Consider the following 144179-nt stretch of genomic DNA (forward strand, 5'->3'; position numbering starts at 1 on the left):
ACCTGCGGGCGGGACCGGAGCGCCCCCGGCGTCCTCCTGAGGAGCTCGGGTCCAGCACCGCCGCGGGTACCACGCGCCTCAGGGGAAGCGGCCCTGCAGCCCTGCAGCCCTGCAGCATCTCGCGAGATCTCGCCCGCTCAGCACAAGTACTGCGAGTTCAGAACTTAAAAAAAAAAAAAAAAGCCAGTGGGCTCGAGCCTCTCGAGCGGCCGCGGTGGTGGCGGCTGCCGCGGGAGCGTCCGTGATCCGCGTGCGCCGAAGCAGGGCCCGCGCGCCTCTCCGCTGTCCGTGCCGGGCGCCGTCCGCTGCCCGGTTTTCCGCGGTCCCGGCTGCCGGCCCGCGGCCCGCAGCCCCGGAGGCGGGGAGAGGAGACAGCCGAGGGCCCACTCCTCAGCACCGCAGAGCGGGGCGGGGGAAGGAGGTGGAGGGGTGGGAGGAGGGCGACGGAAGAGGAGGCAGCAGTGCCAGATCTTCCCGGCGACGGCGGTCAGGCGGCGCGCGGCCGCTCCCCGACCGCGTGGCTCGTGCTGCCTGAAGCGGGGCGCGGGCTGGCCGGACACGATCTTCGCGCGGGGCGCTCTCGCGTGGGGCCACGCAGAACCCCAGGAGGGCCGGGCGCCCGGGGAGCGTCCGCGGGCGTCACTGCTGGACCGCGGTGGGCGGGCTGAGGGGTGGGGCGCTCGGGCCCCGCCTCCCGCGTGCTGCAGCGGCAGCCGCCACCGCCGCGGCCGCGCCGAGCCTTTAAACAGCGGGCCCGCCCCGCGCCGGCCGCACTCTCGCGCTGACTCGGCTGCCGGCGGGTCCGTGCCGGCCCGGGCTAGCGGCGGAGAGCCGACTCCTGCTTCTGGCGTTGCGACCGCGGCCACCGCCGGCCAGGGGCGCTGAGGGCGTGCAGCCCGCGAAGTCCGCCAGGCTCTCTGGTCCGCCGAGGGTCGGAGGCGATGGATCCGGGGCCTCCGGCGCCCTCCTCCGGCGTCCCCAGGCTGGCCGGGGTCGGAGAGACGCCGCGGGCCGCCTCCGGGGTGCCCGGCGCGGCCGTGTCCTCTATGCCGGAGGATGCTAGCCGGGGCGGCGGCGAGGGCGTCTCGGCGGCCGGGGACGGACTGGGCAGACCGCTGGGGCCCACCCCGAGCCAGAGCCGCTTCCAGGTGGACCTGGTCTCCGAGAGCGCGGGGCGGGCTGCTGCTGCTGCTGCGGCGGCGGCGGCGGCTGGTGCCGGGGCGGGGAGCAAGGAGACCTCCGTGGACGGGAAAGCCACCAGCGAGAGCGGGCCGGCGAAAGGCAGTGAGGAAGCCAAGGGCCGCTTCCGTGTGAACTTCGTGGACCCGGCTGCCTCCTCGGCCGAGGAGAGCCAGTCGGATGCGGCGGGGGTCGGCGGCGACGGGCCCAACGTGAGTTTCCAGAACGGCGGGGACACGGTGCTGAGCGAGGGCAGCAGCCTGCACTCGGGCGGCGGCAGCAGCGGGCACCACCAGCACTACTACTATGACACCCACACCAACACCTACTACCAGCGCACCTTCGGCCACAACACCATGGACGCCGTGCCCAGGATCGACCACTACCGGCACACTGTGGCCCAGCTGGGCGAGAAGTTGCTCCGTCCCAGCCTAGCGGAGCTGCACGATGAGCTGGAGAAGGTGAGCTCTCCCGGCCCTCCCCCTGCAGCCCTCTCGCCAGCCCTCCCTCCTGTCCCAACCTCTGGTCAGCGCCGGCCACAGATGTGGCCTCCTGCTTTCCCCCGGTGAGGTGGCGGGAATGGATGTGCACGACTCGCTGGCATCTCTGGATTCAGCTGTCAAGGGTGGAATTGCAGAGGAATGTAACTTAATCTCTTAAAAGTTTGCAGCGGGTTAGGCTACTTACGCGATACTGGAGAGGCTGCATTTAACCACCTTCCCCATCCAGTTATATATTTCGATTACGCTTGGTTTCTCAGCCGCGTTGAACAATTAACCATCTCTCTGCATGACAGTTATGCTTGTGGGCCCGCAAGGGAATGTGCAGGAGGTTTAGGTGAGGACGTCTCAGGAGAGCACACCTACCATTTGTGTCCTTTTTAAAGGTTGTATTGTTGTATGGCTCATGTACACCCATTAGGGATCCCAAGAGTAGGAACTTTAGTGTTGGAGGGAAAAATCTTAACAGGGCGTATTTGCGGTCCATGAATTATTAAAGCTCAATTCCTGCAACCTTGAATATGCAAAGATCATAAATCTAGAGACATGCTGTTCTTGATAATGCTATAAAACCATTTTTAATGTAAACCTTTAGGGAGAGGGCTATAAAAAATAAGATGGGGGAGTGGGCGCACAGGAGAGATTGAGAGAGCAGCAGTGAGTTTTTTTCTGTGGAGGAAGTCCAGACAGACTTTGTGGGGTCTTGCATAGATAGTTATACTTTGTTAACAGAAAATCATCCCTATACTGTTTCTGTAATTCCATTTTATGGCCACATATGACTTTTATTTCTTCATGGTACAAAATTGTTATTTCGCGATAACATTGATGCTTTTGAGATTCAACTAATTAACTATTTTATGGGAATACTTGAAGTTTGCTTTTACAATATGTAATGACTACATTGATGAAATCTGGTGAATGCAAAGAGTTGGTACCATACAGATTGAAAAGATCTTAGTACGTAAAGTTTAAATACAGAAGTATGTAATTTCTTTTTGATGTGATTATTTGATCTCATACAGTCATTTCATACAAAACTACTTGTCCCAGTGTTTGATAATGTAGCATTCATACAGTTTGAAATAATTACAGATGTCTCAACCCTTAACAGCTTATTGATTAGAAGCCTGACATCATTTGGCTTTGGATAATGCTACCGTTATTCTATTGTGGTATTTTGTTATATTAGAAAAAGACTTTCTATAACACTCATACTCTTGTATTTTCTCTCAAATCTGTTATTTTTTCCTTTCAAAACTAAAAATCTTTGTAAAGTAGCTATGTAGCTGGTAATTTTCCTTTTTTAAGAGAACTTTTATTGAAATTATTAATGCAGATAAATTTCAGATATATTTCACCAAAGCTGAGTAATTTGGCAGTAAAGCACTCTATATTTACCCATGAGTTTTAGAAAGGCTTTATGTGTGTGCGTGTGTGTATGTGTGTGTGTGTGTGTGTGTGTGTGTATATATATATATATATATATTGAATTCAAAGAGGAAGAGAGGGAGAGATTGAAGCTTCAGTGATGTGAGAGAATCATTAATTGGCTGCCTCCTGCACGCCCCCTACTGGGGATGAAGTCTGCAACCCAGGTATGTGCCCTGAACTGAATCAAACCATGACCTCCTGGTTCATAGGTCAACTCTCAACCACTGGGCCACATCAAAGACTTTTTAAATTAAAGGATGTTATATTCCTTGAACTTGTATGCTTCCTAGGAAAACTTTTGTTATTTTAAATTCAGTAACCAAGCATATGAAGTTCTCTAAAACATCAGGGTTTTTATGTTTGTTTTGGCATTTTTAGTTCAGTTTACATTGTCTAAAAAAAGAACACCTGTATTGTAAGCTGTATAGTAGTTGAAGTCACCCAGCTTGTCAGCCTCAGTTTTTTCAACTTTCAGGGTTATTTTGAAGATTGGAGGGGGGGGGGGGGCGGCGGGGGGAATGCACAGAAAGTCCCATGTGCAGTGCTTGGAAAATAATTGCTAATGTAGTTATTATTTTGATCTTATATTGGTCCTTCAGAAAGTACATAGTTAAACTCTAGGATTTCAATTTTCGATCCTAATACCTACATTATTAAATGAATGTAGCATGTAAAATGTTTTGTTAAGTTTCATTTATGCAACAGATAGTATAATGAATTCTTTGTAGTTTTTTATCATCTACCACTCGGGTCCTTTATGGCCAAAAAACGTTTAATTAATATATGTTAACTAAGCATAAAATCTCATATTGAAGATAATTTTGTTTAGAATTCAGCAAATGGATTATAGAAATGTTTTGTGTTAAGGAGTACAAATCTGGCCATACTGCTGTTGAAGGAGGGCAGGTGAGGGGTGATAGCATAAGTTGGGCAGATCCCTAAAAGTTATTCCTCACCCTATCTAAATTGAGTTCTAGCTCCTTAAACATTTTTCTAATGCTTCTAGCCTTCAGTGAACCCTATTATCACTTTGATTATCATGTAGTACTTTGGTCACTAAATGCTTTAAGTATCTACCAGGGATCTGTGTGCTAGGAACTATGGAAGAACAAAAAAAGTAAAAAGACAGGCACTCCAGAAACTTCTTGAGAACTTGTCTTCCTTCTACTTGAATTCCTTTCATTGCCTAGCACTGTGATTTTTAAAAAGTATTTTGCCTAAAAATTCAACTGAAGGGAAATAGTTAAATATCCATGGCATATCTTGCTGTATTATGCAGCCATTCTAGGGCCAGGACTCATGAGTTTTCTGTTTCAAATATTTATTGGTGGAAGGACACATGGCTGTGGCACTGGGAAATGATGCAGTGATTAGGGAAACAGATACTGACGCTGCTTAAACATACATTAATCAAATAGTTGTACATATAACATAGTTAGAATTATTTTTTTAATGCTAGGGAAGAAAAGTATAGGCTTCTAGTGAGGATATAATAGGACCTAATTTTAATTGGGTTGGAGAAGCCTTTTTCCAGAAGTATATAACATTGAAGCTGAAACTTTAAGGATTTTGAAGATATGGTAGGAAGACATTCCAGGCTGAAGAGACAGCATTTGTGAAGGTAGTGAGGGGAGAGAGGGATATATCTAAAGAACATAAGGTGACCAGTGTAAGATTTCACCATAAATGTAGTCCGAAGTGATTGAAGGATTTTATGTGAGGTAGCAACATGATCTGTTTTGTTTTAACATTGCTTACTGCTGGGTGGAGAGTGGACTGGCAGGAACAAGAATGGAAGCAGGGAGATCCAAGCTCTTAACTGTGGTCTGGGTAACAGATAATAAGGCATGGTGGCAGATAGAATTGGATGTAGGTGGATTGAATGTGGGAGTGGAAAAGAAGCTGATTCCCAGGTTTTGGTCTTGAGCAACTGAATAGATGGCAGTACTGTTGCCTGAGATGGGAAATACTGGAGAAGGAATAGATTTGAGGGATAAAAAAAAGAATTCTCAGTAGCCTGTAAGACATCTTAGTCCATGAATCATTATGAGGGAGGGGAGTAGAAAAGTGCATGTATATGTGTGTGTGTACTAGAAAGTATAAAAATCATATATATATGTGTGTGTATAGTGTCTAAGGTTATGAATGAAATTATTTAAGGAGAGTGCATAGATAAGAGAACAGGTATATGGTCTGGGATTAGGCCTAGAAAATGTCTAAAGGAAGGTCTGTTAGAGATTGAGGAGACACTAGCAAAGGAAATTAAGGAGCTGCTATGCTGGTTAGAAATAACTAGGAGAGCTGTTTCAGGAAAGCTGAGAGAAAAGTTTTCAAGAAGGCAGAAACTCTTCAAAGCTAATGCCTGGAATTGTGTTGTTTTTTTAAGTATTTCAAAAAATCAACCCAAAGTAATGATTCCTGCCTCTACAGGAAGAAAAAAAGTGGAGGGAGGGTAGCATGATTATCAAATGTGGAAAAATATGGTGTAGACAATCTATAATAGCTCCTACTAGATTTAAAGTATTAATGCTATTTGAAATCACTGGTTTTTTAAAAAAATGATTGATTTTTAAAAATTTTTTTTTTAGAGGAAGGGAGAGAGAGAAACATTGTTGTTCCACTTAGTGATGCATTCACTGGTTGTTTCTTGTATGTGCCCTGATTAGAGATCAAACTCTGAACTTTGGCATATCGGGACGGTGCTTTAACCAACTGAGATACCTGGCCAGGATAAAGCATTATTAAAACAGTTTTAAAAGGTAGCATTACCTTGGTACAGTTGTCCTTAGGCCATGGCTTGGGAGCCTTTTGCTGGTGGTATGTGGACTATTTTAGCCTTTTTTTTTTTTTTTTTTTTTCTAATCGCCCTTGACCGGAATCAAACCTGGGACCTTTCAGTCTGCAGACCGACGCTCTATCCACTGAGCCAAACCGGTTAGGGCTTTAGCCTTTTTTATTAATAAAAAGGGAGCATTAAAGAGAACAACTATATCATCAAGTGTCTTTTATGTCTTACTAAGCTTGTGGATTTTTTAATTACTATGAAATAGGTCTTGTACACATTTTACTCATGATAAAATGGGCTCATGAAGCTGAAGAAATTGCTAGTGTCACTCTCATAGAAAGTGATGCAGGTGGAATTCACACCCAGGTTTTTCTGACTCCAATGCCAGGATATAGTATCCTCTTTCTTATTATCCTTTTTGTTTTAAAGATTATTTAAAATTGATTCTTAGAGAGAGAAGAAGGGAGAGGTAGAAACATCAATGTGAGAGAGAAACTTTGATCTGCTGCTTACTGCACACCCCCTACCAGGGATCTAGCCCACACTCCTGGGTATGTGCCCTGACCAGGAATTGAACCTGCAACCTTTTGGTGCATAAGAGGATGCACAGGACGACACTCAACCAACTGAACCACACAGGCCAGGGCTTTCTTATTACCTTTTCTTCCTGCCTGTCCCCCAGACCTGCTCTGAGATGGCAGGGGGGTTGAGGGGGACACAATGGGGATTACCACCATCACCTCTCTACCATGACCTCCTGAGAATGGAATCCTTATATAATAAGAGGCTAATATGCAAATTGACTGAATGGCAGAATGACCGGTTGCTATGACGTGCACTGACCACCAGGGAGCAGATGCTCAACACAGGAGGTCAATGCGTTCCCACAGGGGGAGCATCGCGAAGCCAGAAGCCGGGCTCATGGCTGGCGTGAGCCTCTCCTGCCTCTGTGGCAGTGCTAAGGATGTCTGACTTTAGTGGGCCTAAGGACATCCCCTGAGGGCTCCTGGACTGCGAGAGGGCACAGGCTGGTCTGAGGGGACACCGCGCGCCCCCCCCCCCAGTGCACAAATATCGCGCACCAGGCCTCTAGTGACTACATAATAGGAACGAGGAGGAATTCTTATGATGATGTATGATACGACTGTCTCTTTCATTGGATCTGAACTTGTATCTCATTCATCTCCATATAGAGAATAGGTACTTAATAAAGATTTGTTCATTGAATGTCTCAGGGTGGACAATTCCTCCCACTTAACAAAGACTTCCTGTAAAACAGAAACAAGTATGTTATGTCCTCTAATGCCTGTAACTGCTTCCGAGTGGGCTGTATTGATTCTTGGACAAGAAATTTCATCCACTAATTCAGTATATAGCTTGAGTTCTTAAAAGTCACCCTGAAAGAACAAGAATGGGCCATATCCCTGGGGTTAGGGAGTAGAGTAGTTCCAGGATTGAGTAAAATTAGGACCCTGATATGAAATACTTGTATATAGCAAAGTCAAGATTGGATTATTTCACACTTTCGCCAGAGGCTTCACCCTGTTAAACCCATGCCACCAGCGCTGAAGTCTGGTTTACCCATAATACTGTATACATTCTCCAAGTATACACCAACTGACTGCCTGGGTAAAAGAAAAGATAAATTTAGGGATTTAAAATGTGGAAAATAATCTGTGCAATGCTATCATAATTGATGTTTTCTCTGTGTATATTTGTGTTCAGATTCATATTTCCAATGCTGGGCATTTGGAGTCTAAAGAACAGAAATAATGTTTCTTGGTTCTTGTGTATTGAGTATGCTTGCTTCATTAATATTTAATTACATATTTCATATATGTGTTTGGAAAGTCTTTGGTACTAATCAAATTGGTTCTTTGCTGAAGTAAAACAAATATGAATTTGGTTATTCAACAAATTGGGTACCAGCAACACTATTCTAAGTGCTGGGGATAATACAGCAATGAACACAACAGGATCATGGGGCTTTCATTGAATAGTAGGAGACAGTGAACAAATAGGTCAGATATAATTGAAGGAGATAGATGGTTATGGCTGGGGTGATGCTGTTTTAGAGTAGTTAGAGAAAGCCTCTCTGATATGTGAGCAGACACTAGAAGGGAGTAAGGGATCACCCCATGCAAAATACCTGGGGGAAGAACACTCTAGGTCAGCTGTGGGCAAACTACGGCCCGCGGGCCAGATTCGGCCCGTTTGAAATGAATAAAACTAAAAAAAAAAAAAAAAAAAAAAAAAGACCGTACCCTTTTATGTAACGATGTTTACTTTGAATTTATATTAGTTCACACAAACACTCCATCCATGCTTTTGTTCCGGCCCTCCGGTCCAGTTTAAGAACCCATTGTGGCCCTCGAGTCAAAAAGTTTGCCCACCCCTGCTCTAGGTAGAGGAATTGCACACACTAAGACCCTGAGATGGGAGTGTCTTGGATTGAGAAATAAGGAGGCCAGCAAGATGAGTGACAAGGAGGAGAGTGATAGGAGAGGAGGTCAAAGCAGGAGTGAGGAATAAATAAGTAGATCATGATAAAGATTTAGGTTTTCACTCTGAGTGAGATAGGGAGTTGTGGAGGGTTTAATGCACAGACTTGACATGATCCGACTTATGTTTTTAAAATATCACTCTGATTGTTCTGTGGAGAATATCCTTCTGTAAGGGGGTAATGGTGGAAGCTGGGAGACCAGTTAGAGCAGTATTTCAGTCATGATGATAGGACTTTTATTAAGGTAGTAATAGTGTTTGATACAGTGAGAGATGTTCATATACTGGGTATGTTTAAAGGGTAAAACTGTTGGGATTTGCTGATGGTTTAGATGAAGGGGTGTATGGAAAGATTAATGCCAGGGTTTTCCACTGTTTAGAATGGAGTCTGTAGATATGGAGATAGGGAGGGCTGTGGGAAGAGCAAGTTTGAGAGGTGGATGAAAGAGTTGGGTTTTATTCTATAAAAATTAGTTCTACAATGGGGCAGACACATAAAATTGCAGCTACTGGTTAGTGAAAGAAAAGAACTTAAGAAAATGGGTTTTTAAATAATCGCATAAAAATGTGCTTTTATGCTACAAATTTAAGTAAAGCCATAAAAATCAATTTTTCAAAGAGAATACAAAAGGGTGGGGAACTAATAGGCTGAAACATAAAGTGAAAGTGTTGAGGGACAGACTAGGGAAAACTACTTAAAATACTGAAGTTAAAAACATCAATGGCTTCCTATTTAAAATATGAAAGCTGTCATCTGCCAGTGGCTTTATTATTCTTTCATTTTTCACTAGAACCAGTACTGTCTTAAAGCAATTATACAAACCATGGAGCTGATAAAGAACTTGGGGATTTCTAATTAGAAGAAGGGGAAAATCTGAAAAGCAAAAATAGCTTAGTGGAATGTTATCTCTCTGCAGAAGCTAGTAACAGGCAGGTGTGTTTGTACCACCCTTGGGCTCAGAAATTTCTCTGCTTTAAATGTTCACTATGCTGTTTCTGAACATTCACAAATTAGATATTCATTTAGGTTAAGAATTCTAAAAACCCCTGGCATGGTTCTTTGTCAGTTGGTGTGAATTAGTTCTTTGATTAGTGTAGCTCGAGTTTAGTATGCAAATCATTTGGAGTTTTTTGGTAAGGTGGCTTGGTAGGTCAGGCTTGGTTACTCCTGTGGAGGGAAACTTCAAGGATCCATGACCATCTGCTGTAGTATGACTTCTACCCCACCATTTCACCTAAATAGTTGTTAAAGTCACCAGTCAGCTCCATTCTTTTTTATTTTTTAAAAAAATTGTATTGATTTTTTACAGAGAGGAAGGAAGAGGGATAGAGAGTTAGAAACATCAATGAAACATCAATGAGAGAGAAACATCGATCAGCTGCCTCCTGCACACCCCCTACTGGGGATGTGCCGCAACCAAGGTACATGCCCTTGACCGGAATTGAACCTGGGACCTTTCAGTCCGCAGGCCGAAGCTCTATTCACTGAGCCAAACCGGCTAGGGCAGTCATCTCCATTCTTATCACCAATTCCAGGATACCTTTTTTTCCTCCCCAGCAGCATTCAAACTTCCAATAGCAGTTAATGTTCTTTTGCAGTCTTTTCATCACTTCCTCAGCTTCCATATAGCACTTTCCTTTTTTTTAAAACTTACATTTATTGATTTTAGAGAGAGAAGAAGAGAAACATCATTTTGTTGCTCCACTTATTTATGTATTCATTGGTTGCTTCTTGTATGTGCCCTGACTGGGGATGGAACCCACAGCCTTGGAGCATCATGATGGTGCTCTAACCACTGACTCACCAGGCCAAGGCACTAGTCTGTCTTTTCATTTTTCTCCCTCTGGCTCTTTCAGCCCAGTGTCTTTTGCAGTTTCCTTTATCTCTAAACTGAGCCACCTTCAAGGCTTGGTTCTGGCTTTTCTTCTGGCTTCTTTCTTCTCTCCCTAGATAATTTTGTCACCCACCCATACGCCTTTTCTGAGTTCTAGGCATCCAATGCCTGCTGACATTTTTGCTTTGTATCTCAAAGGCACCCCAGACTCACAAACCTATAATTGCCTCCTTCCCCCTTCAGAAACAGAACAACCCAAGTCGTCTTTCAGTGTGTCCTATGTCTCTATGAATGGTACCACCATGCATCATATTGCACAAGTGAGAAACATGAGTCATTCTTGACACTTTCTTTCATTCCTCCGCATCCAATTCATCTCCAAGTCCTGTCACCTTTATTTCCTAAATATTCTTTTTACCTTCACTACTACCAGCCTAGACCCAATTGAGGCACATCGCTCCTACAGTAATCTAACTGGGTTCTCCGAATTCACTGTGCCCTCCCATCACTATTGTGCCCAGAAGTATCTTTTCAAAACAGAAAATTGATTATGTCATCCATTAGCTTAAAACTAGCCCTGCATTGTCTAGCTCTGGCCTACTTCTTGAGTGTTAAAATTACTCCAAGGCACAATACCTTTGACTATAGGAACTATTTATGATACTGTGAACTCTTCCTCCGTTCCACCTTATACACACAGTTAACATTTCAGTTTGGAGATTTCTCTTTAATCCTTATTTCCTCAGAGAGGAAGCCTTATTGTCCTCTGGTCCAGAACAAGCCCCCTTTCCCTTAAAGTACTTATTTCATGTATATTTATTAATATGGTTATTTGACTCAACTGGATTGGACTTCAAGCTGCATGGGAAGCAGACTATGTTTATGGCTATTTATTATATTCACGATACCTTGTATATAGGCCTGACACAGCACACCCTCAATCAATATATGTTGGATAATAGAACTAGTTTTTTAAAATAAATTAATGTAGTACAAAAAAGTCTTAAACTCTTTTATATGTCTTATATTTGTTATGTAAACTCTCTATAGTTCATTTGACAGGCATATTGCCCCAATTTGCATAGTTGGAGTTTAACACTCAAAAGCAGCTAAGGAACCCTTACAGAATCATAGGGCCTGTAACAGGCAGCACCAGGGTTGGAACTTGCAGCAAACATTCTGACTTCCAATTGGTGCTACTTTCAAAGATTTGTACTCCTCACTTTCACTGTATGGATATATCTTTTCCTAATAGAAATACCTTCAAAAATAAATATAAGAAAGTATCTTATAAATGGAATCTTCCTAATTTTTTTCCCATTTCCTCTTTCCTTATCCATGTCTCTCAAAAGTGCAACCTAAATTTTTAAAAGTTCTAGGGTTGTGTTTTTTAAAATTCTGTAATCACTAGTCACATGTGGCTGTTAAACTCAGTTTAAATTAAAACTAAAGCTTCAATTAAATTACTCAAGCCATATTTTAAGTGGTAATTGCCTACATTTGGCTGATGGCTATTGTATTGGACAATGGAGATATAGAACATTTCTATCATCACAGAGGTTACTATTATACATTCCTTTTTTCTTCCTTCTTTTTTCTTCCACATTAAATACTCACCACAAGTTTAAAATTATTCACATTCAAATTTTCTTCTAATTTTGTATGGGATTCTTCCTCAAAGGTTTCTAGAACAGAGCCCTCAGTGAAGTATTTGTTGAATCAGGGAATTCTTATTTTTTCTATCAGAATTAATTGGAAAGGCTGTGGAATTTAATATTGTATAAATTGTTAGATTTTCTAAAGCACTCTTAAGCTGCATATTTGTATTTGGTCTTCAAATCTATCTTTGGAGGAGTTGGGTTTTCAGAAAGTCTTGGAGTAGGAGTCTCATTTTGCAAGGTTGTGCTAAAGCCACATAACTAATACTTGATGAAGCTGAATTTTTTTGAAATTAGGTTTCTGTCTCCCTATCCTTTTCTTCTGGACCAGTGACCTACAAATTTCTAAAAATTTGGAGAAAAATTACAGATGTCTCTCTTTCAAAGAATATACAGGTAGCTTTTGAAAAACTTTCTGGTGATCCTCAGAAAGCCAGGTTTGAGAAGCAGTATCCTAGAACATGATGAGAGTTATACACTTTGATTGCCCCTATAACTTAGTACATAGTTATTTTCTTTGATGTGCTGATTCTCCACTTTGAAATACCCTTATATAGACAAGTGTTAACAATCAAAGATCTGGCTTTAACCATTAGATAACTGTATACTGAATTGTATTAAGTATTTTTAAAATTTTATTTATGTATTTATTTTTAGACAGGAAGTGAGAGGGAGAGAGAGATAGAAACATCAATAAGAGAGAAACATACATGTTCAGTTGCCTCCTGAGAATTGAGGCTGAAACCTAGGCATGTGCCCTAACCCAAATTTGAACCGGTGACCTCTTGGTGCATGGGCCGACACTAAACCAACTGAGCCACACCAGCTGGACTTTTTTCTTTTAACTTTAGTAAGGTTCCTAATAGTCTTCTTTTTTTAAAGATTTTTTTATTGCTTTAGAGAGAGAAACATCGATGTGAGAATGAAACATCAATCAGCTGCTTCCTGCAACCCCTACTGGGGATCAAGCCCACAACCTAGGTATGTATCCTGACCTGGAATCGAACCAGCAACCTTTCAGTGCATGGGATAATGCTCAACCAATTGAGTCACACCTGTCAGTGCTCATCAGTATATTATTAATTAATACTGGAAGGTATAAATTTTCTGGTAATTTGAATTAAAATATTTTCAAGTTATTAGCTTGTTGACATTAATAAGTTGTATGGGATTTGAAATGATAATTATGCTATTCTTAATGCATTCTGTTGTAACTCAGTCTTGAATGATTAGTAAAGAACATGATGGGCTAGGTAGAGGACTGAATTTTTTAATTGCAATCAGCAGTTCTGACTCGGTTTATTGTAAAGTCACATGGCCACACCATCACTTTTATCTGTGGCACTTGAGTTTTGAGCTTTGCATTAATGCCACTGGATATTAATAGACCATTGTTAAACAGAGCAGATTGGATTCCTGTAAAACAATACTTGGTTTTGAGAGAGTAGTCTGTATGGGGAGCATTACACTGAATACACCAATCACCGACAGCACGGATAGGAAAAGTTGGTAGCTTTGGGATGAAATAATTGGCTAAGGCTTGATGAAAAAATTGTTAGAATAAATCCAGCTACTTTGGCATCTAAATTTGCATATGTGTGCATCATTTTTAGTTACTCATTTGGCTGTGTGTCATGATATTAACACTTTGCCTTTGCTTACCTTAGTATTAAAGCAGATGCTATTAAAATATATTAGAAATTTTTATCTTTAAAGTATCTTCATTAATACTTTATTTCAGAGGTTTGTTTTTAGAATTTTTTTTTTAAAATATATTTTATTGATTTTTTACAGAGAGGAAGGGAGAGAGATAGAGAGTTAGAAACATTGATGAGAGAGAAACATCGATCAGCTGCCTCCTGCACATCTTCTACTGGGGATATGCCCGCAACCCAGGTACATGCCCTTGACCGGAATCGAACCTGGGACCTTTCATTCCACAGGCCGACGCTCTATCCACTGAGCCAAACCGGTTTCGGCATGTTTTTAGAATTTTAATCATAGTTTTGGGTGACCTTGAACATTTTTGAAGTGTAATTTGGAGTTTATTTAAATCAATAATAAGATGCTTGTAAACAAAACAATAAATTCTTTTATATTAACCGTGCCCTGAAATAAAGACTTCCACTCCTTTGGCTGTCATTAGCAAAGATTTAATTTGCTTAATTAAAGCTGGGACCGGAGGTTTTGCTAATCCAATATGAACCTAAGCTAGCCCTGCTGTAAGGTACATGTTGGTTGCCACTAAAGGAAATAGGGAAGGGAAGAAGTTATTTACTAAGCACATTTTTAGTTAAAGAGAAGTTGCAAAACATTTCTACAATTGCTATGGCCAGTGTGGCTCTATTAGTTGAGTGTCATCCTGTGCACCAAAAGGTTGCTGGTTTGATTCCTTGTTAGGGCACAAAACTCAGTTGTGGGTTTGATCTCCGTGAAGGGGTATGCAGGAGGCAGTGGATCAATGTTTCCCTCTCATATTGATGTTTCACTCTCTCTCTCTCCCTTTCCCTTCAAAAAAAACTCTGTTAAAAAAAAAAAAAGAACACAGTTCACTCTTCAATCCTGTTTAAAAAAATATTTCTAGTAGTGCCATCTTTGATCATTAAAACCCACATTCTTCACACTATACCCTACTGACTTGTTGATGGTATCTATAATAATAAAAGCGTAATATGCTTATTAGACCAGACAGCCAAACAACCTTCCGGATGTCCTTCTGGACAACCTTCCGGAAAAAGCCAGGGCTGTGAGGGCCGAGCCCCTTGCATGAATTTTGTGCATTGGGCCTCTAGTAGATAATAAATCCTTTCTCACCAGGCAGAATGGTGATGCCATGTTTATATGTAAAGTTCATCCAGAGGTAATCTTAAACTCTGTCAATATCAAATTTTAAGACCTATGTAGTAGAGTCTAGATGACTGATGTTTTGCAGTATTTATTTTTATGTGTTTGTTCAACATCCAGTTATTTAAACTCATTACATGGGCAGTTGTAATAATAGATCACTTATTTCTTGTTTATAATATTAGGCAAAATTTATTTAGCACTTACTCTGTTAATGTCAGGCAGTATACCAGACACTTAACTTATTTTTTGTTTACTCTTTTAAAAGCCTTTCTTTTTATTGTGGAGTATAGCAGAGAGAAAAACCCATAAATATATAACTTAATCAAATGATCACCATCCACGTCAAGAAACAGAACCTTGCTGGCACCCCCAGCCTCTGTACACTATTTTCTGATCCTTCCATCAAAGTAGCTGTTATCATGACGTAAGGGTAATAATTTCCCTTGGGCCTCTGTCCTGACTTTTTCCCACCCAAAATGACTTTTACTACCTTTATGTATTCCTGAAGAATATTACAGTTGACCCTTGAATGGCACAGGTTTGAACTGTGCTGGTCCATTTACATGTGGTTTTTAATTGGAAAAAGAAAATCCTAGGTACATAGAAATGGAATGACTGGCCTATTTTACCTATTCTCTCTACCACAATAGCCTCCAAATAAACTTCCAAAGTTAAATAAACACATAACTCTATCTACTACACAATTTCATACTTAAAACATTGGACATGCCTTCCAGATGCATTATGTCTGGACACTAGCAATTCTTTCTCCTCCATGGGTGGTCGTTGCAGTTGTCTGTAATCATCCTGTAGGGCAGAGTATCACAGACACTGTAAATCCTGGAGGAATTTCTACAAAGCACAGAGATTTAAAAAAAAAAAAATCTCTCTAGTGCCATCCAGTGCAGAACTGATGTCGTTTTTATGAGGACCATGTCAGAAGCCCTTAGGTTTGGAAGCAGAGAAAGAAGGAAAGGTAAAGCAAGGTGGTGAGTGAGAATAGCTGGGTAATTGGGAAGTTCAAGCAGGACAGTTTCCTGAGTTGGGTGAGTTGTCTATCTTTTGTCCCCTTGCCCCAAATAGGGACCTAAAATAATTTTCCTTGTGTAATTCTACTATTTGGAGGATTCTCTGCACTGCCACATTAATAGATATATGATTTGGGGTAAGTTAACCTCTCAAAAGACTGTTTCTTCATTTGTTAAGTGGGGGTAATAGTACCTACCTCTCAAAGATGGGCAATAGGACAATCTGCAAAGAAAGAAAAAGAAAAAATATGAGATCATTATCAATTCAGGATAGTAGGACACCTAAGCGTTAGGGAAGTGTCTGACACACAATTGGCTTTGAGTAGATTGTAATTGTTATTAAAGTAAGCCTGGCAGATTATGAGGGTCTCACAAATGAAGAATTCTTGGTTTATCGAATAGGTAATCAGTAACCAGACCTGGATGATGTACAACCAGATTTTATAAGAAACACTTGTTTCTTGAAGGCAGAAAAACTATTTCGTTATATCTTGCAATATTACATAGCAAAACTCCAAATCTGTTGTATGTCACAGTAAACCTGAATTGTGTTAAGGTTCACTTCACCCACAAATATGCAAGCCAAATTATTTCCTAACCTACAAACCAGTTCTTATCAAGAATTATACTGGGATGTTCAGTTGACATGTGAAAAAACTCATCCCTTCCCATTGTATTTTCAAAGTGTTTGTGTAGTTATATCAAATTGTAAGGGGATTGCTAAGAAACATATGGCAATAAAGTATACTTAACTACTAAGGCAGTTTGTTACACTGCTAATTAGGCTTTTCCATCTTGTTTTTCACCCAGTGCAAGTGTTAATTGGGGTAGAATTTAAAATTAACTTCTGGAAGAGATTGCTGTATTATTGGCTTTATTCGTGTGTGCTTTTCCTTAATGTTGGACTTATAATTCTTTTGGTAGTTGTAAAATTTTTTTTAGCATTTAAATGATGTGGTCTTCCAGAATAATTTGAGTTTGGATAACCTGAATGAGGTAAACGTTTATATTTTAAAATTTCTGAATGCTCTACCATAGCTACTACCTTGTACACAGCACCTTCTTCTGAATAAACAGTTGTTAAATGCATTGAAACTTTCTAACACCCCCCCATTTTTCCCTGTTCATGTTGTTTTTTTTTTTTAATATATATTTTATTGATTTTTTACAGAGAGGAAGGGAGAGGGATAGAGAGTTAGAAACATCGATAAGAGAGAAACATCGATCAGCTGCCTCCTGCACACCTTCTACTGGGGATGTGCCCGCAACCAAGGTACATGCCCTTGACCAGAATTGAACCTGGGACCCTTCAGTCCGCAGGCCGACGCTCTATCCACTGAGCCAAATCGGTTAGGGCTCCCTGTTCATGTTTTTTCTGTCACTTTAGATTATTGAGTAAGTTTGATTTACTGTGTAAAAAGGTACATGAATGATGATTGGGATCTAAATGGTATTTCCCAGTTCAGAATGTTAGACACAGTATGGTTTCCTAGTCTTCATCTGGCAGGATTAGTCATTGTTTGACCCATGTTTGTGACAGCCTGGTGCTGATTAGCCAATATATATTGACTTCGTCTTAATGAAAAACTAAAATGATCTCCTATTTTTTTCTTTCTTTTCAGCTTTCTTCATCTTCAATAAATAATCACCCTTGTTTTTTAGTATACGTGCTGCCGAAGTGAGCACTCACCCTTGTTTATTTTTTGTAAACCAGTATCTTATCTTACACAGTCTTTACATTAACTATGTAAGTTAGTGTATTATTTTAAGAACCACTTTCTAGTTGCAGAGGTGATGCTAAAAGCAAATTTTGTTCTTTTAAATAAATGGACCTTTATATAGAAGCATAGACTCACAATCCTCCTATCTAATAAAAGAGTAATATGCAAATTAACCATCACTTCATGATAAAGATGGAGGCACCCACATCCAATAAGGAGGGAATATGCAAATTGACATGACAAAGATGGTGGTGCTGGCTGGAGCCATGGAGCCAGCGGGAGAGCTGGCAGGAAGCCAAGCCTGGCTGGGAAGCAGGAGAGCAGGCAGGAAGTGACCCAGGAAGCCAAGCCTTCCTGCCCACTCTCCCACTCTCCGCTCTCTGGCCAGGCTTGGCTTCCTGGGTCGCTGGGGCCAGAGCCAGCAGATACACCCTGCATCCCTAAGTCTCCTCTCATTTCCAGAAAATAAAATGTCCACTGCGTACCCGCCTTTTGGCACAGCCTCTGCCCGCCACGGACGCCCCCTCCCCCAGCAGGCAGCGCCATGTGGCTCCTGAGCACCCATCTTTCCATACCTTACATGGTTACCATACCTTATATGGAAAAATGTGTGCAGGCAAAGTCAGGAATTCAGGCCCCTGATGTCAGCTTCCAGCTCATAGGGCACCACATGGGAGACCGAGGGGAGAGGGTGGGGACCAGGGGAGACGGTGGGGATGGTGGGAAGGAAGGCCAAGGCCCTTGCATGAATTTCATGCCTTTGGGCCTCTAGTAGTAAAATAAAAATCCAAACATTTCTCCCTCCTTGGAAATTAACCCCTAGAGTGCTGGGAGCGCAATCGCGCTCCTACTGTCTTTCGCCAAAAGTGCCGGGAGCGCTATCACACTCCTCCTGCAGTGTCACTATTAGATGCTAGTAGTTCACTCTTTATTGACAGATGGCACCTAAGTCCAGAAAACAAATGTAGTAAAGGTTTCCTTAAGTTTTTGAATATGTAACTTCATTTACTTGCAATTCATAATTTTTTTCCTAAACTGCTGTAAAATCAGCAAAAATGCCTTGGCAATTTTAGCATAGTTCCTAGGATATTGGTTGGCACTCAAAGGGTTAAAAAAATAGTAGGTTACTGTCTTTTTGCCCACTATGGCCTAAAATTGCGGAGCACAGACCCTTTTGCCCAGGCTTTGTCAGTTAAACTGTAAAAATAGAATAAATTAGTATGAAAAATGAATAGATTGGTAATAAACAATGCTAGAAATGTGTTGTATTAGTATTTTAACTGTTATTTTAGAAGCTGCACTGTTCAAATGATATAGATTTCTCTTTGCACAATGATGAACACCTTTGTTAACTTACTCTGGAAAAAAATGTGATCACAAATCATTTGATTACTATACAATCATCTTTCATGGGTATTAAGTCCTTGGCTAGTGACATTGCAAAGACCACCCATGCTATGATACAGTGCATACCTGAGATAAAAATTTTGTGAACTTAGTAACCGGGATGTTCAAAGAAAGAAAAAACCATGCTATTTTAATGTAAATTATACTTAAAGCATTTAACAATGAGAAGCACGTTAGTGTACACATTTGGGAAATGAGAAGGATGTAATGTACACAGAAAACAATCCTGCACTTTAGGTTACACAGCTGGTAAAAGCACTGTTACAGGTTTTTAAAAAACTTAAGTATTGATTTTTATCCATTATTTTAAAAAGACATCTGAGCCCGGTTTGGCTCAGTGGATAAAGCATCAGCCTGTGGACCAAAGGGTCCAGGGTTTGATTCCAGTCGAGGGCACATACCTTGGTTGCAGGCTTCTCCCCGACCTGGGCCTTGGTTGGCTCGCGCAGGAGGCAACCAATCCTCTTGGTCTTTCCTTCTGTCTTTCACTCTCCTTAAAAATCAATGGAAAAATGTCCTCAGGCAAGGATTAACAAAAAAAGACAGCTGGTTTCATAATAGGTTGTTGCTAAAATACTGAAGGAAATTCTAGTGTTAGGGAAGAAATAATAGCTTGATTTTTAAGAATTTTTAAACTGAAAAATCATTATTAAACCAAGTCATTGTGTTATAAGCAGTATTTTCTCAAGCATAATTGAAATATGACCTTTGTTATGTAAAAGAATTTGAATTTGTTAAAAGACAAGTTAACTTTTGGATAATGGAAACTGAGAAAACTTTGTAAATATTTAAGACTTGTGTAATAAGGAATAAATATAAAATGTATTTTACATTATAAAGGATTTTAATTATTAAGAATTTACTATCTTCCTGGCCAAATTCTTTTTTTTTTAAATGTTTTTATTGATTTTTAGAGAGGGATGGCTAGACAGAAACATCCATAAGAGAAAAACATCATCCATTGGCTGCCTCCAGCATGCCTCCTACTGGGGTTTGAACCTGCAGCCTAGGCATGTACCCTGACTGGGAATCCAACTGGTGACCTCTTGATTCATGGGTCAACACTCAACCACTAAACCACTCTGGCTGGGCCAAATTCTTTTTTCTTTTTTTAAAAAATATATTTTTATTGATTTCAGAGAAGAAGGGAGAGGGAGACAAAGATAGAAACATCAATGATGAGAGAGAATCATTGATTGGCTGCCTCCTGCATGCCACCTACTGGGAACCAAGCCCGCTACCTGGGCATATGCCCTTGACTGGAATCGAACCCGGGACCCTTCAGTCCCCAGGCCAATGCTCTTATCTACTGAGCCAAACCAGCTAGGACCCAAATTCTTCACTTTTTTTTTCTTTTGTTGTTATTTTTAATCCTCACCTGAGGATATTTTTCCCCATTGATTTTTTTAATTTAAATTCTTTATTGTTTAAAGTATTTTATGAGTCTCCTTTTTCCCCCATTGACCTCTCCCCAGCCGCTCCCTCACCCCCCTACTGTCTGTGTCCATTGGTTATTATGCTCATGCATACAAGTCCTTTGGTTGATCTCTTACACCATCACCCCACCTTCCCTCATAGGTTGGACACTCTGTTGGATGCTTCTATGTCTCTGGTTCTACTTTTTTAAAATATATTTTATTGATTTTTTACAGAGAGGAAGGGAGAGAGATAGGGAGTTAGAAACATCAATGAGAGAGAAACATCGATCAGCTGCCTCCTGCACATCTCCTACTGGGGATGTGTCCGCAACCAAGGTACATGCCCTTGACTGGAATCGAACCTGGGACCTTTCAGTCCGCAGGTTGACGCTCTATCCACTGAGCCAAACCGGTTTTGGCTGGTTCTATTTTTGTTCATCAGTTTATGTTATTCATTATATTCCACAAGAAATATGTGATATTTATCTTTCTATGACTGGTTTATTTCGCTTAGCATAATGCTCTTCAGTTCCATCCATGCTGTTGCAAATGGTAAGAATTCCTGCTTTTTTATAGCAACGTAGAATTCCAGTTTCACTCATTTACTGATGGGCACTTAGGCTGTTTCTAAATCTCAGCTATTGTAAATTATGCTGCCATGAACATAGGGGTGCATATATTCTTTCTGATTGGTGTTTCTGTTTTCTTGGGATATATTTCTAGAAGTAGAATTATTGGGTCAAATGGAAGTTGCATTTTTAATTTTTTGAGGAAACTCCATACTGTTTTCCACAGTATTTCTGATAGTTAAGTGTTCACTGGAAAATTCAGAAAATAAAAACTAATCAAAAAAGATAAATTATTTTGCTTTTTATTTAGGAAAAGTTGCTGTTCATCGCACATTGACAATTTCTTATTCTCATTTGGTAAGAATTAGAATAGTAAACATTATGAAGTATCTAAGTGGCAACATCAGTATTTACCTATACCGGGCTGAAATTCAGAGGTGAGGTCTGATCCAGAAATGAATGGAGGCCATCACTTATTACTTAAAACATTTAGATGCTGCTTATAGCTACAGGTCTGGTAAGATGACCTTACAAAGAAAATATAGAGTGGGAAAAGGAGATGGGGTTAGGACCAAGTTGAAGGGACTCTTACTATTTAATTGCTTGGTAGAAGAGGCTTAGAGAAAATGTGGTATTTCAAAAAATGTTTCAAGAAAGAGGGAGTGGTTAACAATATATCGAATGTTGTTTCAAAAGTCCAGTGAGACAGGGACTGAAAATGTACATGAGATTTGGCATCAGTGAGGTCTATGGATGTCTTATAAAACTAGTTCAGTGTTGTGTGGCAAAGCTAGGTTGCTGTGTATTGAGGAATGTGCTGTAGCATTTTAGCAAGTTTGGCTGGGCTTCTGGTGACAGGTAAGGGAAGTGTGCAATAAAATGTTAGCCACAGTTACAGGAGAGAGAATGATCAAGTTGAGGTGGAAAATTGAGTATACAAGAGAGATATTATCCACAGTGTAAAAATTCTTTACTCCCTGCAAAGAAATAATGACCATGGAGACCAAAGTTCCCTTTGTATTTTCTATATCCCCAGAAAAATGTTCAACTCCTCTTGCCTTCTCTCTGTAAGTTTCTCTTTTCATTCTGTTACCATAGCTTCACCCACTGGCGTGTTAGCCTGGCCCCTCTCCTAAGTTCCAGTCATGAATTTTTTAACTGCCTGGTAGAATTCTTTAATCATCTCATGACTCCTCAAATTCAGCATGTCCAATTTCAGGCTGACATAATTATTTAGTAGTACTCTATTTCTTTCATTAAGAGATCCTTTTAGTTACTGAGGATCTTCCTATCTGGGTCTTCCGTTATCTCTTCTCTTTTCCTTGCTTCCCCAATCTATTCTCACCTCACTCACCCTCAATCCCTGCTTGGTACATTGAGAATCACAGTACTCCTTTTTTTGAAGGGTTATTTCACCAAATAAATCCTAATTAAATTATCCCATCTCATTTAATATGGTGTTATGCATAAAATCATTTATGTTGTTATTTTTTTGGCATTTTATTCATTATGTGAAAAACAGTAAAAAAACAAGCCCATCATTTCTATAAAAATGGGAGATTGAAGATTTTATTTATGTACCTTTGTATCAGAATAATTTATAGTTCATAATTGTGTGAAATTTTCCCGATTGTAAGTTTTAATGTGCAGACCAAATGTCCTACCCAACAATTTACTTATTTCTCTGAAACTGATTTATTTAAAGAAACAAAATACAGGTACCCCTACTTTTTGAAAGTTTGTTTTATGCCACTTTGTTAAGACCTGCAGCCAGGCTGGTGTGGCTCAGCAGTTGAACGTCCACCATGCGCCAAGAGGTGGTTGGTTCGATTCCCAGTCAGGGCATGTGCACTGGTTGCAGGCTCAATCTCCAGTAGGGGACATGCAGGAGGTAGTCGATAGATGTTTCTCTCTCTATCCCTCTCCCTCCTTTCTCTAAAATAAATAAATAAAAAAGACTTGGATTAGTATCTATTTTCGCTAACTGAAAAACAACAACAACAACAAAAACAAAACAAGAAGGATTTTTGCTTTTATGGAAAAAAGGCAAAAAGCAAAAATAGCATTCCATATTTGTTTTGCAGTGAGCCATTGTGGAGGCAGGGCACAGTGAGAGTGGCATCACCAACCTGCTTCTCTGGGAACTGCACTCAGCAGCTTGATATCAAGCTATCATAAGCTTTGAACTAATTGTGAGCATCTATGTTTTATCTCAATTTATTTTGTGCATTTGTTAGCAAGATGCATTTTAAAGTAATTACTTCTTTGCTTTATGTCATTTCCGCTTATGAAAGGTTTCATGGTCACACTCTACTTCTAGATAGTGGGAGAAACCTGTATGTGTATTCTACTTTGGTTTCCTATTACTTTAGGAAATTAATACAGTTGTAAACCCAATTTCATTACATTTAAATATACTGATTGAACTATAAATAATAGCATATTTGTGTTTTAATTTTTGAGTTGTATATTTGAGATTACTAACACACTTTCTGAAATATAACTATCAGAACATGATGAGGATTCCACATTTTTAAAAAATATATTTTATTGATTTTTTTACAGAGAGGAAGGGAGAGGAAAAGAGAGTTAGACACATTGATGAGAGAGAAACATCGATTCAGCTGCCTCCTGCACACTGCCTACTGTGGATGTGCCCGCAATCAAGGTACATGCCCTTGACCAGAATCGAACCTGGGACCTTTCAGTCTGCAGGCTGATGCTCTATCCACTGAGTCAAACCGGTTAGGGCGAGGATTCCACATTGTATGTGGCCCCATCTGTTAAAATACTATTTCATATATTATAGAAAATCTTACTCTGTTTTTTAATATAGTTGATCGCAATATAGTGGAAATTAGCATAATTGCTACTAAACCTTCAACTTTGAAGTGGAATTCTGATAGACACCCACACAAAAATTTTAAGTTGCCTGCATCCCTTCCTTTGCATTGTAAGATACCCACATCAATATGTGGCCTTGGAGAAAGTAGCCTACTACATACACACATCTTTAACTTTCTTTTAACAGAGATGGAAAAAGAGATGTCTTTTTGTGTATACTATGCACAGTTACTTTTTCTGCTGATACTTGGAGGTTATGTAATATTTTAAAGTCATAAATTAACTGAACAGTATCAGAATGAAAACAGAGCAACTGCTGTCTACTTTAGTTATTTGAATTTACACAAACATTTTTTGTTCTGGCTTTTATTTGAATAATTGAACAGTTAAGTCATCAGTCCTTATGAAGGATCTTTTTTTAAAAAAAATCTGGGATCATCATTGATACTTGACCATCTAGAAGACATCTAACAGTAGAAGTAACCAAAAGTGGGTTGCTCTTGTAAAGAGCAACTTTCTTTTCTATTTATACATATTTCTAACAAGTTTAATGGTTATTGGTTTCCATGTGTACATGAGTCTAAGCAAGGGAAAGAAGTAACAGTAGACAGACACATTGACTGAAATGAGGAGTGACAGTCTGCAGTCTGATACAAGAGATGAGAAAAATTATCATTTCAAAAAGTTTTCATGACGCCAAAATTCCATTCCTAGGTAAATGAAAACCAATGTCCACAAAGAAAAATTGTAGACAAATGTTCACAGCAGCATTATTCCTAATAGCCAAAATGTGGAATTAGCCCAAATGATCATCGATCGATTAATGGATGGAAAAACAAAAGTTTTTTAAAAAGTTTAGTAGATTGGGATAATTAAAAAATTTTTTATGTGAGTGGTTAGTTCTATATAGAATAGTACGTAATAACTGATACAATAGTTTTGAAACTGTTGAAAGGTAAATTATAATTTTTCTTAGGATTTATCTTAGATTTTTGAATTATCAGAAGTGGTTAACATTAAAATTCATTTAAGTTCTTAGTGATCTCTAAATGATTTATTTTCTATGTATTTCACATAGTCAAAGTTATAGCTGTCTGTTAATGCAAACATGGGGATTAGTTGAAAATTTGATTATTTTTCTCTTAACATCATTAAAAAGCTTAGGTAAAGTAATTTTCAAAAGATATACTTAAAGACATTGTTGGATCTAACTTATTATAATATTTCTTTTTTTGCATAAAAATCTAAATATTAGCAGTAGTTAAAATATATAAATTGGAATCTAAGAGCTACTCTAGATTGATAGTACTTTGAAAAAAGATATAGCAATAATGCATTGAGCAGAATTAAATGAGTCTACTTGGCTAACACATTGGTCAAGGAGAATAGGGAAGTTTGATTATGACAGGTTTTGCTCTGAGGTAACACAGAACTTGCAACAGCTCGTTTCTATGAAAATGTATTTGTGTTGAGGATATCAACCACTGAAAATGGTTTTTAAAAAGTGCTATAGAAAATCTAGATCAGTTTTCAGGATTAAATAATAATTAATTTAGTTGGCTCTTCTGTATTTAAAGAATGATGCTTGAAATATAGCATCATTTGTTCCCTGCTGTTAAGAATATGGGTAGAGGAAGAACTATGGGGATAGTATTAGGGACATGACTCTAGATCTAGAACATTTTCTATCTCTTAACTTCTCCTTTTACCCTTTTATGACCTGTTTAAAGCACTGTTACTGGTTTGGAAATTTGTCATGACTTGGGTGTATTGAGACTGAACAAAAGTTGAGAACAAAGGACAGAGGGAAAGAGAGAAAATAGAGGACAAAAAACTAAAAATGATAGAATCAGACATGAAATAAAAATTTAAGAAGGGAACACTGTTTATGAAAATGCATGTATAACTAGCTCATGTATGAATGTGAGACAGATTACAAAGGAAAAAGTGAAGAGCACTGAGTGACTGAATGCAGATAAGGAGTAACAGGAATTGTGAGTGAATGTTGGGATCCTTGGTAATCCTGCTGTCATGGATTATAAAGAGAAAACTGTTCATTATTGATGAAGAGGAGTTTTAAATTTTTTTATTATTATTGATTTTAGAGATAGGAAGGGAGAGAGAAACATCCATTGGGGATAGAGCCTGCAACCTGGGTATGTGCCCTGACCCGGAATTGAACCCACCACCTTTTTGTGTACAGGACAACACTTCAACTGAGCCACACCGGCCAGGAAAAAATAGTTAACGTTGAAATTTCAGATATGGTAAAGATGTCAATTAGGCAATGTGAATTTGTGGCTGGAGAGACAAGGTCTGAATTGACTGACCTAGCTAGCCTATACTGAGCAAACACTATTCACTGTGTTGTTCCAGATATTGCCAGAGTGTAACTAAAATTGGAAATGATTAAAATGGGTTTCTGTCATAAGATTTAAATTTTTCAAAACTTAATAATTAAAGTTTCTTTCACTTTATTGCTTTACATTTTCCTCAGGTAAGATATTCAGAAAACCTTGGTCCTTGGGAATCTGTACTATGTCCTTCTAAACATGGTTAAGTGTATTTAGTGATGTTTGTTTTTATCAGGTGATTTTAAATAATTCTTAAGCATAATTCACATTTTTCCTTTTATAACCAGGAACCTTTTGAGGATGGCTTTGCAAATGGGGAAGAAAGTACTCCAACCAGAGATGCTGTGGTTACATATGCTGCGGAAAGTAAAGGAGTTGTGAAGTTTGGCTGGATCAAGGGTGTATTAGTATGTACATATAGACTTAATTTTAGAGTTACAGCATTTCTATTATTTATAAAATCTTCCTATTATTCTCATCAATCGTCGAGAACTTTTTTCTTTTTTTTTAAACTTTTTTATTTGAGTACTATAGAAGACCAAATAAATAACTTGTCTTGTGCATATTAAATTCAGTAAACATATTTTTAATTTAATCATATTATACTTGATTACCTCGAAACTGTATTTTATTGCCTCTTGCAAATTTCACATATTGTCACCTTTCAGTACAGGTGACAGGAGCATCGGAATCAAGCAAGCTGAGCAGGCAATAGAGTTGAAATATGCCTGTTTCCTTTTCTGCTACTCTCATTACCTTTTGATGAGAAATGTATAGAAGTTACAGGGAATATAATAAAAGGAAAATCCTTTTCTTAAGTGTTGGGGTCACTTCAGTAGACAGTTATAGGCGACTAAGGTTTAGTTTTACTTCTGTTTTTCTGTGTTTGAATAGCCACTAAGGATCTGATTAGAGTAGATAAGCTAAAATAAGCTCATTGGAACTTTGAAGGCACTTAATTGGAGTTGTATTGACAGTTAGGGGAGGGGTAGAGGGAAATCCCAGTTCTGGTAGTAATTTTATTGCCTAGCTAATAGAGTAAATGTGAAGGTCCAAATAGTTTAGTTTGCCTATTCTTAGATTTTAGTATTTTAGAAGACTATGCTCTATGAATGAGCATAATAAACAAAGTAAAAGTAAATTGGGGAAACTGTCTTTTAAATAGTTAGGATTTTTGAAAGATATGTGAACAATTGGCATTTTGTGTTGATAAATATATAAAACTTAAATCTGTAGAAATCATGAAATGAGGATGTTATAAAACAAAAATTAAACTTACGTGGATTGATAAAGGGGAACATGAACTTTTTTTTAAGGATAAGTCTACCTACTTTGGTTGCTTCTGCTGCTTCAGATAATTGTGATGGGTATGTGTATATATAGGTTAATACACATAGTCACATATTATATTAGCTCACATTTAAGTTCTCATTAAGCTCTTTTAAAAAACTGTTAAGGAAAAGGGTGGAGTAAGAGTTATATTTAAAAGGACTTTCTACGTTTTAAATGTAGGTATTCTACTTTTGGCTAGTTTAGCATTTATTGCTGTATCATACTTGATTACTTTTTTAAATCTGTGAATTGGCCTCTTTTCCTTTCCCAGGTACGTTGCATGTTAAACATTTGGGGTGTGATGCTCTTCATTAGATTGTCATGGATTGTAGGTCAAGCTGGAATAGGTAAGTGAAGTTACATACTTCTTGTTTCATTTGAGAATGAATAAACAAAAGTAGCTGTGTGCGTGTCTAGGCTCTGAACTTCATAAAATACAAGCAACTGGAATCATTTTAAGCTTTGTTCTCCTTTGTATAAGATTATTGTTTTAATGTTACTTTTTTCCCTCATAATTCTCATTTGATTTCTCTAAAATGGGATAAAAATAAGGTTATTATTACGAAATTCCGTATAACTGGACTAATCATTTCTAAATATGGCAGGTTAAATAAGGTGTAAGTTTTCTCAGTCCCTTTTCTTCTTCTCTAAAGGTCTGTCGGTCCTTGTAATAATGATGGCCACTGTTGTGACAACTATCACAGGATTGTCTACTTCAGCAATAGCTACTAATGGATTTGTACGAGGAGGTAAATTCAGTCTTTTCACATCAATTGTCATCAGATTACTGTTACTAAAAAAATGAGATTTAAATCTTACTATTTTTTTACCTTTAAAAAGCAGCATATTGGTCTATATAGACAAGAAAGTTGCTACTAAGCACTTTCAAACTAGTATATTTATATTGACCCAACATATATGCTTTAAGTTTTTAGGTTGTTGAATGTATTTGGTAGCAAGAATGGAGCTAGGTTTCTTCTCCACAGGGCTGCCCCTTGTTTCCTCCTCTTATGCTTTAGCCCTTGGATCAATAGAGCTAAAGGATCATCTTGCATTTGGTCTGTATTGTACAAGTGTAACCTCATTCCTTCTCATTTAAGGAAACAGGCACAGTTCTTTACCCATTATCTAACAATTTTTGTGAGTTATACGTGGGACCCTGAATTCACAACCTCAACTCTAACTATATTCTGAGGTTCCTGAGGCCTCTTTCATTGGAGTTCACAAGATCTGTCTAGTAAGATTTTACCCTCCCCAGGAAGAGCACCCAGGAGACCAGGAGAGTGGCCATGGAACCCCTATGAACAAGAAGAAAAGAACTCAATTTTTCAAACAAAGCTCATCATCCAACTAGAGAAAGGAAAAAGAAATATGTACCAGCTTCTGTAAAGTCATCATAGCAGATCACCTGAGAAAAAGATCAACCTGTTCCATCTGCCTCCACTATTTTTCAGATCTGTACTGGACATTATATACACACTAGAGGCCCAGTGCACGAAAATTCATGCACTTGGGGGGTCCCTCAGCCCAGCCTGCACCCTCTCGCAGTCCAGGAGCCCTCAGGGGTCTAAGCCGCAGTCTGGCCTCCCTCTGTGGGAGGCGACCGGCAGGCTGATCAGGGGATAGCGCTGGCCGGAGTGGCCAGCCCCGCCACCCAATTACCCCTCTGCTGCTGCCGTCGGTTGTCACTCCCCCGATCGCCGTCCCCTCCCTCTGTCCGCTAGCACCCACCTTGGTTGGCCTGGCGCCACCCACTTGCTAGCTCTGCCCCCCGCTGACCTGTCATTTCGCCATTTGGTCACTTTGCATATTAGGCTTTTATTATATAGGATAATTTCTTATTTATCTGTATTCAGTTTTCGGGGGGGTTTTTTTTGTGTGTTTTTTTTTTTTTTGAGAGAGACCCAGATTGAGTGTTTCATTTTCCCCCATTATCTTCATATTTCTTACCAGAGGATTCAAATCACTGTTGTCTTCAGGGAAGCTGGTAGCTCACATCAATATGATTATGACTATGCTGAACATGAATCACTATTTGCTGAAGTTCCATGTGTACATGAGTCTGGATTGAGTGATATTTGAGTGTAAGATGTGTATATATCCAGAGTTATCAGGTAATACTGGAAGTTGCTTTTTGGCTTATGTACTGGATGCCCCGGGTTTCATTTCTTTCTGTTACTATTGGGGAATAGAAGTGGAAGGAGAAAGGGAATGGGGTATTAGCTACTTGAGGGAATCAGAAAATCATCAAAGAATTTTTCTGTTAGCTCTTCAAATCTAGGTTGTGAGCCTCAAGGGGAATGGGACATGAAGCCACTGGCAACATGAACCCTGGACAGTTTTCCACATGAATCCAAATTTATGGGAAGTATCGATTTTCCTGCATTATGACTAAAAATCCATTTCATCTTTCAATACTACCAAAAGTTTTCATATATATTCACAAGTATATCTCAGAGACTGTCTAGTCCTTTGTCCTGGAATACTAAGGAAGTATGAGAATGTGGAGTGTGTCCCAACAACTTATCATATGTTGCAGTTCTGCCTGCATTCCCTGAAAATGATACAATCAACTCACTAAGGAAGAAACTACAGAGAAAAACCCATTGGATCATACAATTCAGAATTCTTCTGTTGTTTTCAGATATTCATACAAATGAGAAAGTAAATACATTTGTTGAAATAATGAAACCAATAGAGGAAAAAAGGGAAAGGCATTAATTTAAAGAAATAACCAAGTACTTGGAAGCTTATGCTAGAAGGTATTCATTTTTCACTTGCCAGTTGTTGACTGGACACTTGGCTGGTCCTTTACAGAATATAAATGAGCTGCGTCATCTATATTAAATGTTCCCTGGAGATTCCTTCAATGAATATAAGCCCCTTCTGTCTTCTCTGCTTTATGCACTTGGAGAATTCTTAACAGGATTTACTGGTTTCCTGAGAAAACCATATTTTCCACATGGAAGTAAATAAATATAGGCATAAAACTGATGAAATTACATTGCATCCTGAACTCATGATTCTAAATTGAAAGTATCAAGTCAGTATGACTCATATCCAGAAAGGACATATTTCTTAGCTTTATTCACCCCCAGTAGCAAGGAGCACCCCCAGTGCCCATATTGTGTATTTCTATTAAGGGGAACCTTGGTTGCAGATCTGGGCAGGAAATGCACTAGAGGAGTCTAGACATCTTTCACCTCGGAAAGTAAAGAAGGTAACAAAAACTAATTTCATTTCAAAACTAATTTCATTAGCTTGAGGAAGCTAATACTGACTGAAGTTTTTTTAGTTTGAACAGTAATACTACTACTGCTAATAACTGATTTGGATGAAAACATCTAAAATCCATAAGATCACAAATACAAAAAAAAATCCCATTTTTCACCTCTGAAGAATGCTATGAAATTGATAAAGGTAAATGTTGAATAAAGCTTTCATAAATGAAAGTTTCTTTGTCTGAAATCAATGTAACCAAGAAATTAATAAATGATTTCTTCGTTATATAATTTACATTAAGTGAAGAAGGAAAGAGAATTAGAAGATTCCAACTTTGTAAACCCTTTACTCGTAGGAGTACCTGTGAAATATTGTTTCCGAACAAATTGAATCTGAAATGTATCATGCCTGCAGCTCCAGGAATCATTTTGTAGAATATGCACACAGGGGAGCAAAGACTATATTAAATGACTAAAGGCCTGGCGCACGAAATTTGTGCATGGGTAGGGTCCCTAGGCCTGGCCTATGATCAGTGCTGATCTTCCCTGGCAGCTGGCCCCAACCCCCACAGTCACCCACCCCCGGTTCCCCATCGGGCAATTGTAGCCTGCCTGCCACGGAAAGGAACCGAGAGGTTGGCCGTTCCTGCCTGCTTGCCGGCCCCACCCACCGCCACCAGTTGCCCTCTGTGTGTGGGGTGACCAGCATGGTGATCAGGGCCCTGCTCGCTTGCACTCGCCTTGGCCTGGCGCAGCCCATGTCTGCCGCCACCCACCCGGTTCCCCGTTCCACCACTGGGCGATCTGAGCCTGCTGGCTAGGGGGAGGGACCAAGAGGTTGGCCAGCAGGCCCCAATCAGGCAATCGGGGCCTGCAGGCTGGGGGCAACTCCTACATCCAGCGTCTGCCTCCTGATAGTCAGTGTGTGTCACAGCTACTGGTCTTTCTGCAGTCCAGTCGATTTGCATATTATGCTTTTATACACACACACACACTATAGACCAATAACAGCAAATAACACACTGGCAATCTCCCTGGAACAAGAAATTTTAATTCAACAAAATTTTCCAAGGAGCAAAAAAGATAGGGAGTTATGGTTGAGAACAAACTTTAAGAGTGTGACTTTGTTTGTTGTTCTTAACAGTAAACCATTTTATGTTTTAATAGGGTAGGACCAAAATGCTGGATTGGATCTCTTCAAGCTCAGCAACTGAGGGCTTAATTTGGACTGTTTCCTTATTGAAAGGTCTGCACAGAGAGTAATAGAACTAGAACTGTGCAGAGGATCAAGGTGCCAAAGGCTTAGATAGGAGAAATGGAGGGATTCTATAGGAATAATGATGTGTAGAGACCCCTAACAGGATTTATTTTGGTTTACTGAGACCCATCTTAATTTTCTATGAACTTAAAGTTGTTAATAAGGGAATTAATAGGGAAATATTTAAAATTTGCTTAAAGGTTGCAGTTCTGTTTAGTAATTTCAATTTGAAGAGTTCCTTTTTAAACTTGTGTAGTTATCTTATTAATAGAACTATTGAGGTAGTACTTGATAGTTTAATTTTATTTATCTTGATTCTTATGACATTTACCTATATTTTATATTGAATAATATTTTATTCTTGTTTTGTAAGGTATGTGTTTCCATTCCTGTGAAAATATGTGAAATGTCAACTTTTCCTGATGTTGTGCTTTTTGCCACAGGAGAGATTTAATATTACTAAATTGGTTTTATCAGCATCTTTTAGAGATTAAACAGATACCAATCTAGAAAAATGTAGGTTGATTTCCCAGACAGAAAGTGCTAGGAACCTTTCTGTTCCTTGTATCAGCAGTGGAAGTCATTTTTTAAAATATGAACTGCTTGTAAACATGTAATAATGTTCAATTATGAAGCCTAGGATAAAAATAATATGGAAACATTCGGTGTTTCTGGAAAAAAAAAAAAGAGTCAAAACTTAGAAATAAAAGAGGCTTAAAGATTTCAGGCTTGATTATATTTTAGTGATGATTTTTTGGGGGGTACTGCTTAAAGTTACTGGCAGCAGATTAATTAATCATCTCCTCAGTTCTCTGTCTCCACAGAGTAAGAATAGTGTCACACCTTACCTTCATCTCTGGCACAGTCCTGCCTTAACAGACAGTTATGTTCTACAGATTACTGCAGCTGGCTGGGAGCCCAGAGCGCTTTCCTGTTCTGCAAATCTTGTCAGTCTGGAGAGTTTGGATTTGACAAAATTTACTTGGGCTATGGGCAACAGGTTCTGTGACGTAGTTAGTCCTGGCCAGCAGCCACTTTCACTCAGGCCAGTATTTCCTAGACCAGGAGTGGGCGAACTTTTTGACTGGAGGGCCACAATGGGTTCTTAAACTGGACCGGAGGGCCGGAACCAAAGCATGGATGGAGTGTTTGTGTGAACGAATATAAATTCAAAGTAAACATCATTACATAAAAGGGTACGGTCTTTTTTTTTTTTTTTAGTTTTATTCATTTCAAAGGGGCCGGATCCAGCCCGCGGGCCGTAGTTTGCCCACGGCTGTCTTAGACTCACAGACCAGAGTTCTCCCATCCTCAGTCTGTGATATGGACTCACTTATGAATTAGGGGACATCCACATCTTTTTATAAGATGAAAGTGTAAATTCCGGTATTTTCATTCCCTTAAATGTGTCATTCGAAGAGTAGTCTTACCTTTTTGTTATTGTTGTTAATCCTCAACTGAGGGTATTTTTCCATTGATTTTTTAGAGAGAGTAGAAGGGAGGGGGAGAGAGAGAGATACATCATTGTGAGAGAGACACATTGATTGGTTGCCTCCCACATGCACCCTGACTAAGGCTGGGATAGAGCTTGCAACGAGGTACATGCCCTTGATCAGAATTAAACCTGTGACCCTTCAGTCCTCGGGCTTTATCCACTGAGCCAAACTGGCTAGGGCGAGCAGTCTTAGTTTTGATTACATCTAAGTTATCACTTTTTATTTCTTTGTTGGATTATGCTTTTGGTGTGTTATATAAGAAATCCTGCCTTGTTAAAGGTCCCAAAGCTTTTCTTCTAGAAGTTTTATAACTTGAGGTTTTCAGTTACATCTCTCATCATTTTTAGTTAATGTTTGTATATGTACAAAATAGGAATCAAGCCCATCAAGGGTCATGTGGATATCCAGTTACTCTAGCACAATTTGTTAAAAGATTATCCCTTTTTTATTTCATTGCTTTAGCATTTTCGTAAAAAGTTAATCCACCCTAGTTTTCCAAAGCCATCTATAGATTGAATGCAATTCCTATCAAAATTTCAATGACATTTTTCACAGAAATAGAAAAAAGTAACCTAAAATTAATATGAAACCACAAAAGACTCCGAATAGCCAAAGCAATCTTGAGAAAGAACAAAGCTAGGTGTTAGGAAAATTGGATATTCACACGTGAAAGAATTAAAATGGACTCTTTTCTTATACCACTCATGAAAATTAGCTCAACAAATATTAAGGGCTTAAATGTAAGCCGTGAACCTGTAAAATCCCCAGAAAACACAAGGAAAAAGCTCCTCGCCATTGGTGTTGACTGTATTTTTTTTTTATATGACATCAAAAGCACAAGAACAAAAAAGCATCGATGTATTTCTCTCACATCGGATATTTCTCTCTGTCTTTCCCTCTCTCCCACTCTCTCTAAAGATCAATGGAAAAATATCCTCGGCTGAGGATTAAAGAAAAAACAAACAACAAAAAAAACACACAAAGCAAAAATTAACAATGGCACTACATCAAACTAAAAAGCTTTGGTGCAGCAAAAGAAACAACAAAATGAAAAGACAACTAAAAAATGGGAAAAAATAATTGCAAATCACTTATCTGATAAAGGGCTAATATCCAAAATAGATAAAGGTCTCATATAACTCAATAGCAAAAAATAACCAATCTGATTAAAAAGTGGGCAGAACACTTGAATAGACATTTTTCCAAAGAAGACAGCAAGTTAATGAAAAGATGTTCAACATGACTACTCATCAGGGGGATGCAAACCAAAACCACAGTGAGTTAGAGTGGCAATTATAAAAAAAGACTAGATAATAAAAGCTGGTGAAGATGTGGGGAAAACGGAACTCTTGTACATTTTTGGGAATGTAAATTGGTACAGCCACAATGGAAAACAGTATGGAGCTACCTCAAAAAATAGAACCACCATATGATCCATCAATCCCACTTCTGGGTATTTATTAGAAGGAAATGAAATTATTATTTGGTAGAGATGTTTGCACCTATATTCATTGCAGCATTATTCATAGTAGGCAAGACATGGAAACAACCTAAGTGTTCACTGATGGATGGATGAAGAAAATGTGATGTATGTGTACTCACACGCACTCACTCGAGAACTATTATTCAGCCACGAAAAAGAAGATTTTGCCATTTGCAATAGCATTGATGAAACTGGAGGGTATTATGCTAAGTGAAATAAGTCAGAGAAAGACAAATACTGTATAATCTAACTTATATGTATAGGGTGTCCCAAAATTCACGCAAGATTTGAATTTGTGTGAGCATTAACAACAACAACAAAAAATAAAAGCCTAATTTTACTTGGTTTATTGAATCAGATTCTAATATCTGTTGCCCTTTGATTTCAATCCCTTCAATTTGATAAGCATTACCAAGTACCAATTATGGCTCAGGAGCAGGGCCAATGAAGACCAATGAAGACCACGGTTTTGCGTATATGCCAGCAAAGCCGTGGAGGCCATTTACCCGATGTGCTATTCCATACATACCCCTATACTGTATACTCTATGAATCAATAAAAATTTTACAATTTTTAATTATAAACCTGTGTTTTCTATCAAAATTACTTCTTGCGTGAATTTTGGGACACCCTATAGAATCCAAAAAAGTTGAACTCACAGAAACAGAGTAGGAAAGTGTGCTATGGGGTGAGAGAAATGATAAGATGTTGGTCAAAGTGTGCAGATTTCCATTTATAAGAAGAATAAATTCTGGGAATCTAATAGGAAGCATAGAGACTATAGTAAACAATACTGTTGTATACTTGAAAGTTGTTAAGAGTAAATCTCGAATATTCTTTTAACAATAATAAAAAATGGTAATTATGTGAAGTGAAGAATATGTTAACCTTATTTTGGCAAACATTTTGTAATGTATATGCATATCAAATAATCACACTGTACATCTTAAACAATGTTATATGTCAATTATATATTAATAAAGCTGGGGTGTTTAATTGACCCTACATGCGTGATTTTATTTCTGGAATCTATGCTGGTCCATTATCTATAGATCTATCCTCAATCCAGTATCATGCTATCTTGGTGTACTGTAGCTTTATAGTAATTCTTTTTTTTTTTTTAAATATATTTTATTGATTTTTTTACAGAGAGGAAGAGAGAGAGATAGAGAGTTAGAAACATCGATGAGAGAGAAACATCGATCAGCTGCCTCCTGCACATCTCCCACTGGGGATGTGCCCGCAACCCAGGTACATGCCCTTGACCGGAATCGAACCTGGGACCTTTCAGTCTGCAGGCCGACGCTCTATCCACTGAGCCAAACCGGTTTTGGCTTTATAGTAATTCTTGAGACTAGGTTGTGTGAGTCTTCCAACTGTGTGCTATTTTTCCAAAATTGTTTTGGCTGTTCTACCTTTTCATTAAAAATTTTAGAATTACCTTGCCAATTTCTGTGAAATATCCTGGTGGGATTGTGATGGGAATTGGGTTGAATCTAGAGATCAATTTGGAGAGAATAAACATCTTAACTATGTCTTCCACTCCATAATCATGGTGTACCTATTTAGTTCTCCTTTGGGTTTAAGTTGTTCAGTACACAGACCTTGCAAATATTTTTTAGATTTAGACTTAAGTATTTCCAGTCTTTGAGTACTATTGTAGGTAGGTTACTTTTTAAAACTTCAGTTTCTAATTGTTCATTGCTAGTACATGGGGAAATGGTGGATTTTTATATATTTACCTTGTAACATGTCTGTATTAGCCTTCTTTAGAGAAACAGAACCAAGTGTGTGTGTGTGTGTGTGTGTGTGTGTGTGTGTGTGTGTGTGTATTTATTTGAAGGAAGTAATTCCCATGATTATAGAGACTGGGAAGTCCAAAACCTGCAGTGGGTTTGCAGTCTGTAGGCCCAGAGAAGAGCTGATGATGTTGTTCCAAGTCTGAAGATTATCTGCTGCAGATTTCCTTCTTCCTTGGGGAAGGTCTGTCTTTGTTCTATTCAGGCCTTCAGCTGATTATAGAGGAGGACAATATTTTTCATCTTTATTGTTGAAAGTATTACAGATGTCCTCTTCCCCCTTCCCCCCCATTGATTTATTCTAGCTGCACTCACACACACACACACACACCCCTCTCCCCACCCTCACTGGAGGAAGACATTTAAAATACTAACTTTAGTACTATTCTTTTTTTCCCTTTTCTTTAGGAGGAGCATATTATTTAATATCTAGAAGTCTAGGGCCAGAATTTGGTGGTGCAATTGGCCTGATATTTGCTTTTGCCAATGCTGTTGCAGTTGCTATGTATGTGGTTGGATTTGCAGAAACTGTGGTGGAGTTGCTTAAGGTAATTCACCTTTCTTCTAGTCATTTGTTTCCCAAATCTTTATTGAGGGCCTATATGCCACTCTCCATGTTAGATGCTAGGAAAGCAGTGATGAACACAAAACTCATCCTTCAAGAAGTTCAGTGTGTGGGGTAGACAAAGGAAAATCATTATAGAATGTCAGAAGTGGGTAACTGTAGAGACCTTGGCAACACAAAGGAGGATCACTTGACTTACCATCCAGAAATGGGGGTCGCAGAGGAGTGTCAAGGAAGGGAGTCTAGGCTTCAGCAGGCAGATAGGAGAGTGGGGATGTGGAATGGGGGGAACAGTGAAGAAAAGGAAACAGACCTGGAAGGGTGGAGTATGGTGGGTTAAAAAAACCCCACTATACTTCTGTATGACGAGTACAAAGTGGCAAGAGATTTAAGACTAGAGAAAGGAAAAAGTATCAAGTCAGGAAGGGTCTTGTTTGCTATTAAAATAGATCTTATCTAGATTGGACTGGGGGGGGGGGCATGGCATGATCAGATTATCATGATGTGACCTAAATAAATATCTGATCACGGAGTAGAGATTGGATTGAGTGATCACAATGGGAGATTGAGACCATTTAAAAGGTTGTTGTAGTTATCCTGGGAGAGGAGATGTGGCTTATATTAAAACAATGATGAGAGGGGCTGGGGAGGTGTAGGTGAATTTGACAGATTTAAAAAATGTTGAATAAGTGAATTGATGATTAATGGGATGAGGGAGACTAAAGAGAAAGAAGGATTTCAAGTTTATACACAAATTTCTGAGTTGGGGATTTAGACAGAATGTAATAGCATTCACTTGAGATAGAGAACATAGGACAATTTAATTTTAGGTGTCTAATTTGAGGAACCAGAGGTGTATCTAAGTAAAGCTGGCCAGAAAGTAGTTGATATACTGCTCTGAAGTTTACAAGAGAACTTGTTTGGAAAGAGTCATTAGGATGTGTTGAGTTAAAGCAGAAGAGAAATAGGATTTAATATTGTTAAATGATAGGAACCTCAGCTGACACAGTTGTTCATGTCAGGGCTATTGTAACTCTTTTTCTGCAGTAGTATGTGGTACATTAGGATATGTAAAATCTGAAAACACTGACATTTACATTGGCATTGCCCTCATCCATGTAGGCTAAACGGATGAATGAAAGGTAGGGCTGTAAGCAAGCAAGCAATATAATCAATAAGAGTTCATGTTCTTTCATTGTTTAATTTAGTATATGTTTCTAATTTCATTGATACTCAATCACAAATACTTTTTTGCTTATAGAATAGGAACAGTGTTTTGGATTACTGCATGAAAGTATATTCACCTCCTTTTATACAAACTAAAAGACTATTTAAAGCTTGACTACACTAATCAAAATGAATGCAAAATATTTCTGCTAGGTACCTTAAGAACATTCTATTAAAACTAGTTATATGATTTTTATTGTCAGCAATTCCCTTTTTGATATACCACATCTGATTAAATATATCATTATTAATTTAATGATATTCTTGATGTCATCATATACTTGAATGACACATCAATAGTAAATATTCCTTTTTCATTGGTCTCCTTATTCATTTGTTAAATAGGCATTTATTCACCTACATGTAAGGCACTGTGATATCTCTAAAATGTTTCAAAAGAAATAAAGACTATCTAAAAGAACTAATATTGCTTATTTATAATTTTCTTTTTCTAGGAACATTCTATTCTTATGATAGATGAAATCAATGATATCCGAATTATCGGAGCCATTACTGTGGTGATCCTTTTAGGTATCTCAGTAGCTGGAATGGAGTGGGAAGCAAAAGTAAGTAATGATATCACTGGAATATCGGTAAATATTTAATATATGAACTTTAAAAGCTTTTATTTTAAGAATGCATTAAATTGTGGTAACATTTTTAGATTTTAAAAGTTCCTAAGTGGCCTTTTTCAGGGAAATTTATGTATAGGGTTATTTTCTAATTGACAAGACAGGGGATAGTTGAAGATAGCCATCAGTTCAGGATCTAGTTAAACACAGTATTTTAAAAATATTTTACTTCCTACCTCTCCTCCAGCCCCTATTGTATGACTTAAATTATTTAGAGATGCTCAGGTTAGTTAGGTAGCCCAAATTAAACTGCTGGCTTTATAATTTATTTAAAAGTTCAATTTCAAAAATAAACATAGGGGCAGTAAACTTCAAGTTAGTGCCATTAGGGATTAGAGAAGATAATCTTGTTCCTTGCTTTTGAAATCTCAGAAATCATGACTACCCAAACAGGTACCATTGTTTCGGGGAGGAAACTGCTGAATTCACATGTTAATATATAGGCAAAGCACCCAAATACATATATTTCTGTATCTTTGAGGGACTATGCCATAGTACAGCTCTTGTTTCCTGAATAATGCATATCTACAAAGATACTACTGAGCATCTCAAAATCACATCAGGTTCGTGTTTATAGATTGTATAAAATCACATATTTGTATTGTTTATGAGCTATGATAATATTTATCAGATCAAGAATTAGCAAAGTCTGAAAGAATAATTTTTCCCTGGTAGGTAAGTCATTAGTATAAAATTAAATCATTCACTTATACATTTAACAAATTGACTTTACTGAAAAGAATTTCATACAACAGTATAAGTGGTCCTTATTCCCACAGATGGCACAGTTTTTCATGAGCATCTGCCCAGTGTTATTGGGAGGTTAAGAGTGGAGAAGAAGAGGTGGGGTGGGCAAAATGGGTGAAAGGGGTCAAAAGGTACAGACTTGCAGTGAAAAATTAGTAAGTCATGGATGTAATGTTCAGCCATGGTGACAATCCTATCTAATAAAGAGAGAATATCCTGATTGACCCTCATGCTATGGCAAAGATGGCGGTGACTACAGCCAAAAAGGAGGGAATATGCTAATTGACTGCCACGCCCTCAAAGATGGCAGCGCCCACAGCCAATAAGGAGGGGATATGCTAATTGACTGGCACGCACTCAGAGATGGTGGCGCCCAGTCCCCTCAGCCCTCCTGCTTTGCTGCTTGCCTGCCTGCCTCCGGAGTCCCCCAGACCCCTCAGCTCCCCAGCCACCCAGGGCTCGCTGGCCCAAGGCACAGGCAAGCCTTGGATGGCGGCTGCCCAGCTGCCCAGGGCCGCCTGAGGCTCAAATAACCAGGGCTGGCTGAGGCTTGCACTGCCTGTAGTAGCAGCAGCAGAAGTGTGATAGGGGCATCACCTTCCCCTGATCGCTGGTTGCCTCCCACGCCTGAAGGCTCCTGGACTGTGAGGGGGCAGGCCGGGCTGAGGGAACCCCCCCCTACAGTGCATGAATTTTCATGCACTGGGCCTCTAGTAGTTAATAATACTCTATTGTATACTTGACAGTTGTTAGAGTATATCTGAAAAGTTCTCATCACTGAAAAAAAATGTATAACTATATAGTGATGGATGGAACTTCTTATAGTGATCATATTGCAATACATAGAAATATCAGATCATTATGTTATATACCTGAAACTAATATATTGTTATATATCTGTTATATCCAATAAAACAAAACAAAAAAAGTGAAAGAGGAGAGATGGTAGTTTGCATGGATTATTCCTTTCTTCCAGTCCCATTGCTACTTGAATTCCCCTCCTGGGTGTTGTCTTCTTTTTATACTTTTCCTTATTTTCATATCGCTGTCACACATTCAACATTGTGTTTGGACTTGGTATAAAACTTGGGTTTTTAGCAAATATGTTGTACTGTATGGTGGAGGGGACAGGAAAGAATGATGTACAGAATGAAAAGCCTATGGTGTTTTGGAATTTATAGTGTTTTATGATTTGTGGGAAGGCATGTGCATCATTAATAAATTTCAAAATATATGGCATCATTCTACTCCTGCCATCATTTTTTTTTATGGCATGCCTACCCTGTGCTTGGCATTGTTTGATGCTCTGAGGAAACAGGACAGAAATCCTTTCCCCCATGGAAGCTGTATTCTAATGGAACTGAATGTACAACATAAGATTTGAGTTTTATTTTTAATGTTTAAAATTTCAGGCTCAGATTGTTCTTTTGGTGATTCTCCTACTTGCTATTGCTGATTTCGTCATAGGAACATTTATCCCATTGGAGAGCAAGAAACCCAAAGGTTTCTTTGGTTATAAATGTAAGTAAAAAAGCTAGAATATTTTTAAAGGTGTATATTATACCATTCTATTAGTAAATTTAGTACATTTTAGATATTTTGTAATGTAAGTAAGTTTGGTATAATAATTCACTAATTGGCAATTCAATTTAGTTTTGTATACTTAAGTATGTTACAATTGGAGTTAAAAAATCATTTTTATTTGTATCTTCCCTTTTCATTATTAGCAACAAAAGGTAATAGAATGTAAAAAAAAATCAATGCTACTGAAAAAAGATGCTTTAGTTCTCACTAATTTTGGGAATTTGTAAGTGAAAGGTAACTTGTTCTGATGTTGACTTTTTCATTATTTTAGTTGTATTTTAGCACAACAGTCTAAAAGTGTCTGAGACTGAAAGTAACTAGAAATTCAGTTTCTGTGTAATTGCAGTTTTTAAGTTTTTCTACAATTTGCAGTATTATTGTTTTTAAATATATTTTTATTGATTTTAGAGAGGAAGAGAGAGGGGGAGAGAGAGATAGAAACATCATTGATGAGAATCATTGATCAGCTGCCTCCTGTACGCCCCACACTGGGGATTGAGCCCGCAATCTGGGCATGTGCACTGACCAGAAATCAAACTGTGACTTCCTGGTTCCTAGGTCAATGCTCAACCACTGAGCCACACTGTCTGGGCTGCATTATTAAATGTGTGAGAATTTCCTAGTTTTTGTCTTCTATAACCCTTTTCATTCCACATCTAATTGTCACTACTGGTGAAATTTAATTGTTATTTTTTCCTAAAGGGTCTATCTGTATCTCCCAGCCCCCACCCTTACTCCCTACCCCAGTCCTTATCTTCTCCCCACTTAAATGAGCAATTCTGAACCTATCTGCACAAAATAAAATGAAAGTGGGAAAGAATAGTTGCAGTAGCATCAGAGAAGCTTATTACTTTGGGTTACAAGCCTGTCTGTCTTCAGTTGACAAAGCACTAGGCAGCGGTTCTCAACCTGTGGGTCGCGACCCCTTTGGCGGTCGAACGACCTCTCACAGGGGTTGCCAAGACCATCTTGCATATCAGATATTTACATTATGATTCATAACAGTAGCAACATTACAGTTATGAAGTAGCAACGAAAATAATTTTATGGTTGGGTCATAACATGAGGAACTGTATTTAAAGGGCCAGAAGGTTGAGAACCACTGCCTAGAGGAAAAGGCCAGGTTCTCCTGCATCTCATTGCTGACTGGTAACAACATATAGTCCTTGGATCATATGTGAATAAAACTGGTTTAGTCTATATCAGACTCTGGCTTAGTTGGCTGGGCATTTTTCTGATATGAATTGTTTCAAGGACCTTGCCCATTAATTGTGCCTACTGGTCCTGGGTTGATAGTGTGATTTTTGTTCTGACTATTTGTGCACTTGCCACCTTCTAAACTGGGCATTAAATTCCTGATTTCCTGGATTGGGGGAAGAGGTGTCTACTAAGCATTTCAGGAGTAAAAGTTTGCAACATTAGTTAGGTAGGTAATTTTCTGTACTTTATGCTCTCATAAATTATCTAATTATGAATGATTTTTACATGTTTTATTATATTATTATGTATGTTTCTGAACATTAGTTTTTGTCACTTTTTTTTCTAAAGGAAGTATTAAAAGTTATAGTGAATGATTACTTAAAATATTCCTAATAATTAATATATTTCTGTTTATGACTTTAATTGATTTAAGTATATTTTCTAGGCCACATTTTTCATTTCCTTATTTTCAGAAATTTGGCCACTTATAGAAATATCACATAGTTAGCTAGAATAATAATTATATTATGTTTAAATAGCACATCTGGGCCTATTTCAGTCTGAGATAAATAAATCTAAATATACTTTGGAATGACTTTTCTTTTTTTGGTGGTTGATACTGCTTGGTTCTCCTCTTGTTATACTAAGGCAGTGTTGGCAGTAAACAGGTTATATTGATAAACTTGTCAGTTCAAATGACTACCTAATAGGGGGATTCATTTTTCCTCTTTTTTCTTTCTGACACGAGAAGTCTCTCTCCAGTGCCTTTGCTCTATTCTGGATCCTATTTTACTTTCTCGAAGGCATTTATCCTTTTACTAGAGGCCTGGTGCACAAAATTCATGCATGGTGTGGGGGGAGTGGAAGAGGTCCCTCAGCCCAGCCTGCACCCTCTCCAATCTGGGACCCCTCAGGGGATATCCGATTGCCGGTGTAGGCCTGATCCCACTAAACTGGCAGTCTGACATCCCTCTCGCAATCCGGGACCGCTGGCTCCTAACCATTCACCTGCCTGCTGGCCTGATCACCTCTAACTGCTCTCCCTTGCCAGCCTGATTGCCCCTATTCACCTCTGCCTTGCCCCCCACCACCATGGCTTTGTCCGGAAGAAAGGCAGAACGACTGGAAGATGTCCGGTGGACCCGGTCTAATTAGGATATTACCCTTTTATTAGTATAGATAATTGACTCTCACTTCCTTGTTTCAAAACTCTCACCTCTATAAAGCTTATGAACTTGCTCTAGTAATTATCATCCTTGAAATGCTATCTCGTCTTTTATTCTCCTCTAGTTACCACCTCATTTTCCAGTTCCCTTTCATAGACAAACTTCTCACTTATATATTATTCCAGAATAATGTCAAACTTACAGAGAACTTGGAAAATTGATACAATGAATTCCTTATATCCTTCATCTAGATTCACTAATGATGAATGGTTTTATATTGTCTCTGCCACATTTGTTTTATTACTTCATATGTATCTATTCATTACTACTATGATGGCTAAAACTTTTAAGAGAAGTTGCAGAAATCATGACTTACCTCTAAACATTGTACTTAAGCATGTATCTTCTAAGGAAAAGGACAATTCAAGAAGTTTAACTTTGGTACAATGCTAATATCTAATATATGGGTTGTATACAAAATTTTCCAATTGTTTCTATAAAAATCTTTAGAGTAGCTTTTTTTCCCTTTTCTTTTACTGTTCCAGGATCCAGTTCTCTAAAAAAAAATTTTTTTTTTGCTATTCCTCAGCCAAGGTTATCTTTTCCATTGATTTTCAGAGAGGGAGGGAGGGAAGGGGAAGAAAAGGGAGGAAAGGAGGTGGAGAGAGAGAAACATGGACATGAGAGAGACACATTGATTGGTTGTCTCCCGCATGTGTCCCTACCCAGGCTGGGATGGAACCTGCAACCCAAGTATTTGCCCTTGACCAGAAATCAAACCTGAGACCCTTCAGTGCATGGTCCAACACTCTTACCACTGAGCAACACCAGCCAGAACCAGGAGCCAGTGAATGATTATGTATTGCATTGAGTTGTCATGTCTCTTTTTTTTTTTTTTAAATGGTTCTTTACATAATCTTCAATCTCCTTGAACCTGAAACAGCTCCTTAGCCTTTGTTTTTCGTGATAGTGACATTTCTCAAGAATATAGCCCATTTGTTTTGTAGAACTCGCTCCAGTGGGTTCATCTGATTTATTTTCATAGATTCAGGTTATTTGTTTTGCCAGGAAAATAGCATGAACGATATGTAATGCATCACATTAGGAGACACATCTTTTTTTCCCTGTCAGTGATGGTTTTAACTTTGGTGACTTAGTCAAAGTGGTATCTGAGAGGTTTCTTTATTATGAGATTGCCATTTTCTTCTTTGTAATCCTATTTAATAAAGAACTAATATGCAAATGGTCGTAATGCCCTTAAGCCATAACGGCTCAGACACTCAACACTGGGGAGAGAGGATTGGGGATCAGCCAGGCACAAATGAGCTCGAGAGAGAGGAATGGGAACCAACCAGGCTGTGGCCTGGGAGAGGGACAAGCACCCGCCACGTGGTCCCAGGCGTCTGTGGCTGTGGCCCAGGCGAAGCCACCTGCCCACAGTCCCCTGTGGCTGTGGCCAGCCCAGGAGAAGCTGGCCTGGGTCCTGGGTGCCTGTGACTGGCCTGAGGAGGGAATCCTGGGTCCTGGGTATGGGGTGATCAGGCCAGTAGGGGAGCAGTTAGGGACGATCAGGCAGGCAGGCAGGCAGGCAGGCAGGCAGGCAGGCGAGCGTTAGGAGCCAGCGGTCCTGGATTGTGAGAGGCAGTCGGATATCCCCTGAGGGGTCCTGGATTGGAGCGAGTGCAGGACGGGCTGAGGGACAGCGCTCCTCTCCTCCTCCTCCCCCCCATGCACAAATTTTGTTTTTATTTCCTTCATTAAATCCTTACCTGATTTCCGTCTGTCAAGGTGACAACCACATGGTACTAGATCCAGTGTGCAGTATTTTAGTCCTCTGCTTCCCAGCAGCATTATACTTAGTTGTCTCATTCTCCTTGAAATACTTTTCTTGTTTTGATGTCACATTGTCACTGTCTCTATTACTCCTTTTACCCCTTCTCTTCCTAGTCTCTAAATGTCAATTGCACAGGTTTGGCCTTGGGCCTTCTAATTGTATTCTTTCCTTTGGTGAGGTCTATTCTCATGGCTCCAAATGCTATTAAGAAACTGACATGTTTTTATTCCTGGATTTCTCTTTTTAAATTCTGGATATACATAACTACTTATATGATGTCTCTCCTACATAATCCTTTTCAGACTTTAACGTTTGAGTACAGTATGTGGAAAAAGCCAGGATCTCAATGTTCCCTACCTGCCCCTTTACTTTCTAATCTTCCTCTATATTATTCTCCCCTCATAGATTGAACCATTGGAGTAACCTCCTTAGTGGGTCTTCCTGCTTCAGATGTTGATGCCGTTGGTCCGTTATCCACACAGCATCCACACAAGCCTTAGTAACATCATGTCATTTGCATGTTTCTTAGCCTACCTTAGCTTTTCATTATATTTAGGATAAAATCTAAAATAAAATTTTGCATAGTCTCACCCCCACTGATTTTACCAACCTAATTTTATTCTCCATGTTACTATGATAAGAGCTTTACATTCTTTTAATTCCTCAAAGAGCTAAGCCTTTTTCCTACCTTTGGGCCTTTATAAATGTCATTTCTTATTCCTGGTGTAGTATTTTCCCTAATCATCACCTGGCTGATTCTTGCTCAGTAAAGTATCTTTTAAAATATTGTTTCCATAGTTACATCCTTTAGCCTTCTATACCCACACTGAATTAGGTTCTCTCATTCTTTATCACAGCATCCTATTTCCATCAGTCTACTTACTGCTATTTGTAATGACTTGCTTCTTTACTGACTGTGTAGCTCCCAATTGGGATTCTTAAGTTCCATAAAGGTAGGAACAATGTCTAGTTTTTTGCTATTCTATTTCTTGATATAACTAGATGGCTCCAGTACAGGACCTGACACATTGACGCTCAAGGATGGGTGAATGGATGAATAAATGACTGTTAATTGGTTTAGTGTCAGGACCTATCAGAATAGATGGAAACAGTAGGATTAGTTGAAGCTTTCATTATTGTTGAAATGGAAAGGACCTTTACCTAATTTGCTTATGCTAAAATTATTTGGAAGGCCCAAAAATAGCCTCAAAAATCAAACAAGTTATCACTATAAAATAGAGAAACTGTACAGATAGTATTTATGTTGGATGTTAAAAAAAAATGTTGCAGATTAGTGTGATGTTACTTTGTTTTCCTACCTCCTTTCTTATTTCTTTGACCCCTGAGATTGAGGGATTTATCCACGCTTTGATTTACATTTGGACCAGCGTTAATAATCAAGTTAGAGGTGCTCAAAACTTGATTATGAAGGTACACAAAATAGTAGGAAATGTCCCAGGTCAAATCATCATTTTGGTACATACTGTTCCCTCATATAAGAAAAGAATTAGGTGTGAATTAGGAAATATTCAAGAGTTTATCAGTTACTTGAACTGAAGAAATGTCAGGGGTCATGCATACCACTTACTCTTGACCTAATTATTATGGTCTAATCTATCTATTAATTACAAAAAATGTTTTGTTCTCTACAGCTGAAATATTTAATGAGAACTTTGGACCAGATTTTCGAGGGGAAGAGACCTTTTTTTCTGTCTTTGCCATCTTTTTTCCTGCTGCAACTGGTATTCTGGCTGGAGCAAATATCTCCGGTGATCTTGCAGTAAGTACTGTATTGATTTATATTAAAAAGCACTGTATTGATTAAAAAATGGTATACATGTATTTATTTTTAAAGGTATACTTAAAAAAAAATCTTCTTGTCTTCTAGGATCCTCAGTCAGCCATACCCAAAGGAACACTCTTAGCCATTTTAATCACTACGGTGGTTTACATAGGAATTGCAGTATCTGTAGGTAAATAGCTTTACATTTCTTTATGTTTCAGAAATTTTAGTTATTTTTCAATTCAGAAATATTTCAGTCAAAAGACATGGTGTTGCATATTTTAATTAAAATTAGTTTTAAGTAAACTAGTAAGTGATTTTATCTAGACATTATCTAAACCACCAAATGCTCCTCCTCCAGAATTTAATTATATATTATGTTAGAAAATATATAAAATCTTATCTGCAAACTCTTAAATTTCAGAAATATATTTATAGAAAATATCATTTATATGTAAAAGTAAATGCATTTAACTTTGATCTTTACACATTCTTGAATATTTTTGTTTATGGTGGTTATTTAATATTTTCTCATAATCTTATTATATGAAGATTGTTTCAAGGCCATTAAGTGCGGTGCCTAGCATTTTTTTTTCATAAAAACTGATTTTTGATGAACAGTACATAGTACATTGAATTAAAAACTTACTAATGTCTTAGTAAATTGAATTAAAATGGTATTTAACCATTTTATTACATTTATGGACTCATAGCATTTTAGAACTTGAAAGGACTTAAGTGGTCAACCAATCTCTAAAATCACTTATAGATGATGGAATTGGAGCTTAGAGATTTCACTACCAAGGATAACTGGTGCTTGCTTTATAGAATTGCTTTCATAGTAAAGTGAGTTTTGGTTTGTGTTTTTTTAAAATAAAGTCTTTAAAGGCTATTTATAATAGTAGTTTCTTTAAGTTAGAAAAAAATTAAATAACTTAATTTACATATAATTTGCATGCAGTGATTAGAGGAATTGTCTCAAATTTACTACACTTTCATTAAAGTATATACCCAGGAAACATTCTTAAGATGTAAGCATTGCTTTTAATGTATAAACTCTAATTCAAATTTTATTGTTAAATGTTTTAAGCACATTGAAAAATTAAATCTTATTTTAATACCAATTTAAAGAATCACAAACTCTAAATTCATAGACTATAGAATAAAGTTTCCATAGTATTTCAATAAGAAAATTTTATTTTTGCTGTACATTCCGTCATTTTTGGGAAGTCCTGACAGAACTGTTTTTACAAACTCTTCTGCTAATTTTCACAAATGTAATCCTATATAATAAAAGGGTAATATGCAAATTGACCCTAACAACAGAACCACTGGGAATGACTGGTCACTATGACACACACTGACCACCAGGGGGCAGATGCTCAATGCAGGAGCTGCCCCCTGGTGGTCAGTGCTCTCCCACAGGGGGAGCTCTGCTCAACCACAAGCCAGGCTGACGGCTGTCAGCACAGTGGTGGTGGCGGGAGCCTCTCCCGCCTCCTCAGCAGCGCTAAGGATGTCTGACTGCAGCTTAGGCCTTCTCCCTGCTGGCAAGTGGACATACCCCAAGGGCTCCCGGACTGCCAGAGGGATGTCTGACTGCCAGCTTAGGCCCGTTCCCCCTGGGGGGAACGGGCCTAAGCCAGCAGGTGGACATCCCCTGAGGGGTCCCTGACTGCGAGAGGGCACAGGCCGGACTGAGGGACCCCCTGAGTACACAAATTTTTGTGCACTGGGCCTCTAGTGTTGAAATATCAGTAAATGAGAGTTGGAAATTCTAATAATCAGTATTGTAGCAGGTTAAACTAAAATTTAAAAAAGGAATTAGTTTTCATTTAGCCTTAAAATCCATAGATAAATCTAATTTTTAAAAAACAAATAAACTATATGCTATTTGTAATCTTACCAAAATATTTTTGTTCCCTTAAAAGTTTCTACCTAGTGTTCTTATATATTCTATACATAAGCTAAAGAAAATTTAGTTTTAATTTCACAAATGATATAAATGGTTATATTTCAAATTAGAAACTAATTTGTTATAGCAGTAGCAGATAAGTGTTTTCTGTTTGTTTCTGACCCTCTAACACTACTGGCCCACATACTCATTTTATTCTGCCTACATTAGCCCTTGGAGCAATAGAAGTAGCCCTTTCTCCCTGGTCTTCAGTGGCTGAACCAGTAAAGATTGCCTCTACACCAGTGATTGTGTAACTAGTTCAAAGCAATGAAGGCTTTTGGAATGTGAAACACATAAAACACATAAAAGCATAACTGCTTTAGGCATAGACAGGCCTCAATCCCTATGGTTTCAGAAGTACCTTCAAGGAAATATGGTTTTTCAAACACTGCTCTGAAAGTTAGATGAAGAAATTTAAGAATAAAGAACCATGCGTAGCTCTTGCTGGTGTGGCTCAGTTGGTTGAGTATTGCCCCATGTATCAAAAGGTCACAGGTTCAATTCCTGGTCAGGGCACTTACCCAGGTTTTGGGTTGGTCCCTGGTCAGGGTACATATGTTTCTCTCTCTACCTCTCCCATCCTCTCTCTCTCTTTAAAAAAAGAAAGAAAGAAAAGAACTATGTGTAGTCTGTTTAGTCATTAAAATATTCTTCCCTTTATTGTTCAGTTGTTGCTATAATGCCTTATATCTGATTAGATAGTATTAAAATGCTTTAAAAGTAAAAATATATGAGGTCTAAGAAACCATTATTACTTACTATACATCATATGTTATTTCAAATAATGAATTGCTTTCTTCAAGAAAACTTTTACAATTTTTATTATGGGAATTTTCAATTATGCACAAAAGTAGAGAAAATTTTCTAATGAGCCCAATATAACTATTACCCAGACTCAAAAAAGTTTTCAAGAATTATTAGTACATGGTTAATCTTGTTTCGTCTATACCCATTTACTCTGCTCTAAAGGTTATTTTTAAGCAAACCACAGATAACATATATTTTCTTAATATCAGGTTAGACTTATTTGAGACAAAGGTTTAAATAGAATTATAATTTATTAATATTCAAATTGTTTTCCTGTACAGAAGAAATTACCTGAAGTCTGATCTTTGATAGGTTTCAAATATAAAGTACTTGAAGTATAGGAAAATGCTTCTGCCATGTGGAACTCTTTCAACACAAGGTTTTTATATTTGCTTAAGGACACATTAACCAAATAGGCCAGGGAATAGTTTTCCTAATATACCATTTATAAACAACTATATTTCACAAGCTTAAGTGTATATGTGTAGATACTACTCTTTGTAAGGTTCTATTTCATTAAGATATTGGGGACAATGATGCTTTCCCAATTCTGTTCCACATAAAGCTATCTTAACTGTAAATGCAGTGTGTGCTAATATAAGCAAGTTTATATGCAGTCAGTATCATTTCTTTATGGGTATATATCATTTGAAATGAACATAAACATTAGCTATATTATTTGTTCTCGTTGTCACTTGTACTTCAGGTGCTTGTGTTGTTCGGGATGCCACCGGGAACATTAATGATACTATTGTGACAGAGCTAACAAACTGTACTTCTGCAGCCTGCAAATTAAACTTTGACTTTTCTTATTGTGAAAGCAATCCTTGTTCCTATGGCCTAATGAACAACTTCCAGGTGAGTATTAAATTTATGTTATACACATTCTATATTTATCTAGAGGTCAGACTACTATCAAATCTGACCATTCAGAGTACAGCAGTAACTTAGATAGGAGGACTGTTTTTATATTATATCTAGATTTTTTAAAAAAAGACTGTAGGTAACTAACTGGACAAACAGAAAAATATGAAAAGTTAAAATCTGAAGCCATTCAAGAGCAGAAGGACCTCCAAGGGTAATACCAAGAGTATAATATATGTAGAATACTGTTTCAGAAAGGAAGAAAGCATCGGAGGCATCTCACATATTGTTATGTTTGCTGAGCCTATTTCTGGATTCTCTGTCTATTCCATTGATCTGTGTGTCTATTCCTCCACCAATGCCATACATTATTGATTACTGTAGTTATAAAAGTCTTAAAGTCAGATTGATTGATTTTTCCCATTTTATCCTTTCTCAAAATTGTTTTAGCTATTTTAGTTCCTTTGCTTTTCCATATAAATTTTAGGATAATCTTATGTTTTTATTCTATCTGCAAAAAACTTGTATATCAATTTGGGGAGCATTGACATATTTACTATGTTGAGTGTTCCAATCCATGAACACAGTATGCTTTTCCATTTACTTAAAACTTCTTTGATTTCTTTCATTAGCATTGTGTAGTTTTCAGAATACAAGTCTTAAACATATTTTGTTAAATATACACCTAAGTATTTCATTTTTATTTTGAGCAGTTTAAATCCAAACTAACCGAAATGAGTTTAGTTTTCTAATTAAACTATCTCAATTACTTTAAATATAAATACTCCTTTAAAAGTGACCCTTATGACCGAATGACCAGAACGGCCGGTCAACCAGTCGCTATGACACGCACTGACCACCAGGGGCAGGTGCTCAACGCAGGAGCTGCCCCCTGCTGGTTAGTGCGCTCCCAGAGCCAACCGCCCGCGGTCCCTCCCCCCGGCCTGCCGGCCCCTTGGTGCTAATCATTCATAGACGACCAGCTTCTGGGTCAGAGTTTCATACAGAGCAGAACAGTCCCCTTGCTGCGATCTATTGAAAATCAGCCCTCAACACAAGGGTTTTTCTTGCTCCTGTCCTCTCCCTTCCTGGGGGGCCACCCACCTGCCACGGTGGTAGCACGGCGGCAAGGAAATGGGGGCTGGGGGGAGGAGGGAACTGGGAACCACGTGGTGGCGGGGCGCTGATGGCAGTGTCCTTTCCTTCTGTGCCCAGCAACCATCTCCCAACACCGCCAGGACCTTTGGGGCCTGGGCTGGGACAGGGAACCAGGGGTGGGTGGCAGCAGATGCGGCCTCTTTCCCAAGGGGGCCAGCAGCCAACCTCCCACAGTTCTTCCCCCCACCGGCCCTAATTAGCCCTGATAGCCAGCCAGGCCTAGAGACACCACCCATGCATGAATTTGTGCACCAGGCCACTAGTTTTTTTAATAAAAGTTATAGGTTTTAGAAACTGAGAGTCTATATATATATATATATATATATATAAAGAGCCAGGGTCTGTAATATCCAAAATGACTTAAGACTTGACCAAACACTGAAAGTCAGTCCTGCAGTCAGTGCTGGGTTGCCATGGTGACCCAGCACTGACTGCTGAGGGGGTTGCAGATCAGGCCCAGAGAGAGGCATGGAGAGAGAAGCAGGGTCTGATCTACAGCCTCAGTGGCAGCTGTTGATCAGCCCTTGTCCCTCTTTCTCTCCAGGCCTTGCCAGCAGCCACGGGGGCTGCTGATCAGCCCCGCTCTCTGATCAGGCCCGGAGATAGGCCTGGAGACACTGACTGGCATAGAAACCAACCAGAATCAAATCTGGGTGAACTGCGAGGAGTCAATGGCTGCCTAGGAGGTGGAGCATTTGACGCTGACTTGCATAGAAACCAACCAGTCAGAACCTAATCTGGTGAACTGCAAAGGCAGAATCTAAGATGGGGGCTGAGGAGGGGTTTTAAGTGCAACAGCTGTTTGGTATAAGGTGTAAGAAAGCTGTTTCATTTTTTTTTCATGATCAGTTTGGCAGTATAGTGCATATAGCTGGCTATCAGTCCAGATATAGGGATTATGTGTTTTTGTTTGCCAAGAGCATCTCCTCCTCCTGAAAAAGGCTCCCCCCACCCATTTAAGCAATCCTATCCTATATAATCTATTTATAATAATAATCTATACTAATAAAAGGGTAATATGCTAATTATATCAGATCACATGGCCATCTTTAGGACATCTGACTTCCTTCTGGACAAAGCCATTATGATGGGGGCCAAGGCGGAGGCAGTTAGGGGCAATCAGGCCAGCAGGGGAGGGCAGTTGGGGGCGAGATCAGGCCAGCAGGGGAGGGCAGTTGGGGGGCGAGATAAGGCCAGCAGTGGAGGGCAGTTGGGGGCGAGATAAGGCCGGCAGTGGAGGGCAGTTAGGGGTAATCAGGCAGGCAGAGGCAGGTGAGCGGTTAGAAGCCAGCGGTCCCAGATTGTGAGAGAGATGTCCGACTGCTGGTTTAGGACATCCCCCAAAGGGTCCCCGAATGGAGAGGGTGCAGGCTGGGCTGAGGGAAACCCCCCTCCCCCATGCATGAATTTTGTGCAGTGGGCCACTAGTAGGTTATATAAAGGGAGAAGGAGCCCTAACCAGTTGGCCTTAGTGGATAGAGCACTGGCCTGCAGACCGAAGGGTCCTGAGTTCAGTTCTGTCTAGGGCAGCCGTGGGCAAACTACGGCCCGCGGGCCGGATCCTGCCCGTTTGAAATGAATAAAACTAAAAAAAAAAAAAAAAAAAAAAAAGACCGTACCCTTTTATGTAATGATGTTTACTTTGAATTTATATTAGTTCACACAAACACTCCATCCATGCTTTTGTTCCGGCCCTCCAGTCAAAAAGTTTGCCCACCCCTAGGGCATGTACCTTGGTTGCAGGCTCCTCCCTACCTGGGCTGCATGCAGGAGGCAACCAATTGATGTGTTTTTCTCACTTCAGTATTTCTCTCTGTCTTTCCCTCTCTCTAAAAATCAATGGAATAATATTCTCGGGTGAGAATTAAAATAATAAAAAAAAAATAAAATAAAGGGAGAAGGAATTACTAAGATAATTTTGAGAGCTGCTTGTTAAGTCATAGAATGCTAGAAGGAAAATAACACAAAAGATGTAATAGATTCAGGAGACTAAAACATCTATTTTTATAATAGATATAAATTTTTATAATAGATGGTTCTACTAATTCAAAGTAAAAATTTTGCTTCCTAATATTTTCCCAGTATTATGTAAACACATCAAGCAGAATAGTCGAGGATTTAATATATTTCAGAAAATTATAAACTTTATGTAGAATATATAAATTTTATATAAAAAATCTGGGACTTAAATTTTTAATGGCATTATTTTTATTTTCTATTGTATCATTTCAAGCAATTGACTACACTTTCTGTGGTTCTAAATATTGAAATCAATTATGTAACAGAAGTTTGTTTTTGCTAGTCACAAGACTAGGCAAAATCATAGGAATGAAAGAAAGTATTCATGTCCAACTAATGATTCAGGCCAATTCTGACATTGATATTGTGTATGAAAGGCACAAATGTTGGTCTCTGCCCAGTGACTGAAATGCCAATCAGATTTCTGCGTTGCTGCCTTAAAATAGAAAAGTACGTTGTCTTTATCAAGTCTAGTACAGACTCATTCAAATAAAGAGGAGTTTTGTATACATAAATCTGATTTTCTAATTAATCGAAATGAAAGAGAGAGAGATTGCCTCCAACTATGTGCCCCTACCGGGACTGAACCTGCATCCTAAGTATGTGCCCTCACACTGGGAATCAAACCTGAGATGACACTCTAACCAATTCAGCCACACCTGCCAGGGCTCAATTTGGTATTTTGACAAGTTTCAAAAATGCAGAAAGAACAGTGCAATGAATATCTGTGTACCTACCCTTCACTTATATTTACTAGTTGTTTATATTTTGCCCCATTCCTTTCTATGTATGTCTATTCTTTCTCATCTCAAACATATAAGAATAAATTGTAGACATTGCAACATGACAGTCACTTTGAAGTATTTAAAACATTCTGTACAAGCACAGTACAATTATCCCATTCAGGCAATTTAATGTTGATGAAATACTTCTATCTAAATATACCATATTCATATTTCCCTGCTTGTCCCACAAATGTCGCTTATAGCTATTTTTCCCACATTTAGGATCCAAACTGGGAGCATGCATGGCAGTTAGTTACCATGTTATTTTAAAATCCTTTAACCTAGAGGAGTCCCCAGTTTGCCTATTTTAATCTTTCAGTATGCTGACACTTTGAAGAGTTAGGGCAGGTGTTCTGCATTGTACCCCTCAGTTTGGATTTATCTGATTGTCTTATGATCTAAATGATCTATCCATTTTTTAAAAAAATACTTCATTATTGGGAAATGTTCGAACATGTACAAAGATAGGGAAAGCAAAACAAACACTCAAAAAACGTAATACCAATTTATTATCTTAACATCCAAAAAATAACCTTCCTGATGGAAGTATATCACATCACCTTGAAATATTCTTGCTAGAAAATTTATACTTCAATCTGATTAACTCCATATCTACTGAGCAGTTGGCTAAAATTCAGAGGTGAGAAGAAACAGGTTAAACAACAAAGTGGAAATGCAGTCAGCAAAATCCAGAGTGGGGGGAAGGTTTATAGGAGAAACGACATAAGAATAATAAAATGTAAAGGAAAAGATGAACCTGCAGATTTAAAGAGACTTTTAAGAGACACATTAAATGTAAAGTATAATCTTTTTGCCAATCCTGATTTGCATAAACCAGTTTGAAAAGCAAGAAATGAGGGACAATTTGGGAAATTTGAATGCTGTGTGGCTATTTAGTGCTGTAAAGAAATTAATTTAGTTTTTAAGCAGTGACAGGGCTTTGCAGTTACAGGTTTTGAAAGTTCTTACCAATCTATATATATAAAAGCCTAAGCAACTGTCCAGCCGTTCTACTGGAAGCTGTGATGCACACTGACCACCAGGGGCAGATGCTCAACACACAGGCATGGAAACATGAAACAGACTGATGAATCTCAGTGGGAAGGGGAGAGGGGGAAGGCCGGGAAGAGATTAACCAAAGATCTTATATGCATATTAGAGGCCTGGTGCACGGATTCGTGCACTGGTGGGGTCCCTTGGCCTGGCCTGCGGGGATCAGGTCAAAACTGGCTCTCCGGCCCTGGCCGGTTTGGCTCAGTGGATGGAGCGTTGGCCTGCGGACTGAGGGGTCCCAGGTTCGATTCCAGTCAAGGGCATGTACCTTGGTTGCTGGTGCATCCCCAGTGGGGGGTGTGCAGGAGGCAGCTGATCGATGTTTCTAACTCTCTATCCCTCTCCCTTCCTCTCTGTAAAGAATCAATAAAATATATTAAAAAACAAAACAAAAAAAAACTGGCTCTCTGATAGCCCCTGAGGGGTCCCGGACTGCGAGAGGGCGGTTCTTGGGTGATGCACCCTGGAATCGGGCTCCGTCTGCTCTTCTCTCAATATTGTGTCACTTTCTCTCTGTATCTGTCTCACTTCTTTCATCTCACTTTACCCTAAGTTTGGCAGTAACTGATGACTTGTGGTCATTTAACTGCAAAATGTAATTATTTAGCAAACAGGATTTACTTAGCCTGGAATATTGTTGGCCTAGGGCAGGATCCTGCTAAATGTCAGGCTCCCATGCAGGCCCTTCCACCCAGGTGGAGTCCTGTGGCAGCGGGAACCTCCTCCTTCCCACCTGAGCTGCTCTTTCGCCTCCTTCCCTTCCCGGAGGTTGCCCACTGGTGCTATTGTCCACCCAGAAGGAGGGAAGCCACAGCCAGTTTCCCAACTGAGACTGGTAGTGGGAAAATATGCTGTCTCCACTGGAAATTGATATTAAGTGGATGGGCCAGCATGGGTGCCAGATGTCGGGGCCATACCCAGTAGGTCCTGCATTTCTCATCATTTAACTAATTGAATCTGAAAGTTTCTGTAAGGCCCAGACCCATGACCTCTGCAATGGGCAGAGGACTCAGGCACCTGTGGGGTCCCTTGGCCTGGCCTGCGGGGATTGGGCCAAAACCAGCTCTCCGACATCCCCTGAGGGGTTCCAGATTGTGAGAGGGTGGTTTCTTGGGTGGTGCACCCCGGAATCGGGCTCCTTCCTCTGGCTCCAGGTGCATCACCCCAGCTCGGCAGCTCCTACGTTGAGTGTCTTCCCCGATGGTCAGTGCGCATCATAGCTACTGGTCAGCCGGTCTAATGGTCGGCCAGTTGCTTAGGCATTTATATACATAGATGATATCTGTAGTTTGATTCACCATAATGTGCAGATTGGCCCTGAGTAGGTCATTGTTGAAACTAGGTGATGGATCCTTGGTGGTTCAATATGCTCTTCTGTCATTGTGTGTCATTTATTTTATAAAATAAAAAGTTTTCTAAGGTAAGTGCTAGTGGTCAATCTATTTCTGAATTTGTAATGCCCATAACAATTTATTACTGTTTACTATTATCAGATTTTTCCCAATATTAGTCTCCTTCATTAGAGTAATGATGTATAGTATTATGTTCTTGTTTTTAAGACTTATTTTTCTATTTTATCACTTTTTTTTAAGGTAATGAGCATGGTGTCAGGATTTGCTCCATTGATTTCTGCAGGTATCTTTTCAGCCACTCTTTCATCTGCATTAGCATCCCTTGTGAGTGCTCCCAAAATATTTCAGGTAAGTACTTTCATATTACAACCTTTATTAAAGGAGAGTTTAGGCAATATTGTCTGAGATTGTTAATATTTTTAAATTAATTGCTTCTGTCAATCCCAGATATATATTATTATAATACACATACACACACACGACTGGTATATTTAATTTTATGCATATGAATGTGAATATATATATATATATATATATATATATATATATTTGAATATATATATTTATATAACATTTGTGCATTTACATACTGTTAGAGTGTAGTCTTTGAATTGTGTTTCTGGAAGTAGTAATAATTTTTTGCTTTTTTGGATATTCTCTGTTAGCATAAATTTTCATAATGTTGTACCAAAGATAAGGAGTGCGGTCCAAGACCATAAATCGGAAGAATTAAGGTATCTTGTTTCCAATAGCATGACGCCAACCTAAATGTTTTATTTTACAGATGTCTGAATGCCTAGTATGTGCTACACATTGAGTATAATGATGAATGAGATAGATATTATCTCCTTTTAATGAGCATTAAATGAATAGCTGATACTGAATAGGAAGTATTTTTTATTACTAAATCGAATCAACAAAACGTTGATTCTGCAGCTTTGTTTTTAATGTTGTAGTTGTAGCCAGTTAGTACAGTGAAGATTTAGGATATCTTTCTTAAAACAGTTTTCAGGCCCTGGCCAGTTTGGGTCAGTGGTTAGAGTATTGACCCAAAGACTGAGGGGTTGGAGGTTCGATGCTGGTCAAGGGCATGTCTCAGTTGCAGGCTGAGTCCCCGGCTCCAGTCAGAGTGCACGTGGGAGGCAACCAATCAATGTGTCTCTCTCACATAGATGTTGTTCTCTCTTTGTCTCTCTCCCTCTCTCTCTAAAAATCAATGGAGAAAATATCCTTGGGTGAGGATTAACCACACACACACACACACACACACACACACACACCCTCAACCAGTTTCTAGTATTGTTTTAAGAAAAATAATTAAGTTCTGTAATTAGGATTCTTATCTGCTTTAAGTCTAGTATTTGGACTTGTTGTAAAGCAGTTCCCATCTCTGTCATACTTCTCAAGCTTCTAAATTTCTTTTATTTGTATGCCTTCTTTCCTGGTTCCTTCTTCATAAAGAATTTCAGCATGGGGAGGGAGTAAGGTGGATAAAAACTTTTGGTATTCTATACTCTTTCTGATTCTTAAAATGTTAGACTCTCCTGTATAGTATGTAGGTGAAGCAGTATGAGATAGGGGAAATTAAGAGGACAAAGAATTAGAAACATGGACTCCATTCCTGACTAACCAGTTGTCACTATAAGCAAATCTGTATGTCAAAATGTTTCATTTTATTGTTTACATTTTTTCATTAGGCTCTATGTAAGGACAACATCTACCCAGCTTTCCAGATGTTTGCTAAAGGTTATGGGAAAAATAACGAACCTCTTCGTGGTTACATCTTAACATTCTTAATTGCACTTGGATTCATCTTAATTGGTTAGTCAAATAAATGGTGTGCTAATGTAGGTTTTAATGCATTTATAATGTTAGCTCTAAACATTGAATTATTAAATAATAAATAATGCTATTTTGCCTAGTTTACTAAATTAGTTTCTGATCAAATGAAAGAATGTTTAAAAAATACTGCAAATAATAGCACTCAATACATATTTTCTTAAATTTTTACTATCACTAAGTTCCCATTAGGGGTAGAAAGAACTCTTAGGTTGTTGTCCCTAAAAAAAAATTCAATAATAGCATAAAGAAAAGGATTTCAGGATCTCCCCTAAAAGTGGGGCCTCTACTTATCTGTTCTTTGCCTCTGATCACCAGTCCATTCGACTTTTATTAAAAGTCTGATTATACCACCAGGTGTGGAAACTAACTCTCATGTACTGCTAGGTATGTATTTGGTATAGCTGCTTTTTTGAGAACAAGTTGGCAACATTTAGTAAAGTTTTCCGAAATTCAGCAATTCTCTTTAGGGGAATGTACCCTATAGAAACTTGCATTTGTGCCCATATACAAGAATGTTTTAGTGTTAATTATAATAGTAAAAAATGGAAGCAACCTGAATATCTATCAGTGGAAGAATGAAACTGCAAAATAATATTTAGCAGTAAAAAAGAATGAACTTGGTTTTTACATATCAATATGGATAAACTTCAAATATAGAAAGTGTAAAGTCGAATTTCATGTAACTTTTAAAATACCCCAAACATTACTACATAATACTGATTGACTATATATGTAGTAAAACTATATAGCATTGGAAAAAGAATATACCAGTTTTGGAAGAGTGATGTATACAGGGGGTTTCAACTGTACGTTTCAGATTTGATTTCTTAAAAGTACATGAAGTGTACATGGCAAAATGTAGTTATTAAATCTGGATGGCCAATATAGGAGTAGCTTTATGCCATTATCTAAAGTTTTGAAATAATTCATAATTTTGAAAAGTTAAAAATGTCTAATATGTCAATAAATATGCCTTGTTTCTTTTGCAGCTGAACTGAACGTTATTGCTCCAATTATCTCTAACTTCTTCCTTGCATCCTATGCTCTGATCAATTTTTCAGTATTCCATGCATCACTTGCAAAATCTCCAGGTGATTTTACACTTTTAAAAAGTTTTTTAAATGTAATGTCTTTGATTCTAGAGGAAATGAAACACATTTTAAAAAATAGTATGTGTGGGATTAGCTCATTAATGCTCAGTCTGCCTTTATAATTGAGTCAAATTGAGTCTTCAAAGATCTCTTTATTGTGAACTTTACTGATAATATTCTGTATTTTGTTTTAAAAATCTGAGCAGCACTGTGAAAGACTTACTTTGCTTTTTTGTTTTATTTTTGTTTATTTATCTGCTTTCTCTTTCAGTTCTAAGAATATTATGATACTGGGGGTCCAGTGCATAAATTTGTGCACCTTGAAAGGAACTGTGGGCCGCAAGGCTGTGGTGGGCACAGGGGCGGGTCTCGGCCAGCCCCTTCCGCTGTGGCCCCTGGTCCCCTGTCTGCCAGCAGCCCTGCTCCCACCACCACCACTCCCATGGCTGACGGCGCCTGTCCCGTTTGCACCCGCTGAAGGCGCAGAGTGATTAGGGCCGGTGCCAGTAGCAGGTACAAGCAGGACTGGTGCCATCAGTGGGTGCGAATGGCGGCTGCTGCCCCAATCACCCCTCAGGAGCTGGGAGAGGTGGAGGGGCACTCAGGGCCAGCAGCTGCTGCTTACACACGCTGGTGGCACTGAGCGATTGGGACTGGCACCAGGGGCTGGCAGTGGGTACGAGCAGGGCTGGCACCAGCAGTGGGTGCAAGCGGGGCTGTTGCTGGCAGTGGGTGTGAGAGGTGGCTGCTGGCCCCGATTGCCCCTCAGGAGCAGGGGGAGGTGGAGAAGCCCTAAAAATCAAGAAAGAAAACCAGCACACTATTTAAGACTCAATTTAAACTTCTTTTTAAAAAACCATCTTTAGTTTTAAGTGTTCACTATGGTAGGTTGATTTACACTTTTTTTGGTAAAGAGTTTATTGGATACAGAACTAGTAAGATAAAATAATGTGGAAGTAAATAGGTGTGCCCTTTTCATGGCTGTCAAGAATTGTGAAATTAAATCATGATCTATGATCTATGACTTTACTGTTATGTATTAGCTTTATACTTACTGTTTAAAGCCCTCTCTTGGAGCAGCCAGAAAGAAAGTTATTTTTTGCATACATATGAACTATTGTCTAAAGCAGATAGATGATGTATGTGAGTGACTTGTATTAATCTATTTTATTTGTTATTGATAGGATGGCGTCCTGCATTCAAATACTACAATATGTGGATATCACTTATTGGAGCAATTCTTTGTTGCATAGTAATGTTTGTCATTAATTGGTGGGCTGCATTGCTGACATATGTGATAGTCCTTGGGCTATATATTTATGTTACCTATAAAAAGCCAGGTCAGTAACCTTTTCTATTTAGTATTTCAAGCTACAAACATCTAGAAGTTCTTTGTTATTTTTCATATCTAAGCATCATCTGATATATAATTAAATGGTACTTTGTATAGCCAAATTGGCCAGGGCTGTATAAAACTTCAAATATTTTATTTCCAAACACATGTAGTTTTAATGAAAGAATTGTGACATTTTATTCTATGGAATTCCACTCTTTTCCATAAATTAAATTTAATTTTATTTGTAGAAAAATAACAAATTCATATATTTAACATTCTGTTGCACTCAACAAATTTTAAAATTATTATTTGAAAGACTTTGATTTGCAGTATTATAGAAGCTTGATAGCTTAATAAGCATATGTATGTATGATCGATCTACCTACTGTACCTACTGTAATACCATGGAATTCACAAAATACCAGAAGACCTATTATCTTCCCACTAGTTTACGTGTGGTGGGGAAAATTGGACAAACATGTTTTAACTGGAAAATGGTCACAGATTACCTTGAATGTGTTTTATTAATAACTGTTGGTATATCTTCACATAACAGGATGCTAAGATATATTAGGATTGGTCCACTATTCACTACGGTGACCTGTAACACAGAAGAAAGATCCAGTGATATAGGTTTAAAAGGTTTTGGCTTAACAGAATAGATTAGGAAGAGATTACAAGAGTAGTTGCAGTGTAGTTGTGAGGAAACATTTCATAATTACAATACTACAGGATGAGGTTTTGGATTACAGTGGTGGCTTTAGAAATGAAATGGACAAAGGATACTATTTTAACCATCTCAGAAGCAATAATTTCTCTAATATGCCTATTAAGTCTCTAGAGTAACAAATGCCTAAAATCATTTGTGTTCAGGCTGTTTATCAATAAGAAAAAAATTTGCCTATTAAAATAACTTAAAATTGTTAAGTATTATAAATAGCATTTGGAGAGCTGCCTCTTTTCCTTTTAACCTTTGGCAATATAAACAATAATTTTAAAATGTTTCCTTTATTTATAAAAGACTTTTGAATTGCACGCATAGCATGTCTGCAGCCCTGTCATCTCCGTCTTTTCTAAATTGTACTTTCTCTTTAAATGCAATTATAGTTCATATTAGCATTTTCTTAATGTCATGCTGTGAACTTGAATTATTAAAAGTTTCAACTATAATAGTTTATTTTAGCAACTGACTTTTTAAATGGGAAAGCATTATTTACTTCTCTGTGTGTCTCATTGGTTACTGATTGGCTATTAATATTGGTGTTCTGCTGCATGAACACTATCTTCCCACAGATGTGAACTGGGGATCCTCCACACAAGCCCTGACTTACCTGAGTGCACTGCAGCATTCCATTCGACTTTCTGGAGTGGAAGACCATGTGAAAAACTTTAGGTAAGTGATATGGTAATATAGAAACATTTGTCTTAGGTGGCAATCAGTTATTCACTTATTGTTCAGAACATTTTTATATACTGATACTTCATGAGAAGTTCTCAAAAAGTATACATAGAATATTTGTTGTTGTTAGACTTGGGCAGTTAATTCAAGAACAAGGTTGGGGTTCTTAGTTATCAAATTTTACAAAGAGGTAAATTATCTACAAAATATCATCTAAAAACTTTTATTTTTATATTTTTCCATTGATTTTTAAATTTTATTTTCGAGAGAGAGTGGAAGAGAGGGAGGAAGGAGAGAGACAGAGAGAGAGAGACAGAGAGAGAGAGGAAGAGAGAGATATCACTGTGAAAGAGATACATTGATTGGTTGCCTCCCACACATGCCCCAACCAGAGCCAGAGATTGAACCTGAAACCCAGGTATGTGCGCTTGAGCGGAAATCATATCTGTGATCCTGTGGTGCTTGGGCCAACACTCTAACCACCGAGGAGCAATAGTGGCCAGCTTCCTTATTAAAGGACACATCCTGGAAACAGGAATATCATGTGGGCTGTGAATCAGTCATGAGGCTAGTTTTAGCTGCTAGGAAGGCTAAGAAATGTAATCTGTACCTGGGAGCCCACCTAACCTGCTAAAGCTCAGATGGGGACAGTGGACTCTATTAGCAGCCTGGGCCATAGAGGATGATTTCACGTTTGATTGCTCCAAAGCAGTTCAGGAGACAGAATTGGTTTTTTAGATAACTTGCTAAAATTATGAATGTTAGTATATTTTCCATCTTTATTCAGGCTTTCATGCTTATTTTATGAGTACAGTCAGTAACTACCCTAATAATTAGTGATTAAAGCAGAATTTTAGTCTATTTGCTTTTTGTTATTTTGTTTTAATTGTACAAATTCTTGTTTTAAAGAATTTTTGCTTATCTGTTTGAACTTATAAAAAGGATACCTAAATATTTTTTCATCAAAAAACTGATTTCTATTTGTAGTCAGGGAAAATAAATATGAAAGTCATGCCACTGTCATTTTAATTGAATTTTGGCTCTCACCATAATTAATTAGATTCAAAATGTTTAGTCCAAATAGAAGCCATAGAAGCCTTTTTTTCACCATAGGTGCATTTACTTATGTGGCAGCAGCCATAAAAATTAAGCTAGAATAGAGAGGGCTAATATTACAAAGCCGAAGTAATTATCATGTCATCAAGCTAAGAAGGACAGTGACCTGTTTTTTTGTACATGAAGGCAAGGCCATGCTCTGAAGAAGTTCTGTGAATTCCATGAAAGAACTGGGATATTTATTACCTTTACAAGATGCAAAGTTGTTACATAAATTTTAATCAGTATGGTCATTTCCTTCTGTAATACCTACCAGAATCTTGATGTATCATATTACCTATTACTTTCGAAGAACATTTGGCATGATGTTTGTTCTAAGAAGGTTCTGTTTCTGCATTTCTCATATATCAAGAAATCCTGACTAAAAGTCATCTTTTATGAGAATCCTGTGGCGTGTGTCTTAAAGACACCTACATGAATGAGATTCTAGTGTAATAATATATTCTTAGAGAAACAACTTAAAGTCATGTCTATGTTACCAAAAACCTAAACTCTAATTTTGTTTTTATTTTCAATCGTAAATTAGGCCACAGTGTCTTGTTATGACAGGTGCTCCAAACTCACGCCCAGCTCTACTTCATCTTGTCCATGATTTCACAAAAAATGTTGGTTTGATGATCTGTGGTCATGTACATATGGTAAGTGTTTGTTTTGTTTTCTATATTAAAACATTTTTTACTCTGTATGGAATTTGTGGGGCTTTCTAGACCTGAAATAATTTGATAAGATAAACAAATCTGTTGCATGTATTTTTTAAAAAGGCAGTTATTTTTGTCAAAATATTTTTGCTGCTAAACTGTCTTAAAATCTTATTTCTAACACGATATTAGAATTTGAAATCTTAATTGTTTTTGTTATTTATTTTGGGTAGATTTTAGCAACCTATATTGCCCTTATGGAATGGTTTGGTTAAGCAAAGTAGCTTCTTGATAACTAAGTAAGGGAGCTAAATGAAAGGTAGTATGTATTTTTTCTTACTGATATTTCTCATAAAGTCCTGAGAACACTGGGAATATTTACTTGCCAGAAAAAATAGTTGGAGGAGGTAGACAAATCACCATGAATATCTCTAGTATCCAGTATATAAGAAGAATAGAGCGAATGCTGAATTTCCAAGTTCAAACACTTTTAATTACTCATTAATTTTTGTTTTAACCATGAGTAAAACAATATTAAAAATAGTGGTAAACTTTTGTCTAAAAGTAGTTTTCTGTTTTTTTGGCCTCTTGGCTATTGAAAATAGTCACTAGAAGATGGATCACCTGTTTTGCATAAGTATTGGAGTATTTACCAGGTTAGCTTTTCTCCCAAGCTCTACTGTTTGGTGCTAGAAATGTGTGTTGTATGCCCATGTCTAAGCCCCTGCTAGAGTTGCTCTTCTACTTAAATAGTAGCAAAGTCAAAGCTGTGTTGTGTGTGTAGGGTGGTGGAAAAAGACATTTAGACACTGATCCCACTTGGGACCTGAGGAGTTTCCTAGTTTGTCTCCAAGTTCATCAATTCAAGTTGGGATCTTGAGCACAAGAAATTAGATATGGGGCAATTTTTCTATGAGGAAAGATAAGTTGTATTTTTCTTTTGCGTATTCATGTGTAATTAGGGAATGCTCTTAAACTTATTTTTAGATTTTTGCTTTATACATTTGTATGTAACATATTTATGTGTTGCTTGCAAGGATCAAATTGAACTGCAAGTTTAAAAAGCTCATTTCCTGCCCTGGCCAGTGTGGGTCAGTGGCTAGAGTGTCAGCTTGAGCACTGAAGAGTCTTGGGTTTCATTTCTGGTGAAGGGCACACTCCTGGGTTGTGGGTTGGGTATCTGTCCTCTGTCAGGCCCCTGCGAGAGGCAACCAGTAGATGTCTCTCTCTCACCCCATTCTTCCTTCTCTCCCTTCCACTCTCTAAAAAGCAATGGAAAAAAATATCCTCAGCTGAGGATTAACAATAAGAAAGAAAGATGTCCTTTATTATTTCATTGTTTAACAGAAGTATGAAGAAAAAATGCATTTATATTGTATAGCTGACTTTGATTTTCAATGATATTTCTAGGTTACTGAAAATTAATAACAGACATTTGGGACAAACAGAGAACAAGCTGGGAAACTTTCTGTGGAACAACAGAAAGCTCTTTTTTTCTGCACAATATTTTCTCCAGATTCGATAACTTCTACTTGCATTTACTTAATACAAAAAACTTCTTGTTTTTCAGTCTGTGTTTCTTTCTCTTCTATTCTCTCTTCTACAGGCACTCCCTGTGTGCCTTTACTATTTCATCAACTCCATCTTTTTATAATCAAGTATTGGAAAGAATTCACTTACATGAAAATGAAATGCCGTTATTATACCTTTCTCCCCAACCCCCAATTGCCGGGGTCCTGCCCCAGCGGGTCCAGGGGTCCCCAAAGGTGTAGACGGAGTCGGCGAAGAAGGAATGACACGGAGACAGCATTCAGTTGATCAGCAGCCTAGCCAGGATCTCCAGCAAAGTTCTGGTCTGGATCTCCAGTGAAGTTCTGTTTAGGATCTCCAGCCAGGTTCTGTGTCCATGGTCTCTTGCTAGGTTCTCCAGCCAGGTTCTCCAGGTTCTCCAGCCAGGTTCTGTAGCCATGTTCCCTCGCTAGGTTCTCCAGCCAGGTTCTGTCCAGGTTCTCCAGCCAGGTTCAGTCACCAGGTTCTAGTCAGGTTCTCTTGCCAATTTCTGTAGTCAGGTTCAGTCCAGGATCTTTTGCCATGTTCTCTCGCTAGGTTCTGTCTCTAGGTTCTGAGGCCAGTTTCTGCCCAGGATCTTTTGCCATGTTCTCTCCAGCGAAGTTCTTCTGTCTCTAGAGAACATTCTGTGTAGGTTCTGTGCCAATTTCTGTCTCTCTCTCTGTCTCTTGCTGTCTTGTTACATCTGTATTTATACCAGTTGATTCAATCCTATCAATCTCTATTACAAAGGTTAGGGCGTTTATCTCCATTCCAGGGAGTAAAGATTATGTAGCTTAAGCATGATTGTTCGTAGTTAAAGTGATTAATTACCCGCCTGGCACTTAGTTGAGGGGTTTTATTCCCTCCCTAACTTCAGGGGAAAATCCCTACCTGGGGAAACAACCTTTCTCAGAGAGGAGACCTTGGTGAAAACACATAGTGCCAAGAAGGTGAGCAAACATATTAAGAACAGTATGCCATATATGCCAGGTCCCTTGAAACAGCAAGCATGGACCGGCTCCCGGCACCCAATGTTTAGGCACCTTGTTTAAGCCAATATAATAGATTTTTATAAATGTGGAATAGATTATCTTTCAATTAAAGGTATTATTAATATTTTTCCCTTACAGGGGCCACGAAGACAAGCCATGAAAGAGATGTCCATTGATCAAGCTAAGTATCAGCGATGGCTTATTAAAAACAAAATGAAAGCCTTTTATGCTCCAGTACATGCAGATGACTTGAGAGAAGGAGCACAGTATTTGATGCAGGTAAATTTCTTATGTCTTTCAAATGACATTTTAGTTTATTGTAAGCTTTTCAAAACTCTTATGCTAGGTTTCATTCTTCATATTGATATAGATGGTAAACCTTTTAAAATATCTTTATTAAAGTAAACTAAGATTTGTATAATTTGAGAGTTAAAGGGACTATAAAAACAATGTGCTTTTGGCTTATTGAAGAACCTATTATCTTAGCCTATTTCTCTAACCTTATTGGGTTTGTTTTTGTTTTTTGTAGGAGTATGATGTAATGGAAGCCCTTATTTATTTTTTTTAAAAAAATTCTAGTTCTTTATTGTATTTCTCACTATTTACTAGTACTAAACTTAGACTTCCTTTTCAGTTTTGTGTATAGCATAGTAGCCCGATTGTGGGATTTAGAGTTAGCTGTAGGGTTAAAGGCTAGCACTGCCACTTCCTTATTATGGATTTGGGACTGAGCAAGTTAACAAAATACTCTGAAACTCAGTTTCCTCTCCTCTGAAACTCTAAAGGTTGTGGGAAGAAAAAAAATGGGTTGATACAGTGTTTGCCAACAGATTTTTATAGGAATCCCTTTCTTCAAAAAAAGCTTTCTCATTGTGTTAATTGTGGAGCTATTTTGCTAAATAGAAGTTGGAGGCTCAGTACTGTCATCTAAGCCCTTTCTGTTTTGTGTTTCTTATAACTTGACAAACTTAGGGTTAACAATAGGTTAGGCCAGTGGTCGGCAAACTGCGGCTTGGCAAACTGTGGCTTGCGAGCCACATGCGGCTCTTTGGCCCCTTGAGTGTGGCTCTTCCACAAAATACCGATTTCTGTGCATGGGCCACGAAGTTTCAATCGCACTGTACATGCACGCCTGCACGTGGTATTTTGTGGAAAAGCCACACTCAAGGGGCCAAAGAGCAGCATGTGGCTCGCGAGCCGCAGTTTGCTGACCATGGGGCTAGACAATCTTCAGGATTCATAAGAGGTAAGAGTGGGGTTGCTTTGGCAGATACCATGAGACTATAGTAATTAAGACACTGTGATGTTGAAGTAGCAATGAAAGAAAACAGAAGAAATAGAGCCACTCATTTAGGAAATTTAATATTTGATCGAGGTGGCATTGAAAGGATCAGCTGGGACAATTGATTATCCATGGATTAAAGACCTCTATGAAAGGCAATTTTTAAAAACTTTTAAAAGAAAATATAGGGAAGACTTTTTAAAAAATGAGACAATGCTTTCCTGCTTATAATGAAAATGAAAAAAAGGAAGCCACACACCAGAGATAGATCAGAATATACAGGGTGGGTTTACAGTTATAAGCACTTGTATTATTATTTGCTAACTATCATATTATTTTCCAAACGAACAACTGTAAACCTACTTTTGTCCACCATGTATAAAGCAGTACTATCTACATATATAAAATCCCAGTATGCTAAGTGTCCGACTGTCTGACTGGTTGCTATGATGCGCACTGACCCCCACGGGGCAGATGCTCAATGCAGGGGCTGCCGTGATGTGCACTGGCCATTTACAGAGAACAGCACCGCAGACCTGGCTCCCACAAAGCAATACTCAGCTTCCCCCAAGTGAGACACAGGCCCTGCCATCACCCTGGAGCAACACCAAATCTCAGCCCACACTGCCGAGACCCCATGGCACCGAATGTGGCCCACAGCCCAGCCCACCCCAGAAATGGTGGCTGTGGGCACCAGGTAATGACATCATGTAGCAACGCCTGGCTTCCTCTCTCTAGCGACTAGCCTCCTTGGAGTTTGTTCAGCCCAGGAACACGACTGGCTTTATAGCCAGGCGGAAACATTTTACACTTTAACCAAATGTCGGTGAAGTGTTTTCCTACGTCTCATCTCATTTGATCCTCACAGAAGTCCTGGAGTAGGAGACTCAGTGGAATCCTATTTTCTTTTCATTAGCTGGAAAATGGAGATTTAGAAAGCTTAGAAACTTGACCCGACTGAAAAGAAGAAATGGTGAACCTTGAAAATGACTTCAGGTTTTCTCACTGCGCAGAATATAGTCAGATACTACTGGAGTTAAATATTTTACCTTTTGTTCTCCCTGCATCTATAATAATAATCTGCTTCATGCTGATGTTTACTGCTGTGTTGCTGACAATTACCTGAAAGAGAAGTTGGGGTGCTTCATTCGGCTGGAAAAAGTTTAGCTAAATCAGAAAGCAGGTCTAATTAAGCAAATTTATCTTTATATATATATATAAAGCTCTCCTTGGTGCCAACTGCATGCGTGTGTTTCAGTCTGTCATTGTTGATCGTGAATTTGGTTGACACTTCTATTATAGAGAAAGGGCGAATAGCGATATTAAAATATTTCTTCTAATTAATTTCCTTTCAGTGTGCACAAATTCGTGCACCGGGCCACTAGTAAATTAGTAAGAGAAAAAAGGAAGCAAAAGATACAAGGTGAAGAGGAAACCTAAATGATAGAAATAAAAATTAAAACTGCATACCCATCAGAGTGACCAAAATTAAGCCTGCCAAGTGTTAAAAATTGTGTAGAGAAAATGGAATCGTTGAACTGTGTGGTAGATTGGACAATTACTTTGTACAGCAACTTGGCAATGTCCTGCAAATTTCAAAGTGTGGATATCCTAGGACAGTGATGGCGAACCTATGACACGCGTGTCAGAGGTGACACGCAAACTCATTTTTTTGGTTGATTTTTCTTTGTTAAATGGCATTTAAACATATAAATATCAAAAATATAAGTCTTTGTTTTAGTATGGTTGCAAATATCAAAAAATTTCTATATGTGACACGGCACCAGAGTTAAGTTAGGGTTTTTCAAAATGCTGACACGCCGAGCTCAAAAGGTTCGCCATCACTGTCCTAGGACATGGGTACCCTAGGACATTCCATTCTTAAGTGTATACCTTAGAGAAAATTTAACATGTGAAAAAGGCTATCTGAAACTTCTTACAAACATCATTTGTGATAGTGGAAGAAAAAAAATAAAGGAGAAACTTCAGCCTTCAGTTACCAATCACAAAATTAAATTGTGGTGTAATAATACAATGGAATTCTATATAATGGTAAAAGGAGCTATATATATATCAACAAAAATAAACTTGAAAAAGTATGAAGGAAAAACTGCAAGTTATATGAATAATTTTAAGATATAAACTTTTTAAATATATAAATTTAAAATATATATGTATGTGTGTCTAAATAATGGAATACATAGTGAAAATAAAAGGGGGGCATGAGGATACATGGGACACTTGATGAGTGTTTGTAATGTTTATTTTTTTAAGCTAGGCGGTGGGTACATGATTATTTATTACTTTATTCACCTTTGTGTGCAAAATATGTAAATATTTCAAGTAGAATGTGACTCCTGTTCATAAAGTTGGTTCTAGTGGGTAAATCTTCCTTGCTTTTGTACAGTTTATAGCAGGGGTCCTCAAACTACGGCCCGCGGGCCACATGCAAATACAAATATTGTATTTTTCCCGTTTTGTTTTTTTTACTTCAAAATAAGATATGTGCAGTGTGCATAGGAATCTGTTCATAGTTTTTTTTTAAACTATAGTCCGGCCCTCCAACGGTCTGAGGGACAGTGAACTGGCCCCCTGTTTAAAAAGTGTGAGGACCCCTGGTTTATAGGAATATTTTGATAACTACTTATATATTTAATAAATGTTATGAAAGAAAATATTTTCTTAGAGCAATGGTTCTTAAACTTCATTATGCAAGAGAATCACCTAGTAGACTTGTTAAAACACACACTGCTAGGCCCCACCTTTGAAATGATTTCAGTAGGTCTGGGGTAAGACCCAAGAATTAGCATTTCCAAAAAGTTTCCCCGTGGCCGAAACCGGTTTGGCTCAGTGGATAGAGCGTCGGCCTGCGGACTGAAGGGTCCCAGGTTCGATTCCGGTCAAGGGCATGTACCTGGGTTGCGGGCATATCCCCTGTGGGAGATGTGCAGGAGGTGGCTGATTGATGTTTCTCTCTCATCGATGTTTCTAACTATCTCTCTCCCTTCCTCTCTGTAAAAAATCAATAAAATATATATTAAAAAAAAAAAAAAAGTTTCCCCGTGATGCTCTTGCTGTATAGTTCAGGCACTATACATTGATATTTCCACTTGTAGGAAATATCTAGGATAAGCAAATTCATAGAGACTAAAGGCAGTGTTACCAGATCTGGAGGAAGGTGAGAATGAGTGATTATTGCTTAATGGTTACAGAATATCTGATGTGATTGTTTTGGAAGTAGGTGGTGGGGTTAGTTGTACAACATTGTGAATATAATTAATGTCAACAAATTATACATTTTAAAATGGTTAAAATGGCAAAATGTTTTAATTTTTTACAATAACACACACACACACACACACAGACACACACACACACACACACACACACACCCTGGGAATCAAATTTTAAAATCTTACAAAAGGAGAGCTTCATTGGCTTTTGGGGCATTTAGTGTTGACGTGATTCAGAACTGTAACCAACAATGCATTTAGTCTTTTGCTTATAGGTTTTAGTTTTCAAAATATGTAACTGAGAAAACTGTTACTATGATTTTTATAAAAGGCTAAGTATATCTTTAAAGTTGTATTTTTCGTTCATTTTAGGCTGCTGGTCTTGGGCGTATGAAACCAAACACACTTGTCCTTGGATTTAAGAAAGATTGGTTGCAAGCAGATATGAGGGAAGTGGATATGTATATAAACGTATTCCAGTAAGTATCCTTTTAATTCAATAACTTGGTTCAGAAAATGTTAATTTTGAAAGCTTGCACTGATTTTTGAAGCCTGTTTTTCATAATAGTCTCTAGTAGAAGCATAAGAATGAAAAGAATCACACGCTTACCTGGGTTTTGAATTGATCTATTAATGAAACATTTTGACTGATCTTTTCTTTGTCTTTTTATAGACATGAACATTCATACACATATAGGGTGTCCCAAAAAAATGTACACACACAATTTGAATAATTATAAAGGCAGTATTTATTTTTTATTTTTTTAATATTTCTTTATTGGTTAAGGTATTACAAATGTGTCCTCATCCCCCCATTAACCCCCAACCTCCCCACCCCCCACTTGTTTATTAAAAAAACATTTACTTTTCAAAACTGAACTATCAGCTAAGGTGTGTATACATTTTTTTTGGGAAATCTTATGTGTGTGTGTGTGTGTATGTGTGTGTAATTATATGCGCACGCGCATATAATTTGGCTTCCCATTTAAGTTAGTTGGCTTTTTCACATCCCTACAGCTATTGTCGAGCAGAGTTCCTGAATGTTGTCAGACCCATCCCCTTTTAAGTTATCCTATATAATAAGAGAGGGGTATGCTAATTAGCCCTGGTATGCTGATTAGTCATGACCAGTATGCAAACTGACCATCACTTAAACACAAAAGATGGCCGCCCCCATGTGGCCACAAGATGGCCGGCAGGGGAGGGCAGTTGGAGGCAACCAGGCCTGCAGGGGAGGGCAGTTAAGGGTGACTGGACCTGCAGGGAAGGGCAGTTTGCGGGGAACCAGGCCTGCAGGGGAGGGCTGTTGGGGGCGATTGGACTGGCGGGGGGGCAGTTGGGGGCGATCGGGCTGGCAGGGGAACAGTTAGGCATCAATTAGGCTGGCAGAGGAGTGGTTAGGGGGTGATCAGGCAGGCAGGCAGGTGAGCGGTTGGGAGCCAGCAGTCCCAGATTGTGAGAGGGATGTCTGACCAGCAGTCGGACATCCCCCGAGGGGTCCCAGATTGGAAAGGGTGCAGGCTGGGCTGAGGGACACCCCCCACCAGTGCATGAATTTTGTGCACCGGGCCTCTAGTGTCATTATAATATCTGATGCTGAGGAAAGCATTTCATCACTGATATCAACCTCAGAGGTTAGATTTGTTTCCCACTCAAACTAATTTTGCAGTTAATTATTTGGTTCATCTATTAGGTTATTTACTTTTCTTCTTTGTTATTTATCTTATTTTAACTTATTGGGGTGACACTGGTTAACATAATTATACAGGTTTCAGGTGCATAATTCTATAACACATCATCTGTACACTGTATTGTGTTCATCGCCCCAAGTCAAGTCTCCATCCATCACCATTTATCCCCCCATGCCCTCATCCACTTCTTTCATCCCCCTCTCCCAAGCAATCACCACATTGTTGTCCATGAGTTCTTTTTTAAAATGTACTAATATGTTTTGCTTTTCCACCCCTTAAAGTATAAGTTCAGAGTTCACTATTCATGGTTAGTGCTATTTCCAATGATCTTTACCAGTTGGCTAAGTTTTTATTTACATCATTTTAACTTCTCTGTTAGGGGTTTTCTAGTGTTTGTTTTGTTACTTTGTCTTTCTGATTTTACTCTGTTCCTGTTATTTTTTATTTCCCTTACTGGAACACCTCTTGTATCTATAGATAAAAGCACATAATTATTTGCCTGTATCACATAGGATAGTTTTGTCTTCACAGATGCCTTAAAACAATTTGAGGAAGTAGGCAGATCTCATACTTTACTTTTAAAATCTCTATTGATTATGTAAAGTAGACGATAAAAAAAATAATAAAGTATACAATGAATAAGATTTCCCAAGTAATTGTTAAATGCTTTTCGTAAAATGAAAGCTTTGCTGGTTTGTCACACATGTGTAACTGCCCTTTGGCTTTGGGTTTATACTTTATTGTAACCCAGGATTCTCCTGCTGTAAGCCGATTGCCGCTCAGTGGAACAACCTGAAGTTTTGCAATTTCGAACTTTTTTAGTAGATCTGAGGAGAACTTGGGTTTATGTGATTTATGGTGTTAACGAAGTTTATAGAATTAAAGTCTGGTTTTAGAGTTGTGTACAAAGGTTTAATGTATATTATATACGTATGGGATGCTCCCATTTGTGTTTAAAAAAATCAAAACGATTTTTGAATACATGTCTGCAAATGTATATAAAATCTTAGTACTTTTTAAAACTAGTTTTGTAAAAAATTGTAAATTACTTAAAAATACCCTTTCTCCCTTGAGAAATGATCCCTTCATCCTCTACAATATGATCTTTCTCAATAATAAAATCCATCTTTGTCTTCATGTATTTCTCTTGACTATAGGGGTTTAAGTTTAAATTAAATAATGGTTTGACTCCATAATTTTAGCTTGTTTCTAATAGGGTAAAAATAGTTACTGCTTTAAATAGCTGCTTTAAGTAGATTATCAGTATTATAAAGATCTTCATGTAAATAGTTTTAGAGGCATTACAGAAAAAGGGAAAAGGAATGGTATAGTATTTGAAACTATCTTGGCTCTCACCATAATATTTTAAGCATATTGAAGAATCAAATGTTAAAGCTGAAAGTAATTTTAAAGACCTTCAATTATTGCCTTCATTTTATAGAGGAGGGACAAATTTTTTTTATATTTTTCCTATTATAGTGACGCCTTTGACATACAATACGGAGTAGTGGTTATTCGCCTAAAAGAGGGTCTGGATATATCTCATCTTCAAGGACAAGGTAAATCTTCTTTGAAATAATTTTTTATTTTAAATATATAAATTACTTTGTTAGAAAATTATAAGTCTTACAAGTCCTTCAATAATTTTAATATTTACCATCTGTTGTGAATGGCATTTTAAGATCAGATTTGGCCCTGCCAGTGTGGCTCAGCGATTTGAGTCAACCCATGAACCAGGAGGTCATGGTTTGATTCCTGTCAGGGCAAATGGCTGGGTTGTGGGCTTGATCTCCAGTAGGGGGCATGCAGAATACAGCCAATTGATGATTCTCATCGGTAATATTTCTATCTGTCTCTCCCACTCCCTTCATCTCTCAGAAATCAATAAAAACATATAAAAACAAAAAAACAAAACAAAAAAAAGGTCACATGTTTGGCTCCACCAAAGTTTGTGCTTTTTCATTTATTATACTAACCTGGATGATGGCTAGTGATTAGAGAATAAAATTCAATCCACATCATCAGTTTAAGAAAAACAAACATTAGTAATGATTCTAAATCAGCCAAATTTGTAAAAATAATAAATATTTATTTATTATATAAATAAAACCCTAATACGTAAATCGGCCAAATGGCAGAACAACCGGTTGCTATGACACAGGACTACCAGGGGGCAGACGTTCAATGCAGGAGCTACCCCCTGGTGTTCAGTGCACTCCAAGGGGAGTGCCACTCAGCCAGAGTCGGGCTCACGGTTGGTGAGTGCAGTGGCAGTGGTAGGAGCCTCTCCCGCCTCCGCAGCAGCGCTAAGGACCCCTCGGGAGATGTCCTACTGTCAGCGTAGGCCCGCTCCCAGGCTGAGGGACATCCCTCTCTCCTTCTCAGTGCACAAATGTCATGCACCGGACCTCTAGTATCCTATATAATAAAAGCATACTATGCAAATTGTCCCCTTGACCAGAGTTCTTCCGGGAGTTTGACCAGTGGGTGGGCAAGCTGGGGGAAGGAAGGAAGGCCCTGGCCAGCAGTGGCGGCAGGCGGCCGGGGGATGGGAGGGAGTACCTGGCCAGTAGCCGGCAGCCACTAAGGACCCTACCAGTGCATAAATTTCATGCACTGGGCCTCTAGTAATAAATAAAATTGTTGGAGAAAAACAAAATTAATGAGTGCTAAATTGTTAGACATGATCATGTTTATTAAAGTCATGCTTTATATATAGAGGCACATTAATAGTGAAAAACTAAACTCCGGAAAAGACCCTAGAAATCATTTTTAAATCATTTTATTCTGAAATAATTATAGGTACACAAGAAATTATAAAAATGTAGAGAGGTCTTGTGTACCCTTCATTCATATCCTTCGTTCTGCTGTTCGGTCGATTTGCATATTAGGGTTTTATTATATAAGATATTTTTACAAATTTCTCCCAATGGTAACATCTTACATATCTGTAGTTCTATACATGCACACACATGTGTACTTTGTGGTATGTATCACATATTTTGATTTATGTAATCAGCGCCATAATCAAGATACAGAACTGTTCCATCACCAGAAAGATCTCCCTTGTTCTGCCCCATATAGCTTTCACCATACTCTTCCTCGCTCCCCATCCTTAAACTCTGACACCCAGCAATCTCTTCTCCAGCAATATAATTTTCAAAGCATTTATAAAACAAACCAACCAGTTTTTAAAAAGTGAACATTGAAACCAGTTATGGTATAATATTAGCTTTTGCAAACTTTTAAACTATGGAAAATTCCAAAGCCTCTAATGATTTAAAAAAATATTAAAAGCTTAAGAAAATTTGCATACCTAATATTTTACCATTATCAATTGAATAACCAAATCATCCAAATTAACTAAAGCCTAAATAGCTGAGAGACATAATGAACTTTTGTCATCTGTTTCTAACCATAATTTAAACTGTTTTATTCTTCCCACTCCCTCCACCATTTTAAGTATATTGTGCATTCCCAAAAGGAATGCTTTAAGATCTTTATCCATATAACACAAAAGTATGGCTTGCTGAAAATGCACTTTCTTACTCTATCTAGAGTACGCCTTGCAACATACTACTTTAATTCTTACTTGCTCTGAGAGTAATTTAGGTTTAGGGTTAACTCTGCATAATTATTTGTAGTGTCCCCTTTCATTCAAAAATAACACAGTTTGGCCACTAAATTACATAATTCTATAATTTAGATTTTGAATATTGGAACTTGAAAGTATTTTTTTGTGTTTACAGTCATGAAAATTGTTTTGAAATCCTTGTTATTCATCATTAAGATTTGCAGACAGGGATTTGAATTAGCACAAGGATGAAAGAACAGAGTCCTATCTGCGTTAGAAATCCCAGCATTTTCTTCTAGGTAGTTTTGTAGTCTGGGCAGATGTATTGACATCCCAGCCTGTTTTCTCACCTGTTAAAACATAATTACTTCATGGGGTCATTGTGAAGATTGAAAAGGATGTAAGGCCTGTGAAGCTTTTAGCGGTGTCTACACAGAAGCTCACGTAGTTTCTACTGTTATTTCTCTTAATGCACAAATCAGTGATGAGGATTATGGATAGATGATCAAATTCATATTATGTTTATCTTCATGAAAATATTTTTATGGTGGAAGTTAAATATTTCCTAACTCTTCCCAAAAAAACAGAAAATGAAGAAATGGTACTTTTACAGTGAGTTTGGTAAAGGACTCTATTCCCTAGTCTGGCTTTGTAGTTATGGCTGTAATTTTTCAGTGTTGTCTGTCCTCTTACATTATATATGAACATCTGTCACATTTTACATTTTTCACTTGTGTAAATGACTTTGAGAGTAGAGTTGACTCACATTTCCATACATCATTCTTTTGTCTGCCAGATTCTTGCATTTCATGAATCTCATTCATTACTGATTCCCCTGTACTTAATTCAGATGTCTGACACTTAGTTGTGGCTCAAGATATTGAAGTGAATAGTCATTTCAAAACAGATTAGCACATTTGTTTAAATCAGAAATCACTTATTATAAACTTACTAGAGGCCCGATGCACAAAAATTTGTGCACTCGGGGGTGGGGAGGTCCCTCATCTGGCCTGTGCCCTCTCGTAGTCAGGGACCCCTCGGAGGATGTCCACCTGCTGGCTTAGGCCCGCTCCCCGGGGAAACGGGCCTAAGCTGGCAGTCAGACATCCTTCTGGCAGCCTGGGAGCACTCAGGGGATGTCCACTTGCCAGCGGGAACAGGCCTAAGCTGCAGTCAGACATCCTTAGTGCTGCTGAGGAGGCGTGAGAGGCTCCCGCCACCACCACTGTGCTGACAGCCGTCAGCCGTCAGCCTGGCTTGTGGCTGAGCAGAGCTCCCCCTGTGGGAGAGCACTGACCACCAGGGGGCAGCTCCTGCATTGAGCATCTGCCCCCTGGTGGTCAGTGTGTGTCATAGTGACTAGTCATTCCCAGTGGTTCTGCTGTTAGGGTCAATTTGCATATTACCCTTTTATTATATAGGATTTTATAATAAACTTTGCTTGAAATGGTCATTTAATTGATATTATACCATCATGCTTTCCTTAATGTTTAAAATAAGGTTTAGATCATATTTTAAATACTTTCATATCTACAGAAGAATTATTGTCGTCACAAGAGAAATCTCCTGGTGTCAAGGATGTGGTACTAAGCATGGAGTATAGTAAGAAATCAGATTTAGATACTTCCAAACCATCTGGTGAAAAAACCGTTACACATAAAGGTAATTTTTATTCAAACAAGAAATTTCATTAATGGTAATGTTTTAATTTGGAGAGAAATAGCTTTATTACGTAACATAGCTAATAAGGTAACCTGTCCTCAAATTTTTACTTTTCATTTCTAGTTGCTCAAAATTTATGGTTTTCAAAACTATCTACAGATGAACAAGAATAGATCCAGAGACAAATGAGTTGCGGGGGGGAGGTTAGAGAGCAACCAAAGGACTTGTATGCATGCATATTAGTATAACCCCATGGTCGGCAAACTGCGGCTCTTTGGCCCGTTGAGGGTGGCTCTTCCTAAGCCTTAGGAGTACCCTAATTAAGTTAATAACAATGTACCTACCTATATAGTTTAAGTTTAAAAAATTTGGCTCTCAAAAGAAATTTCAATCATTGTACTGTTGATATTTGGCTCTGTTGACTAATGAGTTTGCTGACCACTGGTATAACCAATGGACACAGACACTGGGATGGTGGGGGCTTGCCTGGAGTGGGAATGGCTGCAGGGGCGGGGCAAATTGGGGAAGAGGGAGACATATGTAAAACATTAGACAAAAAAAAAACTATCTACAAAATAATTTATAAGGCATTAAAGTGGATCACAGAACAGAAACTGTACTAATTAATTACCTACTAATATGCTCTTGTATGTTTTTATTTATACTTGCTTTAAAGAAAACATTTTAATTTGAAGCCTTGGTTAAATCTGAACTTGTAAAGAAACATAATTTTAGAGCAGCAGTTCTCAACCTGTGGGTTGCGACCCCTTTGGGGGTGGAATGACCTTTTCACAGGAGTCACATAAGACCATCAGACACCACATATATAATTACATATTGTTTTTGTGATTAATCATTATGCTTTAATTATGTTCAATTTGTAACAATGAAATTGAGGTCACCACATGAGGAACTGTATTAAAGGGTCGCGGCATTAGGAAGGTTGAGAACCACTGTTTTAGAGTGATGTACCTATTATAAGCATGTGATAATATTGAAAGAAATTAAGTTTATGTAATTGATTAACCTTTTTTATTCTTTTTAGTAAATCAAGGTATTTAAATGCCAAGGCTTTTATTTATGTGTTGATATATTCAGAATATTTCTACTTCTGCATCTGAAGTTTAGGTAAAACAATGAAATAAAAAATCAAGTGCAATTTTACTTCTTAATTTAGTCTTTCTGAAGAAACAAGCTATTTGTATTTGGGTGCTGAACTATTCAGCCATAATTACAGACATAATACCACTGGTAACTTATGTGCTCTAAGCCACAAAACAATTTCCAGGTTTCATGAGACTTTCAGATAATTTCATCCACAAATCTATATGTAATGTTTATGAGAAGAAAAGAGAGATGACTTCCAAATCTTACTCTCCCACCCTCACTCTCCTACCTCTGTTTAGTTTAGTATCTCCATCTGTCCTATTCCCAGTTGACATGCAACAAGAAAAATCTGCACTGTAAATCATCAAACCATATCATATTTTTTATTTCTGTAAAATAATTGCCATTCTTTGTCTGAAATTGGTAACACTGGACAGTTCCTGTCTCAGAAAATTGATCATTTCTAGATTTAGAAGCTTGCATTTATTTATTTCCTCCTTATTTAATTTATCTGTTGCTTAGAGAATGGTAGTTGAGAGCTTAGCTGAGACCCATTGTCCCTTTCAGTTCTTTGCTGGCTTGGGATTATAATTTTTTCTTTTTCATCTCAAAACTCTATAAACTGATTATGACAGCACTGTTATGTTCCTGCATTTATTTTTAGTTTATGGTATTCATTCTTTCATTTCCTCTTACTTTTCATTTGTCCTTTTCTCTTGCCTAAAACAAATCCTTTCCTTTATAGAATCTGTTAGAAATTAATAGATAAAACTATGATGGAAGGGGAAGAAGTAACATTTATCAAGCATCTACTTTGTGCCTTCCACAATTTAATAGATGTTATCCATACATTAGCTCATTAATGTGTCATAATCTTATGAATCATTATTTTTATGAAATAGGAAACTGGGTCAGTATATTTCTATTTATCTTCTTGTTATAAAAATGTAAATAATTTTAATTTAGTTTAAATCAAAGTGTCAATATTTCCTTGATTTTCTGAGCTCTCTGAAATGAATACAGAATGTCCATAGTTATATTTATAAATGTTTTTTATCTTCAAAGACAGATAATATCAAATATCTATAGGAACAATATTTAATACTAAGAAATTAAAATAATTGAAATGTTTCTTGTTCCATTACAGGCATAAGAAATTAGCATTCAAAAATAGCATTAATATTTTTTGTGTTTATTTTCCTATTTTTCCAATTATTTTCAAAATTATCATAGAAATCATAGAAAAGTTTATACAGTTTTAAAAGTCTTCAGAATTATAAACATTCTGGTATGGTTATTATGTAGTCATAGATATTTGATATTTCTGCCTTGATTATTGAGTATTCAAAAGAACAAAAGGAGCACCCTTTTATTTTGTGCTAAGCACTGACTTAAGTGCATTAATGTTTGCAATATAATAACATTAAGAGGTAGGTATTGTTCATCCTCTTTACAACTGAGGAAAGTGAGAAGTTAAGTCACAGCCAGGAAAGGGGTCAGTGGTAACACTGGAATGCTGGGAGTCTGGCTCAAGAGCCCACTGCAGTGTACTCTTCCCTGACCAAATTGGGAGTTTTATGTGCCTTAAACAAATAATGCAAGCTTATATTTAAAAAAAATAAATAAATAAAAAAGAAGAGAGAGAGAGATTAGGAAAATTGTTAACTCCAGGAAAACATTTATAGGTATTTAAATGTCAACGGACAAGTATATGCAGACATACTTGCATATGCATATATACAACTTTATGTATTTGAAAAAAAAAATCGCTCTCCTATATAACCTGGCATTTTATATAAACCAAGAGACTCTGGCTGATCAAATTCCTTAATATTTCAAGTGGCAAATGATTTGAACAAATACCAAATATCCCTTAAGTGTTTCCAAAATTACTTTTGAGTCATTTGCATAATGATTAAAGTTTATGTATTATCTGGAACATCAATTTTTTAATGCCGTATTCCTACTCTATTAGCCATAGTTCAACATCTTGTCAACTGATTTCAAGCATAAAAGTTTAAAAATTCTGCTAAAGTTTTGGTCAGTTGTAGAGGAATAAAATTTTAGGGGTGTTAATCAGTAGCCCCATTGGAGAGGTCTAAAATGTTTGCTTTTTTAAATCCTGAACACTTAGTGCAGAAAATATTGATCTTCAGTCTTGATTATTTTTCAGACTGTTTCTTCGTACTATGTTTTGTTTATAAATGTGCTCTATTTACATTTTCATTATTTTATTAATATAAAGGCAATTAACTTATATTTTGTGTTTTTTAAACATAATCTAGATGAGGAAGAGGATGGCAAGACTCCAACTCAACCACTGTTGAAAAAAGGCAGGCATTTTTCATCATTTTATTTTAACCCCTTTTTCATACTATTAACTCTTATTTATTATTTTCTTTTTTATCTTAGTTTTTATTTTCATGGTGAGGTGATGTTACAGTTATTTATTAAATGCAGATTAGAAAAATTATCATTAGTCTAATTAAAGCGTTAAATCATCCCAGGAAAAGGTGATATATCAAATATAAATTCTTCTAAGTCATCATAGCATTTCTGAAATATTCAAGCCCTGAAAGTCAGTATTAATTTTTTAATTTTAACTGCATGGTTTAGATGATAAGTAGAGACACTGAAATAGGTTTATTCACAGTGTCACTGCATTCTTTACCATCAGTGGTACCAGCCAAGTCCTTAATTTTGATACTAATATATTTTTCATTTCAAAAATTATAATATTTCTCACAGTCCTGCTGCGTTTGGGAGATACACAGTCATGTCAACGTACATGAATTTTATGAGAAGGAGATAGAGGTGAGAGTTATGGAGCAGTGTGGTTTGGTAGCCATATTACTTCATCATGCAAATCATTCGTCATGTTTGCATACATCGTGGCAGCATGAAAAGTGAATGATAGGCATTCTGCAAACGTGATCAGATTTCCTCCTATGGATTTTTGCTTTAAAAATTTGGTCTAGGAGTTTCACAATAGTCATTTGCTTACTCACAGAGCCAGTGTTGATTTCTTTTTTTTAATTTACTGGGAATATAAATGGGAACTCCCTTGGTATATTGCTCTTTCAACTTGCAGCATATGGGTGCCCTTCCAGGGAGTTCCCACCATCTTTCTGTGGTTTAAAGAAAGATGTGATGGTTATGTGGCTTTATAACTGGGTATCACATATTAATGGGACAAATGCTAGATAAAAATGAGTGTTTTTTTTCCTTAGACTAAGGTTTCGCTGTGATAATTGTAAGATTGTATTGGTATGTCTTCCATTTCTGTCTTTCATATAACATTTTATTTAAAAACATTTTTTGAGCTTTAAATGGTTTAAAAACTAGACTACAAAAGAAAAGGCATAAACTTAATTTGTCCAGTTAGCCTAAACATCTTTTCAAAAATCAAAATCCAGCAGTTATAATATTCTTGATTGATATTTATGATTCTCTCATTCAGAATGCTTCAAAATATTGAAATTAGGCAAGATGGTCTAAATGAGTTTAACTGTTGTGAAGATGTGTTTATCTCTAGCCATCTTAATTGTATGTTTAAATTATAAACAATTGAAAGCTTATGATTGATACCATATACTACTATCTGCGAAATATGTAAAAGTTAGGAAACTATAGGAATGCAGCAAAAGGGACTTTAATATTTAGCTTCCTTACATCTTTTTCTGCTTAATCCTTTAGAATCCAAAGGCCCTGCTGTGCCTTTAAATGTAGCTGACCAAAAGCTTCTTGAAGCTAGTACACAGTTTCAGAAAAAACAAGGAAAGAATACTATTGATGTCTGGTGGCTTTTTGATGATGGAGGTAAGGTTGTTAATACATTTTTTTAACAGTTTTAAATTTACTGAAGTTGTGGGAATAGTACTAAAAATTGGCATGTATCCCTTACTCATAGACCACATTCCAGTTTAGCCAACATTCCCAAAAGCAACAGGATTAATTTCGGAATAAGGTGTTGTCATCTCTCTTCATTGTCCTTTAATTTGGGAGTTGCTAGGTCTTTCTTTGAGCTTCATGACCTTAATATTTAAAAAAATATTATAGACCAAATATTTTATAGAATGTCACTTAATTTGGAGTGCTATTTGATGTTTCACCATAATGATTTTCAAGTTATGTATTTTTAGCATTAATATCACAAGTGATGCTGTGCTCTTCTGTCTATATCTCATCAGGTGGCACATGATGTTGCTTTGTAACATCACTGGTGAAATTAGCTTTGACTATGGAGTAAGGTGGTTTTCACCAGGGTTATACACTGAAGAGTTACTGTTTTCCCCTTTTATAATTGCAGGCATTTGGGGGATGAGGAGTTACTTTGAGACTATGTAAATATACTATTGTTACTGCAACTGTTACCACCATCTTTAGTATCCATTGATATTTCTGCCTGAATTTATTGTTGTTATGGTTTGTTTGTGGTTGCCAGATGATAATTTTCCAGTCCTATTATTTCTTCCCATGGATTCCTATTTTATTCACTGGGATATGATTTGTCATTCTCATTATTTGTTTTGATATTCAAATTGCCCCAGATTTCCTGTTCAGTCTGACTGCTATGTCCATGTGGCATGTCCCAACCACTCTTTGTTTTCTAATACACTAAGAAGTTCCAGGCTCAGTTTTGTACTTTCCTACAGCATCCGTTGAACCACCCTTTATCTAAGAAGCCCTGATTACTTTTAGTGGAGAGTGGTATTGAGGAACCAAAAACGGGGCATTAGATGTGCTCGTTGGTATTAAGGTGTCATTGCTCCCAGGCCCTCTCAGTGGACAGATCTATGAAATACACATGGAAGTGTCTGTGTGTATGCTTACAGGCTGAAAACTAATTCCAGCCCAACACTGCAGGGTTCAGTCCAGCTTCTCCCTCTGTGTTTCTCATTTTAGGGAGAAATGTTGCTCCCATTAGCTTCAGCAAATATTCTCCTTCCTCCCTCTTCCTGTCGGGGACTAATCTCCCAACTCTGCCAGGCCACAATCCCATTTCACTGACTTCCTCACATGGGCCCTGACTCCACTGGGTCTCCCTTCTAGTTCAGTCCTGCCTTCTGGCTTTATGACTGAATCAAGGAAGGATAGAAAGAAAAATTTAGTTTTACAGAGTTGTTGTAAACATGTTTTTAGAGACTAAATTGAATTAAAAGTTTTTATTTAAGAAATTAGCACTTAGTATATGATTTATTTTTATGATTCAGGTTTGACCTTATTGATACCTTACCTTCTGACTACCAAGAAAAAGTGGAAAGATTGTAAGATCAGAGTATTCATTGGTGGAAAAATAAACAGAATAGACCATGACCGGAGAGCGTAAGTCTACTTTAAATTGAAGGACATTTATCTGTAATATTTTATTATTACTATATAGATTTGATAGAATAATCCATAGGCAATCCATAAGATGTCAGTTATGTTGCTCTATTCTATGCTGAAGCTGAAATTTCTCAAATAAACCATCTTTAATTTTAAGTTAGTCTTTACGTTTAAGTTGTAGATTGTTTTACTGATATGTAATATTTTTTAATATATTGACATTTTAGAAAGTATTAATATTTATGGCATTAAAGTGTTAAGCAGCTATTTTTTTAAATCGGGGGAGAGTGTGCAGCCATTGTCATCTATTCCCTGTCTGTGTTGTCACAGTTCTGGTTCTGGGTTCAGTGCTTTTCTAAGTGCCTGTGGTGTCTCTGACCTGTTTGCATATATTTTGCACATTGCTCCCAATTTCAGGTTTGGAAAGCAGAGCTTGATCTCATGATTTCTCTGCCCAAAATACTTCATAACTTTTCCTCTGTAACATAACAGAGAAATTCTATGCTAAATGTAGCAATCAAAGCCCTTACAATCTACCCTCCTATTCCCTATTGTTATCTCTTAGTCCCCCAGTTGCCTTATACTTCAGTTTCCATTTCTGTACCTGCTTTAAAAATGCAGATGGTTTCAGACTTTCACTCCTTTGCTTACTCTCATCTCTACTATTAATAGCTTTGTACTTCTCAGTTAAAATACTCCATCCTTTAAAGGTCAGGACAGTTGCCACCTTCTTCATTACACCTCCCCTAATTTTCTCCCTTGTCCCCCACTAGTTGTTACGTTTCCTTCCTGAATCACAATATACTTGATACCACTCATCACATTCTGGGCTTCTGTTACATTTATTTTATGCCAGAATTCAATTAAGTTTATTCATTTCAAATAGTGAATTATGCAAGCAGTATTAGAAATAACTAAAAAAGTTAAACCTGTTTCTCATCTGGGTAAAACTCATTAAGAATAAAATCCTGTTTTGTTCATTGCTTTTACTGTTTGTATGTTTGTATGTTTCAACTTTTCTATTGTTGCAACCAAGGCTTCATTGCCAACTCTGCCTCCAAAAAGATATTTACTGAAAAGCCAGAGGCTGTTGGAGCTCCTATCCCATGCCTGTCCAAGTTCAATCCCCCACCCCTCCCAAATACTGTGAACTTAACCTACTCTCAGTTATAACTTCAGTTTGGTCCAAAAGGTCATATTTGGACCTTTTGAGATATGCATTCAACATGGATGGAAGAATAATCCAAAAATAATTAAACAAATAACTAGTTTTTATTGAAATCCTTATACTTAATATAATTCCACTAAAATTAAATTTAAAAATACTAGTTGTATTCAAACTTCATTATTAATGTCTTTCATTGTCCATTACTGGGTGAGATTCAGAAAATGTAAAATAACAGAAGTCTCTTCTCAAGGAATTTTTTAGATCCACTTTGTTAATGTACAATGGAAATTAATTCAGATGGGTTTGTTTTGTATGTGATAGATATTTTTCCTATAAATCATGCTTTTCAGATACATAGATTCAGCTCTAAATAGAATAGAAATGTGTCTAAGTGCTATTTATTTTTGTTTTAGGATGGCTACTTTGCTTAGCAAGTTTCGGATAGACTTCTCTGATATAATGGTCCTAGGAGATATTAATACTAAACCAAAGAAAGAAAAGTAAGTTATTGAATAAATTACTTTGTACAAATTTCTGATACTATTGGATAACCTACTCAGACACTCCAGTAACAGATCATTCAACTTAAACTAATATATGGCCTTTTGGCCTGCTGTTAGTTACATAACTTTTTAAATTTAGCACTGAGAATTGGCATGCTTATAGCAGATTTCAAAGTAAGTCTAAAGGCCTTCCATTTTCAGAGAATTCAATTACCGCTTTATAAGAAATTTCTGAAAATCATTAATACCACAGAAATTCCACATGGTTCTTTAAATTTCCATTGTTTATGCCCACATTCATTATGACCACTCAGTCCCTACTCCACATAGAAATTATTCACACTCTTTTATTACTAAAATAGAAAAGTCTAAGTGCATTTACAATTCTCAAGAATGAAAAGATTTGTGGAATAGTGTATCTGAAGATGGTAATATTATGGTTGTTATCATATGTATATTACTGGACAGAATTTTAATTCCCAGATAAATGTTGAATAAATGATGAAGTTGGTGTAAAGAATCCACTTTAAATTAAAAAAAAATAGTAAGATTATACTGTGTAAGATTGTAATCAGGGAGAGATTTGTTTCCTGTTATAAAACAATAAAAACCAGGAGCTTTGTATGAGACATACTTGAAAAGGGTGTTCAAGGACTCAATTCCAATGTATGTGTGGAGGCTTCCCACACCAACCAATTCTCAGACAGAAGCAGAGTATCGAGAATTCAACTCGAATAAGACACCATCTACCCAAAGATAGAATCAAATTACACAGGTAAAGGGCTCAGCCTCACAAGAACTGCCCTCCACTTAATTTTTTTTATTTTTAAAATGTTTTTATTAATTTCAGAAAAGAAGGGAGAGAGAAACATCAATGATGAGAGAGAATCATTGATCAGCTACCTCCTGCACTCCCCACACTGGGGATTGAGCCCGTAACCTCGGGGCATATGCCCTGACCAGGAATTGAACCACGATTTTTGGTTCATAGGTCAAAATTCAACCAGTGAACCACACCAGCTAGGCTGCCCTCCACTTTAGATTCCAGCCACAAGCACAGGTTGTTACCTATACTTCTGACAGACTAGCTATAAATCAGAGGTTCACATGACTTCCCTCTCCAATTTCAGTTTGCTAGAATGGCTCACAGAACTCAAGAAAACCCATTTACTCATTAGATTACTAATTTATTACAAAGGATACAAATTAACAATCAGATGAAGGGATATATTGGGTGAGGTCCCCAACAAAGGAGCTTCTGGCCTTGTGGCGCTTGGGGCTCAGCAAGGTGGCACCTGGAAGCATTCTGGTCTCCACCAAAGAGGGAAAAGGACCAAGGAGCTGTCCTCGCAGTTTTCCTGAAGCTTCGTTCCTTAGTCATGATTGGGCTTTTGGGATAATAAAAATCAGTTCCATAATTAGTTACAAATTAGTCATGACTGACTAAGTCATTGGTCACTGGCAGTTATACTCCATCTCCAGCCCTTTCCTTTTTGTGGGACACTGGAGGTTTGTAGGGGGAGATGACTGAAAGATCCAAACCTCTAGTCACAAGGTGGGTTCAACTGGCAACCAGCCCCACCCTTGGGTTGGGTCCAAACGTCATCTCATTAATTAAAAAAAAAACAACCTTTATAACTCTCAACACTTGGGAAATTCCAAGGGTTTGGGGGAGCTGTGAGCCAGGAACTGTAAATGAAGACCAAATATCTTATATAAATCACAATATTGCAATACTGAAAAATGTTTTTCACATTCATAGAGGATTAGAATGCTGTTCATGTTCTTTTAATTATCTTTTGTCCTATTAAGTATTTTTGGATCTAGAGGTTAATTCTCCATCTACTTAAATGTTTAGTATCTGCCTTTCCCTCCCTTCAAAATGTTCTAGTACCTTTTCTTATACTACTTTTCTTTAGTGGTATTTGAACTGGGAAAGGGAAAGCCTTTGAGTGTTTTGAGTAAAGGAATAACACGATTTGACTTACTGCTCAAAGGGATCATTCTGGCATTGTGGTGAAAATTTACTTCGATTGGGGTGGGGAGTTAGACGTAAGAGCAGGGATAGATGAGAAAGATCAGAGTAGTTAAGGGTATAGAGGGGAGCACAATAGATGGAAAACAATAACTGCTTAAGTTATAATTTTGTGTTTCAAGATCATACTGTTAAGTAATTCAAAATAAGGTTATCAGTATTCTTTCTATTGTTTTTAAGTATTATAGCTTTTGATGAAATGATTGAGCCATACAGACTTCATGAAGATGATAAAGAACAAGATATTGCAGATAAAATGAAAGAAGATGAACCATGGCGAATAACAGATAATGAACTTGAACTTTATAAGACCAAGGTATTCTTTTTTATTTCTGCTTACTTTTCATTAACCTTCCATGTGATTTTTAAAAAATACTAAGACATAGAAGTATCAAGAACTGCAGTTTGTTACAGAAGGACCCAGTTGTGTAAATTAAATCTACTTTAAGTTGGATTTATATGTGGTCTTTGTAAAGAATGATTATTTAAAATTATGGAACTGATTTTTATTTACCAAAATTTATTTTGGTTTCTTTTTGTCTACTTATAGTTTTATGAACCATGATAGATTCCAATTTTCAAATGGTCTAGGCATGACTTTGTCTTGTTTCATTTCAGACATACCGGCAGATTAGGTTAAATGAATTATTAAAGGAACATTCAAGCACAGCTAGTATCATTGTCATGTAAGTAATACCTGCACTAAGATTTTCTTAGGTATTAATTTTTATGATAATGCAATTAGGGTTAATTTCTATACAAGTACATATCTATTTAACATTCATAATGACCTAGTAGTTGTAAGAAGGAAAAACAAACTTTTTAAAATACACTTTGCTCTAAGCATATGGGAAGAAATTAAGTAGGAGGAAAGAAAAATCTTAAGCTTATATGAATCTAAGTAATTTTTTATTATTGTATATTTTGCAATTTTCCCACCTTTTAACTGTGTTTAACTTTGCCATCAACCATATGGGGTCTGATGGCCTGAAATTCAAATTTGGACCCCAGCACCTTGGTTCTCAAACTTAATTCATTACAGAAGGCAGTGCCAGAAGCAATTTGTTCGCAAACAGAATCATTTTTCCCCATTAGAAATAATGTAAATTAAATTAATCCATTCCAGACCCCCAAATACAATGCATGTCTATTGTACTGTTTAGTCTATAAACTTATTTCCTTAAATTTATCGAACAAGCCCCCTACCAGCCTTAAAGGAATCAAACACCTTCAGCACTTGTTACAGAGGTGTCTTTCAGGTCAAAACGCTGTATCTTTGCTTGTTCATATATCACTGCCTCCAAAATGCAGTCACTAGCTCACTGCTTTTCCTTTATCCAAATCAACAACAGTTTTTCTGCCTCTTCAATTACCTGTGATCATTGCTTCTTTCACAACCTTAGCAACATTAGCAACTCTTGATGGCTTCTTTATGTTTTAAAATTGTGCTAATGTTGATTTCACCAGCAACGGAAGCATCCTCGCCTTTGTTACCTTGAGACGCTTTTTGTCTTGCTGAGGTATCAGCAGAAAGGGTTGTCAGGTCAAAAACTGAAGTTTGGTTCTACCACTGAGACATTTTTTCTGTGAACAACTTGGTCGAGAACCAAATTCTTTGAGATGGGAGACTTTGAAAAATGAGGTTTAACTGTAATAAAGTTGCTTGGTGGATTAAATTTTTAAAATGCTTTCCTGTCTGAATCCTGCCCCAAGTTCCCACACACAAGACTTTACATATAGACACATTGTCCTGGCAGTGAATATAGCTAACTCTGGCTTTCCTTCCACTGAACCAGGTTAGCTAGATATTAACTTGAACCCAAATTCCCTCAGTCCTGTAACCTGGGTTCTTAAATGGGTGAGAAAAGCTCAGGCCTTCAAAAACATGGCAAATGACTGAATAAAGTTAACACCAAAGGATTGTGCTTCTGATTAACAATAAACATTTATTATTACATCAGAAATTAAGTTTCGCCAGTAATCATATATCTGTAATGGAAGATGGTAAAACATAGAATCTAGAAACCCTATAGAGCAATTGGCCGCTACTACTACTATGGACAAATAGAAGTGAAAGCACAGAGAGACAAGAAGGTAAAAATGAGTATCTAGAAATAATTATGTTTGAATTTTATTTATCTATTTTAGTTTCCACTTTTACCATCAGATGGAAACATCATCTTCTCTTAAAAGAATTCTATACTTACTGAAGAAAGGGAAATTTAGGGCTTAATGTTAGATACCAAATGGGTTATGCTATTTGTGGGAAGAAATTTTTAAACATATTTTGTTAGAACTTGAAAAAAATAGGAGTGTTATGGTAGTATAGCAGTTGCTATACTATATGCAGAATTTCCCCACACTTAATATTATCTGCTGTAACTATAGTAACTTTTAATTACTATATTTTGACATAATCTAATTTTTATTACATTTGATTCTTCTCAACTTAAATGCACTGCTGAATTTCCTTTCTCCTTTTGATACCAGGAGTCTCCCAGTTGCACGAAAAGGTGCTGTATCCAGTGCTCTCTACATGGCGTGGTTAGAAGCTTTGTCTGAGGACCTGCCACCAATTCTCCTAGTTCGTGGGAATCATCAGAGTGTCCTTACATTCTATTCTTAAACTTTCTACACAGTGGACAGCCCTTCAGACAGTACTGCATTGCCTAGTGAAGTAACTGAAATCTTCAATGACACGTTAACATCACAATGGCGAACTGTAACTTTTCTTTCACTATTTCATTAATTTGAAAGCACACAGGGAAGTTGATCCATTGACATGTATATGGAGACTTCAGTTTTAGTCATTAATGTATCTCAATTTTAATGATGATTCCTTGTTGTTGGACTAAAGCTCATGAAGTAAAGTTTTCCTTTGCTACTTGAATAGCAATAAAAGTATGTTATTTTCTGACTGATGAAAGAAATACAAAAAGCCTTTAGCCTTGAGGTGCCTTCTGAAAATAACCAAATTTCATCCATATAGCCTCTTTTATAAATTTATAGAATGTCAAACTTTGCCTTCAACTATTAGTTTTATTTCTAGTCTCTTCTACCTTAAAATGGACACTGCTTCTCTTCCATTGACCAGTTAGTGTTGAGTACTGTATGTTGTCTATTATTTTTGTAAAGGTTTATGTTAGACATTAAAGGTGAGAGTTAGGGCAAGTTAATGGGGGGGAAAAATGGGAACCAAAAAGTGACCCCAAGTTTAGATTGTATGAGTATGTATAAATGTAGACCTAGGGGGAAAAGGCCCAATAAATCTTTTCTTTTTTTTTTTAACTTCTAAGTGGTTCTTATTTGTATCTTCATTCAATATTACTAAAACGTTAGGGAAGGTTGGAGATTTATCTAGTACTTCTATATACCGCTGAAAAATTACATAGTCATTCTTTAGACAAATTATATAGTTATTCTTTTGACAGAAATTCTCAAAATCAATTGTATTTATTAAAAGAGATTTGTCCTAATTTAGAGTTTTCTTTAAATCTGAGGGACTTTTAAGAAATGCTAAATAATTTTTCTGGAGGAAAATCATTGCCATTTCATAGAATATTTCAAACACTACATGGAATTTCACTATACCATCCTTTACAAGTCATTAAAATAATGTTTCATCAAATGGTTAAATGGACCACTGGTTTCTTAGTGAAATGTTTTTAGGCTTAATTCATTCAAATGTCAAGTACACTTAGTCTTAATTAATATACTCAGGTTTGAACAGATTATTCTGAACATTTAAATTTAATCCATTCTTAATACTTTAAAACTTTTGTGTTAAGAAAAACTGCCAGATTGTGCTTTTGAAATGTCTGTTTTGACATAGTCTACTAGTACAAATATGACAGTGCGTATGTACTGTTATTAAAAGCTTTATATACAATTATTAATGTAAAGTTTTTCAGTTTTTATTCAAGGAAGGATTTCCTAAAAACATTTCAAGGGATCTATATCTACATATATGTATGTGTGTGTGTATGTATATACATACACAGATGCATATGTATATATAATGACATTTACGTTGCTTTTTTTTTTTTGCATTTTAAATGATCAAGAATCATTAGATTAAAATGGTTTTTGTTTTAGTAAACGTAAGTTCAAAATTAGATTGAAAGAGACAGGTTTCCTGGAGAACAAAGGTGGTTATTTGAAGGGCATGTAATTCACACAGTTATCATTCAGATAGAAAATGGGGAACACTTCATCTAAAGTACTGTTTGTGGGTTCATTGGTATAAGTTTCAGTGGTGAAGAATTTATGCAGGTTTTAATAAATCTTGATAGAAATTATAAAATTATTGTTGTCAACAGTGCAGTATTTTTGCTGCATAAGTATGAACTAAGTTAACATAAAAATGAAGATCTGATAATAATTTTGAATTCAGAATGTTAAGAAAATGAAATAATTGTTTTTTTCCAAAATATTTTTTCCTCTGTTATAACGCACAACATTGTTGCTTTTATGGCAGGTTTTATAGTGTTTGGGGGTAAGGATCGTAGAAATGTCTGATTAGTCAATAAACTATTTATGTTTGAATTTTTAAAATGGATAATAGGGCATGAACTAAGTGCTGCTATCTTGAAATGTGCACAGGTACACTTACCTTTTTTTTTTTTTTTTTTTCCCAAGTTTTTCCCATTCAGGAAAACATCATTGTGATCTGTACTGCAGGAACCAAACGTCATGCATCATACATTGTGTATAAAGTACATAAAATATATCTAAATATGCATAATGGGGGGAGGGTAATATTGTCTGTGAAATAATGTAAGAAGCTTTTCACTTTTTAAAAATGTGCATTACTTTTACTTAACACTAGACACCAGGTCAAAATTTTTAAGGTTAATATAGTGCTCTAATAAAATTCAATAATTAATTCTTAGAGATGCTAGCTAGTGTCAAAGCTATTCTAGTCTTTTATTTATACTGAATTTGATTATTTTAATGCCATTTTTTTTTTTTTTTTTTTTTTTTAGTTCTAATCATTCGTGGTAACTTGGAAATAAGTAATTATGCAATGGCATTTGAGCATTCATTATTCCTAGAGGTAAAAATTCAATGGGTTTAGAGAGAATGGTGGTGTTACGCTGATTATTAATGGTTAATTAAATCAGATATTTATTTGTTACATTACTTCATTTGTATTTTAGGTTTTCTTTTACATTCTTTTTATATACTTTCTGATATTAGATATTTTTAAAGACTATGGAAATAATTTAAAGATTTGCGCTCTGGTGAATGTTTACTAAGTTTGAAAATGTAATATTTTGATAATATTGTATGATAACTGTCACACATGCTTTTCTAATGTTTTAACATTGAGTATTGCAGTTGCTGCTTTGTACAGAGGTTACTGCAATAAAGGAAGTGGATTCATTAAAACTATATAATGTCTACTCATATTTTATCTGTTTTGTAAGTCTATGTCAACTTTAACTTAACCTCATTTATATAACTATTAGAGGCCCTGTGCACATTGAAAGTAAATTAATTAGTAATTAGAAGGTGGCTAGCAGTCAGGACTAGGCAAGACGGCAGGACATGCCCTGGAGCCAACCTCCCACGGTTTCTCCCCAGCAGACCGCACCTGGGGCAGCGCAGGGGCTCGAAGGGTGTCTGCAGAATAAGCGGGGCCCCTCTGGCAGGTGGGGTCCCTCAGCCTGGCCTGCGGGGATCAGGCTGAATCTGGCAGTCCGATATCCCTCGAGGGGTCCCGGAGTGCAAGAGGGCACAATGCAAGGTTGCTGTTGCTTGGCAGCTCTGGCATTGAGCATTTGCCCCCTGGTGGTCATTGCATATCATAGTTACCGACCAGTCGCTTAGACTTTTATATCTTTACTAGAGGCCTGTTGCACGAAGAGATTCGTGCAATAGGCCTTCCCTTCCCCTGGCTGCTGGCACCGGTTTTCCTCCGGCACCCGGGACCCAGGCCTTCGCTCCGGCCGGAGCCGCCTTCAGTCTTCGCTGCTCCGGCCAGAGCCGCCTTCAGTCTTCGCTCCGCTGCTTCGTGCCTATGTATGCAAATTAACCGCCATCTTTGTTGGTTAATTTGCATATCTCGCTGATTAGCCAATGGGAGGTGTAGCGAAGGTACGGTCAATTACCATGCTTGTCTATTATTAGATTAGATATAGATTATTGATGCCTGAGTTTTTAAAATGGCTTTTATCTTAATATTCATGCCTTGAGAAAGTTGTTTGAAATTCTTCACTATTCCTAAGCCTTTGGAATAATCAGTATTGATACTGATAGTGTGATTGAGGCATATAAGATGCAGCTCATTTTGCTTTTTAAAAAAATGATTTAGTTCTTTTAATTCTACTTTATCTTTGGGCCAAATCAGGCATTTATAGGGTGTCCCAAAATTCACGCAAGAAGTAATTTTGATAGAAAACACAGGTTTATAATTAAAAATTGTAAATTTTTTATTGATTCATAAAGTATACGGTATAGGGTTATGTAGGAATAGCACATCAGGTAAATGGCCTCCATGGCTTTGCTGGCACATACACAAAGCCGTGGTCTTCATTGGTCTTCACTGTCCCTGCTCCTGGGCTGTAATTGGTACTTGGTAATGCTTATCAAATTGAAGGGATTGAAATCAAAGGGCAACAGATATTAGAATCTGATTCAATAAATCAAGTAAAATTAGGCTTTTATTTATTTTTGTTGTTGTTGTTAATGCTCGCGCAAAATTCAAATCTTGCGTGAATTTTGGGACACCCTATATAAATGAGGAAACTGAAGATTAAATGGACTCATAGTTCCCTGAATATAATCTAGTTCTTTCCTTCCTAAGATATTTGTTTGGCTAAGCTGATTTTATAGTTTTAAAAACATTTTCACTTTCTCATTTGAACATTACAGTAGGTGTGCTATATACACAAGTCAGCAATTAATCCCTTTTTTACTCTTGAAAAAGCAGTTTGGAGCAATGTATGGAGTTTCCCAGATCATGTGGTAAATCAAGAAAGGATGTTTGCCTAGAGCCTAGGTCTTTCATCTCCAGGAGTATTTCTGTTATGCACGTACTGCTGATGAATCCATAACTTAAGAGGGTTGTGCTAGATTTGCTAGATTGGTAATTTCCAAACTTTTATACAGTTAAGAAAATATAGATTGTCCATTGTATGATCTTTGCTTCTTGCTTATTCTCAATAAGTTACTATTCAGACTAGTTTATTCACTGCTTTGGGATGTTAAGAGACTTCTAAGGCAACTATGAATATAGCATTTCCTAATATCAGGAATGTAATTCCTAAAACAGGAATGTAATTCATCCTTGATCTAGCAGGGTTTTTGTTCATTCATTAGGAAGAAAGATAAATGCATTTGATACACTTCTGTCTTTATCTAGTAAGAAGATGTTTGTAGGGTTTGAGCAAATAGTTGGTAGTTTAATGTTTAACTATTTGAATATGGCTCAAGTCGTAGGATATACTTATCAGAAAGTACTGTTTAGTTTATCTAGTTCACATACATAAAATGTTTTAGTGGCTTAATCAATTTGATATATATATGACTACTAAAATACCTAAAGATCTAAGTCTCAATGCTCTTAATATAATTCGAAGGCAATGGTCATAGCTCTGTGTTACATGTGTGATATGCATTTCAGATAGGCTATTACATGCAAGCATTAAGAACTTCAATCCATTTTCCCCCTCGAATCTACCACTGAATTCTGTTTTACACAGGTAAGAGTTAGAACTACTGTTTTAGGGGAAACGTGAAGGCCTCTGAATTTGTCACCTGCTATTGTGCAACCTTATTTGTGGCTCCTGTCCTCACAGATCAGGAACTCATTCTCAAAAATGAAAGTGTCTGCTCAACACATGCTTTGTTCCACTATTCTAGAACATGAATGCAAAATATCAAGATATTCTGCCCATGGCTACAAATGAAAATAAACTTACTTTTTTGATCTATGGATATGCAAAGACAGAGGACCCCAACTCCGTACTTGTCAAATTTCATTAGAATATTGCTGAAGCCTTTGAGGTGGAGAACTATGCATATTTTGTCATGAAAGTGTTAACTTATCCAGTATAAGAAGGAAAGTAGGTTGCTGTGCAATTTTATATCCAGCTCTTATATCGCTAATGATAGATATACCAAGGAAAAGTTTTTAAATTAAGATGGCAGTGTTTTTTATTTGCATATGGTACATATAATGGCATAGAATTACTACAAGACTCACAATTACACCTGCTCTTTTACATTCTAAATAAAATTAAGCCCCAAGTCATTTTTAAAGGAGACAGTTACAATTTGAAAAGCAGTGCGTTTTAGTAATTTATCTAAATAACCAATAATCCACGTTATTTTAAGCCCACAATTTTGCTTAAGCCATGAAAAACTCTCCTTTGAGTTTCTAAGAAATGTCACTAGTTAAGAAACTTAAAAGATGACAGAAACAATTTGGGGATGGGGGTCTGACAATAGGATGGAAAGTTATGCTCTAAGAAAAGAGGTTCATAGATTATGGAAGATTTGCTTCTTTCTGGCTAAAAGTCTTGCTGTCCTATTTTTTGGAGGAGAATCATAAATTTTGAAGAATGGAAGTGAGGTGTTGTGGTTTTTGTTTTGTTTTCTGAATTTTTACATATGTTAAGCAGCATCTCCTATTAGCTACATGGTACCAATCTCAGAGGTATGACCTACAGCTTTCAGGTAATCTATTTATGGCTTTTCCATTAGTAAAGATAATCTTTTGTTTACTGTCTGTGCACCTGTGAGTTTAGCACTGTTGATATAAAATTCACACTTAGGTTTGTGTGTTTTTAAATTGATGGTAAGGAAGCACAGGTGTATTATGTATTGAAACACTCGAACAGTGGTTTCCAAACTTTAGTGTGGTCAAAATCACCTGGAGGATTTGTTAAAATGTACTTTATTCCTGCCAAACTTCTGAGTGAAATTCCTCCCTGTCACAAGTACTGCTTCTCAGTATAACCCTCCCTTATGTTTGCTTTGTCCTTTACCCATGCTTCATCTACTGTGTTTCTTCCACAGCTATATGTTTGTTCATCTCCTCACCAGCTTTGAATTCAAATACTGACCTCCCAAATTCAGTGTTTTCCTTTTAAAATAGTTATATATTGGTCAGTGGCAAGAACAGAACCAAAAGTAGCCCAACAGAAAAAGGATGTCCAGGAGACAACTGGGTTCAGGAACTCAGGTCAGTGTAAGCAGGGAGACAAGACCATGTTATGAGGGTTCTGTCCCTACCTTTCCGTCTCCGGTTCTTCAGGTAAGCTGTCACCATTCAGTGTCCTTGATGGCTTCTGAAACAACTATAGTTAAAAAGAAAAAAGTGGGTGTTGGCAGCAGAATAACCTCATCACCTGTCAGGAGCCATACCATCTCCCTGGGGTTTGCCCTTGGAGTCTGGGCATTATATAGCCCAGGAAATTAGGGAAAGGCCTCAGATTTCCAGATCACCATGGCTGGCTGCTCCAGGTGCTAGGTTGCCCAGTTTCCAACTATTGATTTAAAGGTGAATAGCTTTGTAGGCCAAACCTGGGCTACTGACACCGTTACTAGGTTCCCAAATCTGCAGCTAAATGCTTATCAATAGACACTCTCAGCTTCCACTCCAGCCCAGCAGCCAACAGCATCCCCAACTCAAAAGTCTGTTCAGAAGGCATTAGGCAGAGGTTTCCTGCTTCCTTGTCTACAGCTGGATCTGCAGCACCTCTCTATTATTTATTTTTATTGTTTCAAGTTTTACATATGTGCAGCACCTCTCTGGTCCTTTCACCTCTGCCCACACCAGGGGACAGCTTATCTTTTATTTTCCTTCTCCTTTCCATGCCTTCATGACCCATGGGAAAATGCAGAAAAGCTCAGCTAATAGGCTCTAGGTCACAGAAGTGTCTGCTTTTCCTGCAGCACCTAGAAATGCAATAACCACTTAGCAATCCCTTTAGAAATGCAATAGCAGAGTCTTCCCTCAGCAAAACAGGCAGAGTGTACTTTTTCTAAAGCAACTGAAAACAATCTGGTTAATTTTTCCTATTATGTTGCATTAAATTGTTAAAACAGCCCACCCTGCTTCCCTTGAATGTCATAGCCAAGCAATTGTAACCCAGCATAGGTTGTTGGGAAGACATTCATTAGTACCCAAACTAAAGTGGGAGGGAGCCAAAGGACACAGGTGGCATCAGTACCAAACAGGAGGTCCTTACAACAAACAGTTCAAGTGAGAGATGACGGGAGGGAGGGACTGAACCAAGTGAGTAACAGAACAGAAGAAGAGTTTAGATTCAGAAAACAGTGAGAAAGAATTAAAAAAGCAATAACTTATAACACTCATAAAAGTTAAAATACTTGGCTGTTCTCCCCTTGCGAGACAGCCCGGCAGGTTCTTCTCCTCTAATAAAGCCTGTAGTCCTGGTAAAAAAAAAAAAAGTTAAAATACTTAAATGTAAGACCTAAAACCATGAAACTAGAAGAAAACATAGGAATAAAGCTCCTTGACATTGGTCTTGGAAGTGATTTTTTGGATATGACAACAAAAGCACAAGCACAAATCCATGCACCAGGCCTCTAGTTCTGTATAATCTCACTTATATGTGGAATCTTGCAAAATATCATAAAAAGATATCAGATTTCTGGTTCCAGAGGCAGAAGCTGGGGGAGGCAGAGTTGAAGGAAGATGGTCAAAGGGTACAAACTTCCAGTTGTAAGATAAATATTAGGGATGTAACGTATGATGTGATGATTATAGCTAACACTGATGTATCATATACAGAAAAATTACCGAGAAAGCAAATCCCAAGAGTTCTCATCACAAAGAGAAAATTCTTTTACCTTTTTCTTTCTTTTTATTGTATCTACACAAGATGATGGATACTAGCTGAACCCACTGTGGTAATTATTTCCCAATAAAAATCAAACCATCACACTACATGCCTTAAACATATACAGTGATGTATATCAGTTATTTCTCAATTAAACTAAGGGCAGGGCAATAGTGTAGATAGGAGGAAAGACTGGGTCATGAGATGAGGATGACATTCTGGCTAGGGCCATGAGTGGATGCTGAGATTGATAAAACAGGAAGTTGAGTAGGTTTGGGGAAAGATATGCATGTGGGAGGAGAAAAGGAGCTCTTTAGTGTGGAGACAAGTCAGAATGATGTAATATGGGAGACAGACAGTCATTTTTGGTTACTATTTACTTATGTTTTCTATTTCTTGCTGTGTCAATTTTTTAATAATCTTGTTGTATGCTAATTCCTATGCATCAATTTTTTTTTTTTACCAATTAGGTAGAGCATGCTTTTATAGTTTCAAATTTTATACACTTAATATATTTTTCTTTCTTATTTTACTTTTTCTTCCTCATTTCTTATTGGATTTCTTTCTGTTCCCTAGAAGAGACACATTTTTGGATTTATCTATCACTTTCATTAATGTTCTCAGGTGTCATGGCAGAAGAAACAAATGCAGAGAAGCAATGCTCTATGTTTTAATTCTCACCCTCATTAGAAATGACCTAATTTCAATGAAACATGTTTTTTTCTCATAATCCCTAAAAAATACACTATAAGATATCAATCTATGAAAATCTATTCACTGTGTTTTTAAAGATACCAGTATCTTGCAAATCTGTTAGCTATAACCATCTGTTAGCTATAATCATCAGATAAATCTGTAAAGGAAAACTCATGCTCTTATCTCCAACAGGCTTAACTGTTTCAAAACATCAAAGTAACTCTCCTATTTCTAAAACTGTGGCACAAAATTAGCTCCTTGGCAGGAAGCTGCACATTGAGCTCAGGTTGCACAGAGAGCTGACATGTTCTGTTGGATGAACTTCTTGTACTGGGATAGCTGATAAACAAGAGTTATCTCTTGAACTTTTAAAAAAGTGATGAACCAGTATGGTCCAGTGAAAGAAATATTGTCTGCTTACTACGGGAGACCATGTTTGTTCTGAGAAGTTAACAAGTTGAGTGTAAAAATACTGGAAGGCCCTTGTAAGAGAGGAAATAGAAATGTAGACATGGCTTTCTGGAGCCGGGTTTCAGTCCTGACTGCCCTGCTTACTGTGATCACGGCCCCTCTAAGCCTTGCTTCTCAACTCAACAATAAGGATAATTCTATCCACTTCAGAGGGGTAGTGTGAGATCTAAATAAGTTATAATATGTAAACTTCATGTGAACTCTCTCTTCTCCATCTTTCCTGAATTAGAAGAAGACAATACTCCACCAATCAGAGCACTGTGATGACTCCATCTTTTTGCTCACCACCCAGGACAATTCATCATCCAATCCTACAGATGGTTCTTCTAAATATCTCAAATCTTTCTCTCACCAACCAATAAATTAGCTACATCAGTTCTGGTTTCCAGCATGGTGAGATTGGCCATGTTAGGACAGTTCTAAGCCTAATGTTATGAGAAGGCAAAGTTGGGGATTATAAAAGCCAGGGCAGAGGAAGAACCCCCCAAATCTGGGGGAGGTGGGCCCTTGGGTGTTGTTGCAGACCACACTTGTCAGCTCCTCCCTCCTGAAGGCTCTCTCACTCCACATGCCCTGAATGGGGTGGGTGCAGACTCAAGGAATGAGGGGCCACCTCAGAGCTACACCCACCAACGTGTACCTTTATACTGTCCCTCCTTTGCACTGTTTCTCTACTAGTTCTTCAGCAAACCCACACAAAGGCCACTTAAGATGATTCCAAATCTTTATTCTCCGTAGTGCTGTAACTCAGACTCAGACTGAGACTTGTGGATTGGCCAACATCAATACTATTTTTCTCTCACATTACTGCAAAACATGTTTCTCATATGACCCTTCACCTCCCGTAATTACATCATTCTGACCCAGATCCACCCTAATGCCAGGGTGAAGTTTTTAAAACAAAGATTTGATTGTATCACTCTTCTGCTTAAAACCTCTTCTGGACTCCCTATTTCACCTAAGTCCTTCATGCCTCTCTGGGTTAATTTTGAGCCACTGCTGCCCCTTGCCTTCAAGCTCTCTACTCCAGCCAGAATAACCAGCTGCAGAGGACTTTGGCTTCTAGGCAACTGCATGTTCCATTTTCTCTGGCTGGTCTGTCCTTGACCTCCCTCTCTTCAAGAGGAAGCTCAAAATCACCTGCTCTGGGAAGTTTTCTCTGATGCGACCAGACTGCATTAGGGGCCCCTCTTCTCTGCTGTGCTCATTCATTTTCCCCTCTCATAGCCTCACTAACTGCAGTCTAGTTACCTTGCTTTGTTTCGTTTTACACCAGTCTGGGAGCTCCCGGCTAGCAGCGACCTCACACAGGGTTTACATCTTAATGTTGTGGAATATGTCAGTAAATGAATAAAGTGAATGAATAAACAAAATAATTTACTTGTTTTTTTTATCTTATGAACCCTTTGGACCAAGTAATTAATTTTGTTTTTCACTTAACCTTGACTAATAGTTAAAGGACTATCGGGAGTTTATGATGGGTAGTCAAGGTATTAGGTCTATCCCTGTCTTTTCACATCATTTTTCTTTCTTACTCCGCTCTTACTCCTTCAATGATACTATAATATCAGTACATTCCTGTAACTAAGTGGAAGTGTTAAAATCTGTAAAAACTAAACAAATTTGCTTTATCATTGTGAAAAAGCCAACTGAGCATCTACCATCAATGCCTTTATCTTGTCAAGTATCTGAGGACTAAATGCCTCTTAAACCCATGCTCTTTTTTAATTATTATTATTGATTTCAGAGATAGGAAGAGAGAGGGAGAGGGAGAGATAGAAACATCAATGATGAGAGAGAATCATCAATCAACTGCCTCCCGCACGCCCCCTACTGCAGACTGACCTCACAACCTGGGCATGTGCCCTAGACAGGAATTGAACCATAACCTAATTCATGGGTCCACGCTCAACCATTGAGCCACACTAGCCGGGCAAACCCATGCTCTTTATACATACTTTATGAATGAAAAAAATGCTATGTAAACATTATTCATGACTTTTCCTAATTGACAAAATCCTGTTCTTTCTATATGACACAGCTCAAAGGTCACCTTCTCTGTGAAACTTCTCTGACATCCTGTAGCCATACTCCTGAAACCCTCACCTATTCTCCTGAGCCATTTCATTGTTACTTATTTGATTTCCCAATTAGATTGAGCAACTGAATCACTTCATATCTCCAAAAGCTTATCTTATTTGTGAGCAGCTAGGAAATTTCAACATAGGATTTAATTAATATTACAAGTATCTATTGAACTACCATGTCATAAGTACTGTGAGAAGGGCTGGGGACATAAAAAGGAATAAGACACAGTTCCTGTCCTCAAGGAAATCACAGATTCCTGTTGTAAATAAGTAATTGCAAAGCAATGCCAAAGTCCAAGAACAGTGAAGCAGGTTTTTTAAAATGCTCTAGCAAAAACACTTGCTGGGGGAATAGGTTAGAACAATTGGCTATTATGGGCCTTGAGAGTTACACATGGATACCTTTTTCATCTACATAGTTCATGAGTTGGGATGCAAAGAAATGCAGGAATTTGGATGCCTGACATGAAGGAACAGTTAGCAACTATTCCCATGTGTTATCTCATTTATTCCCCAAATCTCCAATAAGGCAGTTTCTATTATTATCCCCATTTTACATAAAAGAAAAGAGGAATTCCAGAGTTTAGGTGATGTCCTTGCCGAGGACCCTTACTTTGACTTTAGAGGAACATTAGGGGTGGTGTGCCACCAGGTGACAGAAAACAGGAAGCGCCGACATTGGGAAGATGTCAAAAGGAGAAGCATAGACATGCCCTGCAGCCCTGATTTCAAGAGGGATGTGAACCAGACCTAGTGTGTAGGATGCTGAGCCTCATGGGAGATGAATGTGGCCTTGTGCTCCCTTTCTGTGCTAAGCAACTGAGGAGTGGGAGAGGGGAGAACAGGAGGAGAAGAACTGGGGATGGGACCTGGGACTGGAGAACTGGACATCCTTAAGAAGCCACTCACGAGTGACATGAGCTACCAAACCAGACCAGAGAAGGATGTTGGGTGGGCAGTGTGGTGGGGCAGCCAGCCCTGGGGCTCCTGCCCACCTGGCAGGGAGACAGTGGGGCTGGGAGTGAAATGCTGAAGTCCAGAAAGGGAGCCAGTATTTAGCTAGGCATTTAAGTATTTGCTTAAGAATTAAATGACTGCTCAGCCAAGTTCAGGCACCAGTTTATATTTTAACTGCCCTTTAAATACTTCTTGGTGGATTTGTTCTTTGAGGATTATTGAACATTTGAGTCCCACAGGTGTCTGCTGTTTTGAGAAAACTTTATGCTGCAAAGTACACAAAGAAAGTAAATCCTTATTTATTACTAAACCTCCAGTCTTTTGAGAGGTTCTTTTCTGAGACAGGTGACTCTGAAGGTTGACCTAAACAGAGCAGGGGATTCCTGCTTAACCAGTTGCTCTCAACTCAGGTGCAGACCAACAGAAGCCTTGGTGGTGGTGTTCTTCCCTCCCTCCCTCCCTCTTCTCTCTCTTCCCCTCTCCTTTCTTCCTTTTTCTCTCCTTTCTTTCTTGTCCCCTCTGTTCCAATTACTATAACTGCAGTTCTGACTTAGTTTATTCTTTTCTGTCTTCTTTGTGACATTTCTCAAGTTTCACCATTTTATTTATTTATTTATTTTGGAGAGGAGTGTTTTGAAGGGGGGAAAAATGACTTGAAAATATTTTCTTTTAAAAACAGATCTTTTTTTCCTTAGTTTGACTTCAGTTTTATTAAATGCCAGCCTGCAAAGTGAAGAGTAGATGGGGGCCCTTGCTTGCTCTCTGGGGTGCAAGGTGGGGGAAAGGGGAAGAGTGAGGGCAAGTCTCTCTCATACATTAACCTACTGCAACCCGGCAGCGACCTCCACTGGAGCTGGGGCGGCAGAATCTGATTTTATGCTGACAAGGGCTCCCCCATGTGGCTTCAGGGTTAGTAAGATCTATGACATGAATACTATTTACTTCTGTTCTCTTTTTAGCAGAGGAGATACTCTTATTTTCTTTTGAGCACATTTTTGTCTCCAATAGAGCAGAAAAAATTCTCAGCTTTTCTCAGGATAACATGGACTCTGACAGAGGAATTTAGCTACGTCCAGTTTTAAGAACCAAATCCTGCCTGGGAAACAAGTTGGGGTAGAATTATTGCAGGATGCCCAAGGCTACTCTTGCCAAGCAAATGAGGTAAAGGGGAAAAGACCTAGATGAGCTAGCTGAATATTCACCAAGGGCCCAGCACTTTACATCATTATTTAATCTTAGAATATCCTGATTTAAGTAGGGATTGTCCCCATTTTACAGAAGAGGAAACTACAGCTCTTAGAGGCCCAAGGTCTCAAAATGATATAGGCAGGCGTCAAACTTAGACCTTACTAAGTCCAAAGCTTTGCACTAATGGGACCTGATACAAGAAGGGATAATTTCCTCTCTCTAGAGTCGTCACACTCAGAGAAAGTTCCTTATGTTTTAAGTCTAATAGCCTCACATCTTTATGGCATCTACATGAATATTTTATTTTAATGGAGCCAAATTTAACAATTTTTTATTTTGTTGCCATGCTTTTGATGTCAAATCTAAGAATCTATTTCTAAATCCAAACTCATGAAGATTTACCCTTATTATTTCTTATAATAGTGTTATAGTTTTAGCTTTATATTTAGGTCATTGATCCATTTTAAGCTAATTTTTGCAAATGGTGTAAGAATCCAATTCAATCTTTTGCATGTGGCTATCCAGCTGTATCAGCACCATTTGTTAAAAAGTCTATCCTTTTCCCCACGGAATGGTCGTGACAGCCTTGTTGAAAATCAGCTGACCATAAATAGATGGGTTTATTTCTGGACTCTGATTTTACTTCACTGATTATATGTCTATCCTCATATCAGTATTACACTGTCTTGATTGTTGTTGCTTCACATTTAAGTTCTGCACTTCTTTTGTTAAATTTATTCATAAGTAATTTATTTTTTGTTGATGCTATTGTGAATGGACTAATTTTCTTAATTTTATTTTCAGTGTATAGAAGTATGATTCATTTTTGTATATGGAGCCAATATATTTTTAACCTTAATCTGTTGAAATTGTATTTTTGGTACTTGAAACTGAAAGAATGCTAACCAATATTTTTCTCCAGACCTTGCCATGACTGGCTTCCCCAGAGGTTGGGATATAGAAATATATTTAATAATGTTTACAAAATGCTTTCACATGATTTTACTTATCCCCACTCGTCTTGTAAGGTATACAAAGTGGGTATTTTTATCTGTATTTTAAAGGTGAGGAAACTGAGGCTTTGAGAGGGTAAATTACTAACCGAGGCCTGAGCTTAATAAGTGACATATCTGATACTAGAACCCAGATCTTCAAACTCCTGCTCCAAAGCCTTTTATGTAGTGTCATCCTGAGAACCTCATTAGGCCTCACAGATTCACTGTCCTAATGGGCCTGCTGGGAAGCAAGTACAGGGCAGAGAAACAATGCCCCAAATAATGACATAGAAGCAAGGTCTCAGAGAATGAGTCTTAACTGAGTTGAAACTCAAGGGACTAAATTCTAGTGACCATCCCAAGGAAAAATGATTACTTATCAACTGCAGAACCTTTTTTTAAAAAAAGTCATAAGAGTATGGAAAATGAAACCACAACTCCCCTTCCCCCGCAAATGGTTTAGAATATTTGTGGTAGATAATTTACACTATCTTAGGAACTATACAAACTCTTTAAACTTTAAGACCAATAGCTGAGAAGGCCAAGTTGGCATTGCATTTTAAAAATAAACATAATTATAATGAAAATTGAGAGTTTCTCCTCACAGGACTTCAGTCGGCCCCGTCCTCCCTCCACTGCAGCCCCAGCTGACAGACAGGGGAGAAGTAAGGAAACCCCAACTGGCAGGCGGTCGGTCCGTGAGGTCTGAAAGGTTGGCGACCACTGGTCTAGAGGACTGCCTGGATATTGAATTGGAGTATTCAAGAACTGGTTTCAGGACTGAAGAGCTCAACACTCAGGCAGAGCAGAAGTGGACCCCTGAATACCTAGGCAGAAGGCCTTCATGCTAAGCCTCTTCGTATCATCTCGGTTGGACAAAGCAACGTGTTGACTCTTCTCAGCAGCTCTCATCACTCTCCTCCCTTTTACGTTCTCCATAGCACAATCATTTGTAGCAGCAAGAACTGCTTTTTCATTCTCCCCTTTTCTTATTGTTTGGCCTTCTTTTAGGGCAGTGATGGTGAACCCATGACACGCGTGTCAGAGGTGATAGGTGAACTCATTTTTTTGGTTGATTTTTCTTTGTTAAATGGCATTTAAATATATAAAATAAATATCAAAAATATAAGTCTTTGTTTTACTATGGTTGCAAATATCAAAAAATTTCTATATGCGACATGGCACCAGAGTTAAGTTAGGATTTTTCAAAATGCTGACACGCCGAGCTCAAAAGGTTCGCCATCACTGTCCTAGGGACTGATTGGACCAATCACTGTGTCCAGGACACATAGGTTGCACAGTGAGGAGATTAATCTTACAGTTTTTTAAACTTTTGAATCACTTTTCTAAAAGACTGACTTTAGGAGGTCTCTAACCTACTCATAGTTCTCTTTGACACCTAGAGGGAAAAAATAAAAAATGCTTGCACACAACTAGCACATCGGCACAGCAGCACAAAGTTTGCAACTCTCCCCATACTATGGTGCTACAAGGGCCTACAAGTTGTCAAAGTGAAGACAGGGGTAGGAACAATACTGCAGCCTTCCACACTGGGATATTATGCAGAAACTGGGAGGCTCCTAGAAGACATCCTCTCAACCCCCTTGCTACAGGACCAGGCACAGCACTTCTAAATGGGAAGCTCAGGAAGATGAGCCTCCAGGACTACCAGGAACACCCATCAGCTAGGCTTACTGGACAAGCTGAGCTTAGGAGGAGCGAGGCACCATTCTTTCCATCCCAACACAGGCCTTTCTGCTTGTCATGCAGATCCATAGTAACAAGAAAGAATTAGGGTCCTGGAATACTCATCAGGTGTTGGAGCAAGGCCAAAGCAGAAAGACAGCTATCACATGGAACCGCCCAAAAGCTTTTTCATCCCTGTTCTGTGTGTGGCACTTCATTGCCTCAATAATTGTTGCAAAGTTCCAAGGGCCTCTTTAAGCACTATAAGCACTGAACTATAGATGCCCTCCCCAAAGTCTGGATGACAACAATAAAAACTGCCATGACAAATGATTTCTTCACTGTTATTATTACCAACTGCGTGATCTGGGCAACCCCAGAACTGTAACCAAAACAAGGCAAGGAGAATAGCTTAAGAAGAACTCTTCCACAGAACTTTCTTTGGTTGTTGTTCTAGAGTTCAGGAGATAAATCTGAGGTTAGGTAAGTGTGCATAACAGGAGCAGATGCTATAGGTTTGGAACATGTGAGTCCAGAACCATGAGTTGTTATTCTAGCTCTCAGTGCAGGAATAGACAATCAAATATAACTTTAAACCCTGCCTGTGAAACTGACAGTCAACATTATACTAAATGGGCAAAAACTACAAGCATTTATCTTAAGATCGGGAACAAGACAGGGATGTCGGCTTCCACTACTCTTATTCAACATAGTACTGGAAGTCCTAGCCACAGAAATCAGACAAGAAGAAAAAAAAGGAACCAAATTGGAAAGGAAGAAATAAAATTGTCATTATTTGAAAATGACATGATACTGTATGTAGAGAACCTAAAGATTCCACCAAAAACTACTAGAACTGATACATGAATTCAGTAAAATAGCAGGATACAAAATAAATATCCAGAAATCAGTTGCATTTTTACCCACCAATAATGAGCTATCAGAAAAGGAAACTAAGAAAATAATCCCATTCACAATTGCTTCAAAAAGAATAAAATACCTAGGAATAAATTTAACCAAGGATGTAAAAGACCTGTACACAGAAAATTGTAAGACACTGAAGAAAGAAACTGAAAAAGATACAAATAAGTGGAAGTACATATATTAACATTGTTAAAATGTTCATGCTATTCAAAGCAATCTGTAGATCCAATGCAATTCCTTCAAGATACCAATTGTGTATTTCACAGAACTAGAGCAAATATTCCAAAAATTTATATGGAACCACAAAAGATCTTGAATAGCAACAGTGGTTTTGAGAAAGAACAAAGTTGGAGGAATCATGCTACCTGATATCACACTATACTACAAAGGGTATAGTAATCAAAACAGCATGGTACTGACATAAAAGCAGGCATATAAATCAATGGAACATAGAGTCCAGAAATAAACCCACACCTTTATAGTCAATTAATATTTGACAAAGGAGGCAAATACATACAATGGGGTAAAAATAGTCTACTCAATAAATTGTGTCGGGAAAATTGTACAGATATGTGCAAAAAAAAAATGAAACTAGACAACCTTTTTACACCAGACATAAGAATAAAAAAAGGATTAAAAACTTAAATGTTAGACTCAAAACCCTAAAAATCCTAGAAGAAAACATAGTAGTAACTTCTCATACCAATATTTTTTTTTTTCAGATATATCACCTTGGGCAAGGGAAACACAAGAAAAAATGAACAAATGGGACTACATCAAACTGTAAAATTTTTGCACAGCAAAGGAAACCATCAATAAAATGTAAAGACAACCCACTGAATGAGAGAACATATTTGCCAATGATACATCTCATAAGAGGTTAATATTCAACATTTACAAAAATCTTATAAAACTCAATACCACTGCCAACCATTGATCTTTTGATGGTCTCTATTGTTTTGCTTTTTTCAGAATGTCATATGGTTGGCAGAGGTTCGAGGAAGTGGGGCAAGATGCGTGGATATTGCAGATTTTTAGGGCAGTGAAACTATTCTGCATGATACTGTAATGGTGGATTCATGACACTATACATTTGCCAAAACCCATAGAATTATACAACACAAAAAGTGAACCTTAATGTCAACTATGGACTTTAGTTAATAATAACACATTAGTATTAATGCATTAGTTGTAATGAATATACCACACTATAATACAAAATGTTAATAATAGGGGAGACACTGTGTGGGGGGGGGGGGGCAGAGGTGGTATATAGGAACTGTGCACTATCTGCTCAATATTTGTAAAAAATAAAAATTCTTTTTAAAATATGAAAAAAACACACCTCAACACCAAAACCCCCCAAACAATCCAATTAAAAAACGGGCAAAGTGTGGGGGAGGGCGGGGGAGGATGGAGAGTAATGTGGGGATAAGGACACATACGTAATAACTTAATCAATAAATTAAAAAAATAAAATAAAAAATAAAAAAATGGGCAAAGGACCTGAATAGACACTTCTCCAAAGAGGACATAACAGATGGCTAATAGCAGTGGTTCTCAACCTTCCTAATGCCGCGACTCTTTAATACAGTTCCTCATGGTGTGGTGACCCCCAATTTCATTGTTACAAATTGAACATAATTAAAGCATAGTGATTCATCACAAAAACAATATGTAATTATATATGTGTTTTCGGGGTCGCGACCCACAGGTTGAGAACTGCTGCAGATATATGAAAGTATGCTCAATGTCATTAGAAAAATACATATTAAAACAACGAGATATTACCTCACACCTGTCAGAATGGTTATCATCAATAAATCAACAAATAACAAATGTTGAGGATTTGGAGAAAAGGGAACCCTCGTGCACTGTTGGCGGGAATGCAGATTTTTGCAGCCACTGTAGAAAGCAGGATTGAGTTTTCTTAAATAATTCAAAATAGAACTGTATTATTACCCAGTGATTCCATTTCTGGGAATTTACCCGAAGAAACCCAAAACACTAATTCAAAAGAATATATGCATACTTCTGTTCACTTCAGCAGCACTATTTACGACTAGAAGCCTGGTGCACGAATTCGTGCATGGGTGGGGTCCCTCGGCCTGGCCAGCCATCAGAGCCAATCGGGGCCGTCTCACCCAGTCTGGGGGGAGGAATTGTGGGAGTTGGTCGGCTGGGGGTAGGGACTGTGGGAGGTTGGCCGGCTGCCCCAATTGGGGCTATCTGGGGCCAGCCAGCCAAGGGGTAGGGACCACAGGAGGTTGGACAACTGTGGGAGGTTGGCTGAGGGAGTGCTCTGACCACCAGGGGAAGCTCCTGCATTGATCATCTGCCCCCTGGTGGTCAGTGCATGTCATAGCAACCGGTAATTCCGCTGTTCAGTCGATTTGCATATTAGGGTTTTATTATATAGGATATCTCGCCAGGATTTGCAAGCAGCTCAAGTGCCCATCAGTAGATGAATGGATAAAAAAGTTGTGGTATATTTACACAATGGAATACTACTCGGCCAGAAAAAGAAAGGAAATCTTACCCTTTGTGACAGCATGGATGGACCTAGAGAGCATCATGCTAAAGTGAAATAAGCCAGTCAGGAAAGCACCATATGATTTCACTCGTATGTGGAATCTAATGAACAAAATGAACCTATAAACAGAATAGAGACAGACTCATAGACAGAGAACAGACTGACAGCTGTGGTAGGCTGGGGGCTGGCTGAGGGAGTGGAGGGATAGAGCAAAAAAGAGGAAAAAACTGTCTGTAAATAATCGATTTAAAGGTGAAGTCTATTAATACCTTGACATTTTTGCATTAGAGTTTTCTTGGAATATTTAAAGCAAAGAATATGGAAGGTAAAGATGCAGTAGAAACTCTGAGCAAACAGGCAGGAAATTGTCTGAATTTTACTGGTATTCCTTCCATTTTGTTAGCATTTCTGTAAGTATGGACAGGCATATTGCCCATATTTTTTAATAGTGTTTTAAGAAGAAATTGTAAGTTATCTTCGAGCCTCCTGGTGGTATTCCTTTATCGTGTCTTTTTACTTCCTTTTGTTTATATCTTGGAAAAATGCCTCTTGGGTTTTAAAGAAGAATGTTTATTTTATTTGTAAAATAAAAATGTAAATTTTAAACTAAAAAAAAAGTTGAAGCAAAGGAAATTTGATAGTATGCTTTATTTGGAATATAGCTAAACTGGAGTTAAGGCCAATGAGGGAGGTTCATTATTTGGTCTGAGTGTTGAAAAATTTCTTTGTAATTGTTTTCCACTGTGGGTCTTTTTTTTTTTTTTTAATTTAAAAACTGTTCAGAAAAAAGCTTTCCAGGAGAACCAAGATGGCGGCATAGGTAAACACCGGAGAATGCTGCCTCGCACAACCACTTCAAAAATACAACTAATAGACGGAATGGATATCACCCAGAACCACAGAAAAGCTGCTGAGGGGAAATTCTTCAACTAGAAGGAAAGAGAACAGCATACCGAGACTCAGAGGAGGCGCAGTGTGGAAAATACAAAGGTGCGGAGGTGTGTGCAGAGCAGGCTGGTGGCTGAGGGCGCAGTTGTCGTTTTCAATCGGGAAGGAGGCTCAGGCCCTGAGCTCTAGTTCTGGGCGAGTCTCTGGGGACCCAGACTCAAACGGGAGAAGCAGGATTGTCTGGCATCGGTCAGAACGCGAGGGCAGCTTTCTCTCGGAGGTTTGTAGCGGTTGCTGGGACTCTGAGAGGCACAGCCTCTGGGGACGGGACTGAGACCAGCCATAACTGCTCCCTCTGCCCGCCCTGTTGATCCCATGTGACCCGCCCCGCCCAAGCCCTGCACAGAGCCATTTGCCGGATAGCCTCAGGCAAAGGCTAGATTAGCACCTCCCCAGAGGACAGAAGTTTTCCCACTGCAGACACAGCTGACTCTCACAGCCAGTTGGCCTGGAGGTCAAATCCCCCCAGTATTAACTACAACAATCAAAGCTTAACTACAACAAGACTGCACACAAAGACCACTAGGGGGTGCACCAAGAAAGCATAAAAAATGCGGAGACAAACAGGACAAAATTGTCAATGGAAGATATAAAGTTCAGAGCCACACTTTTTTTTTTTTTTTTCAGAACCACACTTTTAAGGTCTCTCAAGAACTGTCTAGAAGCTGCCGATAAACTTAATGAGATCTACAAGAAATCTAATGAGACCCTCGATGTTATGATAAAGAACCAACTAGAAATTAAGCATACACTGACTGAAATAAAGAATACTATACAGACTCCCAACAGCAGACCAGAGGAGCGCAAGAATCAAGTCAAAGATTTGAAATACGAAGAAGCAAAAAACACCCAACCGGAAAAGCAAAATGAAAAAAGAATCCGAAAATACGAAGATAGTGTAAGGAGCCTCTGGGACAGCTTCAAGCGTACCAACATCAGAATTATAGGGGTGCCAGAAGATGAAAGAGAGCAAGATATTGAAAACCTATTTGAAGAAATAATGACAGAAAACTTCCCCTACCTGGTGAAAGAAATAGACTTACAGGTCCAAGAAGCGCAGAGAACCCCAAACTAAAGGAATCCAAAGAGGACCACACCAAGACACATCATCATTAAAATACCAAGAGCAAAAAACAAAGAGAGAATCTTAAAAGCAGCAAGAGAAAGAAACTCAGTTACCTACAAGGGAATACCCATACGACTGTCGGCTGATTTCTCAACAGAAACTTTGCAGGCCAGAAGGGAGTGGCAAGAAATATTCAAAGTGATGAATGCCAAGAACCTACAACCAAGATTACTTTATTCAGCAAAGCTATCATTCAGAATTGAAGGTCAGATAAAGAGCTTCACAGATAAGGAAAAGCTAAAGGAGTTCATCACCACCAAACCAGGATTATATGAAATGCTGAAAGGTATCCTTTAAGAAGAGGAAGAAGAAGAAAAAGGTAAAGATACAAATTATGAACAACAAATATGCATCTATCAACAAGTGAATCTAAGAATCAAGTGAATAAATAATCTGATGAACAGAATGAACTGTTTATTATAATAGAATCAGGGACATAGAAAGGGAATGGACTGACTATTCCTGGGGGGGAAAGGGGTATGGGAGATGCGGGAAGAGACTGGACAAAAATTGTGCACCTATGGATGAGGACAGTGGGTGGGGAGTGAGGGTGGACGGTGGGGTGGCAACTGGAAGGAGGGGAGTTATGGGGGGAAAAAAAGAGGAACAAATGTAATAATCTTAACAATAAAGATTTAATATAAAAAAATAAAAACTGTTCAACCATATTCTCATACTTTAGTAGGGCTATGCCATATATAATTGTATGCATTAATAGTGTCTGTTGATTTAAAAAAAAAAATGGTTACAAAATTCTCCATCGTACTCTTAACTGAGTCAAATTCAAATAGTTCCACTTAAAAGATCATGTACTTTCTTTTACTTCTTATTCATCTGTCATGGTGGACAGTGATTGAGAGCAAGTAGGTGGTGCCAATAGTACCTCTGCTTGGTTCAATTCACAACTGAAATGCCAGTGGTTCACCCAAAGGAGAAGTGGTACTGATGGAGGTGGAGGGCTGTAGGCTATTTCATAATTTATAGTAGGGAGGGGTTAGAAAATTCCTCATTCATTAGAGTCCTCCCCAACTACAATTAGCTACGTTTCTAATGACTCAGCATCTATTTGAGAACTAGAAATCCTGTTTACGATGATAAATTATTGCATATGAAGAATATAAAAAAGAAAGCTTTGGTATTTAGAAATATGTACACACATATTCATCTTTATCCACTATCTATATGACGGCAGAGAAGTCATAGATAAAAATGTTAGACTCAATTTGATGACCAAGTTGATATTCAGAGGGAACATTTACTAAGTGAGAAGGACTAGATTTCAGAGCAGAGGGTGAGGTAGAACGGATATCCACACTCAGTCCACAAGCTGGAAAATATAGTACATGCACCTTTTCTTCACTATCCTGTGTCTCAATGACCCAGTTTAGTGGGTAAAGCTTCCACGAAGGCCCCCAAGCAGCAGTGTTTTCATAGCCTGCTCCCCATCTGAGAGTTCTGTGGAGGACAGCCTTGCTGCTGAGTGTGGGTCCAAAGGCCCAGAGCAACTTGGACTCCGGCTGCCACCAATGGGGTGCTCCCTCCTTCTCTAGGGGAAGCAGCCAGCCACCTGTACCCTCCTTTATTTCCCTTTCTGTCTTCCTTCTCTCATATGGAAAAAGAAACAGAACGAAGTTGTATCTTTGTTTTACTTAGGAAAACCTCCCCTTTCTCCTGACATATAACAAAGAGTGTAAGGTCCTTATGTCCCCATTGTCCTAAGAGAGTTCCTGGCATATAATTGATTCTCAATGAATTTTATTTTATTTTTTAAAATATATTTTATTGATTTTTTACAGAGAGGAAGGGAGAGGGATAGAGAGTTAGAAACATCGATCAGCTGCCTCCTGCACACTCCCTACTGAGGATGTGCCCGCAACCAAGGTACATGCCCTTGACCTGAATCGAACCTGGGACCCTTGAGTCCGCAGGCCGATGCTCTATCCGCTGAGCCAAACCGGTTAGGGCTCAATGAATTTTATTAAAATGAATTGACTATGTAATCACTTTTACTGCACTTGTGATTCTGTTTACTTTACCTCAACAACGCTGGGTGGTTTCGTGGGGCTTTCCACTTAAATGTTCACCTCTCTGTTTTTGCTTTTGAAGATCAGGAAGAAGTTACTACTTCCCTGTTCTAGCTGAAGTCCTGAGTCCCGATTCTGTGTTTATTTGGCAATAGAGAAATGTTCATTTCAAGTAGAAGTGGCCATTTTCTTGAGATATCACAAAAGGCTGAGCCAATATAAAGATCCCTCAAAAAAATTTAAATGCCAGTTTATACAAAAAAAGCAAATGCAAATATTTATCCAGAAAAAAATGTTCTCTCCAGTACAAATTCAAAGAAATGCAAATTAAAGCAAATTTGAGGTGTCATTTGCCACTACTAAATTAGGAAACATCTTAATTTGGTAATCAGATATGCTAATATGTTTGCAGTGAATCTGATTTATTTTTACAGCATACTGGGAATCAATCTGACAATATTCTTATCTACCAATAGGATCTTAGTGAGTACAACTTCACAATGTAAATGTGGCCCTCCACATAATGTGTATATCTTATAACCTTTGCTCCCAATTTTTTTCTTATAGGACATAATACAAAGAACTTAAAAACTGTATGTGAAGGTATTGAGGACTTCTACTATTAGTAACATTACATACTTGGTTACCTGAAAACCTTCCTACTAAAAACAACATCTTGAAATCACAGATAAAATATAATACATATAATAAATATCAGTTAAAATAAGTAAATCAGAGTTACATGTATCAATATGACTACATTTCAAAAATGTTAGCCAAAAAAAAGTTGTTCATACAGCATGATGACATTTAGGAAAAAATGTAAGTGTTAAATAATATAGCATATTGTTTTTAATACATACATCTATAGAAAAATGTAGAGCCAGCCAGTAATAATACCCAATTCACAATACTAGTTACCTCTTCTGAGACAGTTGGGAGTGCTTTATCAAGAATGGGCTTCCACCCTAACCAGTTTGCTCAGTGGATAGAGGGTTGGCCTGCAGACTCAAGGGTCCCAGGTTCGATTTTGGTCAAGGGCATGTACCTTGGTTGCGGGCACATACCCAGTAGGGAGTGTGCAGGAGGCAGCTGATTGATGTTTCTAACTCTCAATCCCTCTCCCTTCCTCTCTGTAAAAGATCAATAAAATAATTAAGAAAAAAAAATGGGCTTCCTACAATATCTTTAAATTTTATTGTTTAAAAACAAAATATCTGAAGCAATATGGCAAACACTTGGTGAGTGTTAACATTTGGCAAAAGTAGTTGCATGCTAAAAATATTTTATAATAAAGAATATAGTCACTCTAGCTAGTATTTAAACAACAGAGACAACAGAAATGTTCAATAAATTCTGGAATGATTAGATAAATCATGCCATTTAAATTTTATACATTATGCAGTTGTTAAAAATGAGCATTTATAAGGCATATAGTGTAATCAGAATAAAAGGAGGCAGTTTTGTAAATAAATTCCATAGAGAAACTCAAAGAAATATCACTCTGAAATCTAACAAATTATTAGAAATCCAATCTTCCAATCTAAATCTCTCAAACCAATATTAAAAGCTCCTCCATTCTTAAAGCACAATCTGCTCTGTTGAAGATGGTGGCACAGGTAAACGAGGCACTGGCATCCTACCACCACCACATCAAAATTACAACTAGTAAACTTGAGAAAATTATCACTGAGAATATTATATTTCTGTATCTCTTATTACTATCTCACAGGTGAGATTAGCTACCTAGAAAGCCTCTATCCCTCTTTCCTCCACATTTTTAACATGACTCCAAAAATATTTCATTACTTTCTTGAGTTCTGGATTTATTTAATTTTTCTATTGCCAGTAACTCTGAGCTGTTCCAATATAAACCACTCAAGCATGTTTCAAAGCCTTTTATTCTTTCGCCTGATCCATTGTCTCAATTCTGCAAACTAAAGGCCCTGAAACTGAACTGACAAAGAAGGAATTCTTAACCGGTGAAGGAGGGGGAGTGGCCATGAACAAACATCATTAATAACTTATTTTTCCTGCTTGTAAAAACAAATAAAATGTTTAGGATCTATTGTTAAGCAAAGAAAATTCATGTTTGCTATGACTTAACTATAGATTTAAACTGAAGTAAGTTCCCACTTCTAGTAATAAGGTGAACTAGATATTTCAATCAACCTTCCCAGTGGAGGGAAATAAAAAATGGGAAATATTAAAAAATATTTCTAAAAAGTATCAAGTGCTAAAAATAAGAAATTATTGAGCCAATATCTAAGTGAAGGTGGGCACTGAAAAAGCTAAGTACAGTGGGGCCTATACTTACGAGTTTAATTCGTTCCGTGACGGAGCTCGTATGTCAAATCAAAAAGTGAACGAGTGAGACATGTGATGCTGGGCTGATGTTGTGGCGTTCACTGTGACGTTCACTGCGCCAACTAGCGGTGGGGTATCTGAAGCTGGCTCGTAACCCGAATTTTAGCTCACAACTCAAAGCAAAAAATTGGCTGAGAGACGGCTCGTATCTTGAAAAACTCGTTAGTCGGGACACTCGTAAGTCAAGGCCCCACTGTAGACCCCTCAAGCCACAGTGCCCAGAAAGCATTTTCCATATCTTCCCAACATGAGCTTCAGTTTTTAGGACCTTAAAGGGCACATGAGACCAGCGGAAAAACTTCCTGGTACACTCAAAGTAGATGTCTAGCAGAAGTTCCTCTCAGAAATGCTGAGATCTCAGAAGTTCACACCCTCAAGTAAGGGTTCTCCAGGAGTTAATCAGTCTAATCTCCTAACTCTAGAATAATACACTGACAATTGCTTGAGTAAAAGAAAACAAACAAAAATAATCAATCGCCAGAAGCTCATCTCTACAAGGATGTGTAACCCAAATTTAATTATCTTTGTGGTCCAAAAAACTCTATGAGCTTAACTGATAATTATGCCAGAATAGTAAAGCCCTCAGGTACCATGAAGAAAACAACACTTGATAAACTTCACTGATCTTCTTCAAAGGTATGTACTTCATCCTATGCCTCACTGAACTCTCATAAATGATTTTCCCAAGAAATTAAAAGTTAACTGGACTCGCTGTGATGCTTATTTTCACATGTCAACTTGACGAAACTAAGGGATGCCCAGGTAGCTGAGAAAACATTATATCATGTGTGTCTGTGACAGTGTTATTGGAAGAGATTAGCATATGAACCAGTAGACCAAGTAGAAGATCCACACTCACCACTGTGGGCAAGCATCATCCAATTCCTTGAGGGCCCAAAGAGAACAAAAAAGGTGAAAGAAAGGCACAGTTTTGCTCTCTCCCTTGGGCAGGGAATTCCATCTTCTCCTGATCTTGTAGGTTGAAGCTCCTGGTTCTTGGCCTTTGGACTGGACTGGACTGAATTCTACAAATGGCTTTCTTGGTTCTCCAGCTCGCAGACAGCAAATTGTGGGATTTTGTAGCCTCCATAATTGCATGAGCCAATTACTACAATAAATCTTTCTGTTTCTCTAAAGAACTCTGACTAGTGCACTCACTATAAGCAAGCACTTGTCGAAACAAAAGAGAAACAGACCCACAAGCTTCATACTGGAATTTTCACACACAGGCTATGAAAATTTTTGTTTACTTTATTGAACAAAAGAAAAGACAGTGTAGGAAATATCTATGGAAACACAAAGCTGTAAGCTTTTAAGAACAGAGTTATTTAAAAAAAAACTAAAAAGAACATCTAGACTTTAAAAAATACTTAACATTTTAAAAATTATTTATTGAAAGTATTACATGTCTCCTTTTTCCCCCATTGACCTCTCCCCGCCGGCTCCCACCCCCCCAGCACATGCCCTCATCCCCCTACTGTCCATTGGTTATGATTATATGCATGCATACAAGTCCTTTGGTTGATCTCTTACATCCTCCCCTGCCTTCCTTCTGAGGTCTGTCCGTCTGTTCGATGCTTCTACGTCTCGGTATCTATTTTTGTTCCTCTCTGTTTTGGTCTCTCTGTCATTTATTTCTGCTGTGATCTTTAGTATTTCCTTCCTTCTACTTACTCTGGGCTTTTCTTATTGCTCTTTCTAGTTCTTTAAGTTATAGAATTAGATAATTTATTATCAGTTTTTGTTGTTTTGTGAGGTAGGCCTGTAGTGCTATAAACTTCCCCCTCAAGACTGCTTTCATTGTGTCCCATGGATCTTGGGTTGTTGTGTTTTCATTTTCGTTTGTTTCCAGAATGTTTTTTTATTTCTTCTTTGATATCTTTGGTAACCCATTCATTGCTTTATAGCATGCTATTTAGCCTACATGTGTTTGATTGTTTTTAATTGCTTTTATTATAGTTGATTTCTAATTTTATGCCATTGTGTTCTGAGAAGATGCTCATTATGATTTCAATCTTCTTGAATTTGTAGAGACTTAGCCTATGTCCTAATATGTGGTCTATCTTTGAAAATCTCCCATGTGCACTTGAGAAGAACGTATATTCCATAGCTTTGGGGTGGAATGCCCTGAATATGTCTATTAATTACATCTGATCCAGTGAGTCGTTTAGGATTGCTGTTTCTTTACTGATTTTTTGTCTAGATCCGTGGTCGGCAAACTGCGGCTCTTTGGCCCCTTGAGTGTGGCTCTTCCTAAGCCTTAGGAGTACCCTAATTAAGTTAATAACAATGTACCTACCTAGATAGTTTAAGTTTAAAAAACTTGGTTCTCAAAAGAAATTTCAATCGTTGTACTGTTGATATTTGGCTCTGTTGACTAATGAATTTGCCGACCACTGGTCTAGATGATTTATCCAGTGGTGTCAATGGGGTGTTAAAGTCCCCTATTATGATTGTATTGCTGTCAATCTCTCCCTTGATATCTTCCAGAGGTTGTTTTTATGTATTTGGGTGCTCCTGTGTTGGGTGTATATCTATTTACCAGAGTTATGTCCTTTTAGTATTATAAAGTAGCCTTCCTTATCTTTTGTTATGGCCCTCACTTTGAGGTCAATTTTGTCAGATATAAGTATTGCTACCCCAGCTTTTTTTTCATTTCTATTTGCCCATAAAAAATTTTTCCATCCCTTCACTTTCAGTCTGTGTGAGTCCTTTGTTCTGAGGTGGGTTTCCTATAGACAGCATATATATGGGTCATGTTTTCTTAACCATTCAGCTACCCTGTCTTTTGATTGGAGCATTTAATCCATTTATGTTGAAGGTTATTATTAATAGGTACTTGTTTTTTGCTATTTTTATTCTTTATGCCTGTATTCCTTCTTCTTTTTACAGCAGTCTCTTTAGCATTTCTTGCATTGCTGGTTTGGTGGTAATAAACTCCCTTACTCTTTTTTTTCCTGATTTCCCCTTCAATTTTGAGCAACAGCCTTGGTGGGTAAAGTATTCTTGGATTCAGTCCCATGCTTTGCGCCACTTTGTATACTTTATTCCAATCCCTTGTGGCCTGATGTTTCTGTTGAGAAATCAGCTAATAGTCTAATGGGAGACCTCTTGTAGGTAACTTTCTGTCTCTCTCTGGAAGCCTTTAAAATTCTTACTTTGTCACTGATGTTTGCTAATTTTATTACGATGAGTCTTGGTGTCGCTTTTTTTGGGTTCACCTTGTTTGGGATTCTGTGTGCTCTTGGACTTCTATGACTTCTTTCCCCCAAAGTCAGGGAAGTTTTCTGTCATTATTTCTTAAAACAGGTTTTCTATTCCTGGCTCAGCTTCTTCTCCTTCTGGCACCCCTATTATATGGATGTTGTTTCATTTCATGTTGTCTCAAAGCTCCCTTAGACTTTCCTGCTTTTTGTTTTTCCAGTTGTTGCTTTCTTGGGTGTTTTTAGTACCTTGTCTTCTAACTCGCTGATTCAGTCCTCAGCTTCTTCTAGTCTGCTGTTGAAACCTTCTCTACTACGTCGTGCCAACCACTGTGGAGGTGCTGACTGAACAGCACAAAATACAACACAACACAACACAAAAGGACCAGAACACAAATGTACACAAGACACCTAGAACCCCAATAAAAGTGACCACCAGAGAAAAGAGGACCAGTAGAGAGAAAAGAGAGCAAAAATGATAGCAAGAAAAGATAGTAAAAAAATAAAAATAAAAATAAAGAATATGGGAGAAAACACAATGAAACAAACAATTAAACCAAAAAGTGCAAACAAAAAATACCCAGAAAAAGTGGGGGCAGAATCTATAGAGGCAAAGCTTAAATACAGAAAATAAGGTTAAGGAATTGGATGAATAGGGGAAGTACTATGGTTTAGTATAGAGAAGGGGAAAAAACAATGAGTGGATAAGAAGAAAAAATTTTAAAAATATATAAAAATGAAAATATAATAAATTAATTAAAAATTATTTACTTATTTATTTTGAAAAGGAGAGAGCAGACAGGCCTGAATTTAGAAAGTCACACTAATTAAAACATTAGAAGAAAAGAGCAAGAGAGGAGACGGGGGAAAATTGAGTAGCGAAGAAAGAGAAAAGAGAAATGGAAATTGAGTAGGAGCTGGGAAGAGGACATTTTAAGTATGAATAAGCCAACAGAAACTACAATAAGAACATATCAATAAAGCAAATAAGGATGATCAATTTTTTAAATATTGATTTCAGAGAGGAAGAGAAAGGGAGAGAAATATCAATGATGAAAGAGAATCATTGATTGGCTGCCGCCTGCACAGCTTCCACTGGGTATCAAGCCTGCAACTCTGGAATGTGCCATTGACCAGAATTGAACCAGGAATCCTTCAGTCTGCAGGCAGACACTCTATTCACTGAGCCAAATTGGATAGGGCAAGAAGGCCAATTTTTAACAAGGGGCAAAAGGAAAGGAAAGAGAAAAGCTGAAGCAGGGAAAGGAGAAAACAGGATGAAAAAGTGAGAAGGAAGAAAAAGGTGATAAAGAAAAAAAAACAGAAAATAACAATTAAAAAGTAAAAAAAATGTTAAAAAGTTTTTTTTTATTAAAAATAAAATAACATAAAGTGAAGTGTTGTTTCCTTTAGCCGCGTTTTAATGCCCCATAGGGGCTGGTTTAGGATCCCACTCTTCTGTTCTGTCTGCCAATTCTGGGCTTCCTGTTAGGTAGTTAGGTGCTGACCACTGTCAGGCACTGTCTTTGGCGTTTAGCACCCCGTTGAAGCTCCAAGTGATCCACTGCTCCTCTGCATGTGTCTGTCTCAACAGGCCTTGGCTGCAAGCAGACAGGACCAATATTCCCGCTTTGCCTGTCTGCCAGCTGTCTATCTTAATCACTCAAGCATCTGTTTCTGACAGGGCTTTAAGTGGGGGTGGTGTTTCTCTTTCCAGAAATCAGGTTGATGTTTTTTCCCTGACGGAGAGCTACTCCTCTGCGAGTGGTCTAAGCTATTACTCTGGCCGTGGTTGGTCAGAGATCCTTGTATGAAGACCAGTGGGGTTGGCTGGCAACCTGGAGTTTTTAATCAGTCTGGTTCCAGGAATAGTGGGGCGGACCAGCTCCTCTTCCAACCCAGTCACGGAAGGCTCTTTGGGGCTATTCAGAGCCTTTGTTTCCGCTGTATAGCTCAAAATGCAAGCAGGGTGTGGCAGGCTGTATTTTCTGCCTTGAGGCTACTGGCAGAGGCTGGCTGGCTCTTCAGGAGAGAAATGGTCACTTAGGTTTGGAAGGTTACAAATGTCCCAACGCTGGAATCCTAGGGATGTCTCCCTGCCCTGCTTCCCTCCATAGCTTCTCCTCAGGCACCTCAAGTTTGTGCCTTTCTCCCTGCTCCACAGTCTCGGGTGAGTTCTTGTAACCAAAAAGTCCTACTAGTATGTTCTGGGTTTAGCAAATAAAGACAAAATAAAAGCAAAACCACCATGAAACTATGGGTTTCTCTCCTGCCTGCACTGCACTGCGCTGCTTGGGCTGCTTTTCAGGGTGCCTGTTGGGGCACAGCCTTTCGCAGCTGCGGTCTTAGGTCTAGATTCCAGGGCACTAGCAGCCCTGTGGGTTTTCTTTTTCTCAGTTGGGTATTATACCTGTTGCCAAGGGATGAGGCTTTGGTGCAATGCAGCTTCCACCTCACCCTCTCGGCCTGGTGGCTGATAGCCCTCTCCTGCCCAGATCTCTGTTCCTACCGTTCTCCAGGCGTCCTCTGCCCTTCCCTGATGATAACTGTCTCCTCATCTGTGTCTAATTTGTTAATTCCAGGTGGATGGTATCTGATTTAGTTCTTTTTCCAGTGTGGCCCTGGGACGAGGTGCATGACATGTCTTTCTATTTGGCTGCCATTTTCTTCTCCAATACTTAACATTTTAAAAATTGAATGGACAGATTTAATAACAGATTCAACATGGCTGAAGAGATAATTAGTAGGCTAGAAGGTAGGTCTGAAAAAGTTATTCAGAATGGAGAAATGAAGAGATGGGAAATATGAAAGAGAGAATGTGAGCTAGAGTGAGAAGGTCAAAATACATTTATTAGGAATTCACAAGAGAAAGAATGACATGAGACAAAGGCAATTTCTGAGATTAGAACACAGATTTTAATGGGGATTGCATTAAGTCTGTATATTGCTTTGGGTAATATGGCCATTTTAAATATGTTGATTCTTCCAATCCATGAACATGGGATATCTTCCCATTTCATTATGTGTTTTTCCATCTCTTTTAATAAGGCTTTGTAGTTTTCAGTATATAGGTTCTTTGTTATCCTTTATTAAGTTTGTGCCTAGTATTTTATTCTTTTTTTAAATTTTCATTTTAGAGTACGTTTATTAAAGGTGGGGACAGTGAAACAAGGAAGGACCTATGTTAGAAGAAGCAGCAGGAGAGGGACTAGGTGGGGAAATGAGTCTAGGCTTGGTTGCTTTGGTTCACTACAATGTCAAAGAAAGGGGGGCTTGGGGACAGGGTCAGGAGGTTAGCTGGGGATGAACTGCCACTGTCCATTGCTACCCTGGTAAGCCTCATGGGGTCCCTTAGATTTTAGTAGATGCCCTGCATTTGAGAGGGAAGAAGAAAAAGAAGGGAAAGGCATCGTATACTTTTGTTGCAATTGCAAAAGGAATTATTTTTTCATTTATTTTTTTTAATTTCATTGTTAGGAATGCAAAGGATTTTTGTACATTTATTTTGTATACTGTAATTTTATTGTATTTATTATTTCTAATAGATTTTTGGTGGATTCTTTCTATATAAAGAATCATACCATCTGCAAAAAAAGTGAAACTTTTACTTCTTCTTTCCCAATTTGGACACTTTTTATTTCTTTTTCTTGCCTGACTGCTCTGGCTAGGACTTCCAGTACTACATTAAGTAAGAGTGGTGAGAGTAGACTTCCTTGTCTAATTTCTGATCTAGGAGGAAAAACTTCCCATTTTTCACTATTGAGTATGATATTAGCTGAGGGTTTGTCATATATGACCTTTATTATGTTGAGGAACATTCCTTCTATACCCATTTTATTGAGTATTTTATTCATAAATGTAATTACATATGTATCTTATCAAATGTGTTTCTGCATCTATTTGTTATACTCCAGAAAACAATAATCAAAACAGCATGGTACTGGCATAAAAACAGACACACAGACTAATGGAACAAAATTAAGAGCCCAGAAATAAAACCACATATATATGAGCAAATGATTTTTGACAAAGAGCCAAAAATATACAATGGAGAAAATGGTGCTAAGAAAATTGGAAAGCCACATGCAAAATAATGAAACTAGACTACAGTTTATTCCTATGTACAAGAATTAATTCAAAATGGATCAAAGACCTAAATATAAGACCTGAAACAATAAATTTCATAGAAGAAAAGATAGGTACTGAACTTATGAACCTTGGTCTTAGAGAAGATTTTATGAATTTGACCTCAAAGGCAAGAGATATAAGGGCAAAAATAAACAAATGGGACTCTATCAAATTAAAAAGCATCTGCACAGCAAAAGAAACTGTCAACAAAACAAAAAGGCAAACAACCAAATGGGAGAAGATATTTTCAAACAACAGCTCCGACAAGGGGTTAATATCCAAAATATATAAAGAACTCATACAGCTCAACATCAAACAAATAAACAATCCAATTAATACATGGACAGATGACCTGAATAGACACTTCTCCCAAGAAGACATACAAATGGCTAACAGATAAGATGCTCAACTTCACTAGCTATTAGAGAAATACAAATAAAAACTACAATGACCCCAGTTGGTATTACTCAGTGGTTAAGCATCGACCTATGAAGCAGAAGAGCCTGGTTCAATTCCCAGTCAGGACACATGCCCGGGTTGTGGGCTCGATCCCCAGTGGGTAGCCAATCAATGATTCTCTCTCATCACTGATATTTCTATCTCTTTCTCCCTTCCTATCTGAAATAAATAAAATTATATTTTAAAAAACTACAATGAGATATCACCTCACACCTGTTAGAATGGCTATTATCAACAAGACAGGTAATAACAAGTGTTGGGGAGGTTGTGGAGAAAAGGAATGCTCATTAACTGCTGATGGGAATGTACTAGTAAACTGATACAGCACTATGGAAATAGTATGGAAGTCCCTAAAAAAATTAAGATAGAGTTAACATATGATCCAGCAAGCCTCTTCCGGGTATCTACCCCAAAAAGTTGCAAACATTTATTTGCAAAAATATATGCACTTCTATGTTCATTACAGCATTATTCACATTGGCCAAGAGATGGAAACAACCAGTGTCCTTTGATAGATGAGTGGATAAAGAAGATGTGGTACACATATATGATGGAATAGTACTCAGCCATAAAAAAAGATGAAATACTGCCATTTGGGACAACATGAATGGACCCTGAGAACATTGTGCTAAGTGAAATAAGTCAGTCAGAAAAAGCTAAGAACCATATGATTTCACTCATATGTGGGATATAAAACTGAAACTCATAGACAGTATGGTGGTTACCAGTGGGAAGGAGGGTGGGAGGATAGTAAAGGGTAAAGGGGTCCAAATATATGGTAAAAAAAATGATTTTACTTTTGTTGGTAGGCACATAATGCAATATACAGATCATGTATCATAGAACTGTACACTTGAAACCTATATAATTTTATTAACCAATGTCACCCCAATAAATATAACAATAATTACAAAAGCACACAAATATGTAATTACACTAAACCCAAATGAATTGCATCCTCTAGTTAAGAGCAAAAATAATGCCTGCTTGAATATACAAAATCACAGCAATATGTTGTTTAACAAGAGACATATCTAAATCATAAGGCTGAAAGTAAAAGGATGGAAGAGAGTACACCTGATAAAGTCTAAAAATATAACTGGTGCATTTATATTAATATTCAACCAAAGACACTTTCAGGCATAAAGCATTACTAAAAAATAAAGCAGGTTGCTCTGAAAAGATAAAATGTTCAATTTACAAGGGAGAAATAATAATTTAAAATGTACATGTATTTAATAATATATCCTCATCCTATCTAATAAAAGAGAAACATGGTAATTAGCGTACAACCGCTACCCTTCCCATTGGCTAATCAGGGCAATATGCAAATTAACTGCCAGCCAGGATGGCGGCCAGGAGCCAGGCAGCTTGAAACTAACATGAGGCTTGCTTGCTTCAGTGACGGAGGATTCCAACATTCCCCGCCTGCCGCTGCAGGCCTCTGAGCTGCAACTCTAAGCAACTATTACAAATATAGAAGATAAACAAAACCACAGAACCCTGCTTTAGTCCCGCTGGGCGGGATCAGCCAGCAGGATGGCAACATTGTTTCAAATACAGAAGGTAAACAAAGGCCAGAAACCTGCTTTCAGCAGCGGAGGCCTAAGAGTTGGAGCCTCAGAGCTAAAGTTGGCCCAGAATAAAAAAGAAAAAAAAGAAAGGAGCGGTTGAGAGCTTCAGTCACCAGCCAGCCTGAAAACAGCCCTCAGCCCCTCACCCAGACTGGCCAGGCACCCCAGTGGGGACCCCCACCCTGAAGGGTGTGTGACCAGCTGCAAACAGCCATCATCCCCTCATCCAGGCTGGCCAGGCACCCCAGTGGGGACCCCCACCCTGATCCAGGACACACTTCAGGGCAAACCAGCTGGCCCCCACCCATGCACCAGGCCTCTATATAGAAAAAGGGTAGTATGCCTCCAAGCACCGGGATCAGCGTGACAGGGGGCAGCGCCCAAACCCCCTGATCACCCCGCGGCTCTGTGTGTGACAGGGGGCGGGGACACAACCTCCCTATCCGCCCTGCTTTGATCGTGACAGGGGAAGGCGTCCCAAACCCCTGATCAGCCCTGCTCTGTGTGTGACAGGGTGCGGCGCCCCAACCCCCCTTCTTCCCCCCCACGGGCCCTGCTCTGTGTGTGACGGGGTAGAGCCATAACCTCCCCATCGGCCCTGCCCTGAGTGTGAGAGTGGCGGCACCCCAACCACCTGATCGGCCCTGCTCTGTGGGTGATAGAGGGCAGCGCCCAACCCCCTGATCTGCCCTGCCCTGAGTGTGACAGGGGCGGTGCCCCAACTCCCCTATCGGCCCTACTCTGAGTGACAGGGGGAAGCTCCTCAAACCCCTGATCGGTCCTGTTCTGTGCATGACAGGGGGAGCTCCCCAACCACCTGATTGACCCTGCTCTGTGCATAACAGGGTACGGAGCCCCAACCCCCCTGATGGGCCCTGCTCTGTGCGTGTCAGGGGGTGGCACCGCAACCTCCCCATCAACCCTGCCTTGAGTGTGACAGGGGACAGTGCCCCAACCCCCCAATAGGCCCTACCCTGAGCGTGACTGAGGGTGGCATCACAACCTCCCAATCTGCCCTGCTCTGTGCATGACAGGGGGCGGAGCCCCAACTCCCCAATCGGCCCTGCTCTGAGCCCGACCAGGGACTACACCTAGGGATTGGGCCTGCCCTCTGCCACTCTGGAGCAGGCCTAAGCCAGCAGGTCGTTATCGCCCAAGGGGTCCCAGACTGCGAGAGGGCACAGGCCGGGCAGAGGACCCCTCTCCCCCCTGAGTGCACAAATTTTTGTGCACCGGGCCTCTAGTATCTAATAAAAGAGAAACATGGTAATTAGCGTACAACCGCTACCCTTCCCATTGGCTAATTAGGGCAATATGCAAATTAACTGCCAGCCAAGATGGCTGCCGGCAGCCAGGCAGCTTGAAACTAACATGAGGCTTGCTTGCTTCAGTGACGGAGGATTCCAACGTTCCCCGCCTGCCGCTACAGGCCTCTGAGCTGCAACTCTAAGCAACTATGTTAAAGTATAGAAGCTAAACAAAACCCCAGAAACCTGCTTTAGTCCCACCGGGCGGGCTTCAGCCAGCAGGATCGCAACATTGTTTCAAATACAGAAGGTAAACAAAAGCCAGAAACCTGCTTTCAGCAGTGGAGGCCCAAGAGCTGGAGCCAAGCTTCAAAGCTAAAGCTGGCCCAGAATAAAAAAGAAAATAAAGAAAGGAGCGGTTGAGAGCTTCAGTCACCAGCCAGCCTGAAAACAGCCCTCAGCCCCTCACCCAGACTGGCCAGGCACCCCAGGTGGGACACCCACCCTGAAGGGTGTGTGACCAGCTGCAAACAGCCATCATCCCCTCATCCAGGCTGGCCAGGCACCCCAGTGGGGACCCCCACCCTGATCCAGGACACCCTTCAGGGCAAACCTGCTGGCACCCACCCGTGCACCAGGCCTCTATCCTATATAGTAAAAGGGTAATATGCCTCCCAACACCGGGATCAGCGGAGCCGCGAGGCCTCCCGGCACCGGTATCAGTGTGACAGGGGTAGCACCCAAACCCCCTGATCGCCCTGTGGCTCTGTGTGTGACAGGGGGCAGGGCCACAACCTCCCTATCCGCCCTGCTCTGTTCGTGACAGGGGAAGGCGCCTCAACCCCCTGATCAGCCCTGCTCTGTGCCTGATAGGGGGGAGCTCCCCACCCCCCTGATCGCCCTGTGGCTCTGTTTGTGACAGGGTGCGGCGCCCCAACCCCCTGATCGGCCCTGCTCTGTGTGTGACGGGGTAGAGCCATAACCTCCCCATCGGCCCTGCTCTGTTCGTGACAGGGGAAGGCGCCTCAACCCCCTGATCAGCCCTGCTCTGTGCCTGATAGGGGGGAGCTCCCCACCCCCCTGATCGCCCTGTGGCTCTGTTTGTGACAGTGGCGGTGCCCCAACCCCCTGATCCGTCCTGCTCTGTGGGTGACAGGGGGCGGTGCCCCAATTCCCTTATTGGCCCTGCTCTGTGCATGACAGGGGGGAGCTCCCCAACCCCCTGATGGGCCCTGCTCTGTGAGTGACAGGGGCAGCGCCCCAACCCCCTGATTGGCCCTGCTCTGTGCGTGACAGGGGGTGGCACCGCAACCTCCCCATCGACCCTGCCTTGAGTGTGACAGAGGATGGTGCCCCAACCCCCCATTCGGCCCTACCCTGAGCGTGACTGGGGGTGGAATCGCAACCTCTCGATCCGCCCTGCTCTGTGCATGACAGGGGGCGGCGCCCCAACTCCCCAATCGGCCCTGCTCTGAGCTGGACCAGAGGCTGCACCTAGCGATTGGGCCTGCACTATGCCACCCGGGAGCAGATCTAAGCCAGCAGGTCGTTATCTCCCGAGGGGTCCCAGACTGCGAGAGGGCACAGGCCGGGCTGAGGGTCCCCCTTCCCCCCGTGTGCACAAATTTTTGTGCACCGGGCCTCTAGTCCTATATAATAATAGCCTAATATGCTAAGTGTCCAGTTGTCTGGCCATTCAACCAGTCAAAGCATAATATGCTAATGATATGCCAAGGCCTCTCAACTGCTCGTGATGACGTGCACTGACCACCAGGGGGCAGACACTCTGACTGGTAGGTGAGCTTGCTGTTGGGGTCTGGCCAATCAGGACTGAGTGAGACAGGCCGGACACGCCCTGGAGCCCTCCGATGGCCCCTCCCTGGCTGGCCAACCTCCCATGTCTCTCCGCAGCCCTGATCATGCACCAGTGGGGTCTCTTAGCCTGGCCTGCACCCTCTTGCAATAGGCGACCCCTCAGGGGATGTTGGAGAGCCGGTTTCGGCCTGATCCTGCAGGCCAGACTGAGGGACCCCACTGGTGCACAAATTCGTGCACTGGGCCTCTAGTAATATATAAAGTAAAAATTGACATAGGGCCCAAGACAAAGAGACAAATCTAAAATCTCCCACACCTCTCTATATTTGGTAGAAAGCGCAGAAAGCCACAAGGAAACATGCAAATAAGAAAATACTGGTGAGGTAATGCTTGATTTTTTTCCTTTTTAAAAATTTTCCTCACCTCATACTTGTTGGAATAGCTATTATAAGACAGACAAGAAACAACATGTGCTGGTAAGGATGTGGAGAAAAGGAAACCCTGGTGCACTATTGGTGGAAATGTAAAATGGTGTAGCCACTATTTAAAACAGTATCTAGTTTCCTAAAAAAATTGAAAACAGTGATATCATATTACAGCAATTCCATTTCTGGGCATTTTATCTGAAGAAAATAAAAACATTAAATTAAAAAGATACAGGTACCCTATGTTCACTGTAGCATTATTTTAATAGCTAATATATGGAAATGACCTAAATGTCCATCAATGGATGAATGGATACAGAAGATGTGATATATTTTATATATATTATAATGCACACACAATGGAATACTAATCAACCTTAAAAAGAATACAATCTTGCCATTAGTGACCACATGGATGGATCTTGAGGGCATTATGCTAAGTGAAATAAGTCTGATAGAGAAAGGCAAATACTGCATAAGCTCTCTTATATGTAGATCTTAAAAAACAAACAAAAAAACCAAGCTTATAGATACAGAGAACAGACTGATGGTTGCCAGAGGCAGGTGGTGTGAAATGGGAGAAATGGGTGAAGGGGGCCAAAGGGTAAAAAACAACCAAGTCCCCTAATTTAAATTTACAATTACAGTTGAACAAGAAACAGAGGAGCTGAAGTAAGGCTCCCATGGATTTGTGTCTCGAAGGAGAATAGAAGCTGAGGTTGCCTATCTGTTCCTGAACATCTCAGTGGCCATTAGTGACTATAAGCAGCAGAGGGGGAGGGAAGAACGTGTGGGTCAGGTATTAACAGCATTTTCTCCTAACCTTCTCCTTCCTGCTTTTACCAATAACTTTGGTTTTGGAAAGTCCTTTGTGCTGCTCTAAAGTAAACTACGTTGCCTCCCCTGGGATGTGCCGTGGCCTGGCTCTGGGCTCTGTCCACTTTGATCCTGATTCCAGGAGGGAAATGACCTGGAAAGGAGTTGGCATCCAGTCCTGCGGTGGAGACAAACTCACTTCCAAAGATGTGAAAAATACCACTCATTCTAAGTCATTTTGCTTCCTGCCTCGGACGTGAAAAGGGGCCCTTGTTCTCAGTGAGGGGGTGTGCAGTGTATCCTGGTATGAGGTAAAGGCACTTTATATTATTTTATTGTCTGTGCAGAATGAACTGTCACCTCCTAGATTATTACACAGGAGTCGTACAGTCTTACTTGGAATCAGAGGAACACACCCAGGGGCCAGAACGGTTCACCAGAGACTGAGCTAACAGCGGAGTGTGGAAGAGAGCCATTCTAAGATGAAAGATGTTTCCTGGTGCCGAGTGAGGTGATGGAAAAATAAAAAGCCAGACAAGTATGTACACAAATGTAGAAAGGGTACCTCTTCTCCAACTCCACGTAGTACTTAGGGCTTGCTTTTGCGAAGTGCCTTTCATACAAACTCTTTCCAAAACCACTTTACAGTTAATAAAAAGCTCTGCATTAGCCATTTGTTGGTGTGTGGTAATAAATCATGGTAGAGGCAGAGGAAAAATTACATTCAGGAGATGACACTGCTTCAACTGTCTATGGTGGGGACAGTTGAAGACCTGGTGGTGGGGCACAGTAGGACTAACTCCACTCTTGCAGGGTCTTATGTGGCTCTGTCAAGTGAGGGTAAACACTTTGAACAGTAGCCATAAAGATTGACTTCTTGATATTTCTCAGACTTTCCCCACCCTCCCTGTCAAATTTGTATGGTGGAGATAAAAATTGCCATTCTTTAGGTCAGTCTTAAGTATAACGATTGAGGGTGAAAGGTTGAATAAAGACAGATAGACAAGGTATAAAATTTAGAAGAAATCTGACTAAATTTAGCCAAGACTCGTTCTCAATCTAGAGCCACTTTGGGGCCTCAAAAAGAGATTTTCAAACAGTGAGCCTCTATAAGTCAGAGTTTATCCTGGAAGTTGAAATATAAACTGAAGTATTTGTTTCATAAAGTAGAAAAAGTTTTGCAGCTTTACTTTGTTCAGAGCAAGCAGATTCTCTTTGGTGACTGTGAAGTGGAAACAGTAGATGGCAATGTTGCCCTTATTTTGGGGGATGGAAATAGCTGTTTGAAGCTGATGAACTAAGTCAAGAACATTTAAAATCTGGAATTAAAATGTTTGTTGTGTTAAAAACATTGTATGTACTATATCCCACTAGAAGATAAAAAGTTTCCCTAAACTTTTCATGCTTTTTTTTATACCTTTCTGCGATGTTAAGGTTATACTTTTATATTGCAAGTTGTGATCAGAGAAGTAGGTAGGTATAGATAAGGTAGGAAATGATACTAAACCAAGGCCATTTGCTCTGACCTCCTAATATACTCATCAAAGGAAGCAATCAGGAGCTGACAAAAATCTACTGAATTACTATTTTTGGAAAAAGTACCATATATTTTTTGGATGAAATGGTAGAAAAATTGCAGAATTGATATGCTGTCACAATAGCAAATTTCAGGAAATGATAATAAAAAAGCAATGACAATAATATTAATAATATTACAAATATATCCACCATTTGTGTGTTTTCTATGAGCCAGGCATTGTGCCAAGTATTTTACATGTATACTATTATGTAATTCTCAGAAAAATCTAAAAGGCAGGTGTCATGACTCCCATTTTACAGATGAGGTCACTGATTCTCAGAAAGATTAAGGCCTTTTCCTGAGGTCTTAGTCAGTCCCTGGATTGGCCAAATTCAGTGTAAAGCCTGTCTGACTTTTTACTGGCCACTCTGAGCCATAAAAAGAATTTCTCTCACTTGTCTATAACCAGTCAAGATAAAGGCAAGTTTACTGTTTTCAGAATGAACTTTCAAAATTTAGATATGAGACATATAAATTTCAGAAACGGGAAATAAAGAAGCCTGTGGAGATAGAGGAAATTCTTAAAAATTTTTTTAGAACCTCCTGTATCCTATCCAAAATAATCAGATCGAGTGTGTGTGTGTGTGTGTGTGTGTGTGTGTGTGTGTGTGTAATATATACATAGAATCTTGAAAATAACTAATATGCCAATGGCATTATGTGCTGAGAAGCCTGCCCACTTCTCTTTTAGTGGTATTATTGCCAATTCAAAAGAGCTATGTGGTGCAAAATAAGTTTCACAAACTGCTATATCATAAAATCAATAAAAAATCTTTCTTAACCATTATATCCTTAAGTATAAATTTATTTCAAGGAAACACTTTTCCCATAGTGAACCAGGCAATAAATTTTCTTTACTGACAAACTGCTATTGACTCTGAGTCCATAATGATGCCTGGCATCACAACCTTGCATGCTTCCCTTCTACTGGGAGGTTCAGGCAATGATGGATAAGCCCACGGTCAGTACAGGTCACTCAGAATCTCTGCAGCACAGAGTACATGTGCCTCCCTTGTGAAGTCAAGGGAACTCCTTAGAGCAAATCAAATTCTTCTGAAATGTCAACATGATAGGAAAGAATTCCCCGAGTATGTACTTGTGAAGGTAGTTACACTTCAGATAAGCACAATGAGCAAATGTATAAAAACCTTTAAAGGTTGCCTTTGAAATATCTGGACTTTGAGAACTTAGGTTGAAGAATAGGAGAGGCAGAAAAAAAATCTGCCAATCTAGTTGCCACATGGGGTTTGCTCATTCCTTTGAATGTGAATCAAGGCCAAGCAAATCACACCACATCTCCTTTAATTTACTTCAGAACAGTCTGTGAGTCTTTATGGAAAGTGGACAGATCTGGGTGAATATGAACTCCAAATCCATACAAGTGTTGAGGCCCACCCCTCATGTTCGCAAGGTTGGGGCAAGAGTACAAATGAAAGCCCTGGATCCTATTTTCTCATTTTAATGTTATAAATCACACTAAAAAACTGTTGAGTAAAATAGGTTCTATTATCCTAAGTTGACAAAGATACCTTTCTAATGTCCTGAAAAAAGTCTGGATTCTCAGAGCCCTCAAGGTTCTGCACGGGAACATGAACATGCAGGGGAAGCCGACTCCTGGCTGCTCAAGAGACCCGCTGTGCATGTGTGTGGACACCCCTGTCTACATGTCCATTCTCCAGGTCTGTCCATTCTCCTCACAAAGTGCTGTGCCTTGCACTTCACCCCATCCCCACCCTCCCCAGGCCTGTGGAGTTAGGACTCAAAGAAGAAACTGGCACCTCTTCTAGGAACTGTCTGGGGCCATTGGAGTGAGAAATTCTGGGAATCATGTTTGAGTTGGGGATGGGGTAAGGGCTCTGGGTCATCATGCTCCCTTGACCCTGCAGACTTTCCATTCCATGGAGAAGGGCACAGTAGAGGATGGGCAGGGCACACAAAACATGGGTCCTGGCTGAGGCCCTCTTGAATGAATCTAAATGCACCAAGTGTAAGATGCTTTATAACTGGTCAAAAGTATCTTTAAAGCTCAGCTCTTTCTGTAGAAAAGAGGCCATGAGAAGAGATAGAATATCAAGAGCAGGTAAGGAAGAGGAGTCAATAGAAAGTTTCTCAAAAAAAGCAGGAGGGGTATAAGGTGATAACATTGCACGGCTCAGGCAGATGACCCAAGTAGCTCGAGGAAAGACATCCATTCCTGAACTGTGAGACCAGCATTTTAGAAATTAGAGATGTGCATCTTTTAGAAGCACTGTCATTAAAATAAAAGAAAAATCCAGTGTCATAGGAGTTAATATTCTGGTCACTGAAAACATAAATTAGAATCATGCTACTACTATTTCAAGTTGGGAGGGACAGAGACGTGCAGGGGCCCTCAGTTACATATAGAGGGAATGGCCCAGAGCCCACTGTGAGATCTCCTGGGAGGTGCCCTGCTGTCATTTACCTCAGCTTTTGCTCTCATTTCTTCAGGTGGCCATTGCTCATACATCCCCACTCTTAAGACTCAGACTTGCCCCTACACCATTTGCTATTTCTACTCCTTAGTGTGGCCCATAGGCAAACCTTTCCAAGAGACACTCAAATTAGATTGTCCTTACCCACTATGAAACACAAAATCTTCTCAGGCCCCTCCCAGCATCTGCTTCAGGAGGTGACTATTAGCTGAGCTACTGAGTACTTCGAATCCACCCTGGCCAGGGGGACTGGTCACTTGAGCTGTGGCTGAGTGTGGAGAGTGGCTACAGGTTCAAGCCTCGGACTAATGAGAGGGCACAGACCTCTCATTGCCACGTGCAAGTCCCACCTTGGAGGGCAGAGCCCTCCCAGCACAATTATAGCCAACAGCTATAGTTGTAAGCTTGAACCTATGGTCCGAACACGTGGCCCCCACGTGTCTGAGTGATGTGGGCTTGATAGAGTTCAGGTGCATGTAGCTGAGTAAGATCGAAACCCACGATAATGTTGTAAACATCTTGACCACACCCTTACTTTGCCTCATGGGATCTGTCGATAAAATACACAGCTTGTCGTCCGTGGTGCTGTCTCTCCATCTGGGAGCAGCATCCCACCCAGACCCAGCTTTTATTCTCGTCTGTCTTTTCTCCATCCTTCACCGCCCCCTCTCAGGGTCACTGAACCTGGCTGAGCTGGTGTGGCACATAAGGCGCCCTGGGGCTGGGTATGCCATGGCCATGCCGGCTTGCCACAGCTGAGGTAGGCCTCTGGCTCATACCCGACCTAATTCATGTGCCCAGCTTCTTTGCCAAGGTTGGCTGCAGGATGTAACCTAGGCTAGTCCAGACCTGAGGCCAGTAAGTTAATTTTGTAAAATAAGGCAAACCTTGATTATGATGTCTTTTAACGCTCAGCGAAAGGCAAACACACAAAGGAAATGATTGAACATAAGGGGAGGCATCACAGTGGCCAAACTTTTACCAATATTTTGCTTTGGCTTGCTGCTCTGTGAAATGAAATGTTTGGATTCAGTGGTCTCCAGGTCCTTTCGGGGAGTACATTTCTTCAATTTGACTTCATGTCCTGGGCTGCGCTGAGGCCTTGTGGAGGTGAACGCAGTGTTCGCTGACGTTGTGTAGCTCCATTCCCATGCAGTAACCGCCTGCTCTGCTTTCGTTACCCCCTTGGAGAGCGGCATCACCTCCCTGTCCTCTTTCCTCTAAGAACTAGTTGTGTGCCAGACCTCAGGAGGTCATTTTCAAAATCCACATCTCAAGAAAAATACAGGCCTTTGGTGACCACAGTGTTGAGGGGGCCTGGCAGAAGCTTTGCCAGGAGCCATGCTGTTGATCCTGGCAGGCTTTCTGCCCTGATGTGGACAGGGCATGGGAGACTAGCCCTGCCTTGCTCTCACTCCCTGTTCCCGCTCCCCTGCTGTGCAGAAAGGCCTGGGTTTCGAAGACTCTCAGTGGGAGCCAAGCAGCTTGCCTCAGGCCAGGGGTTTGTGGCCTGTGCCCGTGGTCTCCCGAGCCAGCCTTAATGTGCTCAGATGAGCTTATGCCCAGAGACCCACGGCTGGAAAATGACTCAGGGCCAGATGCAATCAAACCCTGGACCAGTCAGGTTTTAATGAAAGCTGCAATACTGCAGATCACACCTAAAATATACATCATATAAAACAAATGTAGTGGGAGGATGTGAATTACTAACTGGAGTTCCACCTCTTTCCACCACTATGTCCGTGCCAGTTGGGCTGAGACCAGAGCCTGGCATTGTCCCTCAGGTTGGGGAGGAGTATCAGGAAGAGAGCTGGAGAACAAAGACAGCAGTCCGAGCTCTTAATTTCAAAATACCTTGGGTTTGGGTATTTTAGGACCTTGAGACAATCAGCCACACCTAGTACTCACCCCTACTAGATAAAGGTGCTTTCTAGGCTGGGGGAAGGGGATATTGAAAAGAGAAAGAAAAAAACATTTTTAATTGACTTTGCCTATAGTGATGCTTGAAGGGGAGGGAGGACTCAACCTGAGTCCTTATACTTCCTGGGCCAGATCTGGGGAGGAAATAATATCCCCACTGGGTCTGGTGACCCTATGACTTAATTCCCAGAGTGCAGCCTTGGGAAGCAATTCCACGTCCAGTGTGTGTTCTGTGAGGCCAGCAGACCTAGGCGAAGCTCATGGAGGCTTCAGCAAGCCCAGCCTCATCCTTCAAAGTGCTGGGAGAGACCACCAAAAGTTTCCAAGGCCCTTTGATTAGGGCATAGAAGAGAACAGCAAGAGAGAGCCTGCAAACCTGGGGGCCATGGCTGTCAGGTAAGGTGGGCACAGAGTAACCTGCACAGACCTGACAGATTGAGGCCAGGTGTCCCTGGATACAAGAAGAGATGCCCATGGGGCCAGGTTGAGGGCTGGTAGAGGGCGATGATAAGAGGACTATGATAATAGGACTACAGATGTCACTGGGAATCCGGTGAACTGCTCTCTGCTTGGCACAGCCTTAGGTACACTCCTCAGCTCTTCTCTCTCTCCCCCAGGGTTTTGGTGGCAGGTTTCTGGGGGTAATCTTATATTTGTATATGTGTAATCTATATATTTTTTTATTTTATAACTTTTTGAAAATTATACTTTAGCATCTGCATAGTCCCTCTCTCTGACTTAGTAACTCTCTTGGCATAAACAAATGAGTCTGGATCTACCTACCTTAGAATGTATGTATGGGTACTTGTTACTCTTTGTCCTTGGTTGCAATTCCAAGAGAGAAGACATCCCACTTAATATCCTGTTTTGAGTAGATATCACCATTTTACACATGAAGAAAGAGAGGCCAAAGGTCACACAGATAATAGCAACAGAGGTGGGATTCATACTCCAAGCCTGCATGTTTCTCAACTCTTTGCTTTTCCATCACACCAGACAGGCTTCTCTACTACTAGCCTGAGCCAAACATCAAGTTATATATGGAGAAATAATCCAACACGGAGTAACCATTCACACACACACACACACACACACACACACACACACACGACAGAGCATAGGTGTGAATAGGAATCCAGTGGACTACTCTGTGCTTGAGGAAAGAGAGAGAGAGGGCAGTGCGGGGGGGGGGGGGGGGGGGGAGGAGGAGGGGGAGGAGGAGAAGGGGTGGGGGAGGGTTAGAAAAGAGAAAGAAGGAGGAGGAAGAGAAGGAGGAGGAGGAGGAGGGCGGGGAAGGGTGGGAAGGAGGAAGGGAAGAAGAGAGGGAGGGGGAGGAGGATAAGAAGAGGAAGAGAAAGAGATGAAGAGAGAAAATCTCCAACCAATTCGGAACAAAACAATACAAACTTAAACCTCATAAAATAACTACTTTTTGCTTTATCCACAGGCACCCCAAATAAAACATGACTCACACTGAGTTCATGTCCTGTCTTCCACTCCAGTCTGCTCTTCCTCAGATATTTCTGAACTTGACTGGTACCAATAACACCTAAACAATGTCCCCCTAAATTAGAAATTAGGTTGCATTTTTTATTTGTTTCTTCCCAACCCTCCTCTCTGCTGGAGCCAAACTATTAGCCTTCAGAGTTGGAATACTCCTCAGTAAATCCTTTTCTTCCTGTTTATTTCGTCTGCTGATATTTAAGAGTGGTCTTGGCATTTTCCCCCTCAAGTCTCTCCTAAAATAAATTTTTAAAACTATGTAGCACCTACATACTATCAATGTTTCATCATAATTTCAAGTGTCTGCAAAGGATCTAATCCAGCATATTATGAATACTCACTATTGTAAAGGAAAGATTTTTATTACTTACTAGAGGCCTGGTGCATGGATTCGTGCACATTGAAAGTAAATTAATTAGAAGGTGGCCAGCGGGGCAGGACTGGGCAAGAGGGGCTGGATGTGCCCTGGAGCCAACCTCCCCCAGTCCCTCTCCGGCCAGCTGCACCTGGGACAGCGCTGGGGCTCGATGGGCGTCTGCCAAGCGTGTGGTCTCCTTCTGGTAGGTGGGCTCTCTTGGCCTGGCCTGTGGGGATAAGGCTGAAACAAGCAGTTTGACAGCCCCCAAAGTGTCCCTGAGTGTGTGAGGGCACTCTGCAAAGTTGCTGTTGCTCAGCAGCTTCTGTGTTGAGCGTCTGCCTCCTGGTGGTCAGTGCGCGTCATAGCTATCAGCGAGTTGGCTGGTCACTTAGGCTTTTATGTATATAGATTGTTACTCTTTAAAATCTATTCAATATCTAATCACTAACTACTAGTGACTGAGACTCAGTATCATTCATTAAAAAAATGTCTCAACAAATGGCATTGGTACAAATGGATATATACATGAAAAAATTTGAAACTCACTCCATACATCAAATTTTACAAAGGAATTAACTCAAAATTATCACAGACCAGCCCTAGCCAGGTAGCTCAGTTGGCTAGAGCATCATCCTGATATGCCAAGGTAGTGGATTTGATATATGGTCACAGCACATACAAGAAGCAACCAATGAATATATAAATTAGCGAAACAATAAATCTTTCTCTCTTTCTCTTCCTCTACCTCTATAATCAATAAATAAAATTTAAAAAATTATCACAGACCTAAATTTAAAACCTAAAACTATAAAATTTCTAGGAGAAAATTTTTGTAATCTTGGGTTAGTAAAGTGATTTTAGATGTGACACCAAAAGCACATTCTATAAAAGAAAAACACTGATAAATTAAACCTCATAAAAATTTTGCTATGTGAAAAATACTGTAAAGAGGTTTAAAAGACAAGCCACTGACTGAGAGAAAATATTTGTAAATCATATATCTGGCAAAAGACTTGTATCTCTCAAAACCCTATATCAATAACAAAAGAAAACCAATATAATTTTGACAAAATATTTGAACACCAAAAAAAGATATATGGATAGCAAATAAGTACATGAAAAGGTTCTCAATGTCATCAAGAACATGCTAATTAAAACTATACTGTAACTAGAGGCTCAGTGCACAAAATTCATGCACAGGAGGGGTGTCCCTCAGCCCGGCCTGCACACTCCCCAATCTGGGACCCCTTGGGGGATGTCCAACTGCCAGTTTAGGGCCAATTCCTGTGGGATCAGGCCTAAACCAGCAGTCAGACATCCCTTTCACAATCTGGGACTGCTGGCTCCTAACCACTCGCCTGCCTGATTGCCCCTAAATGCTTCTGTCTGCCAGCCTGATTGCTCCCTAACTGTTCCCCTGCTGGCTTGATTGACGCCTAAGTGCTCCCCTGCTGGCCTGATCACCCCCAACTGCCCTCTCCTGCTGGCCTGGTTGCCCCCAACTGCCCTCCCCTGCCGGTCTGATGGCCTCCACTGCCCCCGCCCACTGCAGGCCTGATCTCACCCCCAACTGTCCTCCCCTGCCAGCCTGATCTTGCCCCCAACTGCCCTCCCCTGCCGGTCTGATGGCCCCCACTGCCCCCGCCCCCTGAAGGCCTGATCTTGCCCCCAACTGTCCTCCCATGCCAGCCTGATCTTGCCCCCAACTGCCCTCCCCTGTCGGCCTGATATCGCCCCCAACTGCCCTCCCCTGCCGGCCTGGTATTGCCCCCAACTGCCCTCCCCTGCAGGCCTGATCTTGCCCCCAACTGCCCTCCCCTGCTGGCCTGGTCTCGCCCCCAACTGCCCTCCTCTGCTGGCCTGGTCGCCCCTAACTGCCCTCCCCTGCAGGCCTGGTCCCCCCTGTCCAACTTCCCTCCCCTGCAGGCCTGGTCACCTCAACTGCCCTCCCCTTCTGGCCATCTTGTAGTGACCATCTTGTGGCAGCCATCTTGTGACAACGTGAGGGCAGCCATCTTGTGACGACGTCACACAACACCACCTAGGCTTTTATTATATAGGATACCATTAAACACCCATTTAAATGGCTAAAATTAAAAAACCTAAAATAAAAATCTGACATGATCAAGTGCTGGTGAAGATGTGAAGCAACTAGAACTCTCATGCATTGCTGATGGGAATGTAAAATGATACAACAAAAAGTCTGTCAGTTTCTTTTAAAGTTAAACTCACAGTTGCTACATGATTCAGCAATCCCACTTCTATTTACCCAAGTGAGATGAAAACCTATTCTCACACAAAGGCCTGTATGCATATGTTTAAGGAGTTTATTCATAATGGACAGAAAACTGGAAATATGCCCTTCAACTGGTAAATGGAAAAACACACTGTGATCTGTCCACATAATGGAATATTAATGAACAATAAAAAGGATGAATTATCTGATGAGCAAAATAGAATGGTTACAGTCAGACCCCAAAGGTGGTATGATTCCATTATATGACATTTTGGAGAATTTATCACAATAACACTATCAATCCTTACTACAGTGGATACCAATGGTTGGGAATGGAGGAAAGATAGACTACAAAGAAGCATATGAGGATTTGGGGGCGATATAACTTTTCTACATCTTGATTGTGGTGATGAAATCATTTGCCAAAATCCACAGAATGGTAAACAATAAGAGGAAATTTTACTGTATGCAAATTTAAAAATATATATATATATATGAACTACATCTTTTTTTTTAATTAAATCTTTATTGTTCAGATTATTACATTTGTTCCTCTTTTTTCCCCCCATAACTCCCCTCCACCCAGTTCCAACCCACCCTCCTCCCTCACTCCCCACCCACTGTCCTCATCCATAGGTGCACAATTTTTGTCTAGTCTCTTCCCGCATCCCCCTCACCCCTTTCCCCCCCAAGAATAGTCAGTCCACTCCCTTTTTATGCCCCTGATTCTATTATAATCACCAGTTCATTCTGTTCATCAGATTATTTACTTGATTTTCAGATTCACTTGTTGATAGATGTGTATTTGTTGTTCATAATTTGTATCTTTACCTTTTTCTTCTTCTTCCTGTTCTTAAAGGATACCTTTCAGCATTTCATATAATACTGGTTTGGTGGTGATGAACTCCTTTAGCTTTTCCTTATCTGTGAAGCTCTTTATCTGACCTTCAATTCTGAATGATAGCTTTGCTGGATAAAGTAATCTTGGTTGTAGATTCTTGGCATTCATCACTTTGAATATTTCTTGCCACTCCCTTCTGGCCTGCAGTTTCTGTTGAGAAATCAGCTGATAGTCATATGGGTATTCCCTTGTAGGTAACTGACTTTCTTTTTCTTGCTGCTTTTAAGATTCTCTCTTTGCCTTTTGCTCTTGGCATTTTAATTATGATGTGTCTTGGTGTGGTCCTCTTTGGATTCCTTTTGTTTGGGGTTCTCTGTACTTCCTGGACTTGTAAGTCTATTTCTTTCACCAGGTAGGGGAAGTTTTCTGTCATTATTTCTTCAAATAGGTTTTCAATATCTTGCTCTCTCTCTTCTTCTGGCACCCCTATAATTCTGATGTTGGTACGCTTGAAGCTGTCCCAGAGGCTCCTGACACTATCTTCGTATTTTTGGATTCTTTTTTCATTTTGCTTTTCTGGTTGTTTTTTGCTTCTTCGTATTTCAAATCTTTGACTTGATTCTTGCAATCCTCTAATCTGCTGTTGGGAGTCTGTATAATACCCTTTATTTCAGTCAGTGTATGCTTAATTTCTGGTTGGTCCTTTATCACAACCTCGAGGGTGTCATTAGATTTCTTGTAGGTCTCATTAAGTTTATCAGCTGTTTCTAGAAAATTCTTGAAAAACCTTAAAAGTGTGGATTTGAACTCTATATCCAGTCGTTTGCTTTCCTCCATTTCTGTCATTTGTGTCCTTTTTCTTTGTCTCCACATTTTTTATGCTTCCCTGTGTTGGTAGAGTGGCTTTGTGTGCTAGGTGTCCTATAGGGCCCAGTGGCTCAGCCTCCCCAATTACCTGAGGAGGACACTCTTGGTGCACCCCCTTGTGGTCTTTGTGCACAGTCTTGTTGTAGTTAAGCCTTAGTTATCGTAGGTATCACTGAGAGGAACTGACCTCCAGGCCAATTGGCTGTGAGAATCAGCTGTGTCTGCAGTGGGAGAACTTCTGTGCTTGAGACACCCCTCTGGGACAAGACTTGCTTCAATGGGGCTTTGGTGGTCACTGAGTCTGCCCCCTGCATGTGTCCTTTATGGTTCCACAGAGCTGCAAACTGGATGGTCCCACTCTGACCTCTGGGTATACTGGCTCCTGGATCTCTAGGGAGGTACTAATCTAGCCTCTGCCTTAGGCTATCCAGCAAAAGCCTCCCTGCAGGGCTTGGGCGGGGTAAGTGCCATGGGATCAACAGGGCGGAGCTAGCAGTTATGGCTGCTCTCATAGGCCCCACTTCTCAGTGTCTCGGCAACTGCTGCAAGCCCCTCTGAGAGAAAGCTGCCCTCGAGTTCCGACTGATGCCAGACAGTCCCGCTTCTCCCATATGAGTCTGGGTCCCCAGAGACTCACCCAGAACTGGAGCTCAGAGCCTGAGACTCCCTCTAGATTGAAAACAACAACTGTGCCCTCAGCCGACAGCCCGCTCTGCGTGTGCCTCTGTACCTTGGTATTTTACTTCCGCACTGTGCCTCCTCTGAGTCTCGGTATGCTTTTCTCTTTCCTTCTAGTTGTGGAATTTCCACTCAGCCAGCCTTCCTGTGGTTCTGGACGATGTCCGTTCCGTCTTTTAGTTGTATTTTTGAAATGGCTGTTCGAGGCAGCAAACTCCGGTGTTTACCTATGCCACCATCTTGGTTTCTCCTGAACTACATCTTCTTAATTGAAGATTTTACACCATTCCATTTTCCCTTTAAATATGTA

The 144179-nt window shown here is 39.0% G+C and overlaps 1 protein-coding gene across 2 annotated transcripts; it reads left to right on the plus strand.

Moving 5' to 3' along the window:
- The first annotated feature begins 820 nt into the window (after positions 1 to 820).
- Positions 821 to 92578, plus strand: SLC12A2 (solute carrier family 12 member 2). 2 transcript variants are annotated; one of them, XM_081088823.1, is made up of 27 exons: positions 821 to 1640; positions 26369 to 26488; positions 27685 to 27760; positions 28067 to 28162; positions 37079 to 37218; positions 38918 to 39028; positions 41254 to 41362; positions 47278 to 47405; positions 47514 to 47598; positions 50879 to 51030; positions 57644 to 57751; positions 59101 to 59224; positions 60235 to 60336; positions 61521 to 61676; positions 62966 to 63065; positions 64714 to 64825; positions 67507 to 67647; positions 72256 to 72362; positions 75054 to 75133; positions 78685 to 78810; positions 82203 to 82250; positions 83614 to 83736; positions 85131 to 85242; positions 86827 to 86913; positions 89132 to 89267; positions 89570 to 89637; positions 91442 to 92578. In XM_081088823.1, exons 1-27 carry the CDS (start codon positions 942 to 944, stop codon positions 91575 to 91577), a joined length of 3582 nt encoding a protein of 1193 aa, XP_080944949.1. In that variant the 5' UTR covers positions 821 to 941; the 3' UTR covers positions 91578 to 92578. The 2 variants fall into 2 exon arrangements, with proteins under 2 accessions (XP_080944949.1, XP_080944950.1); XM_081088824.1 differs by lacking the exon at positions 82203 to 82250.
- The last annotated feature ends 51601 nt before the right edge of the window (positions 92579 to 144179 follow it).

This window comes from Myotis nattereri (genome assembly GCF_964212035.1).
Source record: "Myotis nattereri genome assembly, chromosome: 4".
Taxonomy (NCBI): Eukaryota; Metazoa; Chordata; class Mammalia; order Chiroptera; family Vespertilionidae; genus Myotis; species Myotis nattereri.

What these genes read in the sequence shown, in the direction of transcription:
- SLC12A2 (XM_081088823.1), top strand. Translation starts at nt 942, where the DNA reads ATGGATCCGGGGCCTCCGGCGCCCTCCTCCGGCGTCCCCAGGCTGGCC. An exon ending in GAGCACAGTATTTGATGCAG is followed by an intron (nt 67,648 to 72,255) that starts GTAAATTTCTTA and finishes CGTTCATTTTAG; the next exon opens with GCTGCTGGTCTTGGGCGTAT. An exon ending in TTGAACTTTATAAGACCAAG is followed by an intron (nt 89,268 to 89,569) that starts GTATTCTTTTTT and finishes GTTTCATTTCAG; the next exon opens with ACATACCGGCAGATTAGGTT.